The sequence below is a fragment of the Nycticebus coucang genome, chromosome 9, assembly GCF_027406575.1.
Source record: "Nycticebus coucang isolate mNycCou1 chromosome 9, mNycCou1.pri, whole genome shotgun sequence".
Lineage (NCBI taxonomy): Eukaryota > Metazoa > Chordata > Mammalia > Primates > Lorisidae > Nycticebus > Nycticebus coucang.
Window position 1 is genome coordinate 5872857 of NC_069788.1, and position 144179 is coordinate 6017035.

Here is a 144179-nt window from a genome sequence, read left to right on the forward strand (position 1 = left end):
CCACCACTGCCCTGGCACAGGCACTGGCCTCTTCCTGGTTGGATTTTGTCCGTAACCCCTGAGCCAGACTCCTTGTTTCCTGTTTTGACTCAGACCATTGCCAAAAGGGCTCACATAATTTGCAAATCTGACAGTTTTACTCCAGCAATTAAAACGTTTCAGGGGTGCTCCTGGGCTTCTACAACTAGGTTCAAATTCATCGGCGTGGCAAAACGTTCCTTCTTTGAACTGGCTTCAACCTGCTTCTCCTGCCATCTCCCACTTTGCACTTTATAGTATTCTCACGCTGAGCCCGCGCTCCATGCCCCTGCCGAAGCAGATCTCCCTGCCCAAAGCTGGCCCCATCAACACAGGGGTTCCCGCTCACTTTCAGGACTCAGCCTGCCCTGGGTGTTCTCCACATTGGCAAGCCACGGCCCCCCCACCCGCCCTCGTGTAAGACATACTCCTCTCATAGCAAACACTGTGCTCCTGGGAACTATCGCCTTCTGTCTGTGGTTCCTCTACAGACAATTATTTATCTTTATATTCCCAATGCTTGTCATGCAGTGAATGCTCACGAAATGGTGGTTGGATTTTTTTTTTTTTTTTTTGAGACAGAGCCTCAAGCTGTTGCCCTGGGTGGAGTGCCGTGGCATCACAGCTCACAGCAACCCCAACTCCTGGGCTCAAGCGAGTCTCCTGCCTCCACCTCCCAAGTAGCTGGGACTACAGGCACCTGCCACAACGCCCAGCTATTGTTTTGGTTGTAGCCGAAATTATTGTTTGGCCGGCCTGGGCTGGATTCGAAACTGCCAGCTCAGGCGTCTGTGGCTGGCGCCTTAGCCTCTTGAGCCACAGGCACTGAGCCAGGAGGTTGGATTTTTAGTGAAGGACCAGACACTCACTGAGGACAACAGTTTCCTGATCTATCTGGGAAACCTGCTTTTTAAAAATTGGTTCATTAGATATACCTACGCTTAGTCAAAGCACAAGTCTAGTGCCCAATGTTTTTTTTACATAGCAGCGAAGTTTTCTATAAAGGGACACGTAGTAAACTTTTAGATTTTTAGGCCATAAGGTCAGCCTCTCAACTGTGCTGTGGTAGCATGGAAGATACCTCAGCAGTTTGTGCAAAAACGGGCATGGCTGCTTGGCAATGAAACTGTGTTTACAAAGATAAGCAGTGGGCTGTGTCCGGTCTGTCCACTCCTGCTCTACATGCTTCCAAACAAACTTTCAGAAATTCCAACACTTCTCTCACAGGAGGACATTCTACTGCCTTATCTCTAATAATGCCTGGTAAATTCCAGCCCATTCTGCAAATACAGCTGGCCTTCCCTATCTGTGGTTTCCCTAACCAGGGATTCAACCAACTGCAGATCAAAAATACTTAGGGAGAAAAAATGGATGGCTGCATCTGTACTGAACATGCACAGACTTTTTTTCATTATTCCTAAATAATACAGTAAACAACTATTTAGTTATATACCATTTATACCATATTAGGTAGTATATGTCATCTAGAAAGTATTCGGAAGGATGTGCATAGGTTTTATACAAATACTACACCATTTTATGTAAGAGTGCTGAGCCTCTGAGGATTTTGGTATCCACTGAGCATTGTGGGACCAACCCAGGAAACTTACCAAGGCATGACTGTCCTCATATCCAACATTGATGGGTGGCAGAAAATAGCCACTGCCATCTCTGCCATTAAAGACATGACACAAAAATATGTTCACATGGTCCTGAGGAAAACAGACATTGACCTCAAAGGTTACAGGGTTCATGGAGGGTTCATAGTGGTCACCAGCATGCTATATACAGGTCAGTACAAGCACCCAGACAGGTTCTGAAACAGAAGATGTGAAGGATGGAAATTTCTCAGGGTTTGCTGAGACCCTGACCTGGTTTGGGAGTCAACAGGGTAGATGACGCTGTGGGAACAATCCCAAGACCTTACACAAACTTAATGTACAAAGTCTGAGAGCCTGAGAGTCAGTGAGGCTACACTGACTCACATGCCATGGCAGACTGAGTCAAGGTAGCAACTTTCTGACTCCTGGAAACCTTTTGTTGGTCTCTAACACAAAGCAGACACGCAAAACATAAAGGTGCCAACATTCTAATAGGAGTAGAAGAATCTCAACCCGCCTCCCCCAAGACTAGGTAAAGAGGAAATGGCAGGGTAATTGGGGAATATAGGGTAGTGAGATGTTAACAATGGTGATAGCATATTTAGGAAGAGGGAAGGGAAAAGCAGCTTCATCCCACAGAGCAAGCAAGCCAGGTTTCCTAATCTAACTGCAGATCAGGTGTTCAAAGGATCTAACTGAGCTAAAGGGCTCAGTGTCAACCACCTGCTGACTCTCCGAACACAGGGCTGGCCCTGCCTGCTGTCTGTCGGTGCACAGGCCTAGTCCTGACTCCTGACTCCCTGCACACAGGCTGGTCCTGCCTGCTGACTCCCTGCACACAGGGCTGGTCCTACCTACTGACTCTCAGCGCACAGGGCTGGTCCTGCCTCCTGACTCTGCACACAGGGCTGGTCCTGCCTCCTGACTCTCTGCACACAGGGCTGGTCCTGCCTTCTGACTCTGTCTGCACACAGGGCTGGGCTTGCCTACTGACTCTCAGTGCATAGGGCTGGTCCTGCCTCCTGACTCTCTGCACCCAGGGCTGGTCCTGCCTTCTGACTCTGTCTGCACACAGGGCTGGGCTTGCATCCTGACTCTCAGTGCATAGGGCTGGTCCTGCCTCCTGACTCTCTGCACACAGGGCTGGTCCTGCCTACTGTCTGTCAGTGCACAGGGCTGGTCCTGACTCCTGACTCCTTGCACACAGGGCTGGTCCTGCCTGCTGACTCTCTCTCTGCACACAGGGCTGGTCTTGCATCCTGACTCTCAGCACACAGGGCTGGTCCTGCCTCCTGACTCTGCACACAGGGCTGGTCCTGCCTCCTGACTCTCAGCACACAGGGCTGGTCCTGCCTACTGACTCTCAGCACACAGGGCTGGTCCTGCCTCCTGACTCTGCACACAGGGCTGATCCTGCCTCCTGACTCTCTGCACACAGGGCTGGTCCTGCCTCCTTACTCTCTGCACCCAGGGCTGGTCCTGCCTCCTGACTCTCAGCACACAGGGTTGGTCCTGCCTCCTGACTCCCTGCACACAGGGCTGGTCCTGCCTCCTGACTCTCAGCACACAGGGTTGGTCCTGCCTCCTGACTCCCTGCACACAGGGCTGGTCCTGCCTGCTGACTCTCAGCACACAGGGCTGGTCCTGCCTCCTGACTCTGCACACAGGGCTGGTCCTGCCTGCTGACTCTCTCTCTGCACACAGGGCTGGTCTTGCCTCCTGACTCTGTCTGCACACAGGGCTGGGCTTGCATCCTGACTCTCAGTGCATAGGGCTGGTCCTGCCTCCTGACTCTCTGCACACAGGGCTGGTCCTGCCTACTGTCTGTCAGTGCACAGGGCTGGTCCTGACTCCTGACTCCTTGCACACAGGGCTGGTCCTGCCTGCTGACTCTCTCTCTCTGCACACAGGGCTGGTCTTGCATCCTGACTCTCAGCACACAGGGCTGGTCCTGCCTCCTGACTCTCTGCACACAGGGCTGGTGCTGCCTCCTGACTCTGTCTGCACACAGGGCTGGGCTTGCATCCTGACTCTCAGTGCATAGGGCTGGTCCTGCCTGCTGACTCTGCACACAGGGCTGGTCCTGCCTCCTGACTCTCAACGCACAGCGCTGGTCCTGCCTCCTGACTCTGCACACAGGGCTGGTCCTGCCTGCTGACTCTTTCTCTGCACACAGGGCTGGTCTTGCATCCTGACTCTCAGTGCACAGGGCTGGTCCTGCCTCCTGACTGCACACAGGAATGGTCACAATGACTCTGCCCTATCAGGCACCTCCGGGCTCCTTTCATCTTTCATGATCTTGATGAGCCCTCAGGAGCTCTGCACCCGGATGGAAGCAGGGAACCCCGAAGAGAAATCAGCCTATTTACCTCCTACAGAAATTATAGCCACATCCTGGCCCAGGGTCTAGACAATGAGCTCTGTGAAGACCTGGAGCAACTGAGGAGGACACTTGCCCCCAGAGGACCATGCCACTTCTGAGGCCTGGTGTCCAAGATCAGCATAGCAGTCAGCACACCAAGACTACTGGCTACCACGGCCACAGCCTGTGGAAATGTCTGTGGGCCTTGTGTATTAATACATAATTTACATACCAGAAAAATAACCAGTCACTGGTATGTATTATGCAAAATCTCCCTTCTTCCACTTCTTGAAAATGGGAAGGGAGCATCCCACACCTGCTTACTGGCATTTCTACTGTTCCTTACATTTCTACTTTCTCTCTGCAGATAAGATCAGCAGTGTAATCTGAACATTTCCCACAGAACATGAGTATGCAATTTATCAGAGTTGGGAAACTATTCAGAGTTTAATTAGGTTCTCCCACTTGGGCCTTCTTCTCTCGTTCAGGAGGCTCTTCAGTCTTACTTCCCCTCCCTACTCCACAAGGAGACAGAAGTAAAACTGGGGTTAAAGAACTTGTCCTTTCACCAGTAATCTTATAATACATCACTGCTGACATGACTCCACCCAACAAATAGCCTGTTACCTCCTTGTTCCTCTTTTTAAAATAAACTCTTAAGTGTTTATTGTTCCTTGAATTTTTATAAGCTTCAACTTATTGTTGAGCTCTAATTTTATGCTAATTGTTATCTCTGATCTTTTTTACCCCCAGGAACTCATTCCTGGTCATATTTCCTTTCTTCTGAAAACACTCTGTATTCTGTAAGAGGAGGGTTCCCTTCGTTGCAGTTGGACAGCAGAAACAGCAGCCTATACAGAATTAGGACCTAGAGGTAGAATTTTTAGTTATAGGGGAAAGTATCCAGCCATGGCTAATAAGGGGACAATCCTGTTTACAGGTATTTAACAGCTATTAGAATGTGAAGCATCATGAAGGCAGGGCTTTTTTGTTGTTTTGGGTTTTTTTTTTTTTTCAATTTTGTTCACTATTATATTAATATTTCCACTTCCTAAAACAGTGCCTGACACTCAATAAATGTTTGTTAAATGAATGAAAAATGAAGAATGTTGCTCATTAGACAGGGTAACAATCAGGTAAAAGGCAGGCTGAACAGAGTCATCACTACACAACCAACAGGCAGAGGCTGATTGTTCAGAGTCTAGAAAAGGTAACTTGAGTAGACAGCAGCAGGCAAGTCTGCCAGCAGGTAGCAGGCTTCAACATTGCCAAGGTATTAGGGGAAAAAATGTAGACTTAGAGAAGATGTATCCAGGCCCAGAGGCAGTGGCCAAACCCAATTTCTAGATGTGCGACATATTACTAGAGACGGCAATGCTGATTTCCAGGTAGCCCAAAGCTCCCTAAGTTTCTGCTACCTTGTCTTCTAATTCTAACCTAAAAATTTTAAATAGAATTCCCCCCAAACCTATTAGTCATAGGTTTTCTTTAGAATTGAGGCTTTTTGAGAAATTTCCCTGTAATTCCCCACTCTGTGCCCAAGCAGAACCCTTTCCCCACGGTAAAGCACTAGACCAGATTCAGAGATTTAGCTAATGGCCATGGCCTCTAAGGTCCCTGTAGAGTGACCCGTGGAGAGGGAGGTTTCAGAGGGCTCAGGTGCAGGCCAGGTTAAGGCCTGAAGATTCTCCCACAGCAAAATTCTAAATGACTTGTATTTCTTAAGTTTTGCATTTGCTAAATAATTTCTTTTGATAGAGAGTATCTACAATATAAATACAAAAAAAAAAAAAATGAAGGAGTTTTAACAGGCAAAGTAACCAGTCGGGTGTCACATTTTCTTGCAATTGACAAGTGTCATTTCCTGTTGGAAGGCTGTGTCTCTAGTCCCCAACTCAAAGCCTGGTAGGAGGAGTAAGTAGAAATTTATTTGAATAAATAAATGAAAGAAATAGCCAGCCAATTACTCTAATTTTACTGTGTTTTGTTTATTTCAATCGCTTGTGTCAGAACTGAAGACTTCAGTGTAACTCAAAGTCTTGAGAGGTGTCCCTTTCCTCATTTGATTTGAGGGATCAGTAGCGGGGCCCCTGCCTGGGGAACAGCAGGGGGCTGCTGACAGGGGAGGGGCAAAGATCATGTTACATTCACTCACAGACTCATTTTTTTCTCTACCACATTTTTAAAAAGCTTTGAGCAAGAATCTTGAAAGAACTCGTTAAAAATACCATATCACAGACGAGTCAAATGATAGTTGAGTACTCTCAGTGTCGAAAAATAATGAAAAGATAAAAAATAACAAAAATCTATTATAAGTTGTATAACACTTAGGCGCTCAAACGAGCTGGGTTTGAAGACCCGTTTATCCCCTCCCCGGTTTGATGATCTTAAGTGATGTGCTGAACTTCTCTGAAGCTGACATTTTTGTCTGTATAATGGGGGATCATTACACTGACCTCAGTATTTTGTGAAGATTAAATGAAATAATGGATGCAAAGGGCTTGGCACAGTACACAGTACAAAGCACAATATCTATTACTGTTTCTTATAGACATATTTCATGGACATGTTGACTCACTTGTTCTTGCAGTAATTCAATTACTTCCTGGGCATCTGAGTGGAAAACTCTGCTAGATTCAGTAGAAACTGGGTCATCTACACTGCTCAATTCAATAGGAACTGGGCCATGGGCGTCTACACTGCTTGATTCAGTAGGAACTGGACCATGGATGTCTTCATAAAGAATAACAGAGGGCTGTCTTGTCCCTCAAGGAGCTGAGTGTGGGACGTGGAAGGCTCTGATGGAGCTGCTGCTTCTGCTTGAGAGCTCTGACTACAACAGGGGTAGCCCCAGGAAGATCCTGTCACCAGAAGCAAAGAGGAGAGACCACTGGCTGGAAGCCGGGCACTGCTGCTGACAAGAGCACTGTCACTGTGTTCATCAGGGGCCTGCCTCAGCACCCCGCTGACCACACAACACTGAGAACTCACAAAGGGGGAACTAGGAAAATCCAAGGATTTGGAGGTACCTGACCCTCTCTCTCTTGCAGTTGGGCCTCTCCCTTACAAAGAAGAGTGACAGTCCAGACGCTCCACGCCACTTCCAGGGGAGGGTCAGAAAACCCACGCTCTCCACGCCCTTGTTGAGGGAGGTCAATAATCATTTCCCACTAAGAAAGCCGGAGGCCAGGAGCTGGAAGAGGAAATCAAGCCAGTTAGAGGTTTGATCTAGAGTCTGATCCTCTGGCTTCTAGGGAATTAGTTGAGTCTTTCAGCTGGGGTGGATGTGAAAGCTTTCTTCACAAATGCTCGGTAAAAATAATAATGATAATGACAGTATTTGTGTGCATTTACAGGCAACCACACCATCCCTTTTATTATAATAGTGCCTTAGCAACAACTACAAAGAACATAAGAGGTAATGGAAAAACACAAACCCAAGACTGGGGACAGCTTTTCTCCGGGGCTCCACTTTGTCATCTGAAAATGGGATGGTAAAAGCAGAAATTCTCAAGGTCGCTTCCAGGTCTAATGCTCCCTGCCTAGACGCTTGACAATAAGGTCACAGACAGATACGAAAGCCAAGGCTTGCCCTCCCACTTCCTTTTATCCTCTGGAATCTTGTCTTACTCACCCAGTTGTATTTGCTCCGTGACAAATTTCAACAAGCAGGGCCCATCACCAAGGCTTCTCCCTCCCTCAGTTTTAACAATTTGCTAAGGATTTTAAATTCCGGTACAAGACTTCATTCCCAAACCATTAGAGAGGCCATATTCATATCCCGGTAAGTTGCAGCCCATCAGCCTTCACCTAGCCCACGTACTTTCCAGGCTAGAGCTGCATATGTATGCTTTCACAGCTCTGTCCTTGTGACACTTGTGAATTTTCCTACAACTACCAGTCCACATGCAACCATTTCCTTCTTCTGATGAAAGAGAGTCACCTTACTTTCAGCAAATGACCATTTCCACATCCAGTTACACATTCCTCCTGCCAATGCATTATTTTTCTGAATTTCTTAATAAGAAATCATTTCTTTAATAACTCGACTTTGGAATATTTTACAGATGTTTCACTCCTTTTATTTCTTCCCTTCAAGATTCAATACCAATTCGCAAAAGTAGGAATGGAAAGATATTGTTTGTTGCCCCCACTCCCAACAGCATATCAAACTCATAGAAGGAAGGTGACCTTAGAAGGGAAATCATACTTGCCCTAAAAGATTGGAATGATTATTAATTGGAAGCGAATTAAATATATTTCCAAAAATATATATATATATATATATTTCCAGTGGAACCAGAGATTACAGTTAGGACAAACAGATTGAAGTTAAAGTTAGATGAGTTAGAAGTTTTTTAAGTATAAGGAATATTTGCATTAACCATTATACCTTTATCCCTGAAGAGCTGTTTTATAAGACTTGGGATTTGAATTCAATGACCTTCTGGTTTGAAGTTCTTTTATTCTACTCCAGAATCATATGAAGGTGGTGCTAACATTCTGTTCATGTTTGGTGAACTTTTAAAATCTAACAGCTCGATTTTAGAGTACAACATAAAATAGACTTTCTGATTTAAGAGACTTAGTTTCTAGGAAATAAGATAGTATTTAAATGAAATTTCAAACCAAATAAAAAGTAGGCATCTTGGCTATGTGATTTAATCTTAATATTTTATGTCAACATGAACACAAAGTTTGTGATATTTAAAGAAAATAGTTTTATCCACATGTTGCTTGAAAATTGAAACGGATTAAGGTTTAGCTCCAGATGTGAATTTGCATAAGGAACATATTCAGCAGTACAGAGATCAATGAAAGGGCCTGGAGCTACCCACTTGTGGCCTAAAGAAGACCATTCTCGATAGCGTCCTAGTTCAAAAACCATGCTGTAAAAACTCAGCTTCTTAGATATGTACCCTCTAAACAATAGAGCACTTTTAAGAGGAGCCTCAATTAATATACACAATTTAGGGGTCCTGTTTTATAAAAATTAACACTTCTCCTAGACATTAAAATAGTAGACTGATCTTAATAATATGTAAATAAAAATTTTTGAAATGGGACTAAAATAGCAAAAATTGCATAAACATTAAATCGAAGAAAAGCACCAAGAATCAGTATTCCAATCACTTGCTCCACAAAGCTTGCATCAGTCAGCTTAAGCTGCTATAAAAAAATACCATATACTGGGTTGCTTACAAACAGCATAAACTTGTTTCTCACAGTTCTGTAGGTGGGAACCTGAGACCAGGATGCCAGCATGGCCAGGCTTTGGTGCGGCCCTCTTGACAGTTACAGACTGCCTGCTTCTCATTGTGTCCTCACCTGGTGAAGAGCAGAGAAGGGCGACAAGTCTCTCATGACACTTAGAAGGGCACTAATCCCATTCACGAGGGCCCCACCCTTAGAACCTCATCTTATCTTAATACCTCTCAACAGCCCCAACTGCTGATATGATACCCTTGGGAGGACAGGGTTTTAACATATGAAATTTGGGGAAACACAAATATCCAGTCCATGATCACCGAGAGCCTACATGAAACAGCTGACACTCAATTTTTCTAAAATCCAAAAATGCCAGTTTCATATAGTTCAACCTGATATGAAAGAAGAATATGAGTGGCAGGTAAATGATGCAAACCAGTTGCTCACAGTACATCTTTCCAGGCAGACTAAAATCTGCCCCTGGGTTCTAGGTAGATACCACGTGATCTTTGGGGTTTATGATCAAAAGAAAAGAAATAAAGAAAGACGTTTGAGGATCCCCTGAGACTAGCAAAAGACAGATCTAAGTGGTGAGCTAGAAGTTCCAGTGACAGGTAGCTGTGATGGGGCTGGGGGTGGGGGTGGGGGGATGTTCCCATAAGGCAGGTTGTAAGACAAGGTGGGGGAGATCCTAAAAGATATACCCTGGTGGATTCCAGATGGCCAGTGCCCCAGGCTTTCCAAAACCTGGAAGATTCATAAACATGAGAAATGAAAGGCTGAGCCTATAAAATCAAAGTGCTAACAGTTGAGTTTAGTAGGCACTAAACTCCTACCTCACTTTTACCATTCCTTTGACTCTTAAACTAAAAAATGGTAACTCCCTAAATGCTTTTGAGGGATTTAAGTGAAACCATGTACACAGAGGACCCTGCACATGATAACTGCTCAGAGTGTCTATGCACTTCACAGACCCTCCTGCTTCTCAGGGTTTGACCACAGATCTCATTGGAATGATGGAAAAGTGCTCAGCGCGTGAAACAGAGCCTAAAATGATTACTGGAACAGCTGCGTGAAGCCCACATCAGGGTGCTGCTCAGATACAAAGCTTGCTGGATTTCTCTTTACAATGCCATGAAAATACTTTTACTTGCTCTTCGTCTTTCCTCAGTTTTCACGACTTCCTGCCAGCACTGCTGCACGCTGCTTTGACGAACACCCAGTGAACCCCTCCTTTCCAGATTCAACATTCACTTTGTTTTTTTTGTTTTTGTTTTTTTTAATTAAATCATAGCTGTGTACATCAATATGATCATGGGGCACCATACACTTGTTTCATAGAATATTTGACACATTTTCATCTCATTAGTTGACATAGCCCTCCTGGCATTATCCTAGTTACTTTGTCAAGACATTTACATTCCACATTTGCCAAGGCTCACATCTACCTGGCACTTGATCAAACTAAAAAGTTTGTGCACAGCCAAGAACACAGTAAGTAAAGCAAGCAAACAGCCCACAGAATGGGAGAAGATATTTGCTGGTTATGTCTCTGACAAAGGTTTAATAACCAGAATCCACAGAGAACTCAAACGCATTAGCAAGAAAAGAACAAGGGATCCCATCACAGGCTGGGCAAGAGAATTGAAAAGAAACTTCTCCGAAGAAGAAAGGAGAGCGGCCTTCAGACATATGAAAAAATGCTCATCATCTTTAATCATCAGAGAAATGCGAATCAAAACTACTTTGAGATATCATCTAACTCCAGTGAGACTAGCCTATATCACAAAATCTCAAGACCAGAGATGTTGGCGTGGATGTGGAGAAAAGGGAACACTTTTGCACTGCTGGTGGGAATGCAAACTAATACATTCCTTTTGGAAAGAGATATGGAGAACACTTAGAGATCTAAAAATAGATCTGCCATTCAATCCTGTAATTCCTCTGCTGGGCATATACCCAGAAGACCAAAAACCACATCATAACAAAGATATTTGTACCAGAATCTTTATTGCAGCCCTATTCATAATTGCTAAGTCATGGAAGAAACCCAAGTGCCCATCGATCCACGAATGGATTAACAAATTGTGGTATATGTACACCAAGGATCACACATGTGGTGCATCTTTCAACATTCACTTTGGAGGGCCGCGTCCAGGGGCTCCTGCTTGCCGTTTTCTCCTTGTTTCTGGCTTGCTTCTACCTCCTTCCCGTTTCCTTCTCCCGGCATCCAGCACCCCAGAGCTGTGCACTCACCTGAATATCCACATGCCCTGGGGCTCTGCACTTGTTTGCATTAACACGCGTGGCTTTCTCCAAACCTGAGACGTCAGCTCCTCCCCACACCTATCCCTGTGTCTATCACCATTGGGAGGCTCTGCTCCAGTCTCTGTCCTACCGAATGAACTGTTCACTCAAAAGTCCAAAAGACGTTCAAACGTGCCCCCAAACTTCCCAACTCTACTGTGCCCCACGGCACACTGCAGAAGACTTATCTTAGCATTTATCGCATTGTACTGCTGGGGCTTAAAAGTACATAAAGCCATATGTCGTTGAAGACAGGGACTATTTCTTATTCAGGTTTGAACTCCTAGGTGCTGGCGAAGCATTGGCACAGGAGGCATCTGCCCGATACGAGTGAGCCGGTGCCAGCCTGGCCACGCTGCCGCCTTCTGCTGCCGCATTTTCACTCCACCCAGAGTGCTTCCCTCTCTCCTTGGCTCCGCTGTCTGTCTGGGGTATGTTTTGGTTACCAGGTTGCTTTGTTTTTAACATTCTGATTGTTGCTGGGTTATTTCCCCAGGACGCTCTCCTGGCTGCTACGCTTCACATACTCTGAGATTTCCATTTGTAGTTAAATGGTCACATTTTTTTATCAGCCTCTGGAAGGGAATAGGGCCTCCGGGAAGCTCAGTTACAACCACACACATATTTGTGGACTGTCACAGGCAGGAAAGGAGTTTGGCAGGAGTCCCCTGTCTCTGCCCAGAGTCAGCCCTTATGTCTTATTTCACTGTCTGCTTCCTCAAAAAAGATCTCACTTTCTCAATATTCAACACTCCCATTTGAATGTTTACACCATTAGTAATGGAGCTATAAAATCTGGTAATCCTACATAGAAAGGTGAGCAGGATTATTAACCTCAAAATAAAAAGGAGAGGGGTAAAGCTTTTTTTCTAGGCCTTTTTGTTGTTTTTCTTTTAAGCTTTAAAACAGATATTTTTTAATTACCATGCTCTAAAATGAAAGACTTCTATTAAAATCAGAATGTGAGGGGAGATGTCTAGTCTATTTGCATTTTACAAACATGTCATAGTAAACTTCCCTTCTCTAATTAATTCATTCTTTTGCAAGTGGGTATCACACCATCCAGCACCAATCTTTTGTCCAATCTTTTCTTTGTTGAAAAGATTATTTCTTCCTCATTGAATGTTATTACCCTTGTAAAAAAACCAATGACCACACCACGCAATGATCTCACCATTTGAACTACTGTTTCTTTGAGGTAAAATTGGAGATCAAAATATGCATTCCCCAACTTTGTCCTTTCTCAAAATTATTTGGACTGCTCTGGGCTCCTCTGCATTCCATGTGAATTTTAGATTCACCTTGTCCATTTCCAAAAGAAAAGGGAGTTGGAATTTTGATAGAGATTGCATTGTATCTGTAATTACAATACAATCAATTGGAGATGTGTTGCCATCTTAATAGTATTAAGCTTCTAACCCCAGAGCCTGGTGTCTTTCCATTTATTTACACCTAATTCCTTTCAGCAATGTCTTGTAGTTTTCACTGCACAAGTCTTCCAACTATTTGGTTAAGTTTATTCCTATGTATTTTTCTATTTTTATGCTACTGCAAGTGGAAATGTTTTCTTAATTTCATTTTTGGATTGCTAATGTATATAATCACAACTCACTTTTGTACACAGATCATGCAAATGTGCTGAATTTATTAGCCCTAATAGCTTTTTTGGTATGGATTCTTTAGGGTTTTCTATGTACCTGATCGTGCCATTTGCAAGTGGAGATAAATTTACTTCTTCCTTCTCAATCTGAATACTTTTTTTCTCCTACTGAATAACAACTGGTAAGACCAGATATCCTTGGCTTTCCCGATCTAAGATATTTTACTTGTTACTTCATAAGTATGTCAGCTGAGGGTTTTTCATAGATGTCCTTTATTAGTTTGAGGAAGTTCCATTCTACTTAGTCTGTTGGAAATTTTTATTCTGTAAGGTTGTTGCGTATGGTAAAAAGCTTTTTCTGCCTCTATTAAAATGATTTTTTTCTTTATTCTATAATATTCTGTATTACATTGATTCATTTTTTATGTTGAACCAACCTTGCATTCCTGGAGTAACTCTCAGATGGTCTTAGTATATAATGCCTTTTATGTTGTTGGATTCTGTTTACTAGTGTTTTGTTGGAGATTCATTCTCCAGGGATATTGGTCTGTAGCTTTCTTTTCCTTGATCTTTTTGTCTGGCTCTGGTATCAGGGTTAATAAGTGGCCTCACAGAATGTGTTAGGAAGTATTCCTTTCTCTTCTGTTTTTTAAAAGAGTTTGTGACGGATTGTTGCTAATTTTTTAGGTGTTGGTAGAATTCACCAGGGAAGCCACCTGGTCTTGGCATTTTCTTTCATGGGAGACTTTTAATTACTGATTCAATCTCACTACTTGTTACAGGTCTGAATTGACTCAAGAAGAAATACAAAATCAATTCAGACTTATAACCATTCAGTGTTGTCAGTTTTTGTCTTTCTAAGAATTTGTCCTTGTTTTTTTTTTTTTTTTTGAGACAGAGTCTCACTCTGTTGCCCTCAGTACAGTGCTGTGGTGTCACAGCTCACAGCAATCTCTAACTCTTGGGCTCAAGTGATTCTCTTGCCTCAGCCTCCTGAGTAGCTGGGACTACAGGCGCCTGCCACAATGCCTGGCTATTTTTTTGTTATTGTTGTCATTGTTGTTTAGCAGATCTGGGCCAGGTTCGAACCCACCAGCCCCTGTGCTTGTGGCTGGCATCCTAACCATTGTGCTACGGGCACCAAGCCAGAATTTGTCCATTTTAATCTAGGTAATCTGATTTGTTGGCGTACCATTATTTACAGTATTTCATTAACACCCTTTTTACTTCTGTAAGGTTAGTAGTAATGTCTCCCCCCCTCCTTTTCTTTCCTGATTTTAGTCTCCTAAAGAGAGAGAGTCTTCTCTCTCTTTTTATTGGGTCAATACAGTTAAATATTTATCAATTTTGTTGATCTCAAAGAACCAACATTTGCTTTCATTGATTTTTCTGTATTATTTTTCTTCCTTTGCTTATTTTAGCTCTAATCTTTCTCACTTCCTTGTCCTTTCTTTGGGTTAAGTTTGCTCTTCTTTTTCTGATTCCTTATGCTATAAATTTGGGTTATTTCTTTAAGATATTACTTTTTTAAAGATACAGTTTCTACAGTTGTAAATTTCCCTCTGATCACTGATTTCATCGTATCCCATGTTAAGTTATGCTGTGTTCTCACTTTCATTCATCCCAAAGTATTTTCTAATTTCCGCTGTGGTTTCTCTGAATCATTGGTTCCTTAGATGTATATTGCTTAATTTTCACATATGTGTGAATTTTCCAAATTTTCTTCTGTTTCTGATTTTCAATTTCATTTCATTGTGGTCAAAAAGACATACTTTGTATGATTTTGATTATTTTATATTTTTAGGACTTGTTTAATGGCCTAACATATGGTCTATTTTGATGACTGTTCCACGAGGAATTAAGGAAAATGCATGGTCCTGCGGTTGTTAGGTGGGGCCTTATATAGGTGTCTGTGAAGCCAACTCACGTAGTTGGTTTGTAGCGTTGTTCAAGTTCACTTCCCTGCTGATTTTCTGCCTTCTAGTCTATTGATTATGGCAAGTGGGGCACTGAAGTCTCCAGCTATTGTGGAATTGTCTATTCCTTTGTTCAATTTTGTCAGCTTTTGCTTCATGCATATCAAGTCTCAGATAGGGACATATGCATCTTTATTTGTTGTATATTTCTGATGGATTGAACTTTTAAAATTATAAAATGTCCATCTTTGTCCCGCTAAGTCCATTTGCAGAATAAGAGTGCGGCCACTGCAGCTTCCTCTTGGTCATGTTTGTAGGTGTCTCTTCCATCATTTTTCTTTCAATCTATTTGCACCTTTAGACCCAAAGCGAGTCTCTTGAACGCAGTGCATAAGTGAGTCACATTTTAAAAATCCATCTACCAATGTGTCTTTTAACTAGAGAACTCAATTCATGTATTTACGTCTGTTATTTTTCTATTTTCTGTATGTTGTGTCTTTTCTGATCCTCAGTTCCTCCATTACCACCTTCTTCCACTCTTTTTTTTTTTTTTTTTGCAGTTTTTGGCCGGAGCTGGGTTTGAACCCGCCACCTCCAGCATATGGAGCCCGTGCCTCATCCCTTTGAGCCACAGGTGCTGCCCTACCATTACCACCTTCTTTTCTGTTAAATATATCTTTCTATTGTAACAGTTTAATTCCCTTATAGTAGGTATATTTTACCATCTACTTCTAAATTATTTTCCTAGTAGTTTTCCTAGTGATTACCATTAATATCTTAAGGTCAGTTGATTAACAGCTTAGTTCCATCTGTGACCTTAATTCCTCTTTGCCATATAAAATAATTTATTCACAGGTCCCAGGGATTAGGTGTGGACACTGAAGGGGTCTTTATTCCACCTCCCATAGGTACCTAAAAGTCAACATGTCCAAGAGCGTTTTATTAAACATGTGCACACAAACCCATAACCTACACACACACATACACACTAATGTATCCTACAAGATAAATAAGCAAATGGCAAACTCCTAGTGCCCTTCCAGGCCTTCCTCATCTCGGCGGCTGGCAGAGCCTCCAGCCTTGTTGCTGAAGTCAGACCTGCAGTCCTATTAACACTTTCCCTTTTCCAGCTCTCAAATCACATTCACCACTGAGCCCTAGTAATTTACCTCTAAAAAATCTGGGTAATCGCCCATTGCTTTGTGTTTCTACTTCCATTACTAGACAAGTTTTTATCAACCTTTTCTTTATTGTCACTACTCAAGAAGCATTTTTCCATCTTTTTTTCTAATTGCCCCACCCATGAAATGTTAATATCACTGATAGATTCTACAACTGTGGTTTACTCAGGAAGGATTAAGAAGGATGGGGTAAAGTTTTCAAGTTAAAAAGATAATTAAAAGTTCTAAAGCTGTCAACATTTAACTTCATTTAACTTAACTTTAAAAGTTAACTTTAAAATGTTGAGTAAATTCAAATATAACATATATGCTTAAATAAGTTATACCAAATTGCATATGCAAATCAGCAATGGGATCAAAATTGTAAAAAATCATTCAAATTATATTTTCCAGCAAAACTACTAAAAAGTTAATTTTTTCTTTTTTTTTTTTTAGACATAATTTCAAGCTGTCACCCTGGGTAGAATGCCGTCACAGCTCACAATAACCTCAAACTCCTGGCTTAAGCCATTCTCTTGCCTCAGCCCCTCCCAAACAGCTATGTTTTCTTTCTTTCTTTCTTTCTTTTTTGCAATTGTCATTGTTGTTTAGATGGCCAGGGCCGGGTTCGAACCTGCCACCCTCGGTGTATGTGGCCGGCACCCTGCCAATTGAGCCACAGGCGCCACCTAAAAAATCAATTTCTTAAAAATTATTTCTACTGAACTTAAGTTTTGTTTGATATAAGATAATCTTTTAACTCATTTATCTGCTAGATACCCATTCAGAAATGGTTGGCAGTTTTTCTTTTTAGCATTTGACAAAACAAGCGATGAGATGATTAACTTTTGTCAAATTAAATCATAAACTATAAATTATTTTAGTTTAATTCTGAAAACCCAATGTATTCCCAAAAGCATGAGTATCGAACATAAACAGCATCCCCACGGTGGTCAGTAGTGGCCCACAGCCAAGGTGACCACCTCCTGCAGTAGGACTTCAAGATGAGATTCGTGCAAGAGAAAGTCCTCCCGCCACCCCCATCCACCCCTCAGAGTTCTGCATCACTGCACACATCTCTGTGCATCTTTCATGAATTCCATGCCAGTGCTGCTCATGGCATACCTCGAAACAACACCAAAACCAAACAATAGAAATTAAATTCTAAGCAATAAGATTTTATCAGTTCCTGTTAAGCATCAGGGGGCCACAGACTACTGTATAGCTAAGATTTCTTTTGCCTGCCTCATGAACCATATTTTCCCTATCAAGTGAGATCTCACTTCTACGGAGAGTTCAAGCTCTAATAATTAACATCCCCATTTCTAAAACATCTCACTAAGCCTCAAAGTCTCTTTCCAGCTTTTCTAGTCTGTTCTTCACAACGATGTCAGATGATTTCCTGAAACATAAAACCTGATCACTCCATTTCCTTCAATGCTTTCAGCTGCTCTCAGAATAAAACCCAATGCCTGACACTGCCTGGAAATCATTCCCGACGTGCTCCTAACTCCAGGGCAGGTCCTGCGGCAGCTTCCAACCCTCTCTGCTCTCCAGCACCAAAGGCCTTCAGTTCATCAAACCACACTCATGCCATGGGGACGTTGTACACACTGTTCGTCTGCCTGGAAGCTTCTTCTCTGCCTTCTTTGCTTACCTAAAGGCTATTTCTTCAGAATTCTGCTTAATTATTCTTTCCTCAAGGAATCCTTTACTGTTATTCCCAATTTCACCAAATCTGCTTTTAATAAACTATGATTCAGTCCTACCCTCCCTGGACCACAATTATCACAACTGTAATTCTGTATTTATTTATACTGTTAGTTTTATATTCTCTAAGCTTTACAGTTAATTTTATTTTATTATTAAATCATAGCTGTGTACATTAATGTGATCATGGGGCACCATACACTGGTTTTATAGACCATTTGACATATTTTCATCACACTGGTTAACACAGCCTTCCTGGCATTTTCTTAGTCATTGTGTTAAGACATTTATATTCTACATTTACTAAGTCTCACATGTACCCTCATTACAGTTAATTTTTTTTCACCAATATTTCCCTGGTTTCTAACACAACTCTGATTCTTACTAGGTGCTCAATGAATTCATTTAGTCAATGCATAATCTATGAATTAATTGTGTTTTAAAGATCTTGAGTAGTTCAATTAAGTAAGAAATCAATGAGAACCGTATCATAATAGTCAGTAAAGACTTCGTGGGGTAAAAGTAAAACTGATGTGAGTATAAACTATAATAACAAATAATATGACCCTACTAAATTGCATTTTGGAAATCTTAAAAGTCTAATTAAACAAACTGTGTGAGAGTTGTCATGTGGTAACCTTAGAATGTTAACACAGAGTGAATGTTAAAACTGTTCTAAATATAATGACTCTTTAATACATCAGACCCCATCCTGGGAACTCACGGCGCCTCAGGGACTTCTTGTGAACCACAATTATCACAGTACAACAAGGCTTCCTTTTGGGGTCTGTCAAAAATGCTGCAATAGCATTTCTCCTCCCAGCTTTCTGTGCTGTGGGCTGAAAAGCACCCTGGAACATGAGCAGGCCTGGAAACACAGCTCTCACAAGCCTTGGGCTGGAGGCAGGTACAAACCTCCATCCACTGACAACGGCTTTCACGCCCCTTATGCAACAAGTGTTTTGATGCTGTCCCTCTGAGGACAGCATTAATATAGTGGGAAATATGACAGGTTTAAGCTAGAAATTTGGGATTTAATACTGCCTCTTTTTTTTAACTAGTTGGACAACCTTGGAAAACGCATTTGACCTTGTTAAACTAGATAAGAAGTTGAAACATTGTCACTATTCAGTGTCTCCTGTTAATAATTTTCAATTATGAATCTTGGGCTTCAAAATACTTTCAAAGATTCACTTATTGAGCAATAATTGTTTCATTTCTGTTTTTGTTAAAAATGATGACAAATCTCTAGGGGGATTAGGAATGGCAGTAAACAAAACCAGACAGCTGTGGGAGGCACAGGCAGCGGGTCTAGGAGATGCAGTCTGTTCAACTAATCCATGCTCCATTTTTTTTTTTTTTTTACATTTATTCTGCACTTTATTTCTATTATTATTACATTGGGATATATGATGAAATGATTATACAACTCACCATAGTGGAGCATCCATGGGAGCCCTGAGCTTGTTTTCCTACAACTAGATGGTCCCATCTTGTGTTTACAGCCATGCCCCAGCAGTGGCGTCACAGCCCCAGCTCCACCTCAGATCATCAGGCCTCACAAGGAACAAGCAACCTAGATCCCTTGGATGCACCATTTACAGAAGGGTTCTCTCTCCTGTGGGCATCCAAATGGGGGCAAAAGAGGTCAAACTCTTGCTCTTTGCAGATGATATAACCTTATACTTAGAGAACCCCAGAGACTCAACCACAAAGAGTCCTGGAAGTGATCAAGAAAATCAGTAACGTCTCAGGGTACAAAATCAATGTCCATAAATCAGTAGCCTTTGTATATGCCAACAAAGCCAAGTTGAGAAACTAACCAGAAACACAATTCCCTTGACAGTAGCTTCAAAGGAAATTAAATACCTAGGAATATACCTAACAAAAGAGGTGAGGGACCTCTACAAAGAGAATTACAAAACCCTAAGAAAAGAAATAGCAGAAGACACTAACACATGGAAGAGCAGACCATGTTCCTGGCTGGGAGGAATCAACATTGTTAAAATGTCTATACTTCCCAAAGCAATCTACAGATTCAATGCAGTACCCATTAAATTACCAACATCATACTTTAAGAACTGGAAAAAATAGTTCTTTGTTTTGTATGGAACCAGAAGAAACCCTGTATAGCCAAGGCAGTGTTTACCGATGCCCCATTTTTATGGAACAAGGATTATATGATTGAGCATGTCAGGGGAGGAAAAAAAGTCCAGCAAGAGTATGGTTTTGTCTAGGCATTTTGAAATATTTAAAAATAGTCACAATACCCCATTGCTAACTTTGTAATTATTCAAAGATGTCAGGCCAGACACTACAGCACAAGCTGACACCTGAGGTCCCCGGGACAAGTATGCTCCAAAAGGAATTTCTATTAAATGAGCTCTGGGTTCCTAACTTCTGTAATCAAATTATAAAAATAGATTTTTTGAGGGCAAGGGAGGGTTATCCCTTGTACATATAAAATTCCATGTAAAACGACAAAAAAAATAAATTATGCAATTCAAGAGAAAACATCTTTCTTGCAAATGTATATTCAAAAATTAACTTATAAATATGTGCTCTCAGTGGTTTAAATTCATTTACATTATACATTCTCAATGGGAGCACTACTGCACACAATTGGGCAAAAATTATTTCTTGGGAGATGTTTAAAAAATTGTAATATCGATTGAGGCGGAGCAAGATGGCAGCCGAGTAACAGCTTCCTTGCATCTGGGCACCGTGCGTCTGGGGAGATAGGACTCCAGGCGTCTCTGGCTGGTGGGAACTGCCTATCATCACTCCTATGACGATACAGGGAGTCAGCGAGAGACTTCTGGACCCCAAGAGGAGGACTAAATCCGTGGAAAACCGGCAAGTGGTCGCGTGTGTTCCATCCGTCTAAACCCGCCCACAACTTTAAGTTCAGTAGCAGCGAGACTGCAAACCAGAAAGGCCTTACCTGTGAACTGTTTTGATGTCCTTGGACTTGGCACTGAGTTGAACTGCCTTGGGGAAGGCCTGAGCGGGAGTGCGAGAACTTTGGCCGTTGTCTAGGGCCCCAGTCTGAGCCGCTGAGCCAGACGGAGCTAATGTGTTTGGCGGTGGGTCACACGGATCCATTGTCAGTGATCTGCCCCAGCAAGCTCTGCCCTCAGGGTCGCAGAGCTAGAAACGGGTGGGAGCTGGTAACCCAGCAACCAAGTAGCCTAAGGGTGGGGTCTGAGCCGCCTTGCAGCCCTAACCCTCAGGGGCAGAGTGAGACCGGTTTTGGCACACTGAGTAAGTGGATAGCCACTTCAGCAGCGATTCCAGCAAGAAAGCTGGGAAAGCTTCTGCTCAGCAAGTTTACAAGTTCAAAGTGCCTTTTAAGTAGGCTGAAGAGAGATTCAGGGTGTCTACCTGCTGGGGTTTGAGTAATCAGCAGCCTCCAGTCGTATCTGAACTGTGACTAACATCTCATACCCCAGAAGACCACGTGTTGCCCAGACAATATTCAATAACATATACAAACTGCTTTGTTTTTGGTTGTGTATTTTTTTTTTCCTTTTTTTGCTTGGTTGTTTTTTTTGTTTGTTTATTTTGACGTTGCTGATATTCTTTTGTTTTTTTAATTTCAATCTTTTCCACACAGATCCCTTTTTCTTTCTCAATTTTCCTAGTTTAATTATAATTTCCCATTGCGGCCTTTTTTAATAACTTCAACTTCATTTTTGCTAGTGTTTCTACCGATATCATTTGGTTTTTCACCCAATTTTATCCCTGTAAAGTTTTCTGTTTGCTTGTTTTGGTTTGATTTATAGCATTTTTGTCTTTCCTCTCTACTTGGTGGAGGTGGGGTACTGTGTCTGATCAGGTTACCAAAGAGCTGCTGACCTCAAGGGAACCACGCAACTGGGCACCCCCAGAAGGTGGGATTTTTTAAGGTTGTGTCAAAGTACCCTACTGTACACCTATATTGCCCTGTCTCCCTCTTTCTGTGCCTCTCTTCTTTTTGTCAATATTCCTTATACCCACCCCCTCTCCTTTCTTTATCTTTCTTTTTTTCTTATCACTCGGTCCTCCTTTCTTTCATCCCCTTTTTTTTTGCTCTTCAACCTTCTCACCCTTCTGGTCCTGTAACCCTTAGTCCACAGGCACAAGAACTTAAAGAGCAAGAGGAAGTGAAAGGAAAATTAGGGCAAGCAAACAGATAAAAGAAATCACTCATGAGGAAGAATCAACAGAAAACTCCAGGCAACATGAAGAACCAGTCTAGAACAACCCCACCAAGGGACCATGAGGTAGCTACTGCAGATGATTCCACCAGTATAGAAATGTTAGGAATGACAGAAAGGGAATTTAGAATACACATGTTGAAAACAATGAAAGAAATGATGGAAACAATGAAGGAAATTGCTAATAAAGTGGAAAATAACCAAAAGGAAATCCAAAAACAGAATCAAATAAGAGATGAACGATATGAAGAATATAAAAAGGATATAGCAGACCTGAAGGAACTGAAACAGTCAATTAGGGAACTTAAAGATGCAATGGAAAGTATCAGCAACAGGTTAGACCATGCAGAAGAAAGAATTTCAGAGGTAGAAGACAAAGTTCTTGAGATAACTCAGACAGTAAAAGAGGCAGAAAAGAAGAGAGAGAAAGCAGAACGTTCACTGTCAGAATTATGGGACTTTATGAAGCGTTCCAACATACGAGTTATAGGAATTCCAGAAGGGGAAGAAGAATGCCCCAGAGGAATGGAAGCCATACTAGAGAATATTATAAAAGAAAATTTCCCAAACATCACCAAAGATTCTGACACACTGGTTTCAGAGGGATATCGGACCCCGGGTCGCCTCAACTCTAACCGAGCTTCTCCAAGACACATTGTGATGAACCTGTCCAAAGTCAAGACAAAAGAAAAGATTCTGCAAGCTGCCAGGAGTAAGCGCCAGTTGACCTACAGGGGCAAATCCATCAGAGTTACCGCAGACTTCTCTAATGAAACTTTCCAAGCAAGAAGACAATGGTCATCTACCTTTAATCTACTTAAACAGAACAATTTTCAGCCCAGAATTCTGTACCCTGCTAAGCTAAGCTTCAAAATTGACGGAGAAATCAAATCATTTACGGATATACAAACATTGAGGAAATTCGCCACAACAAGACCAGCTCTACAGGAAATACTTCAACCTATTCTGCACACTGACCACCACAATGGATCAGCAGCAAAGTAAGAACTCAGAAATCAAAGGACAGAACCTAACCTCCACACTGATGCAAAAGATAAAACTAAGCAATGGACTCTCACCAAATAAGACGAATAGAATACTACCACACTTATCCATTATCTCAATAAATGTTAATGGCTTGAATTCCCCACTGAACAGACATACATTGGCTGACTGGATTAAAAAACACAAGCCATCCATTTGCTGTCTGCAAGAAACACACCTGGCTTCAAAAGACAAATTAAAGCTCCAAGTCAAGGGTTGGAAGACAATTTTTCAGGCAAATGGAATTCAGAAGAAAAGAGGAGTTGCAATCTTATTTTCAGATACATGTGGATTTAAAGCAACTAAAGTCAAAAAAGACAAAGATGGTCACTTTATATTGGTCAAGGGAAAACTACAACAAGAAGACATTTCAATTCTAAATATTTATGCACCCAATTTAAATGCTCCCAGATTCTTGAAGCAGACCTTACTCAGTCTGAGCAATATGATATCTGATAATACCATCATAACAGGGGACTTTAACACACCTCTTACAGAGCTGGACAGATCCTCTAAACAGAAATTAAACAAAGATGTAAGAGATTTAAATGAGACCCTAGAACAACTATGCTTGATAGACGTATATAGAACACTCCACCCCAAAGATAAAGAATATACATTCTTCTCATCACCCCATGGAACATTCTCCAAAATTGATCATATCCTGGGACACAAAACAAATATCAACAGAATCAAAAGAATTGAAATTTTACCTTGTATCTTTTCAGACCATAAGGCACTAAAGATAGAACTCAACTCTAACAAAAATGCTCAACCCCACCCAAAGGCATGGAAATTAAACAATCTTCTGTTGAATAACAGATGGGTGAAGGAAGAAATAAAACAGGAAATCATTAACTTCCTTGAGCATAACAACAATGAAGACACAAGCTACCAAAACCTGTGGGATACTGCAAAAGCAGTTTTGAGAGGAAAATTCATCGCTTTAGATGCCTACATTCGAAAAACAGAAAGAGAGCACATCAACAATCTCACAAGAGATCTTATGGAATTGGAAAAAGAAGAACAATCTAAGCCTAAACCCAGTAGAAGAAAAGAAATATCCAAAATCAAATCAGAGATCAATGAAATTGAAAACAAAAGAATCATTCAGAAAATTAATGAAACAAGGAGTTGGTTTTTTGAAAAAATAAATAAAATAGATAAACCATTGGCCAGACTAACTAGAAATAGAAAAGTAAAATCTCTAATAACCTCAATCAGAAACGATAAAGGGGAAATAACAACTGATCCCACAGAGATACAAGAGATCATCTCTGAATACTACCAGAAACTCTATGCCCAGAAATTTGACAATGTGAAGGAAATGGATCAATATTTGGAATCACACCCTCTCCCTAGACTTAGCCAGGAAGAAATAGACCTCCTGAACAGACCAATTTCAAGCACTGAGATCAAAGAAACAATAAAAAAGCTTCCAACTAAAAAATGCCCTGGTCCAGATGGCTTCACTCCAGAATTCTATCAAACCTTCAAGGAAGAGCTTATTCCTGTACTGCAGAAATTATTCCAAAAAATTGAGGAAGAAGGAATCTTCCCCAACACATTCTATGAAGCAAACATCACCCTGATACCAAAACCAGGAAAAGACCCAAGCAAAAAGGAGAATTTCAGACCAATCTCACTCATGAATATAGATGGAAAAATTCTCAACAAAATCCTAGCCAATAGATTATAGCTCATCATCAAAAAAGTCATTCATCATGATCAAGTAGGCTTCATCCCAGGGATGCAAGGCTGGTTTAACATACGCAAGTCCATAAACGTTATCCACCATATTAACAGAGGCAAAAATAAAGATCACATGATCCTCTCAATAGATGCAGAAAAAGCATTTGATAAAATCCAGCATCCTTTTCTAATTAGAACACTGAAGAGTATAGGCATAGGTGGCACATTTCTAAAACTGATTGAAGCTATCTATGACAAACCCACAGCCAATATTTTACTGAATGGAGTAAAACTGAAAGCTTTTCCTCTTAGAACTGGAACCAGACAAGGTTGTCCTCTGTCACCTTTACTATTCAACATAGTGCTGGAAGTTCTAGCCAATACAATTAGGCAAGACAAGGAAATAAAGGGAATCCAAATGGGAGCAGAGGAGGTCAAACTCTCCCTCTTTGCTGACGACATGATCTTATACTTAGAGAACCCCAAAGACTCAACCACAAGACTCCTAGAAGTCATCAAAAAATACAGTAATGTTTCAGGATATAAAATCAATGTCCACAAGTCAGTAGCCTTTGTATACACCAATAACAGTCAAGATGAGAAGCTAATTAAAGACACAACTCCCTTCACCATAGTTTCAAAGAAAATGAAATACCTAGGAATATACCTAACGAAGGAGGTGAAGGACCTCTATAAAGAAAACTATGAAATCCTCAGAAAGGAAATAGCAGAGGATATTAACAAATGGAAGAACATACCATGCTCATGGATGGGAAGAATTAACATTGTTAAAATGTCTATACTTCCCAAAGCAATCTACCTATTCAATGCCATTCCTATCAAAGTACCTACATCGTACTTTCAAGATTTGGAAAAAATGATTCTGCGTTTTGTATGGAACCGGAAAAAACCCCGTATAGCTAAGGCAGTTCTTAGTAACAAAAATAAAGCTGGGGAAATCAGCATACCAGATTTTAGTCTGTACTACAAAGCCATAGTGGTCAAGACAGCATGGTACTGGCACAAAAACAGAGACATAGACACTTGGAATCGAATTGAACACCAAGAAATGAAACTAACATCTTACAACCACCTAATCTTTGATAAACCAAACAAGAACTTACCTTGGGGGAAAGACTCCCTATTCAATAAATGGTGTTGGGAGAACTGGATGTCTACATGTAAAAGACTGAAACTGGACCCACACCTTTCCCCACTCACAAAAATTGATTCAAGATGGATAAAGGACTTAAATTTAAGGCATGAAACAATAAAAATCCTCAAAGAAAGCATAGGAAAAACACTGGAAGATATTGGCCTGGGGGAAGACTTCATGAAGAAGACTGACATGACAATGGCAACAACAACAAAAATAAACAAATGGGACTTCATTAAACTGAAAAGCTTCTGTACAGCTAAGGACACAATAACCAAAGCAAAGAGACAACCTACACAATGGGAAAGGATATTTGCATATTTTCAATCAGACAAAAGCTTGATAACCAGGATCTATAGAGAACTCAAATTAATCCACATGAAAAAAGCCAACAATCCCTTATATCAATGGGCAAGAGACATGAATAGAACTTTCTCTAAAGACGACAGACGAATGGCTAACAAACACATGAAAAAATGTTCATCATCTCTATATATTAGAGAAATGCAAATCAAAACAACCCTGAGATATCATTTAACCCCAGTGAGAATTGCCCACATTACAAAATCTCAAAACTGCAGATGCTGGCGTGGATGTGGAGAGAAGGGAACACTTTTACACTGCTGGTGGGACTGCAAACTAGTACAACCTTTCTGGAAGGAAGTATGGAGAAACCTCAAAGCACTCAACCTAGACCTCCCATTCGATCCTGCAATCCCATTACTGGGCATCTACCTAGAAGGAAAAAAATCCTTTTATCATAAGGACACCTGTACTAGACTGTTTATTGCAGCTCAATTTACCGTTGCCAAAATGTGGAAACAGCCTAAATGCCCACCAACCCAGGAATGGATTAACAAACTGTGGTATATGTATACCATGGAATACTATTCAGCCATTAAAAAAAATGGAGACTTTACATCCTTCGTATTAACCTGGATGGAAGTGGAAGACATTATTCTTAGTAAAGCATCACAAAAATGGAGAAGCATGAATCCTATGTACTCAATCTTGATATGAGGACAATTAATGACAATTAAGGTTATGGGGGGGGAAGCAGAAAGAGGGATGGAGGGAGGAGGGTGGGGCCTTAGTGTGTGTCACATTTTATGGGGGCAAGACATGATTGCAAGAGGGACTTTGCCTAACAATTGCAATCAGTGTAACTGGCTTATTGTACCCTCAATGAATCCCCAACAATAAAAAAAAAAAAAAAAATTGTAATATCACAATGGTACATGGCTATCCAAAGCTCAACCATACCTGATAAAATCTCATTCCTTAATGGTATTTAATTCCTCTTGTTAGGTTTAGAACTTGGGTAAGAGGGTTTCACTTCAGCATCAGTGACATTGAATTCATAGAAAGTACACAAAACACATGCCAGACCAATGCTACAAAACCGTATGGCTGTGAATCCTGGACTTTCTCTTGCTCAGCTGTTCAGTCGTAAAATCATACTTTGAGAAGCAGCCTGTGGATGGACATGGGTTGGTTCTGACCTTGTGACTCCTGTTTGTATTGTTCCTCACACTTTTATGTTAAATGAAAGTTAAATGAAAATAATTTAATTTTATTATTTAATTCAGCAAAAAATTATTCGATCCATTATTAGTTACATCAAGCGCTAAAAAAAGTTACCAATTCCTGAATAAAATTTAGCATCTAAGTTAAAAGTTATATTCTCTATCAAGAAAAAGTCTAAAGTTTACTAAAAATAATGTTTAAGAAATTAATTTTTTAATTATATTACTTTTGCTGGGAAACTAATAGTTTTGAGTGATTTTTTTTCAAATGTTTGATTACATTGCTTATCATTATTATGTATTTATGTAAATTTCCAGGATTTGTCCCCTCTCTTGAATTTACTTCCTTTAGCATTTTTTTCACTCAATATCTGGCTTTTTAAAAATGACTTTCTTAGTTTATCCTATTTTTTTCTAGTTAAAGGTTAAAATGATTGCCACAATATTCCATATCCTACGTGGAGCAGAATGCCATTCATTTTAATTTTGCCATTTGACAGAGGAAAAACATCAGCAGGACACAAGGCTTTTATATCTTTGATAAAGAAAAAGGGTGCAGCAGCGTCTGAGGTGAGCGTCACCTCTCCAGTCTAAAGACACGGGCACATTGGGCAATTTACGCTAAAGGGAGTTTCCATGGAGGAGGAAGTAGCCAATATGGATATTTTTCACATGGGTCACAACACTTGGGACAATGCTGAATCTCAGACTATGGGGCTCAAGCTCCTTTAATCTTTCTGCTGTAACTCAGATAATCTTCACCTTCAAGCTACAATCTACTATAGTTTTCTTTTAGGATCAAAAGCACACATGAAACCTCCTTAGAGATTTTTCTGTTTGGTCCAGGAAAAGTTGTTAGCCAAACTAGGGTAATAGATAAACTCGATCAAACATCTAGGGAGGAGCTCTAGCTTCTGAGGTCCCCGTGTGGTGACCCTGTGTGGGGCACAGATCATGGAGGCCCAGAGCCAGCCTGGCAGAGTATATGTCTTTCTGAAGTTGTGTGTTTTGACAAGTCACGCTTTCCCACGGCAAATCCTCCTTACAGAACTTGCCATCAAAGCTGCCAGTCGAGGACTTAGTGCTAAAGAACAGTCTTTATCCCACTGCAACACATCAGGTGTCTGGGGAATAAACACCATGCACTCAGCTTCCTCTGATATGTCTGATGTGACCAAATTCCACCATGGGATGGAAATGAACATGATCTCCACAGCTTCTGGACGTTACCTTGCACTTATTTCTCTTTTGTCTTTCCTGCTGGACAAAATGCACGTATAAGGAACGAAAGTGGATCAGGCTTCTCCAACCAAGATATAGAAGGCACACAACGAGGGTGAGCCAGCAGACAGGACACTGCAACAGCTGGTCGTGGAACCACCATATCAACCCTGAGTTCTTCACATGAGGGAAAAAATTAACTTCTATTTTCTTAGCCACTATTATTTGGGGGTTTGATGTTCACAGCCAAGTCTAAGTCTGTCTGATACACAGGGCGTGATGAAGCTGCCAATGTTGGGTGTAGAAAACAAGATAAAGGAATAGGGAATGAGAAAAGGGGTTTAGGGTTTCCCCAGGCTTTAGCTAATTAAAAAATGAGAAGCCCTGGGTACGGCCATGGCCAAAAAAAGAAAAAAAAAAAAAAAGAGTAAATGAATGAATGAAAAAAGAAATAGAAAAAAATTTAAGAAGAAGATGTAAGCTGGGGCAACCCAAGAGAAGTAGAGGGCTCAAATACAGCAGCCTTCCCCACTGTGGGAGTCCCTGACCAAAGTTCTTCTCTACGCATAAACTTTGGATGAGTTAAACTTTAGTCTTAAAAACAACAAAAGCTTGTTTCTCACTCACTCCCCACGTCTATCTTGGGTCAGCCGGGAGCTCTGCTCATTTTAATAATTCGGGGACCCAAGCTGAGAGAAGCTCATCTCGGTGTGTTCTTCCTGGCTCGGAGCAGCAGGAAAAAGGGAATATGGCGAGTCACACACAGGCCGTTAATGACGATGCTCGCCATGGCCGGACTGTTCACAACAGGCAAGAGACAGAAGCATCCTAAATGTCCACTGAGGAATGAATGAATAAAATGTGGTAGTTCATACTATGGATTTACCTTGAAGACATTCAGGTCTTCAATGGGACACACAGCCATCAGATTCATAGGGACAGAAAGTGTAACAGAATAGTGGTTACCAGGGGCTGGAGATACAGAGTTGTGTGATGGGTACAGAGTTTCAGTTTTGCAAGATTAAAAAGTTCTGTGTGGGTGGGACACAATTAAAAGAGGGGCTTTACTTAACAAATGCAAACAATGTAAGCTAATTGGTTGTGCCCTCAAATAACCTGAAACAATAAAAAACAAGTTCTAGAGATCTCTGTTTCACACTTATGTTGTGTACTTAATACTCCTGAGCTGTACACTTAAAAATGGTACATTTTGTCTTCTATGTTTTTATAACAATAAAAAAGCAGTGTTCAAAAAGGACATACAACATTTCTGTTTGCATTTAATTAGCCAAAACATGTTATATAATTAAGCCTAACTTTAAAAGAGGAGTCAGTGGGGGAAGTGCTGGAAAAATCAGATGCTTGTGTTGCAAGAGGATGAAACTGGACCCTATCTGTCACCATATACAAAAATCACTCTCCTTTCTGCATACAAAATGCAGTCACACCTTTTCCTCCCAGGGAAGATAACCAAAAAATCTCATTGGTGGCATCAACCTCAAAGCCCAGATCTCTGGGTGAAGCATGCAGTCTTTGTGTTGGGGAATAACATGCAAGCAGCTGTCTCTACAACAGGTCCTTATGAACATCTCCTGACCCAGAGACCGGGCCCTCTCCAGATACACACACACACAAACACACACACACTTGTCCAGTGTGAGAAGAGAGTCAGGATAAATTCAATAAACACTAATCCATCACAACCAGTTACAGATTCCTTTGTTCCTTCCCACCTCCCGCTGCTTCACTTGACTAGCCTAAAAAAAAAAAAAAAAAGTAGGCAGAACAGAAAACACAGAGCAGTCATTGGCCTGAAAGAATTTTGATGTTAGACTAGGTGAGAAATGTCCCCTAAAATTGTTCCTTATGGGTTGCTAGGAGGGGCTCCCCTGTTCATCGAGCTCCAGGATTCTCGGGTCCCCTCTTTGGGACGGTCCTCTTGGCCTTGTTTGAAGTAGGCATGAAGAATATCCCTGCCTTAGAAATTCAGCAGCTTTCTCAGCATAATTTCTGCCTATAAAGGGTTGAATCCAAGAGTCATTTAAACTCTCAAATAGCTACAGTCACATTCAATCCCGGTAGGTAGGAAGAGCCTTCTTTTAGCAGTAAGGGTATCTTACAAAACTAAACTCGGATGACTTCTTACTCGATTCTCATGCTTCCTTTCTAGACATATTTTCTGCCATATTTCTGCACTCTCTTGACCTGTTATTTCTCTGTTCTCACTCCCTCTTCCTTTTCCTCTCCCTGTCCTCCCACCCCTATCAATTAGGCTCCCTGAGCCTAGCAGGGAGAGCTACACCTTTTCCCATAAACCTATTTAAGTGATCTTGAAACATGTGGTGTAAGGAAAGGAGCTATAAGGCACCACACCCTCACCCACCATCGCTGATCTGATCCTTGCCTCCAAGCCCAGCTTTGAGAGGTTTTGTTGCCCGAAGGATCAATTCATCATTATCAACTGTTTGGGTTGAGAAGCAGTTGCCTTTTCCAACCTTGTAAGTCCTTGAATTTGGAGACTCTCTGGTTTCTCTTATTTATTCTTATAAACTGACCATTCTCCTTTGAAGCTTTCTCTTTCTCACCATATCGTGTCCAATGCCACCAATAAGCAGCAATAACTTGTTTTCAACCTCCTGCCCAAAGTTAGATGTGTCTTTTGCCTTCCAGTTCACTGCACAACAGATTTACAAAATATTTCACTACAGGAAAAAGTGGATTTCCCTTCCTCTACACTTCAGGGATAGCTTCCCAGATTCCTGCTGACCCTCGGTTAAGTCAATGACACCTAGAGTTTATTTTATGCTAAAGCAGCTCCCTCCTCTCAGGTTCTCAGTTCTATGTCACTTCAGGATCAGATAAGTAATCCTGTGGTAACAAATTTACCCAAACTCCCAGCAGCTTAAATACAAGGTTTATTTTCACTTGCACTCCATGTCCACTGTTCACTGTGGTCCCTCAGTGACACACACAGGCAGTCTCCATCTCAGCACCTGTTTCCGTAATCACAGCTCTGGTGGGAAGAGAGCACGCCTCTTAGAGCTGGAAATATTTGCCAAGGCAGGTGGATTGCAAGAGCTCAAGAGTTAGAGACCAGCCTAAGCAAGATTGAGAACACCTATCTCTACTAAAAATAGAAAAACTAGCCAGGCATTGTGGCAGGGGCCTGTAGGCCCAGCTACTGCAAAGACTGAGGCAAGAGGATCATTTGAGCCCAGGAGTTTGTGATTGCTGTGAGCTGCGATGACCACATGGCACTCCATGGGCACAGAGTAAGACTCCGTCTCAAAAAAAAAAACTGGAAATATTTGGTCAGCAACACTAGAAGAAGCTCTGAAGCTCTGGATTCCATTGCAGAGCATGGAACCCTGAACAGAAGAGAACAGAATTCTGTCTAAGGAGGAAAGGATGCAAGGATTCAATGGCTATGGGACAGCTGGGGAGACTAAAGAAATACACTGGAGGCTGAACTGGCAGGAAAGTCTCCCAAAGTCACACACAGAGCAAAGTCATGAAAACAGGAGCTGCAGCTCCTCTGCAGTCAGGCATCCACTAGCGTCAGCCCTCTGCAAGAATAAAAACACTTTCTCAACCAGGAAGTCACCGTCACTGCCAGTGCCAGACCACGCCACACCTGCCACAGTCTGTGCCTGCAGGGTGAATGCAGGGAGACCCGACTCTCAAAACTCACAGAGCTAGTGCCCTGGGATCTTTGCCCATGTTGTTGTAGGGAAACAACGGACCCGGCAGACGTAGCAAGGGTGTGGCCCCTTCCTAACCTCCCCTTTCTAGACCTCGGGCCAGCGCGTCTCACAGTCAGACGCACACCACACACAGAAGCCGGGCACCGTGGGCCTCCCATACCCTCGACTTAGGGAGGACGGCAAGGGGGAGCAGGGGCCACCCTCTACAGCAGCAAAAAAAGTGCATTTTTAATCATTTTTATCCCTGTCTACTTCAAAGTCATTTTAAGAGCTTTACACTACAGGTGTGTACACGGGCCCTAGGGATTCTGGAAAAGTTAAAATTTTTTATGCGCTCTGCTATCATTTGGGGGGAAATGTTATATACTTGCTTCAAACAAAATATGTTCGGTACCATCCTTCAGGGCTACGTGCATTCCTAGAGTTCGGTAGTTTCTCACCTTCAACGTTTACACCAGTTCCACGACCAGTTAGGGGTCGTGTTCAGCGGCTGGTCACAGACACCCACCCACAGCGGCCTGGTCAAACATGGTGTGACTTCCCACACATGAAAAGCAGACAGAGAAGCTGGGCGGTCTCGGCCAGTACAGAGACCCAGAGGCCTGTTTTCTGCTCTTTCATGCTTAACTGGGGGCCTCCTCTGCATGGACATAAGATGGCTTTTCTAAGTCAGCAACCCCAGGATGGAAGGAAGGGCAGAAACCGGAGGCACCAGGCCGCTGCCCGCCTGGGTGTGCCCTCAGCTATGTGGCATGTTGACGCTACCACCTCCTGACTTCTGTGGACATTTGTCAGCCCACACAGCGACACATAGCAACGCCAATTTCTGCCAGGGACCTGGGAAACTAAAGGTTTTGTTTTGGCCAGGCCTAGCCTATTGCCAAAATCAGAATCCTACTAGTGGGAAGAAGACTAGTGTAAATACTAGGTAGTAATCAGCAGGATCTGCCTCGGATAAACACTGTTCTCTTCATTATTCAACAAGGAAACCAGCATCAAAGAAGTTAAGTAACGTGATGACAGCTCGGTGAGCTGGGATTCAAATTCAGGCCTATGGATGCAAATGCAGAACTTTTTGATAAGCATGTATTTTAAAAATGGTCAAAAGTAAACTTTTACAAAATTCCTGACATGGAAAAAGGTAAGCTGCATTCAAGAAAAAAGAGAAAAACCGATTTCCTTAGGATTCCAGAGAGCAAAAGTGGGAGAGAGAATGGAAAGGGGAGGATGAGAGATTTTCTGTGGGGACAGACCCTAATGTCATGTTTCAATGAGCAGCCATGGAGGTCACTGCACCTTTCCAGGCTAGTTTCCCCATGCTGGATAAAAAGTCTTCTGGCTAGAATTCATTCTGACCTGACCAAACTCATTTTATTGCTTCTGTTAACTCATATCTAGTACTGGAGAATTATAATAGTTATTAATCAAGCTAACCTGAAAATCATCTCCAGTAGCTATGGACAATCTCCAAGTTACAAACACCTGACTTACATACTATTTGCATTTACAAACAGGGGCTATTACGGGTAATAGGTTAATGTACCTGTTTCAACTGATATAGAAATGCAACTTAAGAACAAACCTACAGAACTTAGCTCATTCATAACCCCTGGACTTCCTGTATATGGTTATTTTCCAGAATGATTCATCTGGTTCCTGTTTCTCTACACCTAGATTTGTCTTGCTTTCACTGAGGAAAGGAAAACAGTATGATCTGCTCTGAAAGGCAGGCCCACCATGAGCAGGGACAGAGATGAGGCTGCCGCAGGTTTCTTTATCAGCTCCCAGGGATTGTGAATTTGAAGGAAATGTAGAAGGCAGCAGAGTGGGTTACCAAGGTCACAGCCTAGGGCAAGGTGTGGTCCTGTCTGAGTATTCTGGCACTGACAGGTGTCTGTAGGAACGTGTGACCCAGACCAGAGCCATGCAGCAACCGGTCTGGTCTTTGGCTTGTGGCTTTTTCCTTAAGGGGGTAGGATGTGTCCTCGCCGTGAACCCTGGGGACTCCCTTCCCTTAACTTCTGCCTCCTTGAGCCTGCGTGGCCCTTGGCCCTGGCCGTGCTAACAATACAACAGAAAGGAACAGCTAAACAGACATGGCCTAATCCGTGGTTCTAGCCACTGAACAAGCCTAATTCATCCCCAAATAATCACTCGGGAGCCACAAACAGCAAATTAATCACACTCCCGTGAGTCTAAGCAGCAGCAGCAGCATCCAAAAGAAGGAAAGGTAAATAGCACAGAGATTGAACCTGAAGAGGACCCAAGGTGGGGAAACGGCAAAGCACACCTGGGGTAAAGAAGCCGCACAGGATGAAATGTGACGAAGGCTGGGAAAACAAAGAGCGGGTTCCTGTTGGAAGATCACCAAACGCGGCACCCCGCTGCTGTGAAAGCAGTTACAAGGCATGCTGGTGCCAACACTGGGGTACACAGCCTTGAGAGGGCGTGTCTCACGGGGCTTTGGCTAAGGTCAGGTTCCCTTGGATGCGGGGTCAGGGGCGTAAGGAGCTGCCTGGAGCACTGCCTGGGAAGATTAAGGAAGTGCTTTTCCGGATATCTAGGTGTGTATGGTTTTTTAATCATCCTTCAGGCTCCCTGCAACTAGAGAATAGAAAAAAGCAGGGAGAGCAGAGCAAAATCGGAAGGGAGGGGAGATGGCCCATAAGGGGGGCCAGCCTGTGAGGGCGGCTTCACCCATAGAACTCTGCTCCTGACTTGGATACCTGTGTAGAAGTTTTATGTATGTCCATCATAAAAAATCTAAGGACTGGTATTCAGCAAATATTTACTGGGAGCAAAGGCCTAGTTTAGAATCCCCAAATTCTAATGCAAAATCCATGTGGGAAACTGTTGTGAAATGCATATTCCTAGGCCCAGGCATACAGTTCATTCCTATGTGGGAGCTGGGCTCTGGGATCTGCACTGTTATCAGGTAGCTGGGGTGACTGGTGACCATCGGCTCTCGGACTCTGCTGGTTGCTTTGTAAAAACTAACCTTGGTCTCCTGGAAAGTTAGCATCAATCAAATTAGAGACTTGACTGGTAAAAATATAATACAAACCGAACAGTGTTCTTCTGCCACCACTTATTGTTGTTTTGATTTTTTTTTTGAGCCAGAGTTTCACTATGTCACCCTGGGTGGAGTGCTGTGGCGTCCCAGCTTACAGCAACCTCAAACTCTTGGGCTTAAGCAATTCTCTTGCCTCAGCCTCCCAAGTAGCTGGGACTATAGGCGCCCACCACAATGCCCGGCTATTTTTTTGTTGTAGTTGTCATTGTTGTTTAGCAGGCCTGGGCTGGGTTCAAACCTGCCAGCCCTGGTCCCACTGAGCACAGGCGAAGAGCCTGTTTGTTAGTTTGAATGTTGTCTTAACTATCCCCAGAATTCTTCACCTTAGAATTCTTTGGCCTATTTACTGTGGGACAGTAACTTAGTCTGGAATTACAAGAGATACCATAAGCAACAATATATAGATTCTAGATCTGATTTCTCAAGCAATTTTCCATTAGAGCAAAAGCCTAAGGGACCATGCTTATATCTGTCCAAAAGAGAGAAAGAGGAAAGATCAAGATGGAGGTGGTTTGCAAGTCATCCTTTCCTGTAAAACTTTCTTTTAAAATTTCCTTTCAAGATTTGAATATTAAGCACCTTGCTTCCAGAAAAAGAAATTGCTGGAGCCTCAAAGATCCATTAGACTCGTGAGTCCCGTGAAACGGCTTTAAATTTGTTTGAGCAAGACCCATACTGAAAATACATTTCATGTCACGACCCCACACACACCACACACATGCGTGTGTGAAATGCACTCTGATACTTCTTATGTTCACCCTTTCTTTGCTTTTCTTGCCTCGCTCCTTTCTGCGCGCAGGTGCTCTCTCTCTGAACCTTTTGTCCTTTCCTTAATAACAGTTATAACACTATAAATGGTTTTACTCTGCTGTTTGAAAATGCTGGAGGAGGTACACAATTCCCATAGTTTTAAGCAGGAAAGAAGGTAAAACGAACTGAAATTGGAAAAGAAGTTTGTTCACCAATTTTTTTTTTCTTCCTCAGGTAACTTCCTTAATTTCTCCATTGTCTGCATTAGCTAAGATAGTACACAGATCTTGCTCTTACTGTCTTAGAGGCCATTTCAAAGCATTAGAAATGCTCAGTGGAATATATAAGTGAACAAATCAGTCTCTACTTCTTACCACCTTGACCTCCTCACCGTCCATGCACGTGGCCTATTCACTTCTGCTCAGGTGTCTTTATCTTCTAACCTGGAACTCCGACCTCGCACCACATCATCCTCTTTGCCTGCTCCTCTTACCTCCAGGATGCAGCAGAGGCCTGTGCTGATTTCCCTAGACCTTGAAGGCTACTGAAGGTACAAAGGAGAACACGCCATTTCCTGGAGAGCTGCTCAGTCAGGTGCAAGCTGTACCAATGGAAAGATAACCCAAGGGTGTTATTTCATCACTTGTAAATGAACTGAGAGATTCCCATGACTCAAGGTGCCCACAATCGACTTTCCTTACCTACTAGCAAGCTTCACTTTCATTGCAGCCATTTTATCATGTGCAGTAAAAACATTCACAATTTTTTTGTTGTTGTTGTTGCTGTTAGTGTTTGGCCTTGAAAAAAATCAACTTAAGTCAACTTTGTGAGTCACTTTTCATCACAGAAGGAAAAAATTCACCTTAGCACTACCGTTGCAGTTGCAACTTTTCTTCCCCATAAAGAAAAACAGTGATCTTACCCAGAATCCAAGTGCTACCCATATCCTCACACATATCTTATCAAAAATGCCTTCACCAGTACTACCAAGCTCTAGGCAAATTAATTATCGTCTAAGACATCTTCATTCTAAATATTATTTTTCATGATACAATTATTAATGACTAAGTTTTTATCTAGCTCTAACGAATGAATGTATTTTTGTCTCAATTCTTGTGGGTATCCTATAGTCATCCACTGAATGCCCCAAACAAGGGATCTAAGGAAGACAATTGGGATCATATCAAAAGGACATAGGCACTAATTTGAAAAGGTCCTCATTGACTAAATATGGGGCAATATATACACTAAAAAAAATAATGATAGCATAGACTGAGGCTCACCAAATGTATAAAAATCCACGCGTTTGTAAAGATGTTCCAGAAAAATAAAGTCATTTACCACCTCTGGAATTTGCTAGGATATCAATTCATTTATCCTGAAAATTAATAGAAAAAAATGAAGTATTAAAGTAATTAGTTGGATGATATTTTTAATATATCTCTGCAGCCTCTGTGTGACCAAAGTGGCCTATTTGTAGTGTGTGCCTCAAAACATTTTCCCATGCTGTGAATTTGGCCTTCTAAGATGATTCTGAAACTGACCTTGTCTAATTTTGTTTTCTTTAATAACTTCATGTGAATGAAATAATACAATATGGTCCTTTGTATTTCACATCTTTCATGCAGCGTTTTAGTTTTGACATTGATCCATAGAGGAAAATTGGGCCTTTTTATTACTGAGTTATATTCCATCACATATGTTTATCATTTGCTTATCCATTCATTAGTGCTTTTTCCACATCCATCAAAACGATCATTTTCCTGACTTAATTTATTAATATACTAACACATTGAGTTTTACATATTAAAACAACTTTTCAGTCGCAAGATAAACTGCATAGGTCATGAGGATTATCCTTTTAAATATTGAGTCTGCTTTCCCAACATTTTGTTCACGACTCTTGTGTCTGCGTTTAGGAAGGACATTGATCTGTATCTCCATTTTCTTTTCTTTTTTTATTTTTTGTAGAGACAGGGTCTCACTTTATGGCCCTCGGTAGAGTGTCGTGGCCTCACACAGCTCACAGCAACCTCCAACTCCTGGGCTTAAGTGATTCTCTTGCCTCAGCCTCCCGAGCAGCTGGGACTACAGGCGCCCGCCACAACGCCCGGCTATTTTTTGGTTGCAGTTCGGCCGGGGCTGGGTTTGAACCCGCCACCCTCGGTATATGGGGCCGGCGCCTTACCGACTGAGCCACAGGCGCCGCCCCCTGTATCTCCATTTTCTTTTGAGGCCTTACACTGGTGTTGGCAGCAGGGTTAAAACTGTTCTCATAAAATTCTGAAATATTTTTGCAATTCCTAGCTAATGTCTTTCAGAACTTTGAGAAATAGTAAATTATGCACAAAGTGTGGCAAGCCTTGTGTCATTTAAACGTATATTTCAAATATAAGATTGACTTACAATCACAGATTTTAGAAAATCAGAGCTAAGCAATTTCAGGGGCTACTGTCATTATATATCCAGAGAAGGAAACCGAGACCCTTATCATGGAACATTCATGACAAATCTTTACTGCTATAAAGTACTTACTGTGTTTATATTGATATTATACCGTGTCCAGCCTTACTCTCGTACTCTTTTTTCCTTCCTACGAAGACACTCACTGTTTTAATTAATACAATCCAAAGAAGCAACAGCAAAACAATGAAACTCCAAAATTGTGTGACCTGAGGGCTACTAGTTGAACTGGGCATGCTCAGTCGCCAGGTAGATTTGCGTGTGTGCGTGTGTGTGTGTGTGAAGTAGAAACTACAACAGCGTGTGTGTGTGTGTGTGTGTGTGTGTGTGTGTGTGTGTGTGTGTGTGTGTGTGTGTGTGTGTGTGTGTGTGTGTGTGTGTGTGTGTGTGTGTGTGTGTGTGTGTGAAGTAGAAACTACAACAGCGCGGACCAGGCGCGCGGAGATGGGCGTGCCCTCGTGGAATTTAGAACGTTGCCTCAGCCAATGGGGCTTCGCGGCCGGCTGGCGGCGCTCCTCATTGGAGCAGCGGCGAGGCCAGCAGAGGGCCCCGGGAGGGAGCCGTGGAGGTGCGGGCGGAGAGGCCGGGCTACGCCGTGCCCTGAGCGTGAGTAGCTGCGGCGGCCGAGCCAGCATCCAGCGGCGGAGCCAGCACTTACAGCACGTTGCTTTACTTTTTGCTGCACCAACACAGTCATTATGCCGAAGAGAAAGGTAGGTCTTACCGGAACAGCTTTCAAAGGCCTCCAGGTTGTGCTCACGGCATATCCCGTCACTGCCACGGATCGCGCAGAACGCGCGCAGCAGCAACTCGGGGTTGGGGGATCGTTTTGCTGCTCCTCGCTTGTTTGCAGATGCCTGTTGCAGACATTGCTTCCCTCCCTGCCTGCCTCCCTGGGTCTTCGTCGGCCTCCGAACGCTACTTTCTCTCCGGCGACGCGGTTCGCTGGCAGAGAACTCGCGCTGGCTGGGATGGTTTCCGCCCCCGGCGAGCAGCGCCAGCGGCTCTCCATGCCCCTTCCCCGAGGGGAGTTTTCTCTTTGCAAACTGCCAGGTTGTGATGAGTGTGGAAGACAGGCAGGGAGCGGAGAAAAACAAGTACACACAGAGGGAATGGGGGGCAAAGAAAGAAAGAAATCGGACGGATGTCGGGATTACCCCATGCGGGCTGTGGCCGAGAGCGAGAAAGCCATGTTTAAAATAGCGCTGGCCCTGCGGGCCTCGGCGCAGACCCGTATGTGCCGGCCCAGTGTCAATCAGGGCAGGGGCCGGCGGGCGGGGCCGCGGCGGCCTGGACGTACCCGCGCTTCGCCACGGAGCCGGCGGCGTGGAAGGCGGGACGGCGTCGGGCGCCCCACACGGCTAGTCCAAGGTCAGGGGCCACCGGGTCCTCCTCGGCTGCTCCAGCCCACGCTGGGTCTGGGAAGGCGGGGTCCACGCGCATAGGGAACTGTGGTCATCTAGACTCATCTTCCGCTCTTTGCGGGCTGTGTCCCCTTCCGCGCAGGCCCCGGACACCAAGTACGACGCGCAGGGACACAGATCTCCTGAGGTTTGGCTGGCTGCAACTTGGCATGGTCCCTGGGAGGGAAGGAAAGGCTTTCCTCTAACCTGACAAAACCGGTGTGTGACGGCGGGGTCCCAGGAACACGCTTTGCAACCTCTCCCCGCCCCCTACCCCCACCCCCGCGTGCCTCGGTGTTTCCGGCAGTGTCGGCCAGTGTGGGTATTAAATCTGTAGGAAAATTAACACGTAACATCCAGCTTTATCAGCTGAAGACTGAGGACTCATTTGTGTGACTGTGTTATTAGAAAAAAAATTGTTTTAAAATTCAGACAAATTTGGCTTCTTATATGTCATTACTGAGAATTTGGTGGAAACTTGGCTCCGACTTCACTTTTTTGAAAAAACACAATAATCAAAATAGTTTGTTCAACTCCTGGAGTTAGTTTTGCACACTGTGCCTCAGGCTGTGCAAAGTTTGACTTGCATCATCTCCTTCACTTCTCAGAACACCTTGAGCAGCGTTATCCTCACTCAAATGGGGTTTAAAGACATGAATTGCCCAACATCCCACCAACCAGTAACTAACAGCAAAGATTTAATCAGATGGTCCCAAAGTCCTTACTCTCAGCCATTATTTACTCATTCTCTTTATTTAGTGGTGGGTGGATTTAGAGGCTTTTAGGAATCGCAAAGAGTGGTTTAAGAAGGCAGATGGCGTATTAGGAGCAATAATACTTGGGATTTATTTTTTAAATGTAATTTTTATGAAGTATTACTTTTCTAGTCCAGTTGTCCTAGAATGTATTCAGCATTTTGTCTGAGGGTTCACTATGGATTAGGAATTCTCTTAGAGTCAAAGGATCTAGTCACCAAGAAACTGGTTACAGAGTCAGTCAGTTGGGGTCATCTCTTTTCCTGAGAATTATTAACAAATGTTTGCATACCCAGTGAGTTAGAAGTGCACAGCATGTATGATGGACCCTGACTTGGTGGCGTCCTTGTTGTGCAAGGGTCAAGTTGGTGAAACCCTTCCTCTGATTTTCCCTCACTTGTCCACCTCTCTCAAGGAGACAGAAGGGAAGAAAACAGAACAGTAGAGTGACTGGCTTTTGATTATGGTTTTATTTTCCTGGAAGGCAGGAAACTCAACATACATAACCTAGCCTCAGTCCTGGGAATGGGGGGGGGAAACCTGTGTGTCACCCTTCAGGACATGAGAATGTTCTTCAGAGATAAAAAACCACTCCTTGGTTAATCAGAAGACCTGGGTTGCTACCTGGTTAGGGGCAGCCACAAGGTCAACATGGCTGCCATGGCCATCCTGATCTTAGCGCTGCCTCATGGAATCCTGGAGTTCACTGGAACTCACCTTAGAAACCCTTGTCATTAGGTAAAGCCTGACTAAATACAAAACACACACACACACACACACCAAAAAAAACTGGGGAAAATCTGGGCAAAGTTGTTAAGAATCTATAAAGCTGGGGTAACTGCAAAGCAGTTCACTAAGAGCTGCCTGTTCTACATCATCATAAACCTTTGAAAGTGTCCCCATAATCTTTTTTTGCCATCTTAGCCCTTTGCCCACTTTTTTTCTAGAAATCAAGAAATGATATTTCATCTAAGTTCTGCAGAGCAAGAAGTGGTACTAATAGTCAATAAAAACATCTGGAGGCCTAGCACTGTTTTAATGCTGTAGGAACACACGGTTTGCTGTTTTGGAACTTATTCAAGTCAGTGAGGTCCTCAGACCAGCAGTCACAGAATGGTTGGGTAACATTAAGGCTGTATATATGCTCCAGAACGTATAGATTCCAAAAGCAGTGATAAGGAAAAATTCAGGAAAGATGGTGGAATTTGATCTTGAAAATGTGGGGAAGACTCAACTGTAGAAAGATCAGAGTTGCTTTCTGGTACCAAACATTCGATTACCTCTTCTGATTGTATCTTAACATGACCAGGTTTCAAATATACAATTTCAGGGCCGTAATATCATCTGCATTAATATAAAAGATTTAACAAACTTTTTTTTTTGTAGAGACAGGGTCTCACTCTATCACCCTTGGTAGAGTGCCGTGGCGTCACACAGCTCACAGCAACCTCCAACTCCTGGGCTTAGGCGATTCCCTTGCCTCAGCCTCCCCAGTACCTGGGACTACAGACGCCTGCCACAACACCAGGCTATTTTTTTGTTGCAGTGTGGCCAGGGCCGGGTTTGAATCAGCACCCTACCCAACAGGTGCCGCCCAATATAAAAGATTTTTATGACTTTTTTTTAATAAGTTTTATATGTATTTGTGTGTATTATAGGTACATTACACCAAAATTTTTTATGACTTTATAAATTTTATTTTTTTGAAGCAGTACAGTACTTCATAGTGAGAAATTCTTCAGTGGATATTAGTCTCTCTCTGTGTCTGTCAATAAAGTTGAGTTTCCTGTATCGACTATGTCATGGGTGATGAGTGACTGGAAAAGCAGGGGAAAAAATAACATTCATGGACTCAGATGGTGGTGGGACAAGGAGTAACTAAATTCTAGGCTGTTCTGGTCAGACGCCCATAGATAGCTACATGGGTCATATTATGCCATCAGAGAGGCATCGGCCATGAGACCCGGCATCACAGCACTGCCTCATAAGTGATAGCAAACCCGTTTTCACATCCGTCTTGTTTTTCCAGTTCCCTATCACGAGAACCATTGTAAATACATCTACTGTATCACATCAGGAATTTAATGCGTCAGTTTTCCGGGAATTTTGGCATATAAACCTTAGTGTCTCTTTGCATTTAAAAGTTTAGGGAGGGAAATCCCATCTGCTGCTAGCTTTGAAATTTGAAAGTATTTATCTGATTTCTTAAAATGAAGGCCTAGTAGCATTGGGCTTGGCATAGGGGATGATTAACTAACAATGCTCATGGTTTCTGATAATCTTTCAAAAGAATATTACTTGTAATACTCAAGACAGAAATTGTAAATGAACATATAAATAATTTGGCTACATGAAAATGAAAATGAGTATTTCAACGTGGCAAAAAAAAAAACCCACTTAAAATTTTAAAATTTATGAAAAACTGGAAAAAAATATTTGTACCACTATTCGCTGAAAAATTTTACTATTTTAGAAAGATAACATCACACAAGTCCTTATGGAAAAGATGTTTATTCTTATAGGAATATAACAAAGACTTTAGTAGACTAAAATTAATTTTATTAGAAATCAAAGAAATGTATTAAGAATATATGTATATTACATATTAGAAAACAATGAGATCTGATTTTTTTTTTAATTTAGTTTTAAATTAAAGGCTTGGCGCCTGTAGTTCAGTGGTTAGGGCACCAGCCACATGCACCAGGGTTGGTAAGTTCAAACCCGGCCCGGGCCTGCTAAATGATAGTGACAACTACAACAAAAAAATAGCCGAGCACTGTGGTGGGTACCCATAGTCCCAGCTACTTGGGAGGCTGAGGCAAGAGCATCACTTAAGCACAAGAGTTTGAGGTTGCTGTGATCTGTGATGCCACAGCACTCCACAGAGGTCAACACAGTGAGACTCTGTCTCAAAAAAAATTAATTAAAAATATCACTGCCCAGTGGTGAGGAATATAAACATTCGGCACTCTCGTGAGAGTATAATATTCTTCTTGTTTTTCAGACAGAGTCTCACTCTTTCACCCTGGGGTTGAGTGCCATGGCAGCATCATAGCTCCCAGCAACCTCAAACTATTAGGCCAGTGGTTCTCAACCTTCCTAATGCCACGACCCTTTAATACAGTTCTGTGGGTTACAACCCACAGGTTGAGAACCGCTGTCTTAGGCCCAAGGGATCCTCATACCTCAGCCTCCCAAGTAGTGGGTCTACCGGCACTTGCCTCAATGCCCAGTTAATTTTTTTTTTTTTTTCTATTTTAGTAGAAATAAGGTCTCTTGCTCAGGCTGGTCTCGAACTTCCAAGCTCAAGGGATCTGCCCACCTCGGCCTCCCAGAGTGCTAGTATTACAGGTGTCAGCCACCGCCTGGTGAGAGTATAATTTTCCTAAAAAAAGATTAGTGATATATAACCTGCTTACCATAAAGTCCATTCATTCAAGATATACAGTTCAAAGATTTTTAGTAAATTGCAGGAGTTGTGCAAACTACTTTAGTCTAATTTTAAAACATTTCTGTCACCCCAAGAAGATCCCTCCTGATGTTTATAGCTGATTCCTATTCCCACCCCAGCCCCAGGCAGTTACTAATCTACTTTCTCTCCAGATTTGCCTTTTCTGGAAATTTTGTATAAAAGAAATCTTATAATGTGTAGTCATTTGCATCTCATTTCTGACAGCATGTTTTTGAGATCCATACATATCCTAGCATTTATCAGTACTTCACTGTGTTTTTAGTTAAGTAATATTCCATTGTATGGACATACCACTTTCTGTTTAACCATTCTCGAGTCAGCGGACATTTGGGTTGTTCCAGGTTTAGGTTTATAAATAATGCTGCCGTGAACATTTGCACAAATCATTGCATGGACGTTATAATGTTCCTTTCTCTTGGAGAGATTTCTAAAATGGTATGAAAGTGGTATGAGGTCTGTGTTTAACATTTTAATAAACTTCCAAAGTGTTTTTCAAAGTACATAAGGATTCCTGTTTCAAGATACTTGTTTGTACCTCATATTGCCAAATTTTTGCTTACAGATATTCTATTGAATTTTAACTTATATTTCAATGATAGCTAATGATGGTGAGTGTCTTTTCATGTGTTTATATCATATCTCAGGTGAAATGTCAGTTCAAATATTTTGCCCAGTTTTCAAATTGAGTTGTCTTAGTGAGTTATAAGAGTTCTTTATGTATTAGGATACAAGTCCTTTATCATATATATGACTTGTAGATATTTTCATCTATTCCATGGCCCTAAAAAAAATTCTTTCTTAATGGTGTCTTTTTAAGAACAAAAGTTTTTAATTTTGATGAAATCCATTTATCATATGTCATCTCTAATAAATCTTTGTCTAATCCAAAGTCATAGGTATTTTCTCCTAGAAGTTTTTTTTTTATTATTAAATCATAGCTGTATACATTAATACAATCATAGGGCACCATACACTGGTTTTATATACAATTGAAATATTTTCATCACACTGGTTAACATAGCCTTCTTGGCATTTCCTTAGTTATTGTGTTAAGACATTTATATTCTACATTTAGTAAATTTCACATGTACCCTTATAAGATGCACCGTAGGTGTAATCCCACCACTCACCCTACTTCCCTCCCCTCTCCTAGAAGTTTTATAGTTTTAGTTCCTTATTTTTAGGTCTGTGATCCAGGTTGAATTAATTTTGTGTATGGTATGAGATAAAGGTTTAAATATATTTGTTTCATGAGTAGAAGTCCAGTTGTCTCACCACTGTTTGTTGAAACGACCGTCCCTTCCCCACTGAATTGCCTGGGCACCTTTGTTGGAACTCAGTTCTTCACAAATGGAAGGCTTTATTTCTGCACTTTCAATTACATTCCATCATCAATATGTCTGTTCTTACACTGGTACTACGTTATCTTGACTAGTCTGATTTTTTAGTAAGATTTTCAATCTGGTAGTATTAGTCTTCCACTTAGTTTTTCTTTTTCAAAATTGAGTTGGCTATTCGGTCCTTTTTGTTTCCATGTAAGTTTTAGAATTAGTTTATAAATTTCTATTTAAAAAAGCCTATCATGGTTTTGATAAGGATTGAATTGAATCTCTCGATCAATTTGAGGAGAATTGCCTCTGTAGCAGTGTTGAGTCTGTCAGTCTGAATATGAAAGGGCCTGACACCCATAAATGCAGGCCGAGTTTAAGTGAGTTCAATATTGATATGGAACCTATATTTGAGGAAAGGTTCCAAAATGACAGGGCTGCGCATTTTATTTTTCATTCACTTCATTTTGAACATTCATCGAGCATCACCTTTAGGCAGGATCCCATCACCTTGGGAAATTAAGCAAGAATTATTATTCCTTTCAACCCACGTGAATAAATGCCCTTGTTTTTAAGGCTCTTTCAGCCTGGCAGGAAGGGTTAGATATATCTGCAATTATTTATAATTCATGGCAAGAGGTGATAAGGAGCCACAAGAAAAAGTATTCGAAGGCTGGCCAGGCTGGATGCCCAAAGAAGCAGCTTTGTGTTTGGCTAACAGAGTTGGGAAGCATAGCTTTTAGCACCCCTTGTTTGTAAAGGCGGTTGTCTAGCACCGTGTTTCTGGGTCAGCCTGTTACCTGAGTCATTACCTACCTTTGAACTAACTTTGTTGTGTAATGGACTTCACCGTGAAGTCTTTGATGGCTCTGATCTTTCTTTTTTGTCTGCTAGCACCTCGCATAGTACCGTAAATATTTGTTGAGCAAGCGGATGAGTGAATTGTGTTGAAAAGAAGAAAGGAGTAAGTTTTATTATTTCATAGTAAATATGTTTAGTTATTTTATATAAACATATATAAATGAGAAAGTCCAGTGTGGTTCTCATATTCATGTTCACTCGCTGTGTGGTTTGAAGCAGGTTTCTCCTGAAACTTTAGTTTCTTCATCTATAGAACTGGAGTAATGGTATGTTCTACCTCCCTGAGTTGTTGTGGGAATTTAAATGAGATGGTGAACGCAAAGCACCAGGCAAACTGCCTGGCATGGCAGGCAGTCCGTGGGTGTTCATTATTGCACTGGGGCGATTTTCATTAGTAAGAGAACCTTGGTGAAATAATAGGCAGGTAATAAGACCAAGGCTCCCTCTTGTAGGCGTCCGATGGCACACACAGCAGATGGCAGAGAGCAAGCAACCCCCCACCTCCATGTCCGGTTCACTGCAATTATGGGAAATGTTCATCAAGCAAACAGCAAATGTGTTTTTGAAAGACTATGAAGTTTAATCTTGTGCGTTTTTACATGGTTGACTTTTCTCACAGGAAAAAAATAGGTTTAAAAATATCTCCAGATACCATTAAAATTCCCTTGATAGATCAGTTATCAAGTGATCCTCTTTGCCTATATTTACTCCCTAAAACACTGCTTTTGTTTACGCCAAAGTTAAATATATTCCACTTTCCTGCAGGGTACAATTTGGAAATGGTGACTGAAATAAATACCATTTAAGCTGTCTGCTTTCACAGTACCTAGCATGCTGAAATATGATGTTAGGTCTCCCGAGTAATTTAAAAATCAGTGTTGAAGATAACAAACCAAATCAAAGTGTTGGGATTCCGTGCTCACTGGCTGCTGATTTACTGTGCACCTCACTGTCGTCTTAGAAGAATCAGTCAGATCACCTCGTGGGCCCTGGTGAAGGTATTAATGGAGTCCATTATTCCTGTGTCCTGTGGCAATGTCTAGGAACAGGGCCATTTAGATAAGCCCAAGGCACGCATGTCCTTGGTCACATGTTAAGGATGTACACATGAGAGAGAGAGAAAAAATTGACTCTAAAATTGAGTATTTTAGAGAAACGCGTATCATTAACTAACATGAATATGTGATTATTGTTAAAATTGAACTGTTTATTGAATTCATGGATGGGCCGGGTCTGAGCTATGTGTTTTATATTCATTAGGCTCCTTAGTTTAAAGATGTGAAATTATTAGATACATAAGTGTGGGGGAGAAGTATTATGCTGTGGTTTTATATTTCATATAAAATCTATCACTCAACAGTTCTGTGAGGCTGTCTCATCTCACAGATAAGGAAGACAGGTGGATTTCTATGAGTCAGGCACTGTTCTCAGTACTTTGCGCTAATAAGCTTAATAATTCCAATAACCTAATAAAATATTCACTTTTCTTTTTTGTTTTAATTGAGACAGAGTCTCACTTTGTCACCCTCTATAGAGTGCTGTGGCATCATAGCTCACAGCAACTTCAAATTCTTGGGCTCAAGTGATTCTCTTGCCTCAGCCTCCCTAGTAGCTGGGACTACAGGCGCCCACCACAATGCCCAGCTATTTTTCTTGTTATTTAGCAGGCCCAGGCTGGGTTTGAACCCACCAGCCCTGGCGCACTAACCACTGAGATACAGGCACCCCCAAAATGTATGCTTTTCTAATCTCCATTTTACAGATGAGGAAATCGAGGCCCCAAATGTTGACAAGTTTCTGCAAAGCCCCAGTGGTAAGGCATGTCTGAGCTGAGATCTCACTCCTGGAAGTCTCTGGCAGCCTTCCTCAAACCCGGGGAGAACACCTGGGATTCAGCGAGATTAAGGCATTTCCTCTGGGTCACAGCCAGGCAGTGAAGGAAGCAGCATTCCAACCTAAGAATTTAGCCCTTAACCGTAGTATCTCTTGCACATGTTTATTTCTAGTAACCTGGTGTGTCTTTGTTTAACTGGTGTTTTTGTTTAAACGAACGTGCCTGATGAATGAAGCAGGGAAGAATCAAGGGTTTTGTAAATACATGAGTGTTCATTTGTTTAAAGTAGTTGTCTTTGTTATGAGATAGGCTGATGCCATGACTTCTAGATGCCAGTTGTAGAAAGTTATTACCCAGTAAGTCACTATTATCTGTGATCATGCCCTCAGGCTGGCCCCGGGGTCCAGGCTGAGCTTGGTTAGAGAGCCACATTGTCCTGAAGCCTTCCAGGTATTTCAGTAACTAATGGATGATAAAGTTGCGTACATGATAGAGACACAATTTTCTAACCCAAGTATAATTTCTTTGAATATCGAAAGTTTAAGACTTCATATTTTGTCAAATTCCACTGTGAGCTGCTGGATTTTGTTATTTCCATGATATGTTATCTTCATTAACTTGTTATGCGTAAAATAATAACAGGGATACTCCTCCATCACCAGGAGCATGCAGATAAGCTTGCATATTCTACAGTATATTGAGGGGATATAATATAAATATTAGGCCACCGTTGCTCAGGTGTTGGATTTTAAAAAGGAGCTTTTGTTTTTGGAGCTCATCAAGTAAGAATAAAAGCTTAATAGCTCAAAATTCTCTTGGACCTAGAACTAGGTGGATATTTATTTTAGTATTCTAGATTGCCAGTGGAGGAATGTTTAATTACAAATGTAGCTTTAATTACAAATAGTAAAAGACATACTATTATTTTAATAGTATTGTGTATTCCATAGACAACATTTTTTGAAACTACTTTCTTTCTGTCTACTTATCCTTGCTTTACCTTTCCCTTAATTACATTTTAATCTTACTATTCCCCTTTAATGATGAGATGTAAATCACATCACAGTCAGCTGATTTCATTTTGCAGAAGTACAAGGAACATCACCAATGTATTTACTGTTTGCAAGACAATAATTCATATATGAAAAAAATAGGAAAATAATAAACAAACCATTTGGTAACATCTCTTTAAGAGCCCTGTATAAGAATTCAGTGACTTGAGTCTAGTGTGGATTCTGCCATTCTTTACCCAGGGAAGGTGCCTCTTTGAATCTCTATTCTTCATCTGTAAATTGGGAATATTATGGCAGAATCGAATGCGACAGCTGTGTGCAAGCACCTTGAATAGCAAAAGTACTCTAAAAAATGACAGAAGTGATTTGGTGTTGTGTGTGTGGTTTTAATAGTGAGGTGAAAAATGCCTCCATCTTTGTACATAGCCATTTAAAAACACAGAATGGTAAAATTTTGTGCAGCTCAACATACCGGATTTCTAATGGCTATTGTTTATTGGTACTTCATGAGGCACACACGTGAGGCGGAACAGTGTCATCGTGTGACATTTGCTGCTCAGCTAGGACTGAGGACTAAAGCATTTTCCAAACCGAAAGCCTTCTGCTCTTCTGTAGCATCCCAGACCTGCACCCCGTGGCCACCACAAACCACACTGAGTGGTGTCATGGTTAAGAGTCTGAGCTCTGAGCCAGTCTACCTGGGCCTAAATCCCAGCTCTTCCTCTTACCAGCTGAGTAATCTTGGGCAATTTATTTAACCTCTCCGGCCACAATTCCTCATTTATAAAATGTACGTTATGCTATTTTACCAGCCTCACAGATGTTGGCGAGGATTAGATCGTTCAGATCATTGCCTTGAGCAGAAGTGCCGTATTCATCCCTCATTATCCCTCTGGGCTCTCCCTTGTCCTTTCCCGGGGACTCAGGGCCTGGTGTCCTGGAATGTACGTGACACAGGTGTGTGGAAAGCAGGCACTCGGACAGCCACGTCTGTCAGTGAGTGAGGTCTTCCAGTCCCTTCTCTCCGGCCCCCACAACCAGGGGTGAGCCAGTGTCCTGGAATTCACCCTTCTCTTTGGCTGGGTGCTTTCTTCATGACCACACCTGCACAAAATCATGAAAAAGATAACTCAGGTGAAAGGGGCAACTCAGACCAAAGGGTGTAAAATATGTAAAACTGTTGCTTCCGTGTTGGAACTATGCCCGGTACTGAATTATGTGCATTTGCACTAATAAAGTTTCACCTCACGTACTTGCACATGGCTTTTTCTTTATCTATAGTTATCTTTCATACCTGACTGCCAGCTAAAACATCCTAAGGCGGAAATCTGACTCAATAACTACTTTTATCTTGAACAACAAAATATTATTTGGGGAAGACACATTGGCCTGCAGTGACCTTACTCAATGCGATTTGGGTTCATAGCAGCCACCTGATGAAGTTGGTGAGCCAAGCGGGGGAGGAGGTGGCAAAGAAATTAACATAGGCTTGATTATTAGTCTTGTGAGGCGGCCTCTCAGCTCAAAGCACTGCATTACTTCATAGAGTAGTGCAAATGTGCCAGTTCCCTTGGACCTACCGGGTGAATGTGAAACACCCGTGCCAGGGTTCACTGCACAGTCCTTGTGGCTTTGAACAAAACTCCCAGCATCTGTTTCAGGTGTCATAGGAGTATTTGAATTTACAATAAGAGGCCTACCAGTTATTGGAAAAACCTCCTACAAATATCATGGACAGTGCCCCACGTGTAGGGAGAATTGACCTTAACATTGAGTTGAGTTCACTTTAATCAAAGAGTGGCAAGAGTTAGATACAGCCACATTTCAGTTTTCTCTGCTAACCACCTCACTCCTGAAGTGCTTTTTGTTTTCTCTAGCTTTGGATTTGTAACAGAAAATGCAGATTAATTTTTTTCATTTAAACAATAAAAAAACCTTAAAATATTGGCTAGCAAATTGGAGAAAAATCATCTCAACATAGACGTTCCCAGGGGTACAAGAAGGGATTGTTGGTCTCTCTGTGCTGTTGCACCTGCCACCACCTTCTTCACATGGACACAACAACCCCAAAGTTGAGACTGGCCTTATTCTGTGCCTGCTGGCCGGTGGTTACTTGAGTTTCAAAAGGACTCTAGGCCTTCAGCTAATTCACTAAGTCATAAAACAACGGTCCCTGTCACTTAAACTCTTAGGAAGAGTCTGCCCTTACCAGTAAGGGATTTTTGAAACTTTAAGAAAGATGCACCCGTCTATGCTGAGAACCCTGAGCCCAGGCTGTGTGTCTCAAGGTCCTGACAGCAGGTGCACCAGCCTTAAACTTGCCAGCCTCCTCCCAGGTCCTCAGCGTCTTCCCCACAGTGACAGATCCACAGGCTGGTGCCAGCCAGAGCAGTTTGCAGGCTGCCGTTGAAGGGGATTTTCCTGTCTGCTCTGATCCCTTCCTGAGTTTGAGGGGAGATAATCGGGCTCTTTGCTGCACAGTGCCCCGTCCTGAGAAACTCAGCAGTCCTGTGCCTTCCTTATGCATGGTCTGTGGAATGGAATTCCAAGTTTCTTTCCTTGGTTTGCTGAGAGAGACTGCTGGAAAGACTTAAGGAAAACACAGGTGTGGTCCCATTGGTGCATGTGCAGGACCCTGGCATCTCCGTGTGAAGAAAGGATGGGGGCAGCTCAACTGCTATCCCCGCCCCCCGGAGAGAAAAGTTCTGAATCAAGTCCCTTTAGAGCAGCACGAATGAAGCAACTATGTGTTTTGAACAGAAAAAAAAAGAGGCAGCGTATGAACCAGATTTATGAAATACAGAACGTGTGGCCCTGTTAAACTGGGTTTAATAGAGCAAGTTTGATTTAGGTTCCCTCCCCCACTATAGATTATATTTTTATCTGGAAAAAATATGAATACGGAGAAATCTAGGCAATAATAGAACATACCCATTTACCTGCCATTCAGAACTGACAGTTTTGAATCAAATCATACTTGCTTCGGATCTTTTTAAAAAACAAAGTAGCGGGCGGCGCCTATAGCTCAAAGGAATAGGGCGCCGGGCCCCATATATCAGAGGTGGTGGGTTCAAACCTGGCCCTGGCCAAAAACTGCAAAATAAATAAATAAATAAAGTAGCTATAGATAAAGTTCAACTTCTTTTTCAAACACCCCCTCGGTCCCTTTCCCTTGTCAGCCTCCCTAGAGAAAACCACCGTCATGAATTTGTTACGTATTCTTGCAGTCTGCATTTTTATACTTTTATGATACCTGTGTACGTACACCTGTAGTCTTGGTTGTACACGTCTTAAAATCTGTGCAGGTAGAATCGTGTATATGTATTGCTGTTTCTTCCCTTTGTTGATCGGCAGTGTAATGAATGGGTCCACTCTGTTCAGGTATGTTGTGATTCCTGGTATCTTTGGACTTTTTCTGATGACTTATTTTGTGTTTTCTGTTTATCATGTGTTTTTCTTTGTTTTTGTTCTTTTCTTCCCTGCCTTTTATGGGCAAAATTTGCTTTATTCCATTCTTCGTCATTTGTAAATTTATAGATCTTATTTCTGCTCTTAAATTTTTTTTTCTTTTTCCACTCTAAATTTTTTAATGGTAGCCTTTCAATTTTATTTTAAGAAAGTATAAAATAATTACTTTTTAGCTGTGTCATCCTCCAGAGAAAAAGCAGGACCCTCGTATGCTTAACTTGTATATTCATCCCACTCCCATCTCGTGGGGTTCTTACCATCTAGACCTGTGCTTTCCAAATGCTTGTCATTACCGGTGGGAGGTTACTAAGCACTTAAAAAAAATGTGAAAATTTTTTTTTACTTAGTTGTAATCAATGTAAGTTTAAAAACTGATACTAGATTTAGTTATTATGAAATTTGAAATATGTTTGGAGCAGCCTGGATGAAACTACCATAAATTTTATGAATTCTAAATACAGCTCCTGATAAAAATTTAGCACTTGAAAGTATATATCCTGTAAATGTAAAATAAGTGCCAGATTTTAAAGATTTAGTACAAAACAGTTTGTGAAACATCTCATTTGTACATTAATTACATGTTGAAATGATAAAGTTTTAGATACAGTCAGTTAAATACTGAACTTTATTTTTACCTGTTTATGCTTTGTAATATGACTATTAGAAAATCTAAAATTATAGATGTTATATTTCTATAGGACAGCACTGGTCTAGGATTTCTGCTAAAACTTTCTTGAACACTAAAACATAGGTAATATTCACAAGTAATAATTAGATTTTAAAGTATTTTATATATACCTTCTAATACACTATTCTTCCATCTAGATTCATTTTTCTTGTTGCTAAAGTTATCTTTTAGTAAGAGATCCTTGTTGGAACAAAGGCTTTGTTGGAGGGGAACACCATTGGTATTTGTCTTCTGAAATGGCCTTGTTCTGCCCTCACTCCCGATTGACAGCTGGGTGTAGGGTCTGGGCCTTGTTCTGCCCTCACTCCCCGATTGACAGCTGGGTGTAGGGTCTGGGCCTTGTTCTGCCCTCACTCCCGATTGACAGCTGGGTGTAGGGTCTGGGCCTTGTTCTGCCCTCACTCCCGATTGACAGCTGGGTGTAGGGTCTGGGCCTTGTTCTGCCCTCACTCCCGATTGACAGCTGGGTGTAGGGTCTGGGCCTTGTTCTGCCCTCACTCCCGATTGACAGCTGGGTGTAGGGTCTGGGCCTTGTTCTGCCCTCACTCCCGATTGACGGCTGGGTGTGGGGTCTGGGCCTTGTTCTCCATCACTCCCAATTGACAGCTGGGTGTAGGGTCTGGGCCTTGTTCTGCCCTCACTCCCGATTGACAGCTGGGTGTAGGGTCTGGGCCTTGTTCTGCCCTCACTCCCGATTGACAGCTGGGTGTAGGGTCTGGGCCTTGTTCTGCCCTCACTCCCGATTGACAGCTGGGTGTAGGGTCTGGGCCTTGTTCTGCCCTCACTCCCCATTGACAACTGGGTTAGGGTCTGGGCCTTGTTCTGCCCTCACTCCCGATTGACAGCTGGGTTAGGGTCTGGGCCTTGTTCTGCCCTCACTCCCGATTGACAGCTGGGTGTAGGGTCTGGGCCTTGTTCTGCCCTCACTCCCGATTGACAGCTGGGTGTAGGGTCTGGGCCTTGTTCTCCCCTCACTCCCGATTGACAGCTGGGTGTAGGGTCTGGGCCTTGTTCTCCCCTCACTCCGGATTGACAGCTGGGTGTAGGGTCTGGGCCTTGTTCTGCCCTCACTCCCGATTGACAGCTGGGTGTAGGGTCTGGGCCTTGTTCTGCCCTCACTCCCGATTGACAGCTGGGTGTAGGGTCTGGGCCTTGTTCTGCCCTCACTCCCGATTGACAGCTGGGTGTAGGGTCTGGGCCTTGTTCTGCCCTCACTCCCGGTTGACAGCTGGGTGTAGGGTCTGGGCCTTGTTCTGCCCTCACTCCCGATTGACAGCTGGGTGTAGGGTCTGGGCCTTGTTCTCCCCTCACTCCCGGTTGACAGCTGGGTGTAGGGTCTGGGCCTTGTTCTGCCCTCACTCCCCATTGACAACTGGGTTAGGGTCTGGGCCTTGTTCTGCCCTCACTCCCGATTGACAGCTGGGTGTAGGGTCTGGGCCTTGTTCTGCCCTCACTCCCGATTGACAGCTGGGTGTAGGGTCTGGGCCTTGTTCTGCCCTCACTCCCCATTGACAGCTGGGTTAGGGTCTGGGCCTTGTTCTGCCCTCACTCCCGATTGACAGCTGGGTTAGGGTCTGGGCCTTGTTCTGCCCTCACTCCCGATTGACAGCTGGGTGTAGGGTCTGGGCCTTGTTCTCCCCTCACTCCCGATTGACAGCTGGGTGTAGGGTCTGGGCCTTGTTCTCCCCTCACTCCCGATTGACAGCTGGGTGTAGGGTCTGGGCCTTGTTCTCCCCTCACTCCGGATTGACAGCTGGGTGTAGGGTCTGGGCCTTGTTCTGCCCTCACTCCCGATTGACAGCTGGGTGTAGGGTCTGGGCCTTGTTCTGCCCTCACTCCTGATTGACAGCTGGGTGTAGGGTCTGGGCCTTGTTCTGCCCTCACTCCTGATTGACAGCTGGGTGTAGGGTCTGGGCCTTGTTCTCCCCTCACTCCCGATTGACAGCTGGGTGTAGGGTCTGGGCCTTGTTCTGCCCTCACTCCTGATTGACAGCTGGGTGTAGGGTCTGGGCCTTGTTCTGCCCTCACTCCCGGTTGACAGCTGGGTGTAGGGTCTGGGCCTTGTTCTGCCCTCACTCCCGATTGACAGCTGGGTGTAGGGTCTGGGCCTTGTTCTGCCCTCACTCCCGATTGACAGCTGGGTGTAGGGTCTGGGCCTTGTTCTCCCCTCACTCCGGATTGACAGCTGGGTGTAGGGTCTGGGCCTTGTTCTGCCCTCACTCCCGATTGACAGCTGGGTGTAGGGTCTGGGCCTTGTTCTGCCCTCACTCCCGGTTGACAGCTGGGTGTAGGGTCTGGGCCTTGTTCTGCCCTCACTCCCGATTGACAGCTGGGTGTAGGGTCTGGGCCTTGTTCTGCCCTCACTCCCGATTGACAGCTGGGTGTAGGGTCTGGGCCTTGTTCTCCGTCACTCCCCATTGACAACTGGGTTAGGGTCTGGGCCTTGTTCTGCCCTCACTCCCGATTGACAGCTGGGTGTAGGGTCTGGGCCTTGTTCTGCCCTCACTCCCGGTTGACAGCTGGGTGTAGGGTCTGGGCCTTGTTCTGCCCTCACTCCCGATTGACAGCTGGGTGTAGGGTCTGGGCCTTGTTCTGCCCTCACTCCCGATTGACAGCTGGGTGTAGGGTCTGGGCCTTGTTCTGCCCTCACTCCCGGTTGACAGCTGGGTGTAGGGTCTGGGCCTTGTTCTGCCCTCACTCCCGGTTGACAGCTGGGTGTAGGGTCTGGGCCTTGTTCTGCCCTCACTCCCGATTGACAGCTGGGTGTAGGGTCTGGGCCTTGTTCTGCCCTCACTCCCGGTTGACAGCTGGGTGTAGGGTCTGGGCCTTGTTTGCCCTCACTCCCGATTGACAGCTGGGTGTAGGGTCTGGGCCTTGCTCTGCCCTCACTCCCGGTTGACAGCTGGGTGTAGGGTCTGGGCCTTGTTCTGCCCTCACTCCCGGTTGACAGCTGGGTGTAGGGTCTGGGCCTTGTTCTGCCCTCACTCCCGATTGACAGCTGGGTGTAGGGTCTGGGCCTTGTTCTGCCCTCACTCCCGATTGACAGCTGGGTGTAGGGTCTGGGCCTTGTTCTCCCCTCACTCCCGATTGACAGCTGGGTGTAGGGTCTGGGCCTTGTTCTCCCCTCACTCCGGATTGACAGCTGGGTGTAGGGTCTGGGCCTTGTTCTGCCCTCACTCCCGGTTGACAGCTGGGTGTAGGGTCTGGGCCTTGTTCTGCCATCACTCCTGATTGACAGCTGGGTGTAGGGTCTGGGCCTTGTTCTGCCCTCACTCCCGATTGACAGCTGGGTGTAGGGTCTGGGCCTTGTTCTGCCCTCACTCCCTATTAACAGCTGGGAGTAGGTTCTAGGCCAACAGTTTTCCTCGGCTCCTTGGGCAGTACTCCATAAGTTTTTAAGTGTGTAGTTGCTGGTGGAGAGTATTTCTTTATAAATTACCTTTAACCCTGATAGCTGTTAGGACTTTTCTCATTTTCCTTGACGTTCATTGTAGTGTGTCTTGTGCCGTCCAGTTCATTCCTTCATCATTCAATCCAGAGACCTAAGACTTCAGTCTGGGGACTCGTCAGCTTTGTTCTTTGCTTCTTCCTGGACGCTGTGCTTTCTGCCTCTGAAGTGTCTGTCCGATGGGCGAGGAGCTTCTCAGTTAACCGCGTCTCCTGGCTGCTCCCCTGTTCATCTCCTCATTGATCTTTGTTGCATCCTGGGCTAATTCCGAAGCAGCCTGTGACAGTTCATCATTTCTACTCCTGACCAGAGTGTAGCCATGTTTTGAGATTTTAATTTCAATGAGCCTGCTTTTGTTTTCATAATTTGTAATCTAAAAAAAAATTATTTTTCCTTCATAACTTAGTTTTTATAAATCAAAGACATTTTAACACAAATCAGACTACATAGTATCATACATTTTAAACCTTAAAATGTGAGGTTTAAATAGGAATGATAAAGTAAACCAGGGTACTGCCCATCCGGCTGCAGAAATACAACACCCAGAACTCTGTCTCCCCAGGCAGGTCACCCTCCCCCTCCTTAGCCACAGGTGATCTCTAGTGTGGTTGTATAGTTATCATTTCTTTGCTTTTCTTTATAGATTTCCCACTGACAGGCATCTTTAAACTTTATTTAGAATCATGCTATGGTTCCCCTCCTTTAGTCCAACATTATGTTTGTGTGGTTGGTCGGCGTCGCATAGCCGTAGTTCACACTGCCAAATGTTCCCTGCTGCATATTATCCTATACCACGGAGTATTTATCCTCCTGATGATGGCTGTTTGGGTTTCTTCTAGTTTGTAATTAATTTTAGCTTAGTACTCTTTTTTCACGATCCATTTATTCTTGTGTTTTCTGTGTCCTTGGGTTTTTAGTGTGTCTCTTGGAAGTATCATAATGCCATACAAGTGTTAGCTAACGACATTAAAAAGTTATTATTTTTAAGCCTTGAAATCTGATCAAGCAAGCTTTCCTTCCTGTCCTCCCCCACTTTCTTTGTCTTTGGAGGGTATGAAAGGTTACAGGAAACAAAGTTTATGGCTAGTGCCGGATGGGAGAGAATACAGGAGTATCCCCACATAGTGCCCTAAACAGGCACGAAACCTAACAACAAAAAGTGAAGTCACCTCCTGGAGAGAACAAGTAAGGGATCTTGCCTGTGTCAGCCGTAACACGTGGTGTGGGGAAATAAGACTTCCCAGTTTCAATCCTGACGTGCATGTCCACACTCCACACCACCTGTGTCCTGAAAAACCGTAAGCCTGGATTCAAACGGCGAATAAATAAAACAGTTGTCCTGATAGATCTTGAGACATTCATCAGCCATCAGGGGTGCCCCACCCCTCAGCTAAGGGAGGGGGCAGACCCAGGGGTCTACTGTCATAATTTCTCTGTAGACCCTCAGGCCCTGGAGCAAATCTATAAGCTGCTTCTGGCTGAGCACAGACCCCTCCAGACGGTACCCGCCTACTTTGCCCTAGTTCCCATCACATCCCTGACAGGCGTTTACCAACCCATCGAAGATGGTGTCTGATGATGTGGTTATTTGCTGATGACTGATTCCCGCACCTGTTCTCTTATCTTTCAACTGGTGTGTGCCATGAGAGGATCTGAGGTGTGCTGCAAAAATTTTGAAAGATCATCAATTAAATTATTTTCAAAAGAAGTTCAAAGCATAGTAAGTACATTGATTTTTTTTTTCACTTTTTTTATTATTATTTTTTTCTTGATACAGAGCCTCACTCTGCAGCCCTGGGTAGAGTGCCCTGGCGTCATAGCTCCCAGCAGCCTCCTCAAACTCCTGAGCTCAAGCGATTTCTTGCCTCAGCCTCCCAAGTAGTTGGGACTACAGGTGCCCGCCACTACTCCCATCTAGTTTTTTCTATTTTTAATAGAGCTGAGGTCTCCTTCCTGCTCAGGTTGGTTTTGAGCTCCTAGGCTCAAGCAGTCCGCCTGCCTCAGTCTCCCAGAGTGCTGGGATTCCAGGTGAAAACCCCCATGCCCAGCCTTTTTACTTTTTTTTTTTTGTAGAGACAGAGTCTCACTGTACCGCCCTTGGGTAGCGTGCCATGGCATCACACAGCTCACAGCAACCTCTAACTCTTGGGCTTATGCGATTCTCTTGCCTCAGCTTCCCGAGCAGCTGGGACTACAGGCGCCCGCCACAACGCCCGGCTATTTTTTGTTGCAGTTTGGCCGGGGCTGGGATTTGAACCCGCCACCCTCGGTATATGGGGCCGGCGCCCTACTCACTGAGCCACAGGCGCCGCCCAGCCTTTTTACTTTTTTATTTTTATTTTTTTAACCATATAATTTAAGTGTGCCACACAAGTTTAACTAGAGGTTCAAGTGTGATGTGAGATAAAAAAAGGTTGAAAAACACTGCACTAGAGGGTGACAGTCAGCTCCATTCCCACAGCAAAGTTTCTGGCTTATAACTGACCAAAGTCCCTTTTGATGGAGATTATTCTGGATTGCCATATTCACTTAGAATAATCCTTTGTGCCAAAGTTCAGGGTCTCTTGACTCTTCTCTGTCCTGACTCATCCTGATCCACCTGTGTGGTGAACCCTCAGCTCGGACTCCCCCGGCTGGCCACCCTGCACATCCCCCACCTCCTCACGGGCCTCAGCTCAGTGTGCAGGCCACATAGGAGCTGAGGGAGCCTCAGATAGGTGACGAGATCTTTGCCTGTGGTTCCACTCAGCAGTTCTTGGTTCAGGCCGTCCTGTCCTGGTGAGTGGGACAAGACCCCTTTTGCCTTGGCGTTATTCCCCGAGTCCCATCTGACTCCCCATCCTTCACATCAGCCTGCTAATAGTTTGATCGTCTGCATACACCCCACCCCTTCATTTCCCCTTTGTCTTTCTTGTTCAGATATCCCTTGGGACAAAAGATTGGGGCTTCTGTTTTACTTTATTTCTACCACACCCTCCCCTTGCTGTCTCCATTCCATGGCTCAGTGTTAATGTTGGAGAGGACTGTGTGATGGGACAGCCTGTGATGGCACCGACTGCCTCATCACACAATGTGTCCAAAATTATACACCTGTTGCTCTGTACAGCAAAGACAGGAGATAGGCTGGATTTTAAGGCTCTGTTAAGTCCAGTCTCATATTTAAAATTTAGAAGCCTCCTTAGGTCTTATATCTTATTTATTACATGACATCTGTATAACAGTTTCGCTTGTGAAAAGCTTTCTCTAACGTCTCACACTTGATTGTAAGTGTGACCTTTTGAGTTAGCTGTCATCCTCATCTGTCCTTCAGGCTGAGGACACCGAGCCACTGTGATCAGCTCACAGCCCCAGATCGTAGGGCCCCTAAGCAGACAGCCAGCTCCAAGCCAGGTGTCGTGAGCCCACCTCCTGCACCCACGCCGCTGGGTCACACTGATCCCAGGGGAAAGTGTGGCTGCTCCTGACTGTAAATGCATTGTGTCTGTGTTAGTAGAAACCAATTTTGCCTAGAGTCATAGCTCTTCACATCTAGAGTCCTGTGTGCCTTCTTAAGGCATTAATGTTTTCAGTATACCTGCTTTTTTTACAATGGTGTCTTTCCAGATTTCTCTTCTTAAATAATATGGGTCCAACTGAACCGTTAGGCCAGTGTCTAGAGAGCCGTCTCCCACGCCCATGGCCTGTCACCAGTGCACTGCATAGAAGAACCTGAAAGCAGTGCCGGCAGCATCCAGTGTTTCCTTCATAGCTGTGCAGCTGCCTGTCCGCGGTCGGTGGACAGTGACCAGACTGAATCTACTGAGTGAGCCGAGAGAAGTGGATGCGAACCCAGCTCTTCCAGGCAGCAGACGGCTGGTGTGCAGCAGGAAGGGCTGGGTTTGTAGCTGTGGAAGTCAGCAAAGCCCAGAGGCCCAGCTAGGAATGGCCTTCAACTGTCAGATCATTTCATGATCTAAGTTTTTTGAGTTTAGAGTTATTTTGAATGGACTTCTCATGTATTCTCATGGCCTCACTTTTTAATTTCATTATATTCATAGTTACGCAGTTTACTTCAACATTTCTCTGTTACTTACTGATACATGAGTTGTTTCCATTTATTCCATATTAGAAATAGTACTTTTGTTTAGCCATTAAAAAAAATGGAGACTTTACATCCTTCATATTAACCTGGATGGACGTGGAAGACATTATTCTTAGTAAAGCATCACAAAAATGGAGAAGCATGAATCCTATGTACTCAATCTTGATATGAGGACAATTAATGACAAGGTTATGGGGGGGGGAAGCAGAAAGAGGGATGGAGGGAGGAGGGTGGGGCCTTAGTGTGTGTCACACTTTATGGGGGCAAGACATGATTGCAAGAGGGACTTTACCTAACAATTGCAATCAGTGTAACTGGCTTATTGTACCCTCAATGAATCCCCAACAATAAAAAAAAAAAAAAGAAATAGTACTTTTGGCCGGTGCGGTGGCTCACGCCTGTAATCCCAGCACTCTGGGAGGCCAAGGCGGGTGGATTGCTTGAGCTCACAAGTTCCAGACTAGCCTGAGCAAAAGCGAGACCCTGTCTCTACTAAAAAAAAAAAAAAAAAATAGAAAAACTGAGGCAACCTCAGCACTCTGCCCAGGGTGATAGAGTGAGACTCTGTCTCAAAAAATAAAAATAGTGTTTCCTTCTCTCCATATCCACGCCAGCATCTGCAGTTTGAGACTTCGTGACGAGGACCATTCTCACTGGGGTTAGGTGATATCTCGGGGTGGTTTTGATTTGCATTTCTCTAACAATTAGGGATTATGAGCCTTTTTTCATGTTTGTTAGCCATTCGTCTGTCTTCTTTAGAGAAGATTCTATTCATCTCTCTTGCTCAGTGATCTAAGGGATTATTGGCTCTTTTTCTGTTTATTAATTTGCGTTCTCTGTAGATCCTAGTTATCAAGCTTTTGTCTGAATCAAAATATGCAAATATCCTTTCCCAATGTGTAGGTTGTCTGTTTGCTTTGGTTGTTGTCACCTTAGCTGTACAGAAGCTTTTCAGTTTCATTAAGTCCCATTTGTTTATTTTTTTTGTTGTTGCGATTGCCACTGAAGTCTTCCTCAGAAAGTCCTTCCCTAGACGGATAGCTTCCAGTGTTTTCCCTACACTTTTCTTTGAGGATTTTAATTGTTTCCTGGTGGGACTGCAAAGTAATACAACCTTTATGATGGCAGTATGGAGAACCCTTAAAGAACTCAAGCTAGACCTCCCGTTTGATCCTGCAATCCCATTGTTGGGCATCTACCCAGAAGGAAAAAAAAATTCTTTTACCACAGAGAAACTTGCACTAGACTGTCTATTACAGCTCAATTTACAATTGCTAAAATATGGAAACAGCCTAAATGCCCACCAACCCAGGAATGGATTAACCAGCTGTGGTACATGTATACCATGGAATACTATTCAGCCACTAAAAAAGATGGAGACTTTACATCCTTTGTATTAACCTGGATGGATGTGGAACACATACTTCTTAGTAAAATATCATAAGAATGGAGAAACAAGAATGCTGTGTACTCAGTTCTGATTATGAGGACAGTTAAGGTCCAAGTACATGGTGGGGGATGGGGAACGGAGGAATCTGAGAAAGGGGAGGTGGGGGGGGGACAAGCGGTATGGAACCCCTTTTGGGGGCAGGACACAATTATAAGAGGGTCCTTATCTAACAAAAGCAATGAATGTAACCTGTGTACCCTCAATGAATCCCCAGCAACAAAAAATAAATAAATAAAGTAGAAATAGTACAGATAAAAACCATATTTTTATAGAGTTTCTTTTTTTTGATTCCTAGGTCCAAACCTGGAAATACTGGGTCATCATGTCATTAGTCCTGTGTGTCTTTTTTATATATTACCAAGTTGTTCTTTGAAAAGATTATATTAATTTGCTGTGTCACCAGCCCCAAACAGTGGGCCTTATGATCTTTTGAATTTTGTTCCTATTTTATCAGATGAGGCATTCCTGGATGGCTATTTTATTTTGCTAAGCCAACAGTCCATGCCAAATGTCAGTTTGTTAATTTGTATTTTTTTTTAACTTTTTTTTTTTTTTTTTTTGTAGAGACAGAGTCTCACGGTACCGCCCTGGGGTAGAGTGCCATGACGTCACACGGCTCACAGCAACCTCTAGCTCTTGGGCTTACGCGATTCTCTTGCCTCAGCCTCCCGAGCAGCTGGGACTACAGGTGCCTACCACAACGCCCGGCTATTTTTTGGTTGCAGGTTGGCCCAGGCTGGGTTTGAACCCGCTACCCTCGGTATATGGGGCCGGCGCCCTACTCACTGAGCCACAGGCACCACCCTGTATTTTTTTTTTTTTTTTTTTGATGGGAGGTCTACTCGGATTGGCTGCCCATGTGGCCGTATAAATTGAGTACTCCCCTTCCAGCTTTATGTAGTTTCAAAATGTGTTAGTTTTCTAATGCGTTTAATCATATTTATTAACTCTTAGCCAATAAAAGCAGTATTAGGATATGCAAAATGTCTGATAAATCTAAACTGTGTTTTACTTTAAAATACCAGAACAATATCAAGTGTATTTTCCCATAGTTGTATGCAGTTTGTAAAGGAGTCAGTTTTGAGCTGTGATGAGAGTGGACACACATCCAGGGGATGGAGCAAACCTGGGAACAAACCCACTGGGGTGGGTAGGTATCTTGGCCGTCATGCTGAGGCTGGAAAATAGCAATCCTTGATATACTTCGTCAGGCCATATCAAGAAACGGGCTAGAAATCAAAGTGAGCTGAGTGTGGGATGAAAGTGTGCATTTGTGCCCAGGCTTTGCCAGCGACCTGACCTTACCCTAAAAGAGCAAAGTGACAGACTAGAGCAGGCAGGCAGGAGGGCGGGTCCCAGGCACGCCTGCCTCCGGCTGCTGGGGTCTGACCTTTAACTCGGTGGAATCATCACAGATAAATGAAAATTGCTTAGTGAGCGTACATCAAGAGCAGGGGCTCCTATCCGTTCTTTCCCCACATCCCCATTTTTAAAAGTAGGGCAGTGTGCGTGCCTGCACATATGTGTGTAAAAGACATGTCCTGTTAGAAACGTACTTTTTCTCTGCAAAAAATCTGTTAGCTTATCTGGTCTTGGGATTTGAAATAGCTTTTACAAAAGAAACGTCCTCTAATAGGTGTTTTCTCATTTAAATCCAATTCATTTAAAAGAACTATTTTCTTTCCAGTCTCCAGAGAATACAGAGGGCAAAGATGGATCTAAAGTAACTAAACAGGAGGTGAGTATACCTTTGACACCGGTTTTCATTTAAATGAAAGCTTTTTTTTTTTTTTTTTTTTTTAATTTTTTTATTTGTTGTTGTAGTTTGGCCGGGGCCAGGCTCAAACCTGCCACCCTCGGTATATGGGGCTGGTGCCCTACCTACTGAGCCACAGGCGCCGCCCCTAAATTGAAGCTTTAATATGTCGATGATTGTATATACATAACTATTACAAGCATAGCTATCGAGACCGCATGGACGAGAGACCGGTGTGTCTGTGCAGGGTCAGTCAGCCCGGTGTATTTCAGTGGTGTACCCTGATGAGGCATTTCCACTCACTGTGGGGTTTATGTTTCTACCTGTCACTCCTGCCGTCCGTGCGAGTGGATACTGAGAATTCCTTCTGGGCAAAGAGTGAGATAATAAGTAAATTCATCAAGGAGAACAAAGTCTGCCTTTCACAGCAAGAAAATAAAAGGCTGTTGATTTCATAAATTCTCTGCTCCAGTGAGTGAATTATACACGTAAATTACTTTTTAGGTCCTGAATATTTGCCTAAAGGGGGTTATCTCTAAAGTCAAAAACTATGTAAGGATATACAATGTGTCAAAATATTAAAACCTTTTTTTAAAATTAGGAAAACTTTTAGGGTATTGGGATAACTAGTTAGGCAGTGTTCCAGAAATGCTTTGTGTTAAAATACAGATACCTCCACAAGGCTAGAAACTTGGAGGAAGTGCTTGTGTTTGACTCTCTACAATAAAATTGTGAACCTTTAAAAAAAAGAACTAAAAATAAGTAGGAAATGAGATGTAACTGTGATGACAGCCGTTCCCTCTGCCCAGAGCTTTAGAGTGTGTGGAAAACTGCAGCTGTTACCCTTGAACTTATAAACTAAAAGGGATCATGAGTAAGACAAAAACAATATCTAGTTACAGATTCCTTGATTGGGTGATTCATCGTGTGTGGTTAATTATTCAAAGGAGTTTGTCATGATACCAGAACCCCTACACAAGATTTGTACAAGAATATTCAATTTATAAAGAAATAATTTAAAAGCGAAACAAAACACGTACCTAGCACTCACCCTCTGACAGTTTAGGATAGTCACGAAGTTCGTGACCCAAAGCTGAGTCACCACCCCAGTGCTAGAGCCACTCCAAGCTAATAAATAGGAGGCCTACATGGAAAATGGTAAGAACCATGGAAAAGGTGTTAAATGCTTAAATTTTCTTGGAAAATGGCATAATGCAGCTTTTAGGATATTTGGCTTAAGTGTTTTCATATGTGGACACCAGAAAAACATGAGAGTTTCTCCTTAGGGACTGGCATTTAAATTGGTGTGTCAGTCAGAAAACCTAGAAACCATCCTAAACAGTAGATCTTTGATAATCTTCCCTCTCTACACTAGATGCAAATTAAGCTGGTTAGGGATTCATATAATGGATGTGTGTGTTTTTGCTTATACAGCTGTCTTATACATAATTTTTAACCCAAGGACTTTTATTATTTATTTATGTTTTTACTTACTTTTATACTTTACATGATTTCTATATATTTTAGGTATTGTGTATTATTATTATTACCAAAAATATTTTGTAGACAAGACTCTCTACCTATCTTTTTTTTTTTAATAAATCATAGCTGTGTACATTGATATGATCATGGGGTATCATACACTAGTTTCATAAACTGTTTGACACATTTTCATCACACTGGTTGACATAGCCTTCCTGGCGTTTTTTTAATTATTGTGCGAAGACATTTACATTCTACATTTACTAAGTTTCACATATATCCTTGTAAGATGCACCGCAGGTGTGATCCCACCTGTCCCCCTCCCTCTACCCACCTCCCCCCTCCCTCCCCTCCCTTTCCCCCTTCCCCCTATTCTTAGGTTGTAACTGGGTTATAGCTTTCATGTGAAAACCCTAAATTAGTTTCATATCTCTACCTATCTTTTAAGCCAAGTCCAGATTAAAACTCATGACGTGTCCTCAGAATATCAACACACTTGTCTGAAGAGATCAATTAGTGGTAGGTTAGGATAATACATCAGACACTGCATTGAGCGGGGATTTTTCCCCACTGAATTGACCGCATTTTCCAGTTAGGTCAGTGAGTATGCACAGCCGTGACTTTATGGTGAAGAGACACCAATCACAAAGGGGAATCCTCTTGAGAGTCCAAGCTCTGCCGCTGCTGTGGAGTTTGAGGGCATGGTGCCGAGTGTGACTCCGACAGTACATGAGCGAAATAATAAGGCATGACCCTTACACAGTTGACAACAGCTTTTATCATTCACTATTCAGTCTGATCCGTACAATAACTTTAAAATGAGAGGAGGGCGGAGTCATTCCTCAGCAGCAATGTGTGAGAGCCCGTGGTGCACATGGGCTCTGTGGATCCCACAGAGAAGAAAGAAGCAAAGGCCTTGCCTTCGTACGGCTTCTGTTTTAGGAAGGAAGAGAGCGGAGTAAAATAATTGGATATTGGGCATGAAGAGAAGCAAAGTGAAGACGAGGGACCAGGAGCATCAGGGAAGTGCTGCTTCTGAGGACAGATGGGCAGATGTCATCCCTGTTGTAATCAGAGCAAACAGGGCGCTCAGAGAAACACATGATATTTCCCACGTGTTGCGATTGTTAAGTAGCAGAACCAGGAGAGACATTGGAATCTTCTGATCCAAAACCCACTGTCCCCACTCCGCTTTTTTTTTTTTCTTTTTTTTTTATTGTTGGGGATTCATTGAGGGTACAATAAGCCAGGTTACACTGATTGCAATTGTTAGGTAAAGTCCCTCTTGCAATCATGTCTTGCCCCCATAAAGTGTGACACCCACTCCGCTTTCATCGTAAAAATCTAGTAGTCCAGCATCTGTTTCTCCGTCTTCTCTCTCCCCCAACCAAGGCTCTCGAGGGCACCCTTCACTGCTTGCAAGTTTTGAAAAGCAGGTAGCTTCTATTGAACTTCTCATTTGTGTTTGAGAATTAAAAGCAGCTTGCTTTTGGATTTTGCTTGGAAGTAGATGGTGCAACTCAGGAGCCAAAACCAAAAAAACCATAAAAATACTCCCAGATTCCACTGGAATGGTTCCTGTGTTTCAAGCAGTGTTCGGGAGAGTCTCAGCAGTCCCACTTGAATCTCACTATCCCTGCGAACACTCATTGTGTGATTGGACTTCTTTGTTGCTTTTGCAACCAGGACATGAAGGTAGAAGACGCCTGGCTTTCAGAGGAGACTTCACCAGATTTTCTCTGACCCAGAGGATGATGAGTTCATTACCAAATACTTACTGTATAATTGTGTTGTGCCCAGCAGCTAGGTATGTCGGGGACCAAACCCTCACATTCATTGTGGCTGTCCCTGTTGTGGTGACTTGTCATTCTGAAAGCCTTCCTCCCCTCCCTGAGAGCCGCTCGTTTGACTGCTATTCCTGAGGATTCACAATTAATCAAGATACCAAGAGAAATTCTTAATCTCTCTCTTCCTTAGTGTCTCTTTTGACCACCCGAGTCTCAAATGAGTACTTCAAATACAAGTGTTTTAAAGAGAAAAAAAATAGCAGTGTCGTCTAGTTCATATCCAGTCAACATAGCACGATCTTTTATAGATGTTATTAAGGCTATGGAAGCTGATGGAACGTTCCGGGAAGGCGTCCACACTCGCATGCATAATCAGAACTGCCGCCTGTGAGTGAAAGGTTTGTCTCAGCCTCCGCTGTTTGCAGTGAAAATGAAAATCTCTCAGAATGGCTCCTGGAAAGGAAAATTTAAGAAATGGCTTCCTCCCTTTTCTTCATGGCCTATACAGAAGAGCTGGTAAATTTTACATAGGAAGTCATAAGACGGTTCTACAGTAAAAGATATGCTGTTTAAAGACTTGTTGGTTTAGATTAGAGAGGCAAATTTTATTTTTACAATAATTTCCTAGGCTTTTTCATTTTGGAACTCTTGTACTGGACCTGAATTATAAGAAGATACTAAGTCCTTTGGCTCAAAACAGCTTTCCTGGGGGTGCTTAGATCAGAATGGCTCTCTCAGAGGACATCCCTTCCCTTGTCCAGGAGGTCCAGGGGTGCACGGGGAGAGGACAGCAGAGAAGCAAGAGTGTCGTGGTTAGAGAAGCGTTCACCTCATCAGTGAGGTTTTCTCAGGTCGACCAGATGGGTAGGGAGGCAGTTTTGACTAATGGGTAACACGTCTGGCCCCTTCTCAGGCCCCAAACTAGAGGTTAACTGACCTTTACCCCCCTGCAGCAGATTCCCTGTTGCTCACCCTTTTCAGTCATTTCGATGTTTACTGAGGGCCCCTGCCAGGCACTGGACCTGCAGAGGTATAAAGGAATATGGGGTCCCGTGTGGTAGGGGGTGCAGCTGCCAGTCAGATGCAGGGGTGACAGTAAGGAAAGTCCAACATGGTGCACACGGGTTCACCCCAAGCGGGGAGAGAGTCATATACGGCCCATTCAGCATGTGAGCATGGAGGCCTCCACTTTTGCTCCTGGAAGGGCCCTTCCGCCCACTGTGCTTTGCTTGAGATATGATGTGGGTAGTTCTTAAGGCCACACTGCAGCTTCAGAGCTCAGCTCTGTTTGGAAATTGCGGGGTGCTCCTTTGCTCCTGCTGCCCAGGAAGCTCACAGAAGGAGCACAGGGTACCCGCTTGTTGCCCAGTATAATTTATGATGTTGCCTTTTCTTCAGTGACCATGCAGCTCACCACCCTGGGAAAGGTATGGCGGGATTTAGGTTCTCACTCTCATGGCCTGGGATGTTGTGGAATGCACCGTGACAGTCACAGCAGGTGCTGTGTCACTTCCTTTGGGAGATCTGACACCCATGCTCCTCCCGCACTCGTCCCCAGGGCTGTGTGCCCAGCTGGGCAGTGACAGTGCCCAGCCCACCACTTAACCTGCACTGGCTCCCCCTGTCAGCGCATTCAGCTGATGGGGCTTAAGTCCAGCTCTGGTCTTTCCTCTGGACCCCGGGGTTAAACTTACTCATGGAGGCTCTGGCCCTCCATTTCCTTCTGTAGTTTAAAGAAAGATGAGTTTAGCTTCTCTGGCTATTTGCAGCAAGAAAATTCTTAGATGTGCAGATGGCAAGAAATACTTCTTCCAATTTGGCCTGACCAGCTGACCTAGACTGGCCTAAGTTCCACTTCAAGAATTCCGTGACTCCTCGTAATCACAGCCTAGATTCCTACTGACCATTTTTTGCTGACCTCCTTCGAGAAAAATTTGAAACACAGAAGGTGTTGTAATGAGGCAGAGTGTCCATACGGCAGTAAGAATTAGGAAAAAGCTCAAATTCATTTACTCAGCAAATATTCTCAGGTATGTCCTGCGTGTCAGGTAGGATCATACTTGAGCGAGAGCATGAAGAAAGTCCACGGGAAGTGTGGAGTTACTTATTTCTGGAACATGTAAAGAAAGGCAGTTTCCACTTTGAGAATGTGGAATTTCTTGGGGAGCCCATAGAATATCAATTCTGTCTGCTGTTGTTGAAGTGCCTAGGACAGTTATTTTAAATTTTCTGTATAGTCTCATTTGCTTTAACTTGTAACATCCTTGAAGAAAAAAAAAAGAATTCTCAAAAAATATCAATTTTCCCTTCACAGTTCCTCTTGAACTTCCCTAAACTTTTGAGATTAAAAGAAAAGATTAATGAGGTTATTACTGTAGTTAAATCTTTGAACATAGACTTTTAATGGATAAATGTGTTTATTTTGTTTCAGGTTATACCAAGTCTTTCTTGTTAACTGCCTAAAATTTGTACTCTTTTTTTATTTAACGTAGCAAGGTGGGGGAACTCCTGTTTTAGTGGAACTCCTATTTTAGTTTCTACACAATAACATAAGGCTCTTCTTGTGTTAACTTAAAAGCATTCGTTCCATTTCTAAGAAACAAGACACTAGTTGTAAGTAGCACCTCAAAGTTCTTACTGTTGATTTTGTCATAAAAGAAGAGGTGATGGGCTCGGCGCCTGTAGCTCAGTGGGTAGGGCGCCAGCCACATACAACAGAGCTGGCGGGTTCAAGCTCAGCCTGGGCCTGCTAAACAACAATGACAACTGCAACCAAAATAGCCGGGCGTTGTGGCAGGCACCTGTAGTCCCAGCTGCTCGGGAGGGGTGAGGCAAGAGAATCACTTGAACCCAAGAGTTGGCCACAGCAGTCTACTGCGGGTGACATAATTAGACCCTGTCTCAAAAAAAAAAAGTAGAGGTGTTACAGTTTGGGGTGAAGCCTAAATTCATCTTCTTTTCCTTTCCTTACCACACCCTTAATTGGGCCATTTATTTGAACAGTGTGCCTACACCTCTTTAGAAATACTTCCTCTGAGTGGGACAGTGCCCTGGGTGCTTGGAGTATGTTTTACCATGCTACCTGGAGAGGGTGATGGGGTCGTACATTATATTCGTTCAACAAGGTTTTATATATGTATTTATATATATGCATGTGTATGTGTGTGTATATGCATGTGTGTGTGTGTATATATAGTGGATTTTTTAAATCATCCTTGTTCTGTAAAATCACCAAAACAATTTTTCCCATTTCCTTTGTAGCCCACAAGACGATCTGCCAGATTATCAGCAGTGAGTACTGTAGAACCCCTTTGTGTTCGTTCTTACAAATTCATGTTCCTTTTGTCCAAAGCAAAGCAGCAAAAGGAAGGTGTTTCCAATGAGCTTGTTTATTTTCTTCCTGAAAGTGACCTGGGGTCGTCATTTGTAGTAGAACTGACCGCCATTGAGCCAAGCCATTCACTTGATCCAATGTATCAGCGAGAACAGTGGCTGAGCCCCATTAGCAAGAATATAAAGCCCGGGGTGTTGGTTGACACTGCTGGGTCTCAGAAGCAAAAGAAGCTCCTTACGCAGAGTCCTGGCCTTCAGATTCCACCTATGATGTGCTGAAGTAGACAGAATTCTGATTCTCTGTCCTCAGCTCAGACTTTAGAACATTTCTCAGCCCACTGTCGGAAGGTTCTGGAAGTTGTCTGAATCCTTCCACTTTGGCTTCATTCCAGACTTGGAGAATCTTAGTGAAAGTAATACTTCAACTTTGCCACTGGAAGCCTCCTCCTGTGGGCCAGGCTCAGGGTCAGAACACAGCAGGGATGGGCAGGCGTGGCTGAGCCTCAGCCGTGAGCCTGCTCCAGCCCTTCCTCTCCAGGCTGTGCTCCCCACGCCTCCCGGCGGCCGGTCTCTTCACAGGGCCCAGGCTGACTCTCGGGTGCAAGATTCGGGTAATCCAGGCTGCTCTCTGAAAGGCATTGATATCATGGCCAAAATCGTGTATCCCCCATGGTGGGTTTCATCCTCAGCCTCTCCCACCCACGCCTGGTACGGGGGGGGAATCAAACCAGAAATGGGTGTCAGGACCGCTCACAAGTGCAGAAGCACAGCCAAGTGTTGGCTGGGTGAGCCAGTGTTTCACGTGAGGCCCTAAAGGAATGGTATTAGGGTGGTAAGGAAGACTTTTAAAAACTGGGGCTGATGTTGTGACTCTCTGGGCAGTTAAGGGAATTGACCTTGTAACTCAAAGGAAAACCAAAATATAAAACGAGGCTTTTCCTTAGCACCAGGACCCAGCAGTATAAGTACCTTGCATTGAAATTGTTCCCTGAGCTGCCAACACAGGTTTCCCCCCTACGGCAGCAGGATCACAGGCTGCGAAGCCTCATTTCCCGGTCCCCTCAAAAGTCCTTGGATCCTGGGTCAGGGGGGAAGGTCTGTCATACAGAAAATAATACAGAAGGAAATTATTTGCTATAAATTTGAGAAAATATGTGCATGTGTATTAATGCAATGTGTCAATATGCAATAACAATGTTTTCTAAGTCCTTAAAATGTGAAGGCTGCTGTATTTGGGGAGCAGACTTAGGGTGGTTAGAAGATGAATACAAACATTCCTTACTTTTCAAGCTCAATTTTCTTTTTTTATTTGAAAGGTCATTTCTAACAGCCAATCTTCTGGAATTGAACTGTCTACAATTTCACTTTATGCCCTTGATGAAAAGGGCCAGATTCAGTGAGCACCTAAACCACCTATAGGAATTGGGGAAGAACGTGTATTTTTCTCCATGGGGGAGACCCTGGGCAGTGTTTTCTATTTAAAGACCATTCTCCTGGTACCAGGAGAGAGATACACTTATTCTTTTGTTTTTGTAGCTCTAGGAGAGAAGTATTTGCCCTAAAATATGTGCAGATAACTCGTGGCTGAAACTGGTTATCGTTGCCCAGTGTCCCACTTGCTACCTGGTTTCAGGCCCCTGGAAAGCTGGCCCAGCTTGTGTCCTGGTGTGGAGGGCCCAGGCCTACAGAGAGGAGAGGAGGACCATGGGGCAGGCAAAATTGTTTCCCTAGGGACTGGGGCACTCTTTAGCGAATAATACCTGTGAAAAAACTCAAACTGTGGGAGCTGACAGTGGACATTTTTATCCTTATAATTGTGTTCTTAATAAAATGCTCTAGAGACAAACGAGCCCAGTGTCTGAGTGGGCCGGAGATTGTCACCTTCAGCTAGCATTGGAGAAGATAAAAGGAACAAGCTTGGAATCTGCATCAGAGGTGCTAGGATCTGGAAATGGTTTGAAATACCTCCCAGGCAGCAGGGCTTTGCGGGGGACTGTGCTGTGACTTCTAGACCAGCGGGAAGGCCAGTGCACTGAGCTCCTGGAGTCCTTTGCCCAAGGTCTGCGTCATTCCTCTTCCCTGTGCTCTGATAAAAGGAAGTGGAGACATATCGGAGATGGGAGTGTAAGCCTGTTTCTAGAGACCTGTTCTGGATGATGAGGTGGCTTCTCCAGATCTCACCTGCCATTCCCTTGCAAGCCCAGGGTGGGAACAGTTGTGAAATGCAGAGGTCTTTCTGCTGTTACCTGGTGCTGAAACAGACGCAACGGTTTCAGTGATCAAAGCTATAAGCAAAATGCATGTTGCCTTTTGTAGTCCCTCTGTGTGCCTTTTGGTGCTGATGTCATCTTTTTCAGGGTTTATGTCATTTAAATTGTCTTTTCAGAAACCTGCTCCTCCGAAACCCGAACCTAAACCAAGAAAAACATCTGCTAAGGTAAGAGGTATTCTTTCCCACCCTGGGCTTTCTATGAAACAGTGAATATGTTACAATTCCACACCCGAAAATCGTTCAAGGAAAGGCCACGTTTAATGATTTAGGCTAGAATGTACTGACCAGAAAACCATTACCATGGTTGGGGCTTTCGGAAGAAGCAGAAAGCAGTTGTGCTGTTTGGTCACCCGGGCATGGTGGGGTCAGCAGGTGCCTCGTGTCCGGGAGTCTGGGAGCCTGCTGGAAGCGAGGCTTGCCGGCACGGGGGCCAGGGGAGAGGGCTTAGCTGGCCAGTCTGGTAACAAGTAATGACGTTGTGATGCCCGTAAATACCACCAGCAAACGTTCCTACGACCCTTCCACTGCGCCAGACGCTGTCTCCAATGCTTTACCCTCGGGACCCTCACAGCCACGCTGTTGAGATAGACTTGACTATCTTGCTTTGCAGATGAGGAAACTCAAGTACAGAACTGCACTTCAAAATGTCTTTGCTGCGCTCTACTCTGGAGGGCATTGTCCCTTCTTGGGAATTGTTTGAAATGCGTATATAGTGACAGGTGTAGGTGATGTAGGAAGCAGAACTCTCTTCTGTGGCTTGCTCTTAAATTTAGGCACTTCCCTTCACCTGGGCTTCCTTTTGAAGCGCTTTCCCGGTTTTTCTGTCCCAGGGGAGGTGTTTGCCTAGGAAGCGGCATAGGAGCCGCGGCTTCCCCAGCTCTGCCGCCCCCTTCATAAGTCCTGCCCCTCCCTGGGCACAGTGTCCTCCAGCAAACAGGGGATAGGAGTCACTGTACATTTTCCTGGGTTCAGCATAACTCACTTGAAATGCTGCAAAATCAGGTTCCCCATGTCACCTGAAAGGCCACCATGGTTGCTGTGGTGCACTTTGCACCGAGGCTGGGGGGACTCGGCCAGGTTGCACTCTGACGTGCTGTTCTCCTGTGCTCTGATCCTCCCTTAGAAAGAACCTGGAACAAAGCTCAACAGGGGTGCTAAAGGGAAGGAGGAGGAGAAGCAGGAAGCTGGAAAGGAAGGTACTGCACCATCTGAAAATGGTGAAACTAGAGCTGAAGAGGTACTTTCCACAAATGCCTCCCACTGATTGAATCAGTGTCTTTAAAGAAATTGCTCAATCCTTCAGCCAGTGATAGCATGTTCTTAATGTCTCTCTTTATTGCCTGTAATGTTATTACAGATCCACATCTCTCGCTCAACTGTTAATGTCTCAACTTCCAGAGGTACCCCACCCAGCACACTGTCAGTAAAGGGGCAGATTGAAACAGTGAGAGTTAAGGGTACAGTAGAAAATTCTGCACGTTTGCAGTGACTAGAATCAGATAGTAGTGTGGTGTTTTTTATTATGAACAGTGGGAACTTGCAGGTAAGGCTTCTGTGGCTTCTGTTTGAAAAGCAGAAAGCAATAAATGCAGCAGAGCGTTTGCATACTATATCCCTGCCTTGTCTGTTTCACACCCAGAATTGAAATGGTTTTTCAGTAAAGCTACAAAAAAAGGTTCAAAAGTGTGTGTGTTGGTGGGTGGAGTGTTCTTTGGTTATACTAGTTTTAGTAGTAACTATCTTTTTTTTTTCCTTTCTTTTTCACAGGCACAGAAAACTGAATCTGTAGATAACAAGGGAGAATGAATTGTCGTGAAAAAATTGGGGTTGATTTTATGTATCTCTTGGGACAACTTTTAAAAGCTATTTTTACCAAGTCTTTTGTAATTGCTAATTTTTTAGGACTCTACTAGTTGGCATACAAAAATATATAAAGATGGACATTTTATCCTCTCCTAGTCATGCTTTTTGGAAATTTCCATCATCCTCAAGTAAAATAAATCTCAGTTTAATATTGGAAGCTGTGCGTAACATTGATTCAGCATTCTATGCACTCGCTTTAAAAATTTAGTCCTGTGCATACTGTGGTGTTTTTACTGTGCACATTCGAATTTTTCACGCAGTTTTTTCTAGAGCAATAATCAGTGGTGCTTTTGTATCTAGGTTTTTTGTGATTTTAATGAAACATGGATAGTTGTGGCCACCTGCTGACTATTTGTGGTTTAAAATAAAAGGTTTTCTTGTCTGCAAAATGCCCGCCTTCCAGTGTCCTTCCTAAGTTCAGGGAGGGGTGCGTTATATTGTTGCAGAAAAGGTGAAGAATTTCTGCATTGTGCCATGGTGGTAAATCCGATAGGTCAAACAGGATTGATTCTTAATTTTCTGGCCTTTAACATTGATATAATTTAAATAAAGTCATTTGTGACTGTTTATGTAGATGACTTACATTTAATTCACTTTATACCAGAAGTAGCCAGAAATGATTATCATATAATGAAATTTCATAAAACACATTTTTTTTTAATTCTTATAAACAGGCTAGAGTTCTTTTAAACAGCAGCTACTAAATTAGGGCTCGTTTTTGAAAGTCTCCCATTTTCAAAATACAGTAGAACCTCCCCAATGGACTTCCTCCCTGCACTAACCACCTCCTTAAGTTGATCCCGTTTTCCTAGACCAGACGTGCACCCCATGTACATACCAGCACACTAGGCCTGTTGCTTGTGCTGACCACCTCTGTGCAACATTTGTTAACAGTCTCTTGAGTGGTATTAAAATACTTTCCCATTCAGCTGAGGACTCCATAGCTTTGAAAGCCCTTTACCCAACATGACCCCAACTCAGGTCAGTCTTAAAGTGAAGTTGGCGTGGCTATTATTAGAGTCTTCTCTGGGCTCAGAAACCGTGAGGAAGAGTATGTGACTTACTGGGAAGAGAAAATCTAGGCTTGAATCTTCTGAATTTTATCACGTCCCTGTGTCTATGAAAGTGCCAGGAACAAATGAGTTCTTGTATAAATGTAATTTTTTGTTGTTTACATTTCCAAGAACTTTGTTACCTGCTTGAGCACCCCAGGACAACTAAATTCTGGGGATTCTGCTTAGATGAAGACTTGAATCTTTTAAGATTGAAATAGGACCTGCACTGCCCAGGGACTCCTGCAAAAATCTTTTGTCTTTCTAAGCCTAAGATGCTTTTAGGTGGTGGTTATCCACAAAAACAAGATCCCTCTTCCAGCTTATGTTTTGGGGCTAAGAACTTAAATTTGTGTCACTGTTCAAGTCTGTCATTAGTTGACCATAGATATTAACCATATTATATGCAGAATAATCTCGTTCATAATTTCCTTGGCTTCTGATTGTGAAAGGTACTGTACCTTAATTCATGAGTTTTGGATATCCTGAAAACCACTTTTACCTCAAAGAAAAATATCTGATATCCTATGAACACTTTACAAAAATACTTTCAATATGCAGCTAGTATCTCGTATATTGCTGGCTCATTTTTTTGTTTGTTTGTTTTGTAGAGACAGTTTCACTTTATCGCCCATGGTAGAGTGCCGTGGCATCACACGACTGACAGCAATCTCCAAATCCTGGGCTTAGGTGATTCCCTTACTTCAGCCTCCCGAGTAGCTGAGACTACAGGTGTCCACCACAACACCCGGCTATTTTTTTTTTTTCTTTGCAGTTTGGCTGGGGCTGGGTTTGAACCTGCCACCCTCAGCATATGGGGGCGGCGCCCTGCCCACTAAGCCACAGGCATCACCCTTGCTGGCTCATTTTTAATCCAGAAGTGGACCGTAAACTGTATAGGCTTCCTTATTTTAAAATTACAAAAGTGGCACAAGGGATTTTTTTTTTTAATCAGACATTACAATAATATGCAAAGCTAAAAGTCAAAACTCTTTCCCCCATTCCTACAGCCCAGAGGTGGTCCCTGCATTCTGTTTTCTTTAACTGTATGTGTGTGATACATGTGTGTGTGTTTACATGTGAACATACGCACATACGGATACACGTGTAATTTCTGAAAGACAGGATCATACTATACCTTGTATTTGGAATTTACTCAGCCAGTTGGAGATACACATCGTTTCTGATGACGTTGCTGCCGGTGGTGCTGCAATACCATGCTTGTACACACAATTCTGCATGCTTAGTATCTGCTCAGCTAAATAATTTCCCAGAAATAGAATGTCAAGTTCAAAGGGAATGTACAGGTAAAGTCTGCACTACTGACAAAAAAGTCAAACCTATTTCCGCTCCCACCAGCAGTGCGACATCCTGTGATGCTTTACTAAGAAGTTCTACTGTATCCAAGTTAATACAAAAGATGGAAAGCCTCCATCGTTTTAATGGCTGAATGCTATTCCATAGTACACATAGACCACAGCCTGTTAATCCATTTCTGGGTTGGTGTTGCACAGTTTCTCGGGTTGATTCCACATCTTGGCCATTGGGAATTGAGCTGCCACCAGATACAGACTTAGACTCACTTAAAACTGAAAAGGGAGGGCGGCGCCTGTGGCTCAGTGAGTAGGGCGCCAGCCCCATCTGCCGAGGGTGGTGGGTTCAATCCCCGCCCCGGCCAAACTGCAACCAAAAAATAGCCGGGCGTTGTGGCGGGCACCTGTAGTCCCAGCTGCTCGGGAGGCTGAGGCAAGAGAATCGCGTAAGCCCAAGAGTTAGAGGTTGCTGTGAGCCGTGTGACGCCACGGCACTCTACCCGAGGGCGGTACAGTGAGACTCTGTCTCTACAAAAAAAAAAAAAAAACTGAAAAGGGAGCTTTGTGATTATCCCCCTCCCCCTCATGGGGATGGAGTCTCTGAAAGCCCAGGTTTAAATGATATTTACATGTAGATCTTCATGGCTTTGAATCAGGCAGTGATTTCTTAGGTAGGACATCAAAGCAGAAGAAACTAAAAATTGCTAAGTTGGATGACACCAAAGTCAAAAGCTTCATGAAGATCATCCATAGGATTGAAAATATTTTCAAATCCTGTATTCTGACCAGGGTGTAGAATCCAGAATATGTGGAGTGGCCGTAAAGCTCCACACTATTTTAAATTGCACACATACTTTATGGCTTTACACAGACTTTGTATAAAGAACTCTTAGCATTAAAAAAAAAAAAAAAAGACAAACCACCTTTAAAATGGGCAAAAGATTTGAATAGACATTTCTCCAAAAATGTGTATCAGTAACCCATAAGGACATGAAAGGATATTTAACATTTTTAGTAGTTACAGGAAAAAAGCAGCTCAACACCATAACGAGGTATCCCTTTATACCCACTGGGTTGACAATAATACTAATAACAATAAATGGAAAACAGCAGGTATTGGAGAGGAAGTGAAGAAAAGGAAGCTTTCATTTTTTGCTGGTGGGAATAGCCAATGGGCAGCCAGTTTGACAGCTTCTCAAAGAGTTAAAACAGTTACAGTGTGACCAGCGATTCCACTGAAAATACGTGTGCACACGAAAACTTGTACGCAGATGTTCATAGCAGCGTTACTCATAACCGCCAAAAAGTGGAAACAGCTCAGATGCCCATGAACTGAGAAGTAGGTGAATGAATGTCCTTACAGCAGGCTGGTATTCATCCATAAAAAGGATGGGGATGCTGACATATGCCAGGGCACAGGTGAACCTCAGAAAAAAGAAGCCACACAGAGGCCCCCTGCAGGAAATACCTGGTATCTGCCGATCTGCAGAGACAAAGGGATTAGTGGCTCCCAGAGGATGGAGGCAGGTGGGAAGGGACTTGGCTGCTCAGGGTGCAAAGTGTTCTGTAGAGGTGACAGAAATGTTTTAGAATTCAATAGTGGTGATGTCTGCACAACTTTGTAAATACACTAACCACCACCCACTCTGTATTCTTTTCATAAGGTCACCGAAAGCACAGATCTTAGACTCGGGAGGCCTGGGTTTAAATCCCAGCACTATTTATTTCTAATTGTGTGAACCAAGACAGGTCATTTAAGTTCTACCTGTCATTTTTCTCATCTCTAAAATAAAAGTAATACCCATCTAAGCTATTAGAATGGAATGAAATTGTCACTGCAAAATTACCTAGTTCAGTGCCTCCAATACTGATTTTCCACCAATGTCTGTTGAATTAGAATTAGAGAAAGACAAATAGGCCTTGTGGGCACACTCTGATGCGTGTGCGTCACTTGTGTTTGTCATGGGCAGTCAGACTCAGGTCAGCGAGTCCTCCTTGAGCAGCTCAAAAGGAAGACGCACACTGCTCTGAGAAGCAGCAAACTGCCTGGGGTCAGTCCTGTCACTGTTACTGATTGTACCGCCATGGATATTTCACTCAATATCTCTGTATTGTAGTGTCCCCATCTGTAAGTGCAAATAAAAATAGTAACATACTTTATAGGGTGTTATGTTAAATGGTACAAAATAAATGTTCAGGAAGTATTAATGTAACCAGCTCTATAAACAAATTTCAATGACCCCTATATATTTTTATAATCTTCTTCCTCCCACGTTTTAGATTTTCAGACCAGTAGGGCATGATAACCACAACCCTGAAGCTTTTAACTAACTAATTGACCTTTCAGAGTTGTTTCCCAGAAATGGTGGACCTTCTTCAGGACAGGAGCTGAGATTCTGAAGGCTCCCTGGCAGACTTCTGACACCAAGACTCATCCCCCACCGCCCGCCCTGATGCACGTAGCCCCTCTTTTAAAAGCCAGTGATCTCCATCAGTCAAAGAGACAGATTTGAGACTGATTCCTCATTCTCCCAACAGGCGTCTTTCAAGTTAAAAAATGCCCTTCTTTCTTGGCAATCCTCATCATGGTCTTAATAATTCACTCTTTGCATGGCCAGTAGCTAAACCTAGACCAGAGCCTCCTTGAGCAGTTTCGATGACATTAATATTAGTCAAGAGGCGCTGCTGCTGGAGGGAGTTGGAGGTGGGCGCGGCAGTGGTACCCAGGCAGGATGATCTCCGTGAGGCTGGAAGGCAGGAACCCAACCTCCATGTGCGGCCGCAGTCTGGGTCAAACAATCTTCGAAAACACTCCTACTGGTTGGATCTTTGGCTCTTCATTCTTTTCGACGTGGTAGTGTTTTTATTTGTGTATTTTTGGCCATGACTGGTTTGCTGATAGCTGGCTTCTGGAATGAATTCTGCAGTTGACTACAAACTTCTTGAAAAAAGAAGACAGGATTGTACAGCAGAATTTCAAAACTCTATGGGACTTTCATTTTAGACTTTTCTTTTGCTTATTTGGAGAACTCTATTAAATGGGCAGGATCTTGCCCATTCATAAATAAGTTCTTAAAATTAGACCCTTTAATTCATGTTTAAAAACTTTGTAACATCTGGTGGCTTTACAGGGTTGACTATAAAAATATTTGTATTTAAAGGTTTAGTGATTCATTAGGAAATAGAGTAATGTCTTTCTTTAACATTTTAAGGGTTGATCAGGGTTTAATATGCTGAAAATGATATGGTGAATAATAATTTGAGGTATTTATAAATTCAAAAGTAAATTATTCAAAAGTGAAGGAACAATTTTCAGAGGAGGAAGGGAGTATTTTTAAGATTGCAGAGAAGGGCAACAAAAAAGATACACAGAAAATGTAGGCCCGCAATTTGTTTATTGGCTCTAAGCACCAGTTTAATTTTTATTAATAGGTAAAGTGAGCATCTTATGAAAAGGTATGTCATGGGCGACAGGTTGATGTAGTCTTAGAAAAAGTTGTTAATACCCAGTGTTAGAAAGCTGCCTTGCACGTCCTTTTACCTGGATGTTGTCTTTCTTCCTTTCAAACTCTTGAGCCCCTAACGTGTCTGTAACTTACTTAAATATTTCAGCAACATCAATGTGATTATTTACTCATTCAGCAGAAGTTTGAGGTCTCTTTGGCCAGCGTTATCATAAGACACAGTGAACAAAACAGACAAAAATTCCTGCCTTCGTGAGGCTAGAGGTTAAGGTTGTTATTCAGCTTTCGTTAGTGTGTGTGTGTTTGATGTGTGGCCCAAGACAATGCTGCTTCTAACGTGCAGCAGAGAAGAAAAAGGGTTGGACGTGTCTAAAGGACACAGACCTGGAATTTCACTGAATTTACTAAATAGATTGTATCACTTGTTTTTGCAGTACTTGCTAATAATTTTATCTAATAAATGTATACTTACGTAAAAAAAAAATTATTAGTCAAAATGAGGAGCAGACGAGACGTTAGCTCCTTGGGGCAGGTGTCAATGTCTTATTCTTCCTTGTGCCTGTAGGGCCTGGCACAAAGTAGAAACTCAATAAATGCTTGTTGAATTGACCATGATCTTCAATAGATAAGAAAGAACCAAGCTCAGGGCCGTTACCATTGTTAAATCCCACCTCCAAGTTAAGCTAACTGGACAGTGTCACCCAAACATACGAACCGAAATTCTGGCAACTATTCCTTAGAATTAATGCGAAAATGAAATCTTTTATCTCATTTAGTTTGTACTTAGCGAAAGCCTTTTAAAATACTAATATCACAACTTTAAGAACAACTTTCTGTTGGTTGTGATACTATTCTTGGGCAATGTTTGTTGAGCCTGTATACTCAGCATTTAACCTAGTCCCAACTTCATTTCTCTAGAAAAAAATACCCTGATCTGTAATACCTTTCTTTCTTGATCATAAAGAACTTACCAACTGAACAGAAAATACTCCTTTAGAGATAAATAAACCTGGACCTAGGCTAATGGGTCTCCCTGAATTCCTTGAAGTTAAGTCATAACTCTGCAGAGGCAAGAATTCCTGAGGTCTCTAGTTTCTCTCTGTTTTTGGCTTTGATTTCCCCTTTGCAATAGGACAAGCAAACAGTTGCTCAGACTTTGAATATGTCCAGTTTTGAAGAAATTATCACCCAGGCAACTCGGAAAGTTACAAAGTTCTTGTTGAGGCAAGAACTGTCTTCTTGCAGCTGACAAACATTGATTCCAGTTCAACTAGCATCGGGGACGTGGGAACTAATCTGATTCTTCCTCCAGTAGCTCTTCAGATGCCTGAAGATATCTGTCATATCCCATTTGAAACACCTCTTTTTCTCATCCATCCTCACAGATTATGGTTATGGGACATAGGCATCTCTTAAAACTATGATACGCTTAAATGAGTCTTGTAAATTTGGATGGTTGAGCAATGGGAGTAATTTTCAAAACAGTCACATTAGGTTGAACCATATGAAATGTCTCCCTTCTCTTCTTGTTTGGACTTGCAAAGACAGCGATTTCATGTGGCTCAACCTACACTTTCCCCAGTTCTTCCCCCTCTGCAAATTTCACTAGTGTAACTTCTGTGAATTCATCCTAATCTCTAACAAGTGTATTTTGCCAAACAAGGAGTACTCAAGAATTGCCCCAATATCTGTCTTCCAGGGTCATCCGTTCATCAACAATGGACAGAGTCTCACTCTGTTGCCCTGCGTAGAGCAACGTGGCCTCATCACAGCTCACAGCAACCTCAAACTTCTGGGTTCATGCAGTCCTCCTGCCTCAGCCTCCCTAGTAGCTGGGACTACACAACACTTAATTTTTCTACTTTTAGTAGAGACAGGATCTCTCTCTTGCTCAAGCTGGTCTTGAACTCCTGAGCTCAAGTGATCTTCCAGCCTTGGCCTTCCAGAGTGCTGGGATTACAGGCATGAGCCACCACACCTGGCTCATCAAAAATATATTGAACATCAAATACTAGGCATTTTGCAAGACACTAGGGGTACAGTAGTGAGATCAATTTCCCACTCCTACAGTATGTAGAGTCTGGTGGGGAGTCCAACATTAATTACATAGTATCACAAATAAATGTGCATTTACAAGAGCTATTACTGAATCCCAGCCTCTTCCATGATAAACATTTAATGTAGTTCCTCTAAAGGATTTCATTTTGAGGCCTACATCTCAAAGATGCTAACAGATGTTAGCCATAAACAAACCCACAAGAAACTAAACAAGTTAACTTCAGTGAATAACGTTTTAAAGTATTATTCATCTGACTGCCCAGAGCGACAGTTTGGGTTTGGCATACTTAATGCCTAGTTGTCCTTCCATGAAGTAATTAGTCCTGGCTCTTCCACTGATAACTTTTTGGATTAGAAAACCTCCGTCTGTCACGCGAATGACCTACAAAATTTGAATATTGCAAATAGAGTTTTGGGGGAATAAAGGAGGAGAGGAAGGTGGCATGAGAGTTGGGAAGCAGAACAGACCTTAGTGATTATCCAACTTAGTTTTATTCTTAGAGCTAAGACTCCACTGACTTTTTTTTTTTTTTTAATTTTTCCCCTGAAAAATGTGTGGAATCTTCAGATGGTGGGATTTAAATCAGAATAAGGTGATTCAAAAAAGATGATTTTACTCTGATGGAATTCAATGTGAGAAACTGATCATGAATAGTGCTTTTACTTTTTTTTTTTTTTTTTTGAGACAGTCTCATTATGTCACCCTTGGTAGAGTACCATGGCATCACAGCTCACAGCAACCTCCAACTCTTGGGCTTAAGTGATTCTCTCTTGCCTCAGCCTCCCAAGAAGCTGGGACTACAGGTGCCTGCCACAAGCACAGCTATTTTTTTGTTGTTGCAGTTGTCATTGTTGTTTAGCTGGCCTGGGCCAGGTTCAAACCCGCCAGCCTCGGTGCATGTGACTGGTGCCGTAACCACTGTACTACAGCCGCCGAGCCGTGAATGCTACTTTTAAAAACTGGTTTTACTCACTGTGGGAAGAGAACCATAGCCACATTTAACAAGCAACTGTTAAGTGGCTACTGTGTTCTGAACTTTGTGCTACCAAGTAATCACAACCCCAAGAAGAGATGTAATTTCTGGCTGTTTTCCTATAAGGAAAGATAGGACTTTGGCCACATCCATGTCTGGTCGTTTTTACAGCAAGGTTGAATGCTAATTCCTCAAAACTGAGATGGAATAAAGCCTGGTGTTAATCTACAATCCTCATCCACAGTGCGCCCCACAGTGCATAGAAATGAATGGGAACTTCAGTCGTCATTTCTGTCAGCACGAGCTGCTTTTTCTCTTGTTTTCTCACAGCGCCTTTCTTGACCTATGGTTTGTACTTATTTCATTCCCACTGTAGAACATTGTTGCCTTGTCTATTTCCACAAGTAGAATTTGAGCCTCTGGAAATTCATCCTCCCATCCAAAGCCCCTAAGCGGGTGCCTAGGTCATACTAATTGTTCAGTGAATGTTTATTGAAGTGTTTTGGTGGGATCAATGAAAAGTTCAAATTGGTGGTGTATGAAAGGAGAGAAGGTTGGCACTCCTCTTGACAAGGATGGAAGAGGCCCTGGGGCTGACAACACTCATACAGTTAAGGCATTGCCACCTACTTCATGGCATCTAACCATCATTTTAATATGAACATCATAGAATATTATGCAGTCTTAAAGAAAGATGGAGACTTTCCCTCTTTCATGTTTACATGGATGGAGCTGGAACATATTCTTCTTAGCAAAGTATCTCAAGAATGGAAGAAAAAGTATCCAATGTACTCAGCCCTACTATGAAACTAATTTATAAGCACCCACACTTCCATATGAAAGTTATAACCCAACTACAGCCCAAGATGAAGGGAAAAGAGGAGAGGGAGGAGAGGGGAGGGGAGCAGGGAGGATGGGTGGAGGGAGGGTAAGTGGTGGGACCACACCTATGGTACATTTTACAAGGGTACATGTTAAATCTACTAAGTGTAGAATATAAATGTCTTAACCTAATAACTAAGAAAATAAATACGGTGAAGGCTATGTTAACCAGTTTGATGAAAATATTTCAAATGGTGAATAAAACCAGCACATTGTATCCCATAATTGCATTAATGTACACTATGATTGTGTACAGCTACACTATGTACAGCTATGATTTGATAAAAAAAAAAAATAAGAAAGAAAAGAAAAGTTCAAATTGTTCACCTGACTTTCAGAATAACATTAATCTTGAATTAGGGATACAAAATTAAAAGACATAAAAGAGGAAAAAATTTCCAGGGCACAAAGTTAAGTGTTAAAGTGTGCAGTTCAGACTAAAAAGGGCCTAGGAAGGAACCAGACAAGGAACCACGTTGCGTGCTGTGGGGAGATTTGATGGTGTAGACTCTCCCAGTCCTCTAAGGAGGAGTTGGTAAGTCAGGGAAGGGTGAGGAGCCAAATATTTCTAAAGTAGGTTCTTCTCCCCAAACCAAGTTTTAGATATCTGAGCAAATCAATTCACTCTTTCATGCTTCCATTTCTCCAGTAAAACGATTGGGTTGAATTTGATTAATGACTTGTAGAACCATTTTTTTAAGCAATAGCAATTATTCCTTGGTGGTGGGAGGGGACCTTCAGGAACTCTCTTGGCCATCACCTCACCTTTCAGGTTGCTCCTAGGCTTATCAGCTGAATCCACAGATCACAATTTGAAGACTATCAATCCAAGGAACTTCTAGTGGCCCAGGTGACAGGACAACTCCTCCTAATGATCAATGTACACAGGGGAGGGTCGGTGGTGTGACAAAGCGGGAACTGAGCCTGTGCTCACAAAGCATTCAGCACTGTGCCTCACACGCAGTGAGCACTCAAGATGCTGTGCAAACAGACGTGTGTGGGGCCATGGGCTGCGTGCCTGAGGCATACACGATCACAGAGAGCTGTGCATGGTGGTCACCGTGTTCAGACTCACTGCAGCAAAAAACATAAAACCATTCCAAATCCCTCCAGAGGGGAGACAGGATGAGCCCGGTAACTGGGGAACAGAAGTCTGGCAACTACCCAGATCCCTCAATTAACTCATATTTTCTTTTTAATTAGAATATAATCTTGATATTACATATTAGAGAATCATATGCAATACAGGTTATAGTAGGTTACAGAGTATAAAACAGGTTATAATAATGGTATTGTAGCTATTCTTAGGAAGTGCATGCTGAATGTTTTAGAGATGAATGGTTATGATAGCTACAACTTATTTGCAAATAATTCAGTGAAAATATACACACTACACATGCACACATAGGTGAGTACACATACATCTAGATAATCAGAAATAAGTATGGCAAAATATTAATTGCTGGACCTAGTGGGGGGTACACAGGTGCTTTTTATATTACTTTCTGCATATGCATACACTTTCATAATAGAATTTGAAGACGAAGTATGAAAACATTTTTCTTTGATCCTCTTATAAGAAAGTGGATAGTAATGATGATCATAAACATTAGGAGAGTACCAACTCCAGCCAGGCAGTGAATCTGAGCCTCAGTCTGCTCAACCCACATTGTTCCCAAAGAATTAGGCCTGACCAGACAGGTCTCATCTTAGTCCCTAGCTTCTGGAAGGTAACTTTTATACCCTTAGAATTTCCCAAGTGAGAGGAGTGTCTTTGTTATTTATGTTGGGCCCCAAGACTACGCCTGATAGTTCGTGGTAATAAGGTTACTCATGGTGGGTCCCTTGGGCCATGTGGTGTCAGCTTGAGCTTGGAGAGTAAGAGGAGAGACTGGAGATTGAGTTAAACCCACATGGGCAATCGGTGAATTGATCCATCTTGCCTACATAATGAAGGCCCAGTAAAAACTCTGGACACTGAAGCTCAGGTGAGCGTCCAGGTTAATAGTGTTCTATGCTTAACTGTCACACGTCACCACCAGCAGAGCAGAACATCCTGAGAATGACGGAAGCTTTGCATCTGGAACCTTCCTAGATTTGGCTCTATTTGTCTCTGCCTCTGACTGGTTTTAATTTGTATCCCCTCCCTATAATAAACAGGAATCGTCAGTGTAATGGCTTTCTGTGAGCTGTGAGCCCTTCCAGGGAATGATTGAACCTGAAGCTGGTTTCGCAATTTGCCATAAGTGAGGACCGTTTTGAAACTGGGCCCTTAGACTTTGAAGACTGGCTGATTCCAGGCACAGGCATTTTCCTTAGAGCTCTTGTATGAATATTCAATACTCAATAGTGTTAACGGGCTGTGAGCATTAAGATCCTACCATCTTGTTTATTTTACTGATGAGGGAATTTAGGAATGGCAAACTAACCTTCCCACCATCATACCATGAGTCAATGGTGGAACTAGAATTTAAATCCTGGAAAGCTGCTCCAGGGCCTGTGCATCTTGTTGATTAGAAAAGAAACTTAGGGGCGGCGCCTGTGGCTCAAGGAGTAGGGCACCAGTCCCATATGCCAGAGGTGGCGGGTTCAAACCCAGCCCCGGCCAAAAACCACAAAGAAAAGAAAAGAAACTTAGGTCAGAGATAGAAGTAAAAAGAATTCCAGAGTAGGTAGGTCCTGGGAGCAATGCAGGTTGATTCCTGTCCCCTCTGTACTCTTAACTACAGTTCTGTGTAATGATAATGGACCTTCTAAATGAGGACCCTCAGGCCTTACAATACTTCATCCTCTGAAATAAAGCATCAGTGATGTTTAGTACTACACATGGTGTTTTCTAAGGCTGTTAAGTGGACTCATTAATTTTATAAAGAAGTCCAAGAGTTCTAACAGAATGAGCGTTCTCATTAACTCTTCCCTTATCCAGTAACCAGACTTCCACATTCTCTGGCCATTCCAGTTAATAGCCAGTCTGCTATAAAATTTCAGTGGCATGGAAAAATGCTGTAAAGGAGAGTAGTTCCACACCTCTCCCCACTAATTGATAGTTAACAATAACCCAAATCTAAATGGCATGTGCATTCGAATTCAAAAATAGGGGTGGTAAGAATTTCAATACACTAAATAAATTATATGAGGGAAGATTTAACTAATATCTATTTTTCTTTTTGAAATTCAAAATGCTCTGGCAGGAAGTTCTTATTTTTAACAAGCCAAAATTTCAAGACTTTGCAAGAATTTTGATAATTTCTTAAACTGACTAACTGAATATGCATTAAATCAAAACATCACAAAGCTTGGGGGTAAATGGTACTATATAGGTGCAAGCAAAAAGTGTGAATGCCCCGCTGCAGTAGTCACCGTGGTTGGACATTTGCGTTTTGAATATGTGCACTGGGGTGTGAACAAGACCCTCACACAGTTTGTTAGGGTGCCATTCTTCTCTTGCCAACCCCCAAAAGCCTAGAGGTTCACTAGTGGGGGAAAAAAATCAGGCAATGCCAAGAACACATAAAAACAAGAGACTAAAACCTCTGGTGGTGTTTTATTCTGCTAAACGGAGCCTGTCGGTCAAACCAATCTTTTAAGAAGTTTTCGTTTATGCCCTTCTGTGGAATTCCTTACGTAGCTCCTATTTCGCTTAAAAGAAAAAACCCCAGACTCCAAACACTGTATTTTGAGATTATGTTTTGCTTTGCTCCCTAGTCATTTTATGATTTATTTTCAATTTTTAAAAAATGGCTCTAAAACATCATTATGCATCATCTTAAAACCTTGTGTGAGGACAAAAACAAAACCAAAGAAGAAAAACCCACCAGCACAGGAAAATAGGAAACAGTGTTTACATGTTTCCAGATCTATAAATAAGAATAATAAAAGTGGCTATCTCTCAGGATTATAGTAGGGATTAAATAAGTTAACATTTTTAAAGGGCTTAGAACAGTGTCTGGCAGGTAGAATGCTACATAATTCTGTTTGATAAAACCAGCACAAGTGGAGTAAAGTAAGTGAGCATCAGAAAACCTGCTCTGTACTGCTTACAAGTAATTATGTACCATGAGGCTATTCTGGAGGCCCAGAGCATTGAGGTACACTGGGAGAAATGTATTTCCAGCAAGTCTCAGCTAAGTGCGTTTTCTTTCGTTTATTTTCATTATGTGAGTTTTTTTTGATTGCTGCATACTTTGAAGTTTGCCTCAAGGGAAAAAATTGAATTGGGACTCTTTGTGACTAGAATCTTTGGCCTGGAAGGTTGGCGCCTTCAGCTCTTTCTCATGCCAAGCCTTTGAGATTCTGTTCCCATTCCAAAAGCTGGCGGGAGCTTCCTCCCAAGTTCCTCTGAAAGAAATGAATGAGACTCAACTCCAACAGATTTCTGCCTTTATAGAACCTTAACCAGCCTAATTAGGTTGGTGAATCAGCGGTACAAAGTGGGGAATGCAGCGTGCAGCAGGCCCCAGCGCTGGCGTAGAGGCCCGTGGGCCCACAGACCACGACGTGGGACCGGGCTTGTAGCTGGTCAGGGCTGCTCAGGAGAGGCTGCAGCAGGAAGCCTGCAGAAAAGCTGCTGCCATGCTCCGGCTGGTTCCACAGGAAACGTGGATTTTGAGCTGTGAGCCACGCAAAATTATATTGATACCCAGAAAAGGCTTTGCTATGCCGAATCTAGTGGGCATTAGGTATTAAATCATGGACACTTTTGAACTTAAAAAACAAAGACTTAGGGTGGATCTGAGAAGCTCATTTCTAAAGGGGAAAAGAAAGTGACTGAAAACTGAAAATGATAAGCAGCGACAGCAGGGATCCAGGTCAAACTTCCAGGCCTTCTTACTATGGCTGTACTCAGCCCTGTCTGACCCACTTACTGCCTTATACAACACAGAGTTGTTAACATTCCCTTGACTGTCTTGAAAGAAACTCGCAGATAATGTAGCCTATCTATGAGCGTGATTTCAAAAACCCAACATACTGCTCTCACTGTAAAGCGAGTAAGACTTTGCAAGTAACTCATGATAAACTGTATGTTTGATATGTAAATGTTTGGGCATGACTTCACCAGAAGGCTGATGGAGTAGAGAGATGCACAGAATAAATTTGGATTTAAGAAAAACAAGACATACTTAGTGGATCACCAACATACTTCGTTTATACTTCAGACTTTGAAATAGGAAATAAGCACGATCCTGTGTGTTATCGGACTTGCCATGACTCAAAGCTGCAGTTGTACTGGAGATTTGAATTCTGCAAATGGCCTCCCTATGGTGATGTGCCTTTCTGAAATGGTGCACGCGGTACCTGTTAAAGTTCCGAACTAAGCACAGTGTTTAAAACTGTGCAGAAAAACACAATGGCTCGGCGCCCATAGCACAGTGGTTATAGTGCCAGCCACATACACTGAGGCTGGCGGGCTCAAAACCAGCCTGGCCCAGCTGAACAATAATGACAACTGCAATAGAAAAATAGCCAGGCATTGTGGCTGGCATCCGGAGTCCCAGCTACTTGGGAAGCTGAGCCCAAGAGTTTGAGGTTGCTGTGAGCTGTAACACCAGAGCACTCTACTGAGGGTGACATAATGAGACTCTGTCTCAAAAAAAAGAAAAAATACAGAATGTTCAGTGTGTGTATGTTAAAACAAACTTGACTCTCGGCTTACGTGCACACAAAGTCTGCTTTTCACAATCTACCTGAGTGTCCAGGGGGTATGAGAAAGTCGTGAGAGACGTGGGATAATCCTGCACTTGACGGGACTGTTCACATACGGTGAGATGTCTAACCTTGCTTGTTCCTACCTAGAAATGCCAGTCACCCAACTCCAGACCCTCCCTCACCTTCCTCCCGGGCTCTCATCATTGCGACTCCACAATAGATAAAAACACCTTCTGAGGATACAGTACAGCCCCTGCAGAGAAGGTTGCCCTAGAACTGGTAACCTGCCATCCTAAAGGCAGAGTGGCATCTGGGAAGGAGGTTAGCCCTCAAGAGGTGGACTCTGTGCTCTCTTTTGGGAGTATATTGGAGCCGGGAAGCTGAGGTCACAAATCAACTTCCTTCTCTATGTTGGAAGCTGAGGTCACATATCAACTTCCTTCTCTATGTTTCTCTACTCTTTTAAATTTACTTTTGCCTTTTTTAAGTCAAAAAGTAGGCAAAATGTTTTAAAAGTCAGGTAATGCCAACAATTGCCTACTACACACTTCCCCTTAGAAGCCCACTCCCCAAAGGCATACGTTTTTGGGTATTTCCTCTGGTATTTTGCTTCCATAATTCTGAATAATGTGCTTTCCCCTTCCCCAGGGCTTGATTTTTAAAATCATCATTTTTTTAATAATTACATATTATAATGTATGTTATAAAAAAATTTTTAATCACAAATATTACCTATTAGCTTCTAAATAGGGAATATAAACTGTCATATCATATGTACAGCATCTATTTAAATTAAGTTACTTTTTTTTTTTTTGAGACAATCTCACTCTGTCACTCAAGGTAGAGTACCATGGCATCCTAGCTCATAGCAACCTCAAACGATCCTCCTGCCTCAACTTCTCCAGTAGCTGAGACTCCAGGTGCCTGCCACAACACCAGACTAATTTTTCTCTTTTTAGTAGAGGTGGGGTCTCACTGTTGCTCAGGCTGGTCTCCACTCCTGAGCTCAAATCATCCACCCATCTCGGCCTCCCAAGATGCTAGGATCACAGGTGTGAGCCATCATGCCCGGCCTAAATTAAGTCACTTTCATATAATGCATTAGAAGTAAGTTTTTCTTTATTTTGATAGATTCAGGGGTACAAGTATTTTTGGTTACATGAATGAATTGTGTAGTGGTGACAGCTGGGTTTTTAATGTACCTGTCATACTAATAGTGTACATTGTACCCAATAGGTAGCTTTTCTTCCCTCGCCTTCCTCCTATGCTCCCACCTTCTGAGTCTCCAGTGTGCCTTGAACTGCTCTGCATGCCTCTGTGTACCCATAGCTTAGCTCTCACTGAGCTCCCATAAGTGAGAAATATGGCATTTGGTTATCCATTCCTTCATTTCTTTACTTGGAATAATGACCTCCAGTTCTATCCAAGTTGCTGAAAAAGACATTATTTCATTCTTTCTTATGGCTGAGCAGTAGTCAATGGTGTACATCCATCATCACTTTCTCTAACCATTCCTCAGTTAATGGGCACTTTGGCCGATTCCATATCTTTGTGATTGTCACTTGTGCTGTGATAAACATGCAATCAGGTGTCTTTTTGTTACAATGACTTACTTTCTTTTTTTTTTTTTTTTTTTTGTAGAGACAGAGTTTCACTTTATCGCCCTCGGTAGAGTGCCGTGGCCTCACACAGCTCACAGCAACCTCCAACTCCTGGGCTTAAGCGATTCTCCTGCCTCAGCCTCCCGAGTAGCTGGGACTACAGGCGCCCGCCACAACGCCCAGCTATTTTTTGATTGCAGTTCAGCCGGGGCCGGGTTTGAACCCGCCACCCTCGGTATATGGGGCCGGCGCCCTACTCACTGAGCCACAGGCGCCGCCCACAATGACTTACTTTCTTTCTTTTTTTTTTTTTTGTAGAGACAGAGTCTCACTGTACTGCCCTCGGGTAGAGTGCCATGGCGTCACCCAGCTCACAGTAACCTCCTGGGCTTAGGCGATTCTCTTGCCTCAGCCTCCCGAGCAGCTGGGACTACAGGCACCCGCCACAGCGCCCAGCTATTTTTTTGTTGCAGTGTGGCCGGGGCTGGGTTTGAACCCGCCACCCTTGGCATATGGGGCTGGCGCCCTACTCACTGAGCCACAGGCGCCGCCAATGACTTACTTTCTTTTGGGTAGATATCCAGCAGTGAGATTACTAGACAGAACTGTAGATCAACTTTTAGTTCTTTGAGAGATCTTCATACTATTTCCCAGAGAAGCTGTACTAATTTATATTCCCACCAACAGTGTATAAGTGTTCCCTTTTCCCCACATCTGCCCCCAACATCTATTGTTTTGGGGGGTTTTAATAATGGCCATTCTAAGTGGGGTAAGGTGGTTTCTCATTGTGGTTTTAATTTGCATTTCCCTAACGATTAGTGATACTGAGAATTTTTCCTATGTTTGTTGACTATTGGCATATGCTCTTTGAAATAGCCTGTTCTTTGACATGCCCACTTTCTGATTCGACTTCCTTATATATACTGGATATTAGTCTTTTCTAGATGCATAGTTTGCAAATATTTTTTCCCATTCTGGTATGGTAGGTTGTCCATTTGCTCTGTTGATTGTTTCTTTTGCTGTGCAGAAGCTTTTTAGTTTCAGTTTCATTTATTTATTTTTGGTTTTATTATATTTGCTTTGGTGGGGGTCTTAGTTATAAATTCTTTGCCTAGGCCAATGTCTAGAAGAATTTTTCCTAAATTTTCTTATAGAATTTTTATGGCATCAGGTCATATGTTTAAGTCTTTAATCATCTAGAGTTAATTTTTGTATATGGTGAGAGATAGGGATCCAGTTTCATTCTTTTGTATGTGACTACCCAATTTTTCCTGCACCATTTGTTGAACAGGGCATCATTTTATCAGTGTATTTTTTTGTGTGTTCCTTTTATCTAAGCTGATTATAGCTATTTGGCTTTATTTCTGGGTTTTCTGTTCCCTTCCATTAATCCATTAATCTGTGTGTCTGCTTTTATTCCAGTGCCATCCTGCTTTGGTTACTGTCTCTTTGTAGTATACTTTGAAGTTGGGTAATGTGATGCCTTGAGAATATTCTTTTTCTTAGGATTTCTTTGGCCATTCAGGTTCTTCTCTTGGTTACATATGAATTGTAGGATCTTTTTTTCCCTAATTCTGTGAAAAATGGGATCTCCTATTTAATAGGGATTGCACTGAATTTATGGACTGCTTTTGGGAGTTCGGTCATTATCACAATATTAATTCTTCTAATCCATGAGTGTGGGATGTTTTTCCATTTGTTATGTCATCTACAATTTCTTTTATCAGTATTTTGTAGTTCTACTTGTAGGAATCTTTTGCCTACTTAGTTAATTATATTCCAAAAGGGTTTTTATTTGTTTGGTTGGTTGGTTTGGTTTGGAAACTTTTATAAGGGATTAAGTTCATTTTTTTTTTTTTTTTAAAGAGAGAGTCTCAATAGAGTGCTGTAGCATCACAGCTCACAGCAACCTCAAACTCTTGGGCTTAAGAGATTCTCTTGCCTCAGCCTCTCAAGTAGCTGGGACTACAGGTGCCTGCCACTAGGCCTAGGTATATTTTATTGTAGTTGTTCATTGTTGTTTAGCTGGCCTGGGATGGGTTTGAACCCGCCAGCCTTGGTGTATGTGACTGGTGCTGTAACCAGTGTGCTATGGGCACCAAGCCAGGGATTAAGTTCTTGATTTGATTCTTAGTTTGGTTGTTGATGGTATACAGCAGTGTACTGACTTGCATATGTTGGTTTTGTAACCTGAGGCTTCACTGAATTCCTTTGTCAAATCTAGGAGTCTTTAAAGTTTTCTAGGTATAAGATTGTGTTACCTGCAAACAGAGGTAGTTTGACTCCTTTTTTCCAAGGTGAATGCTCATTCTTTCCTTCCTTTGCCTAACTGCTCTAGCTTGATCTGCCAGTACTATGTTGAATAGTAGTGGTGCAAATGGACATCTTTGTTTTATTCCAGTTCTTATGGAGAATGCTTTCAACTTTTCCCCCATTGATTGCAATATCTGTTGTTTATGGTTTTTATTAATGTGAGGTATGTTCCTTCTATGCCTCGTTTATTGAGGGTTTGTATCTTTAAGTTGTACTTAATTTTATTGAATCTATTCTGAATCAATTGAAATGATCATGTGGTTTTTGTTTTGGTTTTGGTTTTTATTTGCTTGTTTGTCTGTTTTTAAGATGGAGTCTCACTCTGTTGTCCCAGGCTAGAGTGCTGTGGCATCATAGCTCATAGAAACTTCAAACTCCTGAACTTAAGCAATCCTCCCACCTTAGCCTCTCAAGTAGCTGGGACTACAGGTGCTGGCCACCATACTTGCCTAACTTTTCTACTTTTAGTCTTGCTGTTGCTGAGGCTGGGCTCAAATGCCAACCACGGGTTTTGTTCTTTGATTGCTACTTATCTGCCACAGCTGACAAGCCTGGTTGTGAAACAATAGGCCAAGGGGGATGACAGGTAAATCAGATAGTCAAGGTGGTTGTGGGATGTCAGGATTCCCTGGATTTGGGTGAGTTGTAGCCTAAAAGGACATGAGGATTTACTGCTTGGAAGGTAACTTCCTCCTCCACTTCTAAGATCAAATCAATTCCTTGGACCTGGACAGAACTGGAAACTAACAGAACACTTAGAACCATCCACACTCAGCACTCAGTCTCAACGGAACACTCGGAACCGTCCACATTCAGCACTCAGTCTCAACGGAACACTCAGAACCGTCCGCACTCAGTCTCAACGGAACACTCAGAACTGTCCACACTCAACACTCAGTCTCAACGGAACACTCAGAACCGTCCGCACTCAGTCTCAACGGAACACTCAGAACTGTCCACCTCAGCACTCAGTCTCAACAGAACTCTCAGAACCGTCCACATTCAGCGCTCAGTCTCAACAACCCAGTATCTCTGCACACATAGATGAAAACACAATCTTGAGGATCTATAAATAATCATTATAGAAAATGGGACATGATTCCCTGCAATGGCCCTCTGCTTTTGGCTTTTTAAAGCCCTACACACTTATAATTCAAGTCACACTTGTAAACATAAAACATTTTCAGTAACAACCATAAGAATATCTAATGCTTTCATGAACAGTTTGTATTTCCTATCTAAAAATATCGTAAAGACCATCAGTGAAGTAAGTTTAGATTCTGGGCTCAGAAGCAAAGTTTTCAGATGTAATCTCCCATGCTCTGGTGACTGAAATAAACAGGTGCTGAACTGGAAAAAAAAAATAGTCTAGGGCATTTAGGCCTGTAGCCAATTTCATTTAAGCGTTGGTTTGTTACTTTTTAACCTAGTATTAGTTAGAAATATTGAGACTTCTGAAAAATGCGGTCCTCCTTTGTTAGCTGTCATATTTTACGAGTACTGTTAGCCAAATATTCCTGGTTTAAAGCAGGTTGACTATTTATAAAGAACAGTATTAATAATAGGCAGAATAATAGCGACATGCATGTACTAGCTCTTGAAATAAACTTGTCTTAATATTCTTCAAAGACGTTTTAGTGAGAAAACCAGAGAGACTTGCTTTTGGTCGTAGGAGCAGCTCCCTGGATGTCCATGGCACCAGGTACTATCTGGAGCATTTTATATGCATTGTGACCTCAAAATGTTCCCAGAAAAGCCTGAGAAACTGTGATTATTTTTATTTTACAAATGAAGAAACAGAGATTTCCCCAAAATTGCTATGTAAAGTTGTAGCTAGAATCTCATCAGAGTCCACCTAGTTCTAAAGTGTATTTTTCCTTCTTATCTGTGACATCTGGCAATTTTTCTTTGATGACAGAAGATGTGTGTCAAGCTACGCAAGGGTGTCAATGGGAAAATGAATCATTATACTTTCCAGGAAAAGCTAGTTACATAAACTCTCTTTTGTCAAAAATTTCATCATCATCATCTTGATAACAAACATCTACCATCCCCCAATAGAAGCCACCCAAATTTCACTAAGGATATTAAGTTGTTGGAAATTTCTCAGGCATGGCAGGTTAATGGTCACTTTGGATATATGGATTCAGTAGGAGAAAAGAGCAAAAGGAAATAATTCTGTGGCTTTGATACAAAGCATGCGTTAAAAAGGTAATTTATAAGAAAGGCCGACTGAGTGGATTTGGGGATGAAATAATGAATGTTAAATCAGGCTTTTAAAATCCTGAATAAAGGAAATTTCATAGTGACCAAATGCAATTTTGTTTCAAATTTTCTTCTTTTATATTAGCATTTTAAAAAACTAGCCAGTTATTCATCTTTAACTGGCTTCTGAAATTGAAGGAATTGATTCAAAAAGAGAAGGTTTTAATAAGATATCTCTGTCCTTGGTGCCATTCTCAACTCCATTCCAGACGTCCTCCTGGAGTTCAAGTGCTAAAGAGTAATTTGAGGTTTTGCCCGGTTAGGACCAAGTGAAATGAAACTTTTCTATGTGATGAGGTGAGCAGAGGGCCTGACACTTTTTCTTCATTAGTATGTGAAAGGCGGTGTGGACAAGGCGACTGTGTGATCTGAACTCCACTTCATTTGCTGCTGGGTAGCAGCATTGCTGGAGCCAGATTTAACTTTTAAAATGGACCTTTTAGGGGATCTTGGAGAAGTTCATTTCTCATTCTTAGTCATTAGTATATTCATGTAAATAATAATGACACTCAAAGCTGGGCGTGGTGGCTTTGTAATCCTAGCCTGTAATCCTAGCACTCAAGAGGGCAACGTATGTGGATTGCTTGAGCTCAGGAGTTCAAGACCAGCCTGAGCAATAGTGAGACCCCATCTCTACTAAAAATAGAAAAACTAGCTGGGCATCGTGGTGGGTGCCTGTAGTCTCAGCTACTTGGGAGGCTGAGGCAGGAGGATCTCTAGAGGCCAAGAGTTTGGGATTGCTGTGAGCTATGATGCCGTGACACTCTATCAAGGATGACAAAGTGAGACTCTGTCTCTAAATAAATAAATAAATATTCTTTTAAAAAGCTGACATGCATTTAGCTAGTGAAGAAGTAGATTCTAGGCTGGGCTTCCAGAAGTAATTCCCAGAGAGATACCCATTGGGAAGCCCCTGGAGCTAGCAAATTCAATAACTTGCTTCAGAGCAGGAATCCAGATGGGAGATGTTGCTGCAGGTACCACCACTACCACTGCTTTGACAGCCGGGAAGCTGGAAAAGGAATGCTGGTCCCTGCTGTGGATAAAATCTCACACCTCCAGGGTCTTACTCGCCAGCAGAGAAATGGCCAAGCGAGGCAGTACGCTGGCCTCCTCACATCGCCTTCTACCTTTCACACAAACCATCCACATGACAGGACTGAAATTACATCCACATCCCTGCCTTCAAAGGGGTTTGAAAAATGCAGATTTTAGCTTTCCAACCTCTGCAAAAGAGGAAGAACTCTGGGTGAGAGGTGGCATGTAGGATGAGCAAGGTAATCCACTTATTCAGGCAAGTACAATTATTATCATCCAATGCCCCACCCTCCAGTTTGGTAGATAAGGAAATTGAGGCACAGAGAATTAAGTAAGTGGCTTAAGGTCACACCAAGGCAGTCTGCTATAGAAACTGTCCTCTTATCCCTGGGCCCAACTAATCCCCATACTCAGGTTACAGGCCTTTGTACCCATAGGTTAATCAAAATCCTAGTAGCACTGTTTGCAAAAGATGAGACATTTTTCAATGATAAAAATATTCAACAGCACATACACCTGAGCTGGCGGGTTCACATCCAGCCCGGGTCCACCAAACAACAATGACGGCTGCAACCAAAAAATAGCCAGGCCTTGTGGCGGGCGCCTGTAGTCCCAGCTGCTTGGGAGGCGGAGGCAAATCTCTTGAGCCCAGGAGTTGGAGGTTGCTGTGAGTGGTGATGTCACAGCACTCTACCTAGGGCAACAGCTTGAGGCTCTGTCTCAAAAAAAAAAAAAATTCAACAAAGTAAATCAGGAAAGAGCCAAAGCTTCCGTACACTACTGGACTCTCGATTCCATTTGCAATAGTAAACAAATCCACGTAATCAGTGCGGTCCAGCAGCGCTTCTGAATTTCACTTTTTCAGGTACTATTATACTGTTTGAGGTGGTGTTTGGTATGGAGAACCAAGACCACCCCCCTCCAGATGAATCCCTAGTAGTCACTGAATTCAAAACCAGATCTCGGAATTTACTGTTAAATGTGACAAGGAGCTCCTTCCAGGGACAATGGAATCAGGCCTCCAGAGAGGAGTTGAGATATTTCTCATCCCCTATCCCTGAGGTGCTGTGGCAGAGACATTGCCAACTGTTTACCAAGGCTGTTTACTTTCCTCTTGGGTCCCTTTGCAGCTGATTCAGGTCATATCAATTCTGGCTAATTGAAGTTGGGGGACAGTGGTGCACATTGCTGGCATAACTGGCTGCTCACGCTGTGGTGACCAGGCTATACGTTAACAACAGCATGAAAAGACAGGAGCCTGAGCCACCCTTGAACACCTGCCAACCACCTGGACTGTGATGTGAGCAAACAACACATTTTTGTCAAATTAAACCACTGAGGAATGGGGCTGTTTAGAGTTAGCTGACCTTGATCTTCTGCTGTGGATTTTCTTAGCAAAAGCAAACCCTGGGCCAGGAGACCTGCATTGCTAGAGGTAGAGTGTGTGAGCAGGGGCAGGCCCCATTGGATTTGTAAAGGAGCATGCAAAGAGCGTTACTCTCTGGATAGCCTTCTTTTCCTGGCATTTTTACCTACTTTTTCTCATTAACATCATCTCATTTCTCAAAATGCACTTAGGAAATGCCATTCCCTTTGGTTTACTTCAGCCTCTTGGGTCAGGGCAATGACCCTGGATACGGTGTTGGAGAGAACGGAACTAAAACAGAGTCAGAGTAAAGAGACTCCACCATAAGTGCTGGACCTTTAATGACTTAGATAGTCCCAGCCTGGAAAGAGTGAGCCTCTCCATGTGCTGAAGTCAGACTGTTGGGATCCACTCTCCTCTTCTTGGGGTGGGTGAAAACACAGCAGAAGTACAACAAGGAGGCAGAGGACTTTGGGGACTACTGGAGACCGTTAGGACAGAATTCAATAGCAAGGTTTCCCTTCTGTGCACCAAAACAGGATAACCAAGATTTCACCTCCCTGAGAAGAAATTTCTAAAGCTCTTTAAAAGCACCATTTATGTTCAATAGCGAATATATTCACTGTAGTTCACTTTTAGCTGTTCATTAAACCAAATTCTCCAGGGACATTTTATGCTAATGCTTTGGAAATTAGTCCTTGTTTCTTGATGTAATTGAAAACAATAAAGCTAAGTGCCTGTTATACTTTTCTGTAATTTGAAACAGGGACTCCCGACCTCAGGTCCTATTTGTAGGCCCCTCTGTGGCCTCAGAAGTAATGGTGGAAAACTGTGCGTTATTTTCATTATAGCAGAAAACCTTACAGAAATGAGACATTTTAACTTGAAGCTGAAGGAGCCAACTAAAATTCCAAGTTGCCATTTATGACTGAGATGACATCTCAGTAAAGTAATTGATTGTCTCCAAGGATAATTGATTGATTTTTGAGTATCTCATACTATTTGGAAACTCTAAATAATAATCATTTAATGTTTTAGATTAATATCAGTAGGATACATTTACCACCCAATAAGAATTTGATGAAGAAGGACCTTTAAGAAATAAGTTCTGGGCGGCGCCTGTGGCTCAAAGGAGTAGTGCCGGTCCACTATACTGGAGGTGGTGGGTTCAAATTCAGCCCGGCCAAAAAAAAAAAAAAGAAAGAAATAAGATCCATGTAGAAAAACTTATCAACAGTTTAAGAATATAGCCAAAAAGTGGAAACAACCCAAACATTTATCACCTGATGAATAGATAAACTGTCTCAGTCTGTTTTCTGCTACTATAACAAACACCACACACTGGGTAATTTATAAATAAAATAAGTTTATCTGGCTCATGGTTCTAGAGGTTGGGAAGTCCAAGACTATACGGGCCATCCTCTGGCAGAAGGCAGAAGCGAGTGCAAAAGAGAGAAAAAAAAATCAAGCCAAACTCTTCCATTTTATCAAGAGCTTACTCCCCAACTAACCCAATCCCAAGGAAACTGCATTCATCTCTTAATGAGGGTGGAGCCCTGATTACCCAATTCCTTCAAGACGCCACCTCTTGATGCTGTCACTATGGGGATGAAGTTTCAACATGCGTTTGGCAAGGGACATTCAATCCATAGCATCCATGCAATAGAACATTATTCCAGACTAAGAAATGAAGAAATGACACACATCATAACGTAGATTCACCTCAAAATACATTATCGTTGGTGAAAGAAGATGGTCACCAAGACCATATTAAATGATTCCATTTATGTATAAAATGTCCATCACATGCAAATCTGTAGAGAGGGAAAGTATATTGATGATTACCTAGAACTGAGATGTAGGAGAGTGGGGAATGACAACTATTAGGCATAAGATCTCTCTTTCAGGTAGCAAAAAATTAGATTATAGTGATTGTTGCACAATTCTTTTTTTTTTTTTTTTTGAGCCAGAGTCTCACTATGTTGCCCTCAGTAGAGGGCTGTGACGTCACAGCTCACAGCAACCTGAAACTCTTGGGCTTAAGTGATTCTCTTGCCTCAGCCTCCCAGTAGCTGAAGTCCCTGGACCACAGGCGCCTACCACAATGCCTGGCTATTTTTTTTTGTTGCAGTTGTCATTGTTCTACCTGGCCCGGGCTGGATTCGAGCCCACCAGCCTTGGTGTATGTGGCTGGCGCCATAACCACTATGCTACGGGCATGGAGCCAATTGTTGCACAATTCTGTAAATATACTTAGAACAATTTAATTGTACATTCAAGCAGGTACATTTTATCATGCAAGCTTACAAATGAATATTGCAATACAGCAAGCCACCCAAATGTTTTGGTTTCTCGCAGATATAAGTTATGTTTGCACTATACTACATTAAGTGTGCAATAGCATTACATCTAGAAACAACAAGGTACATATCTTTTTTTTTTTTTTTACTAGATAGGGTCTTGCTCTATAACCAGGGCTAGAGTGCAGTGGCATTATCATAGCTCACTGCAACGTCCAACTCCTGGGTTCAGTCCTGAGTAGCTACAACTACAAGCGTATCCACCACGCCTGACTCATTTTTCTATTTTTTTGTAGAAATGGGATCTTGCTTTTGCTCAGATTGGTCTCAAACTCTCTGCCTCCCAAAGTGTTAACATTGTAGATGTGAGCCACTATACCTGGTCAATATACATATCTTAAGTAAAAAAATACTCTGGCTGGGCACCTGTAGCTCAAGCAGCTAAGGTGCCAGCCACATACACCAGAACTGGCAGGTTCAAATCCAGCCCGGGCCTGCCAAACAGCAATGACAACTACAACCAAAAAATAGCCAGGTGTTGTGGCAGGCGCCCATAGTCCCAGCTACTTGGGAGGCTGAGGTAAGAGAATCGCTTACGCCCAGGAGTTGGAGGTTGCTGTGAGCTGTGACGCCACAGCACTCTACCCAGGGCGACAGCTTGAGGCTTTGTCTCAAAAAAAAAAAAACTATATTGCATAAAATATGCTAACAACCATTTGAGCTTGAGTAAACTGTCTTTTTGCAGGTGGAGGGTCTTGCCTCAGTGTTGATAGCTGTTAACTGATCAAGGTAGTGGTTGCTGAAAGGTGAGATAGCTGTGGCAATTTCTCAAAATAAGACAAAAAGTTTGCCATATTGATCAACTCCTTCAAAAAGATCTCTCTGTAGCATGAGATGCTGTTTGATAGCATTTTGCCCACAATAGTCTTGAACCCCTCAAAGTCATCCATGACGGCTGGAATCAAACTTCTTCTAAACTCCTGCTAATGTTTTAAATCTTAAAGGCATCTAGAATGGTGAATCCTTTCCATAAGATTTCAATGTGCTTTGCGCAGATCTGAGGAAATACTTTCCATGGCAGCTATAGACATGTGAATGTATATCTTTCCTTCTTTTTTTTTTGTAGAGACAGAGTCTCACCTTATTGCCCCCGGTAGAGTGCCATGGCGTCACCCAGCTCACAGCAACCTCCTGGACTTAGGCGATTCTCTTGCCTCAGCCTCCCGAGTAGCTGGGACTACAGGCACCCACCACAATGCCTGGCTATTTTTTTTTTTTTGGTTGTTGCAGTTTGCCTGGGGCCAGGTTCAAACCTGCCACCCTCGGTATATGGGGCCAGCACCCTACTCACTGAGTCACAGGCGCCGCCTGAATGTATATCTTTCTTAAAGAATAGAACCTTAAAGTCAAAATGACTGCTTGATCCATGGGCTGCAAAATGGATATTGTGTTAACAAGCATGGAAACAAAATTAAAATCTTTGTACATCTCCATCAGAGCCTTGAGTGACCAGGTGCACTGTCAATTGAGCAGTAATAATTCGAAATAAATCTTGTTTTCTGAGCAGTAGTTCTCAATGGTGACCTTAAAATATTCAGTAAACCATTCTATAAACAGATGTGCTGTGATCCAGGCTTTATTTTTCCACTGATAGAGCACAGGGAGAGTACATTTAGCATAATGTTTAAGGGACCAAGAATTTTTAGGATGGTAAATGAGCATTGGCTTCAAGTTGATGTCACCATCTGTGTTAGCCCTCCAAAAGAGAGAGCCTGTTATTTTTTTTCTTTGAAACAGTCAGCCTGTTTATCTTGAAGCAAGATATTGACTTCTCTTTAGCTATGCAATTCCTAGATTGTTTTCCAGTGTTGGACTACGTTTTCTACATTGAAAATCTATTGTTGTGTAATCACCTAGTGTAGCCACCTTCATCAATGACCTTAGCTAGATCTTCCGAACAACTTGCTGTGACTTCTACATCAGCACTTGCTGCTTCACCTTAACCCTTGCTGCAGCTTTCAACTTTTCCTCTGCAGCTTTCTCACCAGCTAGTAACTGAAACCGCAGAAAGTGTAATCACAAATAAAAGGGCAGGACCATACAATGTTATGTTGATCCATTCACCCACTGATGGATATTTGACTTGTTCCCACTTTTTGGTTTTTGTGAACAATGCTGTTATGAACATGTATGTGCAAATATCCTGTAAGAATCTAAATCTCTTTCAATTCTCTTAGACATATAGACAGAAGTGAGATTTCTGGATCATACTATAGTTCCATTTTTGATCTGCTGAGGATCAACCATACTGTTTTTCACAGTGGTTATAACTTACTTGCCAACACTTGTTTTCTGGTCATTGTTTTTGTTTTGTTTTTCTTTTGAATTGGGGTCTTGCTCCGTCACCCAGGCTACGGCACAGTAGCATGATCATAGCTCACTGTAACCTTGAACTCCTGAGCTCAATCAATTCTCCTGCTTCATCCTCCCAATTAGCTAGGACTACAGGTGCATGAGACCACATCTGACTAATATTTTAATTATTTTTTGTAGAGACAGGGTTTTGCTTTGCTGCCCCAAACTGGCCTCAAACTGCAGGCCTCAAAGCAATCTTCCTGCCTCAGCATCCCAAAGTGCTGAGATTACAGGCATGAGCCACTGTGCCTGGCCTTTCTTGTTTTATGATAGAAGCCATCCTAATGGATCTAAGGATCTAAGGATCTCATTTGTTTTGATTTGTATTTCTCTAATGATTAATAAAGTTGAGCATCATTTCATATGTATATTAGCGCTTTGTATATTATTTGGGGGGAAATCCCTATTCAAGTCCTTTGTCCATTTTGGTGGGTTATTTGTTGTTGTTGGGGTTTAATAATTCTTTATATATCCTGGATGTTAAGCTCTTATCAGATATATGATTTGCAAATATTTTCTCCCATTCACTTTTTCACTCTGTTGATTGTTTTTTGATGCCTAGAGGTTAATTTTATGTAGTCCCACTTGTCTATTTGTGGGGTTTTTTTGCCTGTGCTTTGGTGTCATAACCAAAAAATTATTAATAAATCCTATATCATGATGATTTTCTCTTATATTTTCTTTAAGGAGTTTTATAGCTTTGGTTATTATGTTTAGTTATTATTGGTTATTATTATTAACTTTACAACATTTTGACTTACTTTTCATATATAGTGCAAGATAAGAAAATAGCATGATTCATTTGCATGTGGATATCTACTTTTCTTAGCACAATTTGTTGAAGAGACTGACTTCTTCTCAACAAGCATTCTTGGAACCCTTGTCAAAGACTATTTAACCATATATGTGAAGGTTTATTTCTGGCATCTTTATTCTATACTATTGGTCCATATGTCTATCTTTATGCACTACTGTACTGTTTTGATTAGTGTAGCTTTGTAACATGTTCTGAAATCAGGAAGTATGAGACTATCACCCTTGTTCTTTTTTTTTTTTTTTTTTTTTTTTTTGTAGAGACAGAGTCTCACATACCACCCTCAGGTAGAGTGCCGTGGCATCACACAGCTCACAGCAACCTCTAACTCTTGGGTTTACGCGATTCTCTTGCCTCAGCCTCCCGAGCAGCTGGGACTACAGGCGCCCGCCACAACACCCAGCTATTTTTTTGTTGTTGCAATTTGGCCGGGGCTGGGTTTGAACCCGCCACCCTCGGCATATGGGGCCGGCGCCCTACTCACTGAGCCACAGGCGCCGCCCCACCCTTGTTCTTTTTAAAGATTTTTTTGATTATCTTAGAGATCCCATAAACATTTTAGGATAGAATTTTCTATTTCTGAGAAAAATACCATTGGGATTTTAATAGGTTATGGCATTGTTTTAGGTAGTATTGGCATCGTAACAACATTAAGTCTTTTGACCCATGAACATGAGATGTCTTTCCATTTATTTCTGTCTTCCTTAATTTCTTTCAGTAATGTTTTACAGTTTTCAGTACAAGTGGATCTCTGTGGTTAAATTTATTACTAAGTATTTTATTCTTTTTTTTTTTATTTTGCAATTGTTGGCCAGGGCTGGGTTTGAACTTGCCACCTCCAGTATATAGGGCTGGCACCCTACTCCTTTGAGCCACAGGCACTGCCCAGTATTTTATTCTTTTTGATGCTATTGAAAATGGAATTACGTTCTTAGTTTCTTCTTCAGGTTGTTCATTGTTAGTGTCTAAATATACAACTGATTTTTGTGTGTTGATTTTGTGTACTGAAACTTTGCTGAATTTATTCATTAGCTCTCATAGTTTTTTTTTTTTTTTAGAATCTTTAGGATTTTCTACAGATAAGATAATGTCATCTGAAAACAGATAATCTACATCTTTTTTTATTTGGTTGCAATAAAGAACTTTCAAATAGAATAAATTTTGGGCAGCGCCTGTGGCTCAGTCGGTAAGGCGCCGGCCCCATATACCGAGGGTGGCGGGTTCAAACCCGGCCCCGGCCAAACCGCAACCAAAAAATAGCTGGGCATTGTGGCGGGCACCTGTAGTCCCAGCTACTCGGGAGGCTGAGGCAGGAGAATCGCTTAAGCCCAGGAGTTGGAGGTTGCTGTGAGCTGTGTGAGGCCACGGCACTCTACCGAGGGCCATAAAGTGAGACTCTGTCTCTACAAAAAAAAAAAAAATAGAATAAATTTTATATACTTCTCTTTCCTCTCAAAAGCATTTTCCACACCATTAAAAAAATATTTTTTGGATACATCTTTAATTTTTGTATATGATTCTGTCATTTAGATGTGTTATAATTTATGTGGCTATTCTTCATTCCTCTATTGTGGAACATTTAGGTTGTTTTAAATTTGTGATATGATGAGAATATTTCAATGCATATATTTGTGTCTAGTTCTCTTGTCACATAAAAGTTGATTTTTCTAATGATAGATTCCTAGAAATGGCACCACTGGTCAAAGTTTACAAATATTTTTAAATTTTTGATACATTTTTCTCATTTGGAAAAAAATAACTTTAAAAGTATTAATCGAGGGCAGCGCCTGTGGCTCAGTTGGTAAGGCGCCGGCCCCATATACCAAGGGTGGCGGGTTCAAACCCGGCCCCGGCCGAACTGTAACCAAAAAGTAGCCGGGCATTGTGGTGGGCGCCTGTAGTCCCAGCTACTTGGGAGGCTGAGGCAAGAGAATCACCTAAGCCCAGGAGTTGGAGGTTGCTGTGAGCTGTGTGAGGCCACGGTACTCTACTGAGGGCCATAAAGTGAGACTCTGTCTCTACCAAAAAAAAAAAGTATTCATTGAACATATCATATTTGACTATGTGATATCATCTTTTGAGAATTTATCATAAAAATTATATTTTTAGATGGCATGATACATACACCATGTATGTAAGTTTAAATATGTGAATATCAATTACACTTTTTTTTTTTTTTTGTAGAGACAGAGTCTCACAGTACCGCCCTCGGTAGAGTGCCGTGGTGTCACACAGCTCACAGCAACCTCTAACTCTTGGGCTTACGCGATTCTCTTGCCTCAGCCTCCCGAGCAGCTGGGACTACAGGTGCCCACCGCAAAGCCCGGCTATTTTTTTTGTTGTTGCAGTTTGGCCGTGGCTGGGTTTGAACCCACCACCCTCGGCATATGGGGCTGGCGCCTACTCACTAAGCCACAGCGCCGCCCCCAATTACACTTTTTAAAAATAATGTTCAGCTCTTTTATTGACATTTACATTCCTTTCCAAATCCTGCTCTCCTTCCTGCTGGAGTGTTAAGCACCCAATACCAAAGGGTGGATTCCCAGAGGCCAGGATGGGAGGGGTGACTAGGAAGCAACCAGGGGCTAATCTTAAACAAAGATTTTGGGAACAGAGGGTGCGGCTGAGAGTCACCGTTCTAAGGAGATACAGAACAAACCTGAAGAGACTGGCTCTATTTGATTTAACAAGGCTAAACTGCAATCTCAGTGAGGCTGGAATCACAGCTGGAGGGGCAATTAGATAGGGAGAGATCTGAGGCGTCACAACGATTAAGAGAACATTCGGTAGGTAAGGACAAGAGATGCTGGAGACATTGCCTTGCTTGTGAGTATTCTCCAAAATAATTTTCCAGCCCCTAATGTCAGTATCTCTCCCATTGACACATACTGGGCTAATTTTGTGTTGAAGATTCCAGACCCCAAAGCTGCCTCAAAGTGTGCCGTTCCTTTGATCATTAAGGACGATGGAAATGTAGACATTCAGTGAACAAATTAACTTCAAAGTCTCTAAATGTAGACCTTTAGCTGTTGTACACCTTTTAAAAATGTATACCCCACTGATGACAAGTTGAAAATAAGAGGAGAAAAATTATGTTTATTAAACATTTATTATGTGCCACAAACTTTATGTATTATTTTCCTACAGACACTGTAACAAATTATCATGAACTGTGGCTTAAAACAACAGAAACATATTCTATCACAATCACAATTCCAGAGTCCAGAAGTTCAAAATCAAGGAGCTAGCAGAGCTGCACTCCCTTCAAAGTCTCTCACGTAAATCCATTCCCTGCCTCTTCCAGCATCTCATGGCTGTTGAAATTCCTTGACTTAAGGCCACTTCCCTCCAGTCGCTGCCTCCATGGTCACATGAGCTCCTGTCTGTCTAATATCTCTCTGCCTCACTCTCATGAGAGCACCTTCATTGGATTTAGGGCCCACCTGGGAAATTCAGGATGATCTCTTTATTTCAGGATCTTTAACTTAAATTTGCAAAAGGCCCTTAGTCCAAATAAGGTAACATTCATAGGCTCTATTAGGATGTGGACTTACCTTATTAGTTGCCACCATTCAGCCCACTGCGCTTTACTTCCAGAATCTTATTGAATTCTCCAGCAATCTCATGATGGGTGCATCATTATACCCTGTTTACAAGTGAAGAAATTGAAATTTAGAAAGAATAAGTACCTGGCCAGAGCTTCTTGGCACATGGGGGAGCTAAGATTTACCCCAAGGTTTGCTGACGCCTCTGCCCAGTGTTAGTGGGGTCTACCTTGAGCCTGGTCACTTCTACAGCACTCTCCTCACCAGAACAAAATTAGCCTCCAGCAAAGTGTTCAGAGATAACCAAGTATATTCCACTAGTCTCAACCTAAAAGTACAAGTCCTCTTTGCTAAAGGAGCATTCAATCTAATACAGTGGTTCTTAATCTGTGGGTCGCAAACCCACAGGGACTGTATTAAAGGGCTGTGGCATTAGGAAGGCTGAGAACCACTGATCTAATATAAGAAACAAGATAGTCAAGCGATTAGATGTGTTCTTTTCACGGTTAATTCCAAGTAGGTATCAACCTAACCTAAATTTCAGCACATATGCCATGTTCCAAAAGTATGCCTTCCCATTTTCTCATCCCCTGAAAAGAAGGACATATTCCTTTAGCTTAGTCCAATCCATCCTCTCAACATTTGCTGTATATCTACTATAATTTATGATATAATATTTGAAGTCCTTCTTCTCCTGTTTTGGACATTTTTATTTTAGAGTAAGGATACATTTGAACCCACACCAAACATAAAAATAAAAATACAAAAGCCTAAAGATATTCTGACATGCTCTACGTCTTGGATTATTTTTAAACCTAATTTATTGAATATTAACTCTTGTTTTGTTCTTTTCCTTTGCTTAAATTTAGGTTGTTTTAAATAGCATCAAGATTTTACATAACCACAATTGGTTACTTCTAAAAAATTTTTTTAAATAAATCTTTTTTTACAATTCAGATTGAGGAGTAGTTTGAAACAGGACTGGGATGCATTTAGTCAAGCCAGTAAAAGCAATTGTAAAATAAGAGAAAGTCATGGTGCTTTTCAAAATAGCTGGTCCCACGGAGGGTGGGTTTCTCAACACGTACATTATGATGTCTCAAGAGTGACACATGATGGGGCGGTGCCTGTGGGTCAAAGGAGTAGGGCGCTGGCCCCATATACCGGAGGTGGCGGGTTCAAACCCGGTCCTGGCCAAAAACTGCAAAAAAAAAAAAAAAAAAAAAAAGAGTGACACGTTACATAGTCAAAAAAGTTGACAGTTTAGAATCAGAGTACCTTTTAAGAAAAGGATAGATTTCTTAATAATCTTGTGTATTTATGGAAATAATATATGTAATGAACTCAACACACAAAAATAGCATCTGTTATCACTGATTGGGGAAATTTAGTGGAAATGTAGAAATTGAAATGACATTAATTTGGCCACATTGGAGAGGATCTGCAGAAAGGTATCCTGTTTAGATACTTTAAAATGTAAATAGTGTTCATCGGGGGACCTAGCCTCACTTCACATAATGTACTTTCAAATAAACAAGCAGGGGAAATTTGCACTAATTCTATAGGGGCATAATTAAAAATAATTAGATAGGGAAAGAACGCACTTATTTTATAAAATAACTTCAAAAAAACAGACAGATGGATTTTGCCTTTTCAGAAAATGGTGAGTGTGTAGTACAGGCGTGGGTTCTGAGGTCCCCCGTGATGTCCGTTTCCTTCTTCATGTACACTACACACCTGCCAATTTACTTTAAAAAAAACCTCACAAAGGACTGCCTGCAGGGAAGGGAAAGTATGCATTGAATGACCCAGTCCTTGGCAACCATCAATAGGTGTGCTAGTTAAAGGCGCTCAAAAAATGTAATATACATAATGCGATCCCAGGAAAATACTAGTGTGGATGGACAAGTCACACACAGGCAGGTACCCTATGGCAAAATGAAAAAGGAGACAGAACGACCATCACCCTGGCTTTTGCTACAGAAACAAATAATAGCCAAACCTCAGTGCAACCACCAACGTTTATTTCTTGTCATTACAGGAGGGCTCTAGGTGGACAGGGCTTGTGTCCAGCTTCCCTGGGCTCTGTGTGTCTGATTCTGGGACCCAGGCTGAAGCTGAGCCACTATTCGGGCTTGCAATATTTATAGAGGGTAAAAGTTGGGGAGAAGTGAGCCAAACCACACAAGGGCATTGCAGTTTTCTTCTGGGACATGGCATACTTCTTGTCCACTCACATTTCATTGGCAAAGCAATTCCAAAGCCAGTGGGGCAAGGAAGTTCACTGCACCACAAGAAAATATGGGAAAGGCAGAGAAGGGCGAAGAACTGTGAACAAAAACAAGTTTATCACACCTAAGACATAGAAAACAGCAAAATAATATGACCAGATGTACATTCTTATTTTATTTTTTACCAAATGCACATTTTTAATGAAAATATTATGATTATTAAACATTTCAGCCATTCCGACAGAAAACTCCTTCCACCAGTGGACCCAAGTTTTATGAGGTCAGAAATACAGTGTATGTAATTTTTTACAGTCCTTGTTAGGAAAACATGATCAAATACTACTAATAAAAATTTACGGGCTTTGAAGCTTAAGTTTAATTAGCCTCAAGGTAAATTCAGTTTTGTCTACAGTTAAAATAATGTAAAACATATCTACCCCATTCATCAATAAAATCGTGACAAAAATACATATCCTTCACTTCAAAACATGTACTAGGACTCTTCTTAGAAAATAAAACACCGTAACTTTTTTTTTTTTTCTTTTTTTTTATTGTTGGGGATTCATTGAGGGTACAATAAGCCAGGTTACACTGATTGCAATTGTTAGGTAAAGTCCCTCTTGCAATCATGTCTTGCCCCCATAAAGTGTGACACACACCAAGGCCCCACCCACCTCCCTCCTTCCCTCTTTCTGTTTCCCCCCCATAACCATAATTGTCATTAATTGTCCTCATATCAAAATTGAGTACATAGGATTCATGCTTCTCCATTCTTGTGATGCTTTACTAAGAATAATATCTTCCACGTCCATCCAGGTTAATACGAAGGATGTAAAGTCTCCATTTTTTTTAATGGCTGAATAGTATTCCATGGGGTCCGATAGCCCTCTGAAAGCAGTGTGTCAGAATCTTTGGTGATATTTGGGACATTTTCTTTTATAATATTCTCTATTATGGTTTCCATTCCTCTGGGGCATTCTTCTTCCCCTTCTGGGATTCCTATAACTCGAAATTTGGAACGCTTCATAAAGTCCCATAATTCTGACCGTGAACGTTCTGCTTTCTCTCTCTTCTTTTCTGCCTCTTTTACTATCTGAGTTATCTCAAGAACTTTGTCTTCTACCTCCAAAATTCTTTCTTCTGCATGGTCTAAAATGTTGCTGATACTTTCCATTGCATCTTTAAGTTCCCTAATTGACTGTTTCAGTTCCTTCAGCTCTGCTATATCCTTTTTATATTCTTCATATCATTCATCTCTTATTTGATTCTGTTTTTGGATATCCTTTTGGTTATTTTCCACTTTATTAACAGTTTCCTTCATTGTTTCCATCATTTCTTTCATTGTTTTCAACATGTGTATTCTAAATTCCCTTTCTGTCATTCCTAACATTTCTTTATAGGTGGAATCCTCTGCAGTAGCTACCTCATGGTCCCTTGGTGGGGTTGTTCTGGACTGGTTCTTCATGTTGCTTGGAGTTTTCTGCTGATTCTTCCTCATGAGTGATTTCTTTTATCTGTTTCCTTGCCCTAATTTTCCTTTCACTTCCTCTTGCTCTTTAACTTCTCATGCTGTTTTTCCACTGTTTTAGTCCTCTTCTTGGGGTCCAGAAGTCTCTCGCTGACTCCCTGTATCCTCACAGGGGTGATGATAGACAGATCCCACTGGCCAGAGATGCCTGGAGTCCTATCTCCCCAGACTCATGGTGCCCAGATGCAAGCAAGCTGTTATTCGGCTGCCATCTTGCTCTCAACTCGAGACTTCATTTTGTCAGCCCGCATGCTGGAGGGGGCAGGGCACGCCTTGGCAGGCGCTGAGCCCCGGACTCCGTCCCTGGCTGAAGACTCTACTCCGAATCCTACCAACTAATTTTTAAATGTGAATAAATGCATGTAGTTTTCTCTTCAAACAAAATAAAACAGAACCTAGCAAATAATACCTAAAAAATGACAACATACACACTGCCTATCAGTTTTCAGAACTTTTATTATTCATTGCTTTGTTTGGCTGTTTATTCACCATTTACTGAAAGCCTTCTGTGTGCCAGACACTACTACTGTACAAGGTGCTGAGGATATGGATAAATTGAGACAGAATTATTCATTCAATGACTGAGTCATTTACATGGAAGTTAAACAATCACTTAAGCTTATAATGCACTATGATATAGGTTAAAATATAGGCATTTGTAATTTTCAGATTTAAAAGCCTTTCTTCCATCTGTAAGACTTACAGCTACAGACAGAAGATAAAGTTGAGGCTGTATTTAAAGAATGAGCAGAGATACTTGAGCGTAAGGGATGTAGAAAGCACATTCCAGGAAGGAGCATCTGTATTTGAGGAAGATAGAATCTCCTGAGCAGAGATGATGAGAGTGTGAATGCTCAGGGCATATGGGCAGCACCCAGAAGCCCAGGGGTGAATGCTCGGGGCACATAGGCAGCACCCAGCAGCCCAGGGGTTAATGCTCAGGGCGCATGGGCAGCACCCAGCAGCCCGGGGTGCTGGAATACATCAGAGATGGTCAGCAGAAATGGGAGGGAGGCAGAGGGAAATGGAGAATTCATTTTCCAAGGGCCTGGGAGCAAACCTGGTCTGAGAAGAGTAAAAACTATATTGCAGTTATTTGGTAAATTTCATGTGGAAGGAGTGCAAAAAGCCAAGGCAGGGTGGAGCATGATCTAGGAAGGAAATTTTCAAGATGTTTTACACTTGGCACTATTTGTGATAGAGGCAAACAGCTCAATAAAAAGAGGAGTAAGAAAGAATGATGAAGGATAAAAAAACGATGAAAGAAACAATTCTACATGGTCCTCAAATCTGCTACATATTCTTCCTTTCCCCCCACAAAGAAAACCCCGTTCTAGCTTCCCTCTTGTTAGGCAAGGTGATGTGAATAGTTCAGGCCAATAAATTGTGAGTGAAAGTTTAATGTGTTACTTCTGGGCTGAGGCCGTGGAAAGCCCCTCTGAGATGTTCCAGTGTCTCTCTTCCCCTCTCAGGGGCAGCCTCAGGTTGATGTAGGGAACGGTGAGATCATAGCTACCTCATTCTATGAGCTGCACCATCAAAGGCAGTTGCCTCGGAGAGTTAACCAGATCCACAATGAATTTGGTGAGGGTGATAAATAAAAAATTTACTACACCATTGGATTTAGGGTTTTTTTTGTTACTGCAACACAGCATTACTAATCCTGACCAAAAAATATATACATATTTTTTGAGACAGAGTCTCACTCTGGGCCCTGGGTAGAGTGCTTTGGCCTCAGAGGTCACAGCAACCTTAAACTTCTGGGCTCATACGATCCTCTTACCTCAGTCCCTAGAGTAGCTGGGACTACTGGTGCCCACCACATGCCAGCCTAGTTTTTCTATTTTTAAAGACAGGGTCCTGCTCTTGCTCAAGCTGGTCTCAAACCTGGAGCTCAGGCAATCCACCTGTCTCAGCCTCCCACAGTGCTAGGATTACAGGCATGAGCCACTGCATCTGGCCCCAAATAAAATTTAAAAGTCAACACTTAATGAGCTTATAGCCAAAGGAGGCAAAAAAAGATGAATTTAAGGCCGTAAGTTAAGAGGCTTAGAGAGAAACGGGACCACTTCTTTCTTTCTTTCTTTCTTTTTTTTTTTTGCAGTTTTTGGCCGGGCTGGATTATGAACCAGCCACCTCCGGCATATGGGGCCGGCGCCCTACTCCTTTGAGCCACAGGTGCCGCCTGGGACCACTTCTTTCTCTGAAATGTAGAAAAGGCGAGGGAGGGACAAAAATATAGAAAAAATTGGGAGGTAACACAGGGGAAGTTGAAGGAGTTTATTTGTGACGGCCACTGCAGCCCAGTGCTGTTAGAAATTCAGCCTTCTGCTGGTAAATTGAGCAACAGGACAGAAGGAAGTAAAATTACGGTGGCTGAAGGAGCATTTGCTGCTAGAAATGAGGAAGAGAGCCCTCATTTCCCCTCGGTAATGAGAGCCCATTCCAGAGAAGGCAGATTGCTGCCGAGCAGAGGTGCCTCCCTCGCGTGGCTGTGGCTCGGGCATTTACGGTGGCGTCAGTCAACACCATTTTGTCCTTTTCTATAGCAGCGATTGTTCTCCTGAGAGAAAGAGCAGGAGAAAAATAATTGTGCTTGTAGTAGAGCTTGGAAAATAAATCACAGGATGAAGAGGCCATCTCTAGATAATTAAGAAAATCTGAGAAAGTGTAGTTAAAGCAATTGACAACCCAAAGGGTGTTCCATCCAAATAGGAAACAAGTGAAGACAGAACGAAGCTGGGGAAGCAAAAGATTCTACATGGAACTAGAAGTTTTAATGGCCTTGAAGGGCAAGTTTAGCAGGACTGTGGGTATATGAACTGTTAAAGACAGGCAATTATTCTTTTAAAGACAGTAACATAACTCAGTGGGTCAGAGCAGGTAGTCTGAAGCTCAATAGCAGTTCTGCTCCTTACTAACTGTGGCTTCAGGCATGTTCGTCACATTATTTCCATATGTCTCATTCCCCTCATGTGAAATTTTATCCTACAATAAAGGACTTTATGATGACTGAATGAATTAAAACATGGAAAGCTCTTACAATGGCGCCTGGGACAGTGTTCAAGTTTAAGTTATAATGATGGGATCCGGGCCACCACGGGGATGGAGGTGTAGGTGTAATGAAGATGAAGACGGTAGCCCAGAGAAGTGAAGGAATTGTACGGAGGGGATTTGGTGGGTCATCCCTGTGGACCCTGCTTATCCTCAAGAAGCTGAGGAGCACCAAGGAGAAGATTGCAAGCCAGAATGACCGCATGGACACAGGGACCCCATAAAGGGAAGATGGGCAAGGAGAGTGGTGTGACCACAGCACAAGCTTCAAAGTTGATAATTCAGCAGTCCAAGAAAGTTCTCTACCCAACTGCTTGTCACTGAGACAGAGAAAGCATGAGGGAATGAGGAGCATCTTCTTTTACAGAAATTTCAGGAAATTTTTTTCTTTTTAATCAAGGAAAAGCCATGCTTTAGTCGATGAAGGAAGAGAAGGAAGGCAAAAATAAAATTATGCAAAATCCATGGATATATACGAATTCAGAATTCCACAGGCACTTGGAGTAAGATATTTTTCCCCCCTGTATGAAAGCAGAGCCGGAAGGACAGATGGGAGTAGAAAAACGTAAACAAGGGTCCTGAAGGGGAATGGAAGAGTATGCACTCACAACCACAATTTCCACGTTACCTTGCAAATGCAAACAAGGTAATCTAATTGTATGTACCCTCATAGTAATCCGTAGTTAAAAAAAGAAAGAGTATGCACCTTAAGCTGTCATTGTGGGGTAAGAGATGGGGAGTTAATTTGCTTTTGATTTCTGCTTACCTCAACTTTTCACATCAATTTTCTTTTCTACTTTGACCGCTGATGATATTTTTAGAGTGTGTGTATTCTTAGTTGGAATCATAGCCGACTGTGGAGCTCTTTCATTACGTGAACAAAACATAGTACATACATCACATTTAACATTGTTGAAGGATAAGTCATTCCAGTGTTAATGAAAGTGTTCCAAATCATATAAAATGATGGTAAGTAAGCAGCAGAGTTAGCTATTCATTTGGGGGGGAAAAGTAGGAGACTACTTCATATGATATATTGAAATAATGCATTAGTTATAAAAGTAAAAAAATAACAGAATTTCAACCTATATACTGGGTATGCTTTTTAAAGAAAGTTAATAATCTGGAAATTATTAAGAAAAGACATGATTGGCAGTGCCTGTAGCTCAGTGGATAGGGCTCTGGCCACATAGACTGAGTCTGGCAGATTTGAACCCGGCCCAGGCCAGCTTGAAAAACAATGACAACTGCAACAACAAAAAAAATAACTGGGAGTTGTGGCAAGCACCTATGGTCCCAGCTACTTGGGAGGCCGAGGCAAAAGAATTGCTTAAGCCCAGGAGCTTGAGGTTGCTGTGAGATGTGACTCCATGGCCCTCTACCCAGGGCAACAGCTTGAGACTCTGACTCAAAAAAAAAAAATGAAAGAAAAGAAAAGAAAATATGTGATTGACCCTACTCAAATGTGAAGCAGTTTTCGTTTTGTTTTGTTTTGGTTTGATTTTTGAGACAGTTTCATTTGTCTTCTTTGGTAGAGTGCTCTGCGTCATAGCTCACAGCAACCTCAGACTACTGGGCTTAAGCGATTCTCTTGCCTCAGCCTCCTGAGCAGCTGGGACTACAGGCTCCGGCCACAATGCCCAGCTATTTTTAGAGATGAGGTCCCACTCTGGCTCAGGCTGGTCTCCAACCTGTGAGCTCAGGGCAATTCACCGGCCTCGGCCTCCCAGAGTGACCTGTGCTGGTTAGGATCTGTTCAGCCACAAGTACCAAAAGATCCGACATACACAGGCTTAACAAGGTACCTTAGGAGCTCACCTGCTTGGAAGTCCAGAGGCAGGGTTGCCGTTAAGGTTGCTTCAGGACACTTTACCCCATTCATTTCTCTGTGATTTTCTCATCTTGCCCAATGTTCTAAATCGGCTTCCTCCCGAGGCTGGTATCAACATGGCTACAGCAGTTTATTTGGAAGTGTTACCCACCCTTGACAATAGCCAGGAGAAAATGAACCAATTTCCTTCAGGGGCCCACTCAAGAGAGGAAAGCAGCTTTCAGCACCTCTGATTGGCCCCACCTGGTCACATTTCTGAATGCCCCAACCAGGGAAGTGAAGGATTGGCTGAGGCCGAGGCCTGTGCATAAAAGGATTGCCACAAAATTTGTTTTTCTCAGTGTAATGGGTTTTGTGTAATTTTTGCTTTCTTCCTCATATCAAACTGAAATTTTAGAAATAAAACATATGATCATCATCAGAAAAATGATAGAACTATTTTTATAATGGAACAAAGTTATTTCATAGTAATAGCAGGGGAGAACATGAACTTGTATCTCTTCATGGTTTCATTTTCATCTAGGTCAGTGGTTCTCAACCTTCCTAATGCCAAGAACCTTTAATACAGTCCAAAGGGGTCGCGACCCACAGGTTGAGAACCACTGATCTAGCTCCTGGGCAGGAAGTCCTTTTTTTTTTTAAGGTAATCTTTTTAAAACGGCTTCCAAAATATGATGTCTGTGTAATTTTGCTTTCTTCCCCATATCAAACTGAAATTCTAGAAATAAAACATATTATCTTGGGAATAAATTTTCCTCCATGATTTGCAATGAGTTTAATTATATTTATCAAACATTTTAATAATTCTGAAGTACTATTAAGTAAACAATCTGAGTTAAAGAAATAAGTTAGATCAGTAAGTATATGTTAAAAGATAATCATATTTACTTAATCACACATAATAAAAACTATTTGTTAAGCACTTCAATTAACATTCATTTCTCATCAAATGTGTCTGCTCAGCAGGAACAGCGAAATCATTGACAGAGAAGCTGGAATTACCTTTCTACTTTACATTGACACTTGTTTTATGCCCTTGAGACAGTAGGTTATGCCGCTCTCATCTGAGTGAAGGAAACAAATCTCGACATGATGTACCCAAGGGTGACCGTGAACAAATTCCTGCGAAGGCTGAGCTCTCAGCAGCGGGGTCAGGGGAGAAGTATGGGGTGTCCCCACGTTCCCTTTCAGAGTGTCATCTCATTTTACCAGCATTTCATCCTCAGAGACTCAGACCCTGGAAATGCCACCAGGTGCTACCCACACTGGGGGTTATTATTAGTCCTGGGCTGGGGAAGGTGGAGAATGTGAACTCCTGCTGATGAGGAAGCTGAAGGCAGCGAAGTTCTCACGGGAGAAAGACAAGAGGCTTCACCTTCTCCTTCTGTGACCTCAGCTGGCCAGTGGTCATCCAGTCAAGAAGACGCCAGAGGGAGCAGGGAGATAAAGTGCTGAGCCCTGGAGGGAGCTGGGGAAGGAGTGTGGGGAGGAGTGGGGAGCGTTTACACGGAGAGAAGGAAAAGCCACGGAACTGGGTTACTTCAACACGGAGGGAAAGTTAAAGGCAAAGAGGCTGTTTCTGGAGTAGTTGCTCAGGCCCTGAAATGAAAATTTTTGCAAGGTTTCAAAGTGGCTTTCAAAGAATAGGAGATTTCTTACGGTAATTTTCCAGCCATTGTAAATTTAAGTAAATTATTTAAACCTCTCTGAGCTTCGGTTTTCTTATCTATAAAATGTGGTTATTTTGATACTCTTCTGGTAAGGTTGTGAGTAAAGTGTATGCAAAACATGCACCCTGGAGCCTGGAAGACAGGAGGCACAGACAAAGCCACTCTTAATATTACTTTGTTTTGATTTCCATGTTACGAGTAAAACTGCTCTAGTGTTCAGAAAGCGGCAAACACTAATAATCGCCTGCATGGCAAGGGAGCCATTCTAGCTCCTACCTCCTTCACACACAGGGAAATATATGACAGACGCATTTGGCAACGTAAGTCATGCATAACAAGGCAGTGCCGGGAGAGTAATTATGCCACATGACTGAGACGCTGTCCACCTTCGTTTACAAGTTACTCAGCAAACGGGGGAAACCTTCTCAACTATGGTGAACGCGGGGTAAGTATAGTGTGAGTTTGAGGGCAGACCAAAGTAAATCAATTTATCTCCTTTAGATACTATGCCGACTAAATATAATAGATCCCAAGGGCAAAATTCAATAAAAGATAGGTAAATGCATCAGTATTAACACAATCGAAGAACAACAAAAAAGCAATGTAGTGCATAGTGCCTCCAGTTGATATTTAGCAAGGATTTTAATTAAACTTCAAAACAAGATAATGTAAAATTAATATGAGAAATACAATTGTGTGTTCCCAGCAACAGCAAAATAACCCACAGGAGATATTCCTACACTGTCTAGGACTTTGGAGTATATGACTTCTAAGATCCTTTCAACTCTCAGTAAAAAGTGACATTATCATTCCTTTACACCAAAAGACACAGTAAATGTTCTCTCTTTTAAGGTTGCCTTTTCTTCCACTTGACTTTTTCCTTTGGTTTCCCAGTCAAAAGCAATTGACACTAAAAGTCTTGGAATATGGTATTCCATAATTTGCATAACAAACATCAGCTTTGCTCCTCAAGGTAACTGAAGTTATTTACAGTTTTACAGAGTTGTAAAAAATTTTATAATTTGTTTTTAAAAATTTGTCGGCAACTTTCCTTTAGATGTCTTTCTTAGTTTAAAAATTTTTTTTTCTTTGCTTTCAATTTCAGCTGACTTTCACTCTTCTTAGTTTGAAAGTTTGTTTTTTTCTTATTTTCTTTCTTTTTTTTTTTTTCTGTTCTTCCTTTATCAATTCTCTTGCCCTTTGCCTCTCAAGTAGCTGGGATTACAGGTGCCCGCCACAATGTCCAGCTTTTTTTTTGGTAGAGATGGGGTTTCACTCTGGCTCATTTCTGCTCATACTAGTCTCAAACCTCCGAGCTCAGGCAATCCACCTGCCTCGGCCTCCCACAGCACTGGGACTACAGGCATGAGCCACCCACGCCCAGCCATCTTTCTTAGTTTTAATTTTCTCATAATATGCACACGCACACACATAATGTCCTTGCAAACACAGCCTGGAGAGAAGCAAGCGTGCAAGGCTTCCTCTCTCATCTTCCGCTTCTCCTTGAGACAGATTCCTCACTGACTGTATCCTAAATCTAAAGGCAACAGAAATAACCTATAGCTTTTCCCACGTGACTTCTTGAGCAAACTCCACAAAAACCTAAATTCTCCTACCATTTTTAGGTTTCTGGAACTGGAGGATACGTGGATGAAAAAAGGGTATCATCATAGAAGGAATCGAAGGCTGGTCATCACAGGACGGGAAGTAGACTCTGATAGAAATGTGTGTGCAGAGGTTTGCTGGGGATGGTCTTGGGCTCAACGCTTATAGGAGAAGGGAAGGAAGCAGGGCGGGGATCAAGAGGAACAAGGGCTGTGGCTCAGTTGCAAACAAGGCTCCAGCCACCTGCAGGGAGTATGTTAGGGCAAGGGGCCAGCATTTACTCTGGATGTGGGATGCCTAAAGGAAAAGGCTCAAAATTACGCCAGGAGGCCATGTGCAGCTCAGGGAAAATCACAGGGACGGCTAAAAGCTGGTATCTGTTCAGTAGGCAAAATGCCTGACTCCTGGGAGAGTAAGACCCTGATGGTGGAGCAGGGAACTGGGCAGAAGTCCTGGAGAGCAGATGACAGCCTTGGTCAAGTGCTGGCTGCGAGCAGCCCCTCCTCTGCATTCCCACTCCTCTGCCCTCTACCTTCCTGCCATTCCATCAGCCACTGTGTTGGCAGAGGGATGAAACAGCAGAATGCAGAGAACAAAGGATCAATTCTTTGCTTTTGAGTTTCAAAAACGTAACGCCTTAAGCAAAGACCAAATAGTCTCCAAAAGCAGGAAGTGTGAGAAGAGAAAGTTTCTCAGCCCCTCCCAGACTAGAGAAAGATTCCCTGGACTTTGGTGCTGAGAAAAGATGGAGAGAAAAATAACAATTACTTGGGTAAAATGTGGGGAGTAGAGAGTGTAGGAGTAAAAAAAACCGAAACACAAAACACTGTCCCTATCCTAAAGGGATTTATAGACTAGCAGGGAAGATACTTTTTTCTTTTTTAGAGACAGAGTCTCACTTTGTCGCCCTCGGTAGAGAGCCGTGGCGTCACAGCTCACAGCAACCTCCAGCTCTTGGGCTTAGCCGATTCTCTTGCCTCAGGCTCCTGAGTAGCTGGGACCACGGGTGCCCACCACAATGCCCGGCTGTTTTTGTTGTTGTTGTTGTTGCAGTTTGGCCGGGCCGGGTTTGAACTCACCACCCTCAGTATATGGGGCTGGCACCCTACTCACGGAGCCACAGGCACTGCCCAAGGGGAAGATACTTCAATAAACAAATGCCATGAAGTAAAAGGACAATTATGATGAGAGGTATAGGAAGGGGAGCCTAACCTGGCCCAGGAAACCAGGACTGGCTCACTATCAAAGGAAGTGTAGACTGTCTAAATAGAAAGAGAAAAAGTGTCTCAGAGAAATGAAAGACACAAGAAGCCTGGAAGAAGAAAATGTGGTGCGTTTTAGAAGTGGAAAGAAGTCCCTGCGATGACTGGGAGAGGGAGGCAGAAGGGACAGGGCAGAGGTTCTCAGCAGGTGCGCTGAGAATGTATAAAAACAAACGAATTGGAAAGACACCTGGGAGGCAGCACTGGTAAGACTTGCGGACTAATTGCTATGGGATAAGAAAGAGTATGTGGCAAATGGGAAAGATCTAGTAGGATTTCTGGGAAATATTGAGAATCCAATTTAAGATGGCAACCAATTTAAGATGGCACAGGAGCACCAATTATCAGTGTACATAAGATCTATGTATTTATCCATGCCTCTAAATCAGCTTATTTCTACCTTTGGTCTTTTCATTCCTATGGGGTTATTTTGTGCATCTTCTTAGACCTGGAGAGAAATTTGTCTCCCTATATGAGATTACTTAGGGACATTAACCAGTGATTTCCTGGGAATAAGAGGGCAGAAGGAAGATAAAGTTTGAGCCCAAAGACGTTTTTGTCTCTGGCCACTCAAGGTTATATATACTCTCTGGTGAGCTCCAGCTATTAATTGATTTATTCAGACTCTTTCACTGAGTAGAGATTCTGTTGCAGAGTCCATAAAGGACTCTGTGAAGGACCCAAAATGAGCCGCAGTTAGAAGACCCTGACTCCACTGGCAGCTCCTTCAGGGCTGCCTTGGGACACCGGCCCTACAGGATCATTCCCAAACTGTATTGCCTTTATTAGCATTGCAGGAGGATTGAGATATGCTGCTCTCTAAATTATTTTGGGACCTGCCCAATATACTTTCCTTCCACTTACAACTTTTGGGAGATCAGCGTTCTTCCAAGTGCCAATCCTTCCACTTCTGTAAATGCTATTCAATCCCTTATACTCTGAGTCCCAAGTAGTGCTCTTTTAAGGATCTCTTTGTTTCTCTTCTCTCCCTTGGCCCAACAGTGATAAAGTCCCTAGCTAAAATGGCCATCTTTCTTCTGTTCTACCCCTGTAAGTTGTCATGGGTATATCTGAACCAGGAAACACCCTTGATGTTTCTGTCTCCCACCTTTTTCAGCAAGCCCGTGGTGGCCCACGGACACTCTTTGAAGAATATGCTCATGGGTTGGGATGTTGCTTGTTCTCTAACCTCTCCCTCCCTCGTTGGCTCCTCCTGTTCCCTTCTCCAGTCTTCCCTCCTCTCCTCCGTTTTCCCCCTGTTTTTCCTCTATTCCTCTTACTAGAGTAAGTAATTAAGGAAAGCACAGACATGAAATTGGAGCTGGGCAGGAGCTGAGCTCTCTCCAACTCTCACTGAAAATACTTCAGGTCATAGATCACTGAGATATTAAAAATTCTCTTACAATAACAAAATATTGCAATTAGCTTGCTCAGCCCTTTGATAGGTGCATGATTTTAGGGAAATTATCTTTCTAGACCTCAATTTCTTACATGTATGAGAAACAATTATGTGATTAATTGAGAGGGTTGGGTGTACTAAGGAAGTCTACAAAGCTGAAGTTTCAAGGACCCTCATCAGCCCAGATCCTTTCCCAAGATCTTGTGAAATGCCATCATAATTTTGCATTATTTTTTTTGAAGATCTAGCCTCTCTCAAATCATACAAACTTCAAGCCCCACTAAATCGAGCTCTGCCTCTGCTGATAGAGTTTTGTGAGAATGAAGCAAACAATACATGTAAAGCATTTAGCACAAGCCCCAACAGCTCCTGCCATTACCATGGTCACCAACATTACTAAATTGTTCATCTATAGAAAGCGTTGTAATGGGGCTTACTCAAAATTTACAAAATAAAACTTCAAAAAGTGTATGAATAAATGCAAAATATATATTTTTTCCATTTTTATAAGGTTTTGCAGTGGTAACAATATTTTCAAACATTTTCAAATGTACTTTTTAATTATAAAAGTAGTGCATATTTGTTACAAAAATTCAAAAAATATTAATGCCCTGAAATAAAAATAAAAATATCTAATTTTTTTCTCCTCTTCCTTAATGTTACCTCTCCCTCTCAAACGCCTTTCCCCCTGGGATAATCATAAATTAATGGTTTGATGTATATTCCTCCAAATCTTTAAATGTATCTTGAAAACAACAGAAAAGCAATTTTTTGCTTTTCAAAGTCCTCTCTCATTTGAAAAGTGGTAAAAAAGATCAACATCAAAGAGGTAACTAAATGGAACACACACACACATACCTATGTAGTTAGGTGTATTTGTGTGTGTAGATAATTAGATATGAGGTGACCTTTAAAAGTTCATGAAAAATGGAATTAAAAGACAAAAATAAAAACATAAATTTTATTTCTCAGCATAAGCTCAAGATACTTTTGTAAGAGATGATACCAGACATTTAGTCCCTCCATAAAGAAATAAGGCCCTGAGATTGTTTTTTGTTTTTTTTTTTTCTGGGACAGAGTCTCAACTGTCGCTCTCAGTAGAGTGCCGTAGTGTCACAGCTCACAGCAACCCCAAACTCTTGGGCTTAAGCAATTATCTTGCCTCAGCCTCCCAAGTAGCTGGGACTACAGGCACCTGCCACAATGCCCGGCTATTTTTTGGTTGCAGTTGTCATTGTTGTTTAGTGGAGCTGGGCTTGAACCTACCAACTTTGGTGTATGTGGCCGGTGCTTTGCTCACTGAGCTATGGGCACTGAGCCAGGGCCTTGAGAATTTATCCATGTCAATGTGGTTCTTTTATAATTAACTGAAGAAAAATAGGTATCCTTTAAAGAGCTTTTTTTTTTTTTTAAGAGACAGAGTCTCCCTCTGTTGCCCTTGGTAGAGTGCCATGGTGTCACAGCTCACAGCAACCTCCAACTCCTGGGCTTAGGCAATTCTCTTGCCTCATCCTCCAGACAAGCTGAGACTACAGGTGCCCGCCACAGCACCCGGCTATTTTTTGTTGAAGTTTGGCTGGGGCTGGGTTTGAGCCCACCACTCTTGGTATATGGGGTTGGGCTGGGTTTGAATCCGCCACCTACTGAGCCACAGGTGCTGCCCCTTTAAAGAGCTTTTAAGATTAGGAAACAAAAATAAGTCCAAATCGGGACTATAATTTCAATGATTTCCCATCAAAACTCTCAGGAAATTCTACTTGTTTAATGAGAGAAGTGAGTAGGAACAGTGTTCTGCTGGAGAAGAACTCCTTGGTGAAGTTTTCCTGGGCATTTTTCCCGAAAACTTGGGTTAAATTTCTAAAAACATTCTCATAATAACCAGTTATTATTGTGGTTTGGTCCTGTAGAAAGTCAACAAGCAAAATGCCTTGAACATCCCCAAAACCAGTTGCTGTGACCTTGCTCTTGACTAGTCTGCTTTTACTATGACCATGTTCACCTCTTCGTAGCCATTGCTTTGATTGTGCTTTGTCTTCAGGATGGTACTGGTGAAGACATGTTTCATCTCCTGTTAATGTTCTTCAAAGAAATGCCTCAGGATCTTGATCCCACTTGTTTAAAATTTCTATTGAAAGCTCTACTCTTTTCTGTAGCCAATCAGGGTCAAAAGTTTTGGCATCCATCAAGTGGAAAGTTTGCTCAACTTTAATCTTTTAGTCGGAACTGTGTAAACTAAGCCAACCGAGACCTCCATGGTGTTGGCTAATGTTTCTGCTGTTCATGGTCAGTCCTCTCCAGTTAGGACATTAATGAGATTACTTTTTTCCCTGAAAATGTATGTGGAAGGTCTGCTGCTGTGGTCTTTATCTTCTCATCCCTTCTTAAAACAAGTTTGTAACGTCCTGATTTTTGGGGGGGCATACTTTTCATAACATCAATGATTTCACCAGTCTTCTGCCCAAGGTTCACCATAAATTTGATGCCTGCTCTTGCTTCAACTTTAGCAGAATTCATGTTTTGCTGATAGGGGCTCTTTTCACCCTTGAATCTTATCTTTCTTAGTGCCTCAAACTAGAACCTGTTCAGACTTGTTATGACAAGTTAGTATGAGTTTGTTTTGGTGCAAAAAACTTTGGAAATCCATGCATCATTTATTTTTGTAATACACATTGTCCATAAAGTTTTTGGTGTTTCCTTATAGATAGATAGTAGTTTCCACAAATCAAGAAACTCAGAATTTGAGCAAATAAGTCCTCTTAAAGACTTTTCAACTTATGAAAACCCATTTACTAAGTGTTACCAGAGAGGGCTTGCTGCATAACAACAAGGGCACAATTGCTGAAGATCAGTGTTTTAGCCTATTCTGCACAGGTCAGGCTATGAAAGGCAATCGAAACCCAACTCAAACGAAAGAAGCCACCTGCCTCTTTTCTCTTCCTGCTTAGGTGTAAATGTTATGACTGTAACTGCTGTATTGACGGGGGATGAAAACCTAGTGTTGCCTCTGTATGCTTTTTTTTTGTTTTAAATCCAAGAGTATACCAAACACAGAGGAAAGCTAACATGTTAACATTTAGAAAATTATTTAGAGTATGTGCACATATATTATACACAGTGTGAATTACAGGCATTGTAAAGACTTCCTATCTTTTTCTTTTTACCATTCTAAATACTGTATCAGAATTATTTCCAGTGCTTGAGGTATTGTTCTGCTTGCAAATTATACATTCACTCTAGAAAGATCCAAATAGCTTATACCTTTCAAAACTTTATACAGTAAAGCTTCCAGAATTGACCTCCTCCTTACATTGATCGCTTCCGTAAGCTGACTTAATTTTCAAAGACCAGACATGCACCACATATACTTACCAGTACAGTAGGCCTGGTTCCTCATGTTGACCACCTCCATATATTGACCAGTTTGTTCTAGTCCCTTGGGTGATCAACTTACAGAGGTACTACCATAATCAAAAGAAGAGATGGTTTTATTGTACCCTCAATGAATCCCCAACAATAAAAAAAAAAGAAGAGATGGTTAAGGAGGAAAGATCCCCAAATATTTATAGAGAATCTTTGTGTCATATTCTTCAAAAAAATTACTATTTTCAGAAAAAACATAGGTGATTATTATTTGGGGCTAATTTTTGAGGACTTTTCATAAATATATTTTAAATGAACACCTTGTATGAACTATCTAGTTTAATTTATTAAGTGTAATTTAAAATTAAAGAACAACTACAGTTTATGTTGAAATTGTTAACATGATTTACGTAGAATTTTGCATATACCTATGTACTCATAAAATATAATGTAGTTGTAGCTTATAACACTTGAGAATAAGTTATGCTACAATTACATATACTTTTGCTAATTTATGAATTTGATCTGTTTATTGCTTTACCTACATAAAATAAACCAGTTTAATTTAGATTATAAGGGAAATATATATCAGGTCGGTTAACAAAGAACTTCAATCTTAAAATATATGCCTGTAATATTGCGTGACATGTTTTTATAAAAGAGTAATTACAACTTTCAGTATGTAAGGAAAGCTTACATATGAGTAACTAAAATTCCAGATCATCTTAAGACACACAGATTTCCATGGTAAAATTGAGGTTGGCCTGTTTTCCCTTTGTATGTATCATAACACTAAGTCTGTTTTCTTTTGCACAGTTATATACTTAGTAAGTCACACACACAAACATACATATACAAAATTTTTTCCATATTTATTTCTGCTAGTTAGATTTGTACCCACAAACCTTAACTAAATTGGAACTTGCAAGTCCAGCCGCTACCAGTGTTTGATTGCAAGCAATGAAAATAAACTCGACCTAATTAAACAGAACAGAAATGCGTTGGAAGGACAGGGATTCCTTCGCAGAATCAAAGGGAAAGCTGATGCGTAACCCCAGGTGGGGAAGGTCCTAGAGTAGCTTTAGACCTCTAGGTAGGAGGAATCAGTGACAGTGTCCTCAGAATGCTCACTGCAAAGAAGCTGCATTGACCGTTTTTTGTCTCAGAGTTACTCTACTCAGGATTGAGGCTCCCAGGTGAGAGTTTAGCCAGATTCATGGGCCCCTTGACTGTCGGGGTGTGGGTATCTTCACTGAAATTGCCACGAAGAAGGTTGGCAGTTGGGAACACATAGATTCCCAAAGGAAAAGTAAAGTGTGGTTCCCGGAATGGGGAAGAGATTCTGGGGAGGCAAAAGCAGGACATGGCCTTAGATTCTAAAATGTAGGCCACCGTAACTACTGTAATACTTACTCACAATCACTGCCTATGGCTTTAACCATTACTATAATAGCTAAAACATTTATATGGGAGGATACCGTAACTAGCAAGGCTTTTGTTGAAAATAATGGACAAGAAAGATGAGGACATTCCTTATTTGCCCTATTTCCCTCCTCCATCCTCTCATCATGACTAGGCTTTCAGTGGACCATGCAAACCTCATGTGGAGAATGTGTTTGCACTTGCGTAAGAACAGGGTGGCCATAAAGTTCATCTTAAGCTGCATACGAACCTCATGGCCACTCTGTATAGCCTGTGAGCCAGGGACTTGCACTCTATTCCTAGTTGTTGCTCTAATATGCTAGAAAATTCTAACTGAAACTTCTTCAGCATTTAGTTTCTTCATTTTTGTTGTTGTGATTTTTTTTTTTTTTTTTTTTTAGATAGTCTCACTCTTGTAGCCCTGGGTAGAATGCCCTGTCGTCACAGCTCACAGCAACCTCAAACTCCTGGGCTCAAGAGATCCTCTTGCCTCAGCCTCCCGAAAGGCTGGGAATACAGGCGCCTGCCACAACACCCAGCTATATTTTAAGTAAGTGAGGTGATGGATATTTTAATCAGTTTGATTTAAGCATTCCACATTATATATCCAATCACTGCATTGTACCCCATAAATTTATATAGTTATGAAATTTTAAAAAATACTAAAGAAAAAAAAGAGAGAGAGAGAGAGAGACCTGGGTCTCGCTCTTGCTCAGGATGGTCTCAAACTGCTGAGCTCAAGTGATGCACCTGCATTGGCTTCCCAGAGTGCTAGGATTACAGGTGTGAGCCACTGTGCCCAGCCAGTTTCTTCATTTTTAAAACAAGGGTGTTTGAGTACAGTAAGTTCCAACTGTGGTATCTCCATTCTGTGGTTTGGCGACAGCAGGTAGACTGTTCTTTTATTGGTTTCTGCCGCTCATTCCCAAGCTTAGGCCACTCTGCAGAGGAGCCTCTGGCTCTGAGCTTAGAATTCCTGGAGGATGACTACTGGCCAAAGAATATCCTGCCCCTGCAGAGGAGTTAGGATGAGTCCATTCACTTACTCCCTCACTCCTCACTCCTCACCCATTCAATCATTTACCATGTCTACCGAGAATTGGGGGATGCATTGAAAGCCACGACTCCAAGAGGCTCACAGGTTCTGATTCACCGTAACTCCTAAGTGAGAAATAAGATTCTGCAAATTGGCAAAAAACCTGAAGGAAGGAAAGAGTCATATACAGACCAACTCTTTCCATCGTGCTAACTATAGACAGGTTATTTATAAGGACTGTGGGAGCAAGGAAAAGAGCACCTTTCCTCCCACAGGTGAGGATCAGGGGCCCACGGATTCTTCCGGGGCTTAAAAAAACAAATAGGAGTTTGATGCAGTTATTCTGTGTGCACCTTTGTGAAGACACTGTCGGGCACTGGAGAATGATGAGAACTAGACAGCCTTGGAGATGGGAGTGAGAGCAGAGGGAGGTGGTGAGGAAAGGAAAGATGTTTCCAACAGAAAAGTCAGGAAATGGCACATCTGTATTTATCACTTCACAAAAACAGAATAATATTTGTGGCCAACACTCTGTGCTTCCTTTTTCTAACTGCTTTCTGTGTACCAATTTATTTTTGGGACAGGTACTGTTGCTATTCCTGTTTCACAGTTGAGAAAATGGAAAGAGTTTGAGCAACCTGCCCAAGGTGATATGGTAAGAATGTAGCAAGTCTGTGATTTCAAGGCAGACAAATTAGACTCCCGAGTCCGGGTGCTCAACTACCCCCACCTCTCTGCACATTTGTAATAGCTGAACAAACAATTACCCAATATAAATTTAGTATAGTTGATCTATTTTAGACCAATTCAAAACACTGAGCCAGTTTAAAAGAATAAATTAGTCCACATGACTATAAATATTCCTCTTAAAATTACACCATCATTTCCTTTTTATAGCTTCTCCCCCACACCCCCAAGATAAATTTCCTCCACATTCAGCCTTTATGAAAAGAAAACTTTGGCTAGATATTAACACTTGTATAGAACTGTGAAAAGTCTGCTCTGTTTGGATTTTCTTGGGTTAGAAAAAGAAAACTTCTTTTAAAAATTCGAAAGTGTGGTTATTTTCTTTGTATGAAGAATAGCAATCTAATACTGATTCATAATAGTGTCTGAGAAGGTACAAGAGAGAACCAGTACTCTCCACTGGGGGGTCAGGGAGGAATCTGTGGACTTCTAGGTGCTGAAGTGTGGTCTTTTGACTGAATCTAAATTTTATAGAACAAATCCTTCTACTTTTATTAATATATTTTTGTCTTTTATATTTGTCTGGTTTTTTTTTTTAATGTTGATTTTCTTTCTTTCTTTATTTATTTTGGTTTTTGGCCGGGGCTGGGTTTGAACCCGCCACCTCCGGCATATGGGACCGGCGCCCTACCCCTTGAGCCACAGGCGCCGCTCAATATATTTGTCTTTTTTTAATGAATGCATTTAAAATAACAAAGACTAAAATGAATTTCAATGAAATAATCCTCCCAGAGTGAGTAGCACAGAGCATTAGTAAAGCATTACTTTGACAGGTGCAATGCTCCTGACTGAGATCCAACTCCCCCACCTGACTGGCGTCACTACCGCAGGAGGCTGGATGGCGAGAGTTTCTGGGAGTCAACTATACCTGTCTGTTACCAGCTTTTGACCACAGGGCTCTGGGTGTTTCACTGCGAAGTGGAATTTGGGAACAGTTGCACAGCTCAACAGTATTTTTAAATTCTGTCTGCTTAACAGTCCATCATGTCAAAGAAGGCCAAGAGAACAGGGAAGGAAGAAAACAGATAATTGCAATATTATCTTGTTTCTGCTGAACATAAGGTTATTTGCTTGCTTGGTGATACTGCAACGTCAACGCTAAAGAAATACAATGTTCATCAGCATCATAACACTCATAAGGACCGTATTTTAAATTGGAGAGAGAGGCGTGAGAGATGATATTACAGAAGTTAAAAGATGAAAAGCAAAAGCAAAGACAATTCTTTCAAGCAGCAAGAAGACTTAGAATAATGCCAATGAAGCAACTGATAAAGTAGCTTATAAAGTAATCATCTCCTACCTGTCTAGTTCTCATGGCCGTCCCACAAAGTTCTGGGATGCTTAGATGCCAATAATGTTTCAAAGTACAAACAACTGCCTCTTTCAAGGAGAACCGCAACTAATCGGCAGCATGAATTAGCCTTCAACTTAACACAACAACTTCATGCAATACTTCAAAAGGAAAATACATATTATTCGATCACTTTGGATGAATCGGCTGATACAAGTAACTTGGAGCAGGGTTTATTCTTCATTCCCGTCATAGCAGAAGATTTTCTTTGCTGTGAAGAGTTACTTGCTCTGGACACTCTTGTAAATAGAACACAGGGAATAAATAACTTCGACAACTTTCAAGATAAATGTTGTGAAGTTGGATTTAATTTGGTATATTTAGTGAGTATATATACAGATGGTGCATCTTCCATGACAGGAAACCATGAAGGGTTTATTGCACAGATTAAAAAAAGTATTAACAGATCCAAATGCTCTCATTTCTTTTCATTGTCTTTTACATCAGCAAAATCTCTGTGTTAAGGCTACTATTTTAAGTGACACTTTGCAACAAGTTTTAAGTATTATTAGCTACATTTGTGCAAATGCAACACACATCACCAATTTCATAATATGCTGAGGTTCAACAATGAGATATTCAGTTGGATTTGCCTTATCAATTGTAAGTGTGTTGGCTGTTGCAGGGACAGGTGTTAGCCAAAAACCTTATCTCTGCAAGAACAGACAGTTAAATTCTATGAAGGACAAAATCAGCAATGTGAATTACTGAAAGTAGATTTGTATAGGGATGCAGCATTTCTTTGTGATATCACGTCAAACCAAAACAACTGAAAATTACAAGGTAATTTTGCAAGGTAAACCTAAGTCTATATATGATACGTGGCAAAAAAAAAAAAAAGTCCAAACATTTTGAAAAAAGCACTCTTTACTCAAAACACTTTTTCAAAAGGAAATTTCAGATGAATATTTTCCCTGGTTAGCAAGAGTCATTCATGAGCAGGATGTTCTAGCAAATCATTTGAAGAATATGCAGCTGTTATAAACCTGTAATTGGAAAATACAAGGAAAAGATTCACTGACTTTGAAAATCATGACATCACCCACAAATTAGCATTTCAGCCTCACTTAGCTGATATCACCAAGACACTTAAAGTACAACAGGTGGAAGTGATTGCGCTCTCAGTAGCTGACATTGTAAAATCATTGTTTGATGCTAAGAAAGATCAGTTGAAATACAGAAAAGTGCAGTAGAACACCCCCCCACCCCTACCCCCACCTTCAGCAACCTGCTGTCTTGCTTGTCAACCAGTCACTGCTGTGACTCTACATTCTCCTTCCTAACCCAAATCAGGATGCCCGTAAGGTCACACATGACTGAACCCCACAGAGGATCCGCGGGGACTGTGGACCTCCAGGCTGCAACCAAATATTTAAACTCTTTCCAAGAAAATACAGACATCATAAAGTCATTAAAAAGTTAGTTAACTTTACAATTAACAAATAGTTTTCATATTTTGAAATTAAGTACATAGTAGTCAGATTTTTACAAAATAATGTACATTTTAAGTATCTCTAATTGAAGTGGCCTTATATGATCACAGCTAAATTAATCTGGCTTCCAACATAAAAAGGTTTCTCATCCCTGCTCTGGTTCTTAGGAAACAAGAACTTGTTCATTTGAAAAAACCCCAAAGAAAAATAAATAAATGTCCTATCTTAGGACAATCTGGTCACATTTTCCCCTCAGATTTAAGGGGGCGATAATATTATCATTAAGAGTTACAAAAGCTTTTGTTGGATTACAACATCTTTTATTTTATTAGTAACACTCATTTTTATGACAATTAATGCATATAAAAACATTATCTGGAGATAGTTATGCACCTAGTTCTTTTATTTTTAAAAAATTGGTACCGAAGAATTTAAGGACTAAAATCATTGAAAATTAAGGAGCATGTGCATGCCCAGTCTCTCACAGAGCCTTGAAAGTTTGAAAGATCATGCAGAGATAACTTTCTGATCACTGCAGAATTATTTTCCAGGAAATAATGAAAATCTAAGGTCCGAACTTCTGCTTTCAGTATTTGTTCTAGACTCTCACGACTCATAGAAATATTCTCTCCTGCTGAACTTCCAGGACATTTGCTCTTTCTTCCCTGGGTCTGCCACTTGCCTTTACCCTTGGTGGAGCCGGTTCACCGTTCCCTGGCGATCTCCTTGTCTGAGTCAGACGACAGGTGCAGCTTCTCTGGTCTCCGGCCTTCACATCCACCCACTCACTCCGCCTGTCAGGTCGCAGCTCAGCTGTCCGGGTTTCCGGGAAGCCCTTCCGTACCCCACAGCCCATCTTCTCTGAGCCCCAGGCCGCCTGCATTGCCTTTGCACTTGCTTTCAGTGTCTGTTGACGTGTCTGTCTTTCTCCTAGACCCACCTTCTTATCACCTACCGAAGGACCTGGCCCTACCGGGTGCTATCAATAAGAATGAACTAACATACAGTGTCTTAGAATTCCCAGAAGTTTCTTTTGCCACCTGTTTTTTGGGCCACAGTTTTGCAAAGACTCTTTCCTCAGTTTGAAACTTGGAGAAAAGTTGTCCATGAGTTAATTACCCTGATCTCATTTAGCTTTATGATTGAACCTTCTCTACCCTGATCTAATGTCTCTACCCTGATGAGATGATGCTTAATTTTAATTCCAGGCTCCCTCTGTCGGACCAATAGCCACACTCCACTGAGGACCCCTAGTAAACCTGGTTTTGGACGTTCAGCCTTGCCCATCATGTAATTATTCAAGGAAAACATGGGGGAGTGCTAAGCCCGGTGCTCTTCTAGGAGAGCCAGCCTCCAGGCCTGGGGAGGGTGTGATCAGAAAGTCCTCTGTTTTCTCTTCCCACAACTTTTCTTTAGAATACCGAATACTGCGCTCTTGGCTCCTGCTTCTCCTGCCTGACGCCTTGTGTTGGCCTGGACCGGCTTCTGGTCTGTGCCCTGACCTCCTGGCTGGGAGCTGAGATGTGCCCCACACGCATCTGGTTCCAACCCAGCATGCTCAGGGCAGGCCGGGCACCCCCAGACTTGGGCCGCAGTGAGCCTCTCACTTTCTCAGGCTGCTTCCTGTCACTTGGCCCCCATCTTCACAGCAGCCTGGGAAGGGAAGACACCCATCATTTTCAAATCCTTTTATATTTGCAAACTGAATAACTTTGTTTCTCATGACTGATGTACTTTCTCCTTTACCGGTGTGTTACAAATGTAAGTGTTCCCAACAATAGCTTTTTGGCAGTTAAATAGTATTTTTTGGATGCCTCAATCTCTTTGGGGGAAATGCTAATTATTTAAGAATTCCTTTCCTTTGCCTTACTGTCAGGATGGGAGGGGTGGCCAGCGTGGCAGTGAGGAAGAACTCCGGATGCCCAGGGTGACCCCAGTGGGCTGTCCTGGCCTCTGCAGGTGAGTGGCTGGTCTGCGCCCTGGATGTGCTATCCAGCTGACAGCTCCATTTGCCCTGTGGGTCATCATGTGGCATCACCACCAGACCATTCGCCTCCTTTTCGGATCAATTCCCTGGGCCTTTCTGGATTTCTGTTTTCCTGGCCAGGGCCCTGCTAACCACGCTTAGGCTGGGAGACCCCACAGAGCAGACTCTTTGGTCCAGACAACTCTCACCTCCACGTGCCTTGCTGGGCCACTCACCTCATGTCTCCTCCCAGGGTCCCAAGAGGGGAGTGAAGCAAAGACCCTCTGCTTTCAGGGCTCCCCAGCACATCTAATGCACACCCCGCTGGCGGGCCTCTGCCTCTCTCCTCTCTGCTGAACATCTTTCCCAGGCCAAGAGAACTAGGCTGAGCTCTCCTTCCCTTCTCCACCTTCTTATTGCGGTACAAGGTCTCCCCTCAGGTCTCACTCAGAGTTTAGTCTGTCCCTGGCATTGGAAAACAACTATGAACAAAGTCAACAGGAAGCTCAGAAAAATTTTAGAAATTTAGTTTTTTGATAAAGCCTATATTTCAGAATTTATTTTTTTCTTCTGCAGGCTCAAAACGCCTGCTTTGAATATTAAAAGCTGAACATTGAAACGTTCTTTCTTTCTGTCTTCCAGCTGTAATACAATCCCAATGCCTTGGGCAGAATGTGTGAAGGTCACATACTAAGAACGATAAAAGAGAAAAGTCATGAATGTACGCCCAAATATTCCCATCACAGTATTGATTTGGAGAAAACATTAACCACACAAAAATTTCACTAATTTACACCAAATGGCAGAGTCAATCTAAATTAGCAAAATGTTTAACTTATTGACTATTACTAAAGAAAAATCACGTTAAAGTTGGTAAAGGAAAATGAAGTATAAAGCCTGGGTGACAGAGCAAAACCTGTCTTTAAAAAAAAAGAACAAAAGAAGACATTAGATGGGAGCTAGGAGCATCTGTATATCTGAACACGTTTAGATGTTTGTGAATAATATTAATAGCTTAGCAATATTGGTTTACTACTTATAACGATTGTGCCATATTAAGATGTTGATAATAGTGTAGGGACACTGAGTGTGAATTCTCTGACCTTAGTATTTTCTGTAAATCCAAAAGTATTTTAAAATACAAAGTTTATTTTAGAAAAGAAACTACAGGTGGATATTACATGGACAAACACATTTCTTGACCCAACTGCTAATATTCAAGAAAACACGTAGGACTGAAAAACACATGATTAGACCCCAGGATATGCTCAGTCAAACGTAGGCTGCAGAAAAGGTCACAGGACCAATGACCCAGGTTCTTCAACAAATAAATTGCAAGAAGGAAAAAAGAAGTTGAAGATTAAAATAGAATTAAGAGGCATATTAACCAATCCTAATGTGTGGACCTTATCTGTTTACTCTTTGAAACAAAATTTGGTTACTTTACACTTGCAGTGCATCTTACAAGGGTATATGTGAAACTTAGTAAATGTAGAATGTAAATGTCTTAACACAATAACTAAGAAAATGCCAGGAAGGCTATGTTAACCAGTGTGATGAAAATGTGTCAAAAGGGTCTATGCAACCAGGGTATGGTGCCCCATGATCACATTAATGTACACAGCTATGATTTAATAAAACAAAAATAAAATAAATAAAAAAAGAAAAAAATTTGGTTACTGAAAAAGAATTATAAAAAACATTTGGGGATTTGAACACACTGAATATTTGATGATGCTAATGAATTACTGTTAATTTTATTTTGGGTGTGATAATGCTATTGTGGTTGAATGTTAAAAATCCTTATCTTTTAGAGACACATATTAAAGATTAAATTATAAGGTATTTGTTATTTGCTCCAAAATAATATGGGATAGAGGAGAGATGGGTGGGAGTTGCAAGGAAGCAAGACTGATTGGAGTTGTTAATTGTTGAAACTGGGTTAGGTGTACGGGGATTCATTATACTACCCCATATGCTTACGCACATGTTTCAAATTTTCCATGATAAACAGTTAAATAACATAAACCTACAAAGTGAAAATAATGATCTAATAAGCTTTACTGTATAGTACTCTATTTCTAAATAGTAAAGTGTTTTCCGCCTACACATCACCAATTTTCAAAATAGCAGCTTGAAGATAGAAAGTGACATTTAAGCTGTGTCTACAGGAAGCCAAAACCTTACTGGCTGATTTGATTAATTCAGACAAAGAGCTAGTCAGTTTAGAAGAGAGAAAAAAACCAAACTGCTCATTTTTCTGAGTCTTCTGAATAGTGTCTTGTATAGGAAAGGGCACATAGTAGGTGATTAATATTTGCTGGTCAATAAATTTACGAAAGGTTTGTTCTTGTATCTTAAGAAAGACACCATTTGACTGTCAATAACAAATATAAGAGAACTCAGAGACAAAGGCAAAGTTCAGAATGGCCAGCTCGAGGCAAGACTGTGGAAAAGACCATGTTTATTTTCCAAATACTTGCATGTAATGAGCATCACTGCAAAGACGCACCAGCAAAGCTGGTGACAAGTGGGCAGTCCAGATCAGGAAACTACCACCGCATGGGGTTTTGATAATATTCTAATGAAAGGTATAACAATATGCATTTGGGCTGAACTGGTGTTTTAATGATTTTATAGAGTCTCTCTTTTCTTCTAAAGTCTAAGGTAAGGACTCTAACTTAGAACTTTAAATAAACAATACACAATATACAAGATTAAAATTGACAAAGCACTTTTCATGCTGCAGTGTATCACGTTACTTCATTTTTGAATTAAATAAAAATAGGTAACATTATCTCTGTTTTTCACGGAGTAAATAGGCTCTGGGAGGCCTCCTAGCATTCCCACTGCCAGAAGCCGAGGGGTGGGGACTGGAACCCAGGTGTGCTGGCGCCAAGTCCCCTGCACTTAGCTGTTTCTCCAGGGCAAATACGTAACACGGTTTCTTCTCCTTGGGTTGTGGTGGAAAGAAAGTTGATGTGATTAAGTATCTTCAGAAACACAAATAACCTTTTCTCTTGCCAATCTTTAGTATGTGTGTTTAAATTGTGTCAGTAAACTGGTGCTTCCTTTTAATGACTGCATGTTATTACATAAATAGTCAATAGTCTAGGCAAAGTAGTTCTCCGTTAGCATGACATCCGGTGTTCAGGGATGCGTGGCTGAAACCCAGGAATTAGGCTCTGTGCGGATGCTAAACACTCCTCGACATTAAATCCTTTGATGTTGAAAATAAAATATGCATTTGCGCACATTAAAATATTATAGAATCACTTTATCATGTCAATTAATGTGAAGCTCATTATTCTGGTCCATTATTTAGCAGATGACTGTACTCTTTCCCGGGGTCTTTTACCTGGAAGACTGCCTCTTCTCCTCAGTAGTTTCAGTCCTTTTGATTATCACACCTTCACTGCTCCTCGAATCCATTCTCTAGCCTATTTTATGTGCAAAGAAAATTATCCGAGGTAGTTTATGTTACTGTTTCTCCCCTCCAGTCAGTCAATGGCCATTTCCATCCAAACTATTTCAAACAATGCTTTGGAGTCAGTCCATCCTTGCCTTTGCATATATGCTATTTCCTTTTTTAACTTCCCCCAAATGACTCACTTTTGCCTTTGTTTTTTTTTTTTTTTGGCCGGGGCTAGGTTTGAACCAGCCACCTCCGGCATATGGGACCAGCACCCTACTCCTTGAGCCACAGGCGCTGCCCCTGCCTTTGTTTCTAATTAAGGACCCCTCTTAGGTTTTCCTCCTGGGTATCCCTTTGGAGCTAGACAGACACTTGTTTTGCACAGTAGTCCATCCAACCAATAGCAAAAATAAAGACACACATGGCTCAGCACTTGTGAGCAGCTAAGGCACCAGCCACATACACCCGAGCTGGCGGGTTCGAATCCAGCCCAGGCCCACCAAACAACAACGATGGCTGCAACCAAAAAATGGCCGGGCGTTGTGGCAGGTGCCTGTGGTCCCAGCTACTTGGGAGGCAGAGGCAGGAGACTCGCTTGAGCCCAGGAGTTGGAGGTTGCTGTGAGCTGTGATGCCACGGCACTCTACCCAGGGCGACAGCTTGAGGCTCTGCCTCAAAATAAATAAAAAAAATACAGACACACATCACAACAAAGGTGAAGAGGCTTTTATCAGAATGCAGCTGGACGGTTCAGATATGTCCATATTTCAAAGACCACAGGAGAACTTAACATTACATGATCTCCATTTCAGCAATATAAGCAAACCAAATTGCCAACCAGCATGCCAGTAAAAAAGAGACTCACGTCCAAGAGAATTTCCCCAGAGCTGCTGCAAACAGCTTGATCACGCTGGAGAATGTGACCCATGGGGCTGCCAAAGTGCGTTTTGCCATTTTACCTCATGCAGAAAAATCAAACTAAGAGGATCTGAAATGTCACTTCACAAACACAACTTGAGGAAACTGAAAGAGAGAAACTAGAAGAGATTTCTGGAGTGAGCGGAGTGGCAGTCCCTGCACCCAGGCTAGCTTCGGAAACTCGGATGAGGCCAAAGATGGGGACTGGAGGCTGAAGTGGAGTGCGACTGGGTCTTCCCAGAGTGTTCACACCAGGGAAGTTAGAACATTATCTGTATATGCCGCGGGTGACCCATTTCACAGCTTCACCAAGAGTGTTCAGTTTCTACTGCTGCAGGTACAAATCACCACTCCGCAGCGGCTTCACAGGGGACTGATTTACTTATTACCTTAGAATTCTGCAGGCCACAAGTCCAGTAAGATTCCCACCAGATGACATCAGTGTGTCGGCAGGGCTGCGTTTCTTTGCTGGTGGCCAGCACAGTGGGTCTGGTCTCAGTGACACTTCTATTGTCACATCTCTTTCTCTGACCACAGGCAGGAAAGGGTTTCTGCTTTTAGGGACACATGTGATCAGATCGGGCCCACCCGTATATTCCAGAACAATGTCCTCCTCTCAAGGTCCATAGCCTTCATCATATTTAGAAAGGATCTTTGCCACATAAGGAGCAGAGTCACATGTTCTGGGGTTAGGATAGAAACTTCTGCAGGAACCAATAATTTACTTACCACCCTAAATAAAGAGTAGAATGGCAGAGGTTTGAGGTGCCAGCTCTTTTTGGCCTCCATCTTTCAACTTTTCCTTAGTCTTTTTTTTTTGCAGTTTTTTGGCTGGGGCTGGGTTTGAACCAGCCACCTCCGGTATATGGGGCTGGTGCCCTATTCCTTCAAGCCACAGGCGCCGCCCCCAGTTTTTTTTTTTTTTTTTGAGACAGAATCTCAAGCTGTCACCCTAGCAGCTGAGCTATAGGTTCCGAGCCAGCCCTGGTAAATTTTTTTCTTTTTTTTTTTTGCAGTTTTTGCCGGGGCTGGATTTGAAGCTGTCACCTCCGGGATATGGGGCTGGCGCCCTACTCCTTCGAGCCACAGGTGCCCCCCCAACTTCTCCTTAGTTTTAACCCACTGACTGCATCTTGGCCTACCAAGACATACCCCACAGTATTTTAACCCTACGCCCTTACCATTCACTTTCAGCTTATCTGGCTTGGAAACCATGTCATCCATAATCCCCCCAGTATTCTCAATAGTACTATCTCGAGGTCTGGAAAATTTGTAAGAAATAAATCACTTTTTGTGTTAATTGAAAAAAATAAGTGTTAATTCTCAGTAAAAAAATCCTACATCGGGCAGCGCCTGTGGCTCAAGGAGTAGGGCGCTGGTCCCATATGCCGGAGGTGGCGGGTTCAAACTCAGCCCCGGCCAAAAAAAAAAAAAAAAAAAAAAAAAAATCCTACATCTACACATCAGGCATTGATGGGCAGGGGGTGGGAAGGATGTCAATTATTTTTTTCCAAAATTACACACACTCATTACAATAGCACCATGAAGTGGTCTGGCATATATTTAACAATGGCACCCAATCTTGATTCTTTAAATAAATAAAATTGTGACTAGATGAGTTCCTTCCAAGCAGGACCTCCAGAGAATTCCCACTTTCCTTCTGCTTGTTGACCTACATGGTCTTGGAGGTCAGAAGATTATCTTCTCATGGTCTGAGGTCCAGATAAATAACTGATCCTTTATTTATTAAAAGTTACGGTGTTTTGGGGAGGTGGAGCAAGATGGCAGCCGAGTAACAGCTTCCTTGCATCTGGGCACCGTGAGTCTGGGGATATAGGACTCCAGGCATCTCTGGCTGGTGGGATCTGCCTATCATCACCCCTGAGAGGATACAGGGAGTCAGCGAGAGACTTCTGGACCCCAAGAGGAGGACTAAAACAGTGGAAAACCGGCAAGTGGTCGCGTGTGTTCAATCCGCCTAAACCCGCCCGCAACTGTAAGTTCAGTAGCAGCGAGACTGCAAACCAGAAAGGCCTTACCTGTGAACTGTTTTGGTGTCTTTGGACTTGGCACTCAGCTGAACTGCCTTGGGGAGAGCCTGAGCGGGAGTGCGGAGAACTTTGGCCTTTGTCTAGGGCCCCAGTCTGAGCCGCTGAGCCAGACGGAGCTAATAGAGTTTGGCTCTGGGTCACAGGCAGACATTGTGAGCGATCTGCCCTGGCAAGCTCCGCCCTCAGGGTCGCAGAGCTGGAATTGGGTGGGAGCTGGTAACCCAGCGACCAAGTAGCCTAAGGGCGGGGTCTGAGCCGCCTTGCAGCCCTAACCCTCGGGGGCAGAGGGAGACCAGTTTTGACACACAGGGTAAATGGATAGCCACTTCAGCAGTGATTCCAGCAACAAGCACTTCCCTGAGAAAGCTTGTGCTCAGTAAGTGAACAAGTTCAAAGTGCCTTTTAAGTGGGCTGAAGAGAGATTTAGGGTGTCTACCTGCTGGGGTTCGAGAAACTAGCAGCCTCCAGTCGTATCAGAACTGTGATTAACATCTCATACCCCAGAAGACCACGTGTTGCCCAGACAATATTCAATTCCATATACATACTGCTTTGTTTTTGGTTGCGTGTGTGTTTTTTTTTGTTTGTTTGGTTTTTTTTTTTTTTTTTTGGTTTGGTTTTTTTTTGTTTATTTTGACGTTCTAGATTGTTGTTTTGTTTTTTAAGTTCAACCTTTTCCATACAGATCCTTTTTCTTTCTCAATTTTTCTAGTTTAATTATAATTTCCCATTGCTGCCTATTTCAATAATCAGAACTTCATTTTTGTTAGTGTTTCTACCACTATTATTTGGTTTTTCCAGCCAATTTTATCCCGTAAGGTTTTCTGTTTGCTTGTTTTGGTTTGATTTATAGCATTTTTGTCTTTCCTCTCTACTTGGTGGAGGTGGGGTACTGTGTCTGATCAGGTTAGCAAAGAGCTGCTGACCTCAAGGGAACCACCCCACTTGGCACCCCCAGAAGGTGTTGTTTTTTTTTTTTTTAAGGTTGTATCAAAGTACCCTACTGTACACCTATATTGCTCTGTCTCCATCTTTCTGTGCCTCTCTTCTTTTTGTCAATATTCCTTTCACCCAACCACTCTCCTTTCCCTATTTTTCTTTTTTTTCATTTTTTTTTTTTTTCCTTATCACTCGGTCCTCATTTCTTTCATCGCTTTTTTGCTCTTAAACCTTCTCACCCTTCTGGTCCTGTAACCCTTAGTCCACAGGCACAAGAACTTAAAGAGCAAGAGGAATTGAAAGGAAAATTAGGGCAAGTAAACAGATAAAAGAAATCACCCATGAGGAAGAATCAGCAGAAAACTCCAGGCAACATGAAGAACCAGTCCAGAACTACCCCGCCAAGGGACCATGAGGTAGCTACTGCAGAGGATTCCACCTATACAGAAATGTTAGGAATGACAGAAAGGGAATTTAGAATACACATGTTGAAAACAATGAAGGAAATGATGGAAACAATGAAGGAAACTGTTAATAAAGTGGAAAATAACCAAAAGGAAATTCAAAAACAGAATCAAATAAGAGATGAACGATATGAAGAATATAAAAAGGATATAGCAGAGCTGAAGGAAATGAAACAGTCAATCAGGGAACTTAAAGATGCAATGGAAAGTATCAGCAACAGGTTAGACCATGCAGAAGAAAGAATTTCAGAGGTAGAAGACAAAGTTTTTGAGATAACTCAGATAGTAAAAGAGGCAGAAAAGAAGAGAGAGAAAGCAGAACGTTCACTGTCAGAATTATGGGACTTTATGAAGCGTTCCAACATACGAGTTATAGGAATTCCAGAAGGGGAAGAAGAATGCCCCAGAGGAATGGAAGCCATACTAGAGAATATTATAAAAGAAAATTTCCCAAATATCACCAAAGATTCTGACACACTGCTTTCAGAGGGATATCGGACCCCAGGTCGCCTCAACTCTAACCGAGCTTCTCCAAGACACATTGTGATGAACCTGTCCAAAGTCAAGACCAAAGAAAAGATTCTGCAAGCTGCCAGGAGTAAGCGCCAGTTGACCTAAGGGGCAAATCCATCAGAGTGACCGCAGACTTCTCTAATGAAACTTTCCAAGCAAGAAGACAATGGTCATCTACCTTTAATCTACTTAAACAGAACAATTTTCAGCCCAGAATTCTGTACCCTGCTAAGCTAAGCTTCAAAATTGACGGAGAAATCAAATCATTTACGGATATACAAACATTGAGGAAATTCGCCACAACAAGACCAGCTCTACAGGAAATACTTCAACCTGTTCTGCACACTGACCACCACAATGGATCAGCAGCAAAGTAAGAACTCAGAAATTAAAGGACAGAACCTAACCTCCACACTGATGCAAAAGATAAAACTAAGCAATGGACTCTCACAAAATAAGACGAATAGAATACTACCACACTTGTCAATTATCTCAATAAATGTTAATGGCTTGAATTCCCCACTGAAGAGACATAGATTGGTTGACTGGATTAAAAAACACAAGCCATCCATTTGCTGTCTGCAAGAAACACACCTGGCTTCAAAAGACAAATTAAAGCTCCGAGTCAAGGGTTGGAAGACAATTTTTCAGGCAAATGGAATTCAGAAGAAAAGAGGAGTTGCAATCTTATTTTCAGACACATGTGGATTTAAAGCAACTAAAGTCAAAAAAGACAAAGATGGTCACTTTATATTGGTCAAGGGAAAAATACAACAAGAAGACATTTCAATTCTAAATATTTATGCACCCAATTTAAATGCTCCCAGATTCTTGAAGCAGACCTTACTCAGTCTGAGCAATATGATATCTGATAATACCATCATAACAGGGGACTTTAACACTCCTCTTACAGAGCTGGACAGATCCTCTAAACAGAAATTAAACAAGGATATAAGAGACTTAAATGAGACTCTAGAACAACTGTGCTTGATAGACGCATATAGAACACTCCACCCCAAAGATAAAGAATATACATTCTTCTCATCACCCCATGGAACATTCTCCAAAATTGATCATATCCTGGGACACAAAACAAATATCAACAGAATCAAAAGAATTGAAATTTTACCTTGTATCTTCTCAGACCATAAGGCACTAAAGGTGGAACTCAACTCTAACAAAAATGCTCGACCCCACCCAAAGGCATGGAAACTAAACAATCTTCTGTTGAATAACAGATGGGTGCAGGAAGAAATAAAACAAGAAATCATTAACTTCCTTGAGCATAACAACAATGAAGACACAAGCTACCAAAACCTGTGGGATACTGCAAAAGCAGTTTTGAGAGGAAAATTCATCGCTTTAGATGCCTACATTCGAAAAACTGAAAGAGAGCACATCAACAATCTCACAAGAGATCTTATGGAATTGGAAAAAGAAGAACAATCTAAGCCTAAACTCAGTAGAAGAAAAGAAATATCCAAAATCAAATCAGAGATCAATGAAATTGAAAACAAAAGAATCATTCAGAAAATTAATGAAACAAGGAGTTGGTTTTTGAAAAAATAAATAAAATAGATAAACCATTGGCCAGACTAACGAGGAATAGAAAAGTAAAATCTCTAGTAACCTCAATCAGAAATGATAAAGGGGAAATAACAACTGATCCCACAGAGATACAAGAGATCATCTCTGAATACTACCAGAAACTCTATGCCCAGAAATTTGACAATGTGAAAGAAATGGATCAATATTTGGAATCACACCCTCTCCCTAGACTCAGCCAGGAAGAAATAGAGCTCCTGAACAGACCAATTTCAAGCACTGAGATCAAAGAAACAATAAAAAAGCTTCCAACCAAAAAATGCCCTGGTCCAGATGGCTTCACTCCAGAATTCTATCAAACCTTCAAGGAAGAGCTTATTCCTGTACTG

At 42.1% G+C, this 144179-nt stretch overlaps 2 protein-coding genes and 1 non-coding gene across 13 annotated transcripts; all 3 read left to right on the plus strand.

The window, feature by feature from the left end:
• The first annotated feature begins 39231 nt into the window (after nucleotides 1-39231).
• On the plus strand, nucleotides 39232-75390 carry HMGN3 (high mobility group nucleosomal binding domain 3). Of its 11 annotated transcripts, none has more exons than XM_053602241.1 (8): nucleotides 39248-39423; nucleotides 63564-63661; nucleotides 64199-64249; nucleotides 70798-70827; nucleotides 73256-73306; nucleotides 74265-74378; nucleotides 74499-74598; nucleotides 74909-75390. In XM_053602241.1, the coding sequence occupies exons 2-8, from the start codon at nucleotides 63602-63604 to the stop codon at nucleotides 74920-74922; spliced, it is 420 nt and encodes a 139-aa protein (XP_053458216.1). In that variant the 5' UTR covers nucleotides 39248-39423; nucleotides 63564-63601; the 3' UTR covers nucleotides 74923-75390. The 11 variants fall into 11 exon arrangements, with proteins under 11 accessions (XP_053458217.1, XP_053458216.1, XP_053458219.1 ...); XM_053602244.1 differs by having other exon boundaries at nucleotides 74499-74541; XM_053602239.1 differs by having other exon boundaries at nucleotides 74499-75390.
• Nucleotides 75391-80025: 4635 nt separating this feature from the next.
• LOC128593913 (uncharacterized protein C4orf3-like) lies at nucleotides 80026-80859 on the plus strand. The gene has a single exon (XM_053602297.1). The coding sequence runs from the start codon at nucleotides 80026-80028 to the stop codon at nucleotides 80254-80256; it is 231 nt and encodes a 76-aa protein (XP_053458272.1). The 3' UTR covers nucleotides 80257-80859.
• Nucleotides 80860-84396: 3537 nt separating this feature from the next.
• On the plus strand, nucleotides 84397-84521 carry LOC128595254 (U6atac minor spliceosomal RNA). The gene has a single exon (XR_008382893.1). It is a non-coding gene; the product is annotated as a U6atac minor spliceosomal RNA (small nuclear RNA).
• Nucleotides 84522-144179: the final 59658 nt, after the last annotated feature.

Bases quoted from the DNA above. Each gene is read 5' to 3' on its own strand.
- HMGN3 (XM_053602239.1), top strand. From the start codon at position 63,602: ATGAGAGTGGACACACATCCAGGGGATGGAGCAAACCTGGGAACAAAC. The intron at 63,662-64,198 runs GTAGGTATCTTG...TTTTCTTTCCAG, and splicing joins GAACAAACCCACTGGGGTGG to TCTCCAGAGAATACAGAGGG. The intron at 74,379-74,498 runs GTACTTTCCACA...ATGTTATTACAG, and splicing joins GTGAAACTAGAGCTGAAGAG to ATCCACATCTCTCGCTCAAC.
- LOC128593913 (XM_053602297.1), top strand. From the start codon at position 80,026: ATGACATTAATATTAGTCAAGAGGCGCTGCTGCTGGAGGGAGTTGGAG.